General features: G+C 42.5%; 2 long non-coding RNA genes across 2 annotated transcripts; both read right to left on the bottom strand.

The window, feature by feature from the left end:
• Positions 1-77,047: 77,047 nt before the first annotated feature.
• On the bottom strand, positions 77,048-95,482 carry LOC115344154. The gene is made up of 3 exons (XR_003924450.1): positions 95,472-95,482; positions 78,755-78,757; positions 77,048-77,164 (listed from the first exon to the last, which is right to left on the bottom strand). It is a non-coding gene; the product is annotated as an uncharacterized LOC115344154 (long non-coding RNA).
• A 16,000-nt stretch (positions 95,483-111,482) lies between these two features.
• On the bottom strand, positions 111,483-133,503 carry LOC115343486. Its single transcript, XR_003924133.1, has 3 exons — positions 133,393-133,503; positions 124,824-124,833; positions 111,483-111,493 (listed from the first exon to the last, which is right to left on the bottom strand). It is a non-coding gene; the product is annotated as an uncharacterized LOC115343486 (long non-coding RNA).
• Positions 133,504-144,179: the final 10,676 nt, after the last annotated feature.

Here is a 144,179-nt window from a genome sequence, read left to right as displayed (position 1 = left end):
GATGATATTTTTAGTAAATCTATATTTTTTTAAAATTTTTTTTTGTGAGGCTGAAAATGAAACCAGCAATTTTGAAGTTAAAACCTGTTAAAAAGCTCCAATAAAAATGTGTCTTTCTTTCCAAATGAGAAGCTGTTTATAATATGAAAATTAAATTTTTTTTTCCCAGAATATTAAAATGGAATATTTGGACCTTGTTATGGAGTGAAATATTTTATTGAAACTGAGATGAATGAGTAAACATTTCAGTGTCACAGTATCTGCATTTTTTCACTGAAATAAAATTTCATTAAGTAGTATTAGCTTTGCCAAGCTCCTTTCAGCTTTCAGTGGACGTGACTGATAGATGTTTATTAAAGCGAGCTAATATTTGTGTACATAAATCTGGAATTTGCAATATAACATCAGTTTATGGTTTTGTAGTGATTTTTTTAAAATGAAAGTTAAAAGGCCAGTAGTGCACTGTAGTTTCTTATATAAGTAACAAGAGTGAAGTCAATAGGTACACCAGGTAAGGGAATACAGCAGAGTGAAGACACTGTAAGGTTTTAGTTACTGTAAGTTTGCTTAGTGTCATCATCACAATTGCATCTGTAACTTATTGAACTAGTTCAGCCCACGTGGCTCAGCTTTCCTTAAATAAAACAGCTGTTGCTCTGACCAGGCACTGAATTGTTCAGTTTCTCTTGATTCTCTTATTATCCACATTTCTAGAATACTTACTTGGCTTTGCAGGCAGTTTTATTTTCATACATCAGTTTCTTTCACAAAGCAAAATGTAAAAAAGTAGATACATTTTCCCTGGCACTTCTCCCACTTTCATCGGGGTTTTTTCTGTTTGTTTTTTTTTTTTTTTTTTTTTTAATTGATGGACGTCTTCTAAATTGCTGAATCAGGAATATAGACTGCCAGCTCTCTCTGCTGGTAGGATACGTGGAGCTGAGCTGTTTACACCAAAGACTTTGAAAAATTATCACCATCAGACAAGGTGGTCTGTGAGTGACCAAAGCCTTGTTTCAAAGCCCTTTGTGACTGATGGTCAGATTCTCTGGTGTCTAATTTGTCATAAGATCTCACTGAAGATTATCCCTACAGCTGAAGCTTTCGTACCATCTGGTCCTTCTAGCCTTCCTCTGTTTCTCTCTATCTCTAATGTCTAACAAGGTGCTCTAACATGTGCTTGTGTTAAACATATACTTCCATGGCAACACTATGAGATGTTGACCCTTCACCAGCCCTCCTTTCTCCCTAGTTCTGGAAGGACTGCTTTTTTTCAAACCTTTATATCTCTGTCAAATTTGGTTGAAATCAGCCAAGATTTTCAAAAATTGTTTGGCATAGGAAACAATCTGAGTGCCAGACACACATTCCTATAGACACTCACATCCAAACATATGCAGCATGAAACAAGGCTAACACATCTCAGAGGCACCACATTCCCTATAAGTCAACAGTTCTGGAGCTATTGAACATCTGTGTGAACACTGACAAATTTTAGGTTTCTCGTGTTTTAGGAGTTTCCTCATTATAACCTCATTGTGATGCAGGCAAGCATTAAAATCAGTGAAAGTCGATGACTCTGTGATGAATCCATTGATAAAGCACACCTGAAAGTTCCCTCCCCAAAAATACATGAAGAAATTAAGCAGGGAGGTAGAAGGGTCAAGTTCTTCTCATGAACTGATACGTGATTAAAAGACAGGAAAGTATAAATGCTCAGTTATCACAGTGCAGAAAATGCTACAAGCGGTTACAGCTGAGATCTGTGCTGGAACTTGTGCTCTCCAATGTATTAATGAATGTTCTGGAAAGGAGAACAAAGATGAAAAGTGAAACCTTTGCTGAGGAGTAATAAAAACTAAAATTGACTGTGAAGACTTGCAGGAGGATGGCTTGACACTGAGTGATGGGCAATAAAATGGCAGGTGAAATTATCTTTTGATCAGCTGAAAACCTGATGCACGTGTAGAAAAATAATCCCTCCTATACATAAAGACTGACAAGTCCCACATCAGATGCTACCATTCAAGGGATTAGATGTTCAGTTCAGTGTAGGTTGCTCTGTGAAAATAGCTCACTGTTCAGGGGCAGTCATACAGAGTGCTAGAAGTTGTTAGTAAAGAAAGACAAAAGAAGGAAAAAACAGAAAAAACACAAAAGGAAAGCAAAGCATGTCTTCAAGTCAGCAAATAAAGCAGTGATGCACCTAAATTTTACAGTTCTGGTCTTGTCTTCTCTAAAGTAGTAAGAAGGGCAACACAGATTACTGTTGTTACGGAATAGTTTCTGTACAATGAGAAACTAAATAGAATAGTTAACTTCTGTGAAGAAAAAGGATGAGATACGAGTGATTTCCGAAATCATAGGTGATGCTGAAAGGAGAGAAATTATTTCTTATAACACAAAAAGAGTGGCTTTCAAATGAAACTGTCACACTAAGTTTTTAAAAGAAACAACAGGCAGAGTTTTCCACACAGTGCATAATTAAACAGCAGAGCTGATTGCCACTGGGTGTTGCGGAAGCCAAGAGTATAAATTCGTTAACAAAGCAATTAGACAAGCTCACAGATGAAAACTCCATCCATGGTTACTAAACATCAAGATGCCAATCCACTCCAGGGCTAAAAAGTCCCTGTTTCACATTTGCCCTGTTCTAATATTTTGTCCCCAAGCTACTGTTACTGTCTGACACCAGACACGGGATACAGAGATGGACGGACTTCTGGTTTGGCCTGATATAACCTCCTTTATCATCTTAATTGTGTTACAGAGAAATAGGAGGTGAGATGATCAAGGTTACTTATGGGATGGCCATCGGAAGTGGAATTAGAACCTTTTTCTTTTTTTGACCCACTGACATGCCGCTGGGGGAAACCTCTTCTTTATCTCTATATTTGACTATTCTGCAAGACCTGCTTTCATTCTTTATAGGTTGCAGATTGCAGTTAAGTACCTCCAGGAGAGGCTGAGAGTATTTGGATGGGAGTCTGGCCTTTGGGAAATACATATGAATATAAACAGATCAAACAGAATTTACCACAACCTTGTGCATCACTTCTGAATTTTGGTTGAAATCTCAGGAGGCAATCATCTGTTGCAACAGGGAAGGAACTGTTAGTAGTGCTCCAAGGCCACTGGCAAATTTAAATTCCTCCCTCTAGGGAATTCATTGGAAAATATGCAGTTATGGAAATGTTTTTGGAACTCTGGAAACAATTTTCTCTATACCAGCTTGCCTAAGAACTAAAATGGTTCAAGAGTTTTGAAGACAGAGATAATAAATGACATTTTTCCAGAAAATGATCATACCATTTGTGCTGTGAGGGGCTTCAAACGAGAAGGTATCTGCAACAGCTGTAGCAAAGAAACTTACTGAAAATAAGCTGCTTCCTAATAAAGAAAATAGAAGGCACTGGAGGCTCAGACCAAAGCTGCAAATCAATGAATCTGTGATCCAAGTGCAGATTTTAGTCAATGGGAGTGGACCTAGGTACATGAAAGTGAATGTGGCCCCTGGACTCCACTGCAGGCACTTTTAAATTTAATTATAGCCTAAATACCTTTTTTCATTGGGAAATAAGAAGGTTTTTAGAATGTCAAGCCTCCTTGCTGGTGCTCTCACTAGTGCCAGAGGATATTGTGACAATAGGGAAGGGAAGATAGTTACTGTATGTTATTTTATATTCAATTACAACCAAATTGGTGCATACAGTCTAAATCAGGAAAGAATTTTAAAGAAAAAAAAATTATACTCAAACAAAAGATATTTGGAGAGGGGTTATTCCATTAAAGGGCCAAAGAACAGCTTAATGCAACACACTACTGAACTTCATCTGCTTTTCATTTCCTAGAGGGCTACAATTGCCCTCCTCAGAAGGAGGAAAATCAGCTGGAGACAAAACAACTATTTCAGCACAATGGAGGAGCTGAGAGGCAGAAGGGAAGCTTTGTGGGAAAGACACTGGAGACTCCATGGCCACAGATTTCCTCTGTGTCACTTAGGCATGATTGGGGATTGATTTTTAAATGCAATAGTAAGCAGCATAAATGGGTACTGAGTAATTTGAGAAATCAGGCACTGGAAATGCCCTTGTGCCTTAACCCTTATATTAAGTACGTCAGTTAGACTTTTCACTATCAGTTATGTTGACCGCGATGTATGCAAGATAGTCAGGCACAGGAGTCTGAGACAAAGCCACATACATGAGCAAAGGGGTCACGGGACAACCCTGGCTTGTAGGACTGAATTAAACCATTCCCCATGGAGCAAATAATGTGCGACTGCATGAGTATGGACCATACCTTAGAATCCGTATACACAGAAGTGGGAGGATGAATCTAAGCATTTCTTAACTTTTCAGGGTGAATTTTGTGATGTTACCAGTGTTCTTTTTAAGGGTATGTTTATGTGTAGGCTGAATATGCAGAAAAAAACCTAGACAGTTGCCACTAAGTTATAGATAGATCGAGTCATGTTGAGGGTTCAGGATGAATCCCACAAACACAGTTTTAAGATCAGGCTGTCATCCTGTATGGGTTTTCTTTAGCATCACAGCAGGCATCAGGAAAATGATAGCAGAGACAGAAGAACAGGAGTACCTCATGCACAGCCGCAGGAATGCATCTGACACCGTATTTTGCAAAAGTCCTGTCTATGCAAGACTTCATCTTGCGTCCATTTGCATTATTAAAAGACGGAGAGGCCTGCACCTTCAGCTATGTAATGCAAACATGGTGAGACTGTAGAGTGAGTGTAGCCAGCAAAGGGCACATATCTTGGAAGCTTGGAGCTGGTTTAGCACTTTCTCCAACTCCTTTTTTTCCTGCTGACTACTTTTGTAGCACGACTGAACGGAGGGGTTCACAGCTGGGACACTCGTGTTCTCTGGAGACCTCACTCTGTCAGCAGCTGGCACAGGTTGCTTTAACTTCTGCTATGGGACTGGACTAGCCCACAGAGAGCTGAGGTCAGGCCTTAACCTTTGGGGCTCGACTCCGTGCTGCTGCTCAGCCACAGCTGGGAATCTGGGTCACGGTGTCTTCCTCAGGATGCAGTCCAGGACTGCGCTTATTGAAGGGAGGTTAATCTCTGTGTGTGACTGTGTCTGCAAATCATGTCAGAAGTTCATGTCTAATAATAGCCTGGCTCCACCAGATGTTTCCAGGAATTAATCAGCCCTAAAGTGTCTGGCTGTGACTTGATTTCTTTAAGTATAAATGAAATGACATGCAAGGGTAGCTGGTTTAGGCCGGGAAGTCCGTAACCATGGAGCAATGGCCTGTATCTACACCATGCAAATCAGGCATGGAAAACCACTCATCAAATCATCTGTTCCCTTGTATGTACCATTGAAAGGTGGTCTACTAAAAAACATTACCTTGAGTTTTGCTCAGTCTGTGCTTTAATTTGCATTTAATGTGATGGGCTTTTTAATCTACATTAATTCCAGTTACCAACCTTGACCACCAGCATCTTTGACAATGGATTACAAGCATCACTGATCCTAAAAAAAAAAAGCAGTCAATGAGATAATCTAAGAAAAAATAAATTAATTTAGGTTTCTTACTGTCCTAAAAGTTGCCCCTCAGCAACATCTCCATTCTTCAAAACTTCCCAGCAGTAATTGATTTTGCAATACACCTCAGAGCACAGCAATTTTGTGCTATTTGTTGTAAACGCCAAAGTCAATGCATTACCCACATTGGCAAACTCCCTCCTTTTAAACCAGCCTCAGGAGTTTCCATTGAACTTGGCTCTGGCAACACACACCGGAGGACCTCTTCCCGCTCCCACCGCCGAAAACACGCAGTGACGCGGTGGTCTGCAGCTGCTTTGCTTCAGAAGACCTCGATCAGACTCACGCTCCGCTGTTCAGTGGGGCCAACAGCTCAGGCAGCCAGAGGCTCGAATAAGCTGAATGAACTTCATGGCAGCCCCGACTGCCCCTTGGCAGCCCCCTGGGTCTCCCCCACCCGCCCACGGCCCGGGACCCCACGTCAGCCCCTCAGGGCCGTCAGCCCCTGCCCCAGCGACGCTGCAGCAGGGCCGGTCTCCAGCTCCGGAGGCACAGCCCTGCCCTGCCCGGCCTGGCTGCACCCTGAGGACGGTTGGAAAAGGCAGAGCCATAGGGAAAAGGCAGAGCCATAGGGAAATGGCAGAGCCATAAGGAAATGGCAGAGCCAAGCAAGGCCCTCAGGCGAATACCAGTCCTGTGCTCTAGTGACTAGGCAGCCATGCCGGACCCTGCGAGAAGAAGATTTAGGCTTCGCCACTTGCCAAGAACCCCAGGAGAGGTGTGCTGGCCTCCCGATGTGCCTGTAATTCCCTTCCCGCCATTATTGTTTTCCCCTTAGTCCTTGGCAGGTGGTTGCGAGCGTTGCCCCCAGCCTCCTTCGCGCGGCGGGGGCCCGGTCGTTCCCTCGGCTGGGCAGGGCTGCCCTCCCACCCCCTGGCCATCCCGCTGCCCCCCCCGAGCCCTGCCGCCCCCGCCACGGTGCCCTGCTGCTGAGCGGGGAAGGGGCAGCGCTCGAGCAGGGGCACGGCGCCGGAGAGGTGGTGTGCTCTGTCAGGATGGATGGTGGGTCTGCTCCCTCTCAGTCCGACCTCGGATAAATCCTCATCGGGGATGCACGGCCAGGCTCCTCCTTTGCCAGGGTATAATACATTACATTCTTAACGGAGGAAAAAAAAGTTAATTACTTTCCAGATGCATTAGGGGAATAGCTGTGAGTGCTTTCCTGTTCATCTTTTATTTATTATATATTACCTAACTGTTTAAAAATTTATTGTTGTGATGCCTATAATTGTCTGGGTTACAACAGACCACGCTTACTGTATGTTTTATTTTCAGAGTCTCTACCATATACCTTGCAAGACAGGAAACTGGGAGCCTGAATGTCATTTTGTGAGCAAGAAAAATGCTTCCCTCTGCCCAGTGAACATTTAGGGCCAGACTCAGTCCTTGAGAACTTCATTTTTGTATTACCATGTTATGAATTTCTGGCCAAAGCACTTAAGGGCACTGATTTGCAAAGCCAGAGGAATCAATATTTTCCTGTTAACAGGCAAACTGTCACATAAACTAATCTACTAAATATCTGCATGTAGTTGTCCAGCCAGCTACTCACCCCACAGGCATAATGGCATTTTTCTCTACTGTTGATAAAAATGTACCTTCTGTCTTACTGTAATATTATAATTATCTTTGATAATTCACTTAACATTAAATTATCTGGAGTCAGGTTGTCTTTTCCTTATGTCCATCAGTACCCTCTATTCCACATGCATTATGTCCCAGTGCAAAGAACAGGAGAGTCCTCACATATTTTGAGTAGATCCTTTAAAAAAAAAAAAATCCACAAACAAAAAGTGACCCACTAACATAAATCTCATTTGTACTGTTTGCGAATATTTTTCAGATCTCAGTTTAAGCCCATTTATAACACTGATATACTTTTTTTACTTTATTAATTTTTCCCTTCTTCATTTTCATGCCTTTTAGTAGCACAGCTCATCCCTAAAGCCTCACAACATCTCCAAATAGAAAAAATGTTTCCTTAAAATAAAATATGCTTCATCACCATCTTGTCATCCAGCCTATGAGACAGTGCTTCCACTGACTCCTCTAAGCTGTGGATAAGGCCCCATATGTCTTAATTACAGAGCTTAGCATAAGCTCTTTTCACAGAGTGCAGCTTTGTTACTGCATTGTGCTGTACTGTGTACCATTATTTGTAGGAGACTGGTGCCTGGAAAACAGTTTTGACAAGGGCATCACTGGTCATGTAGCAACAGACAATCCTGGCCCAAAGGGCTTGCAAGCTATGCAGGTAAGATGGACAACATGGGGTGGGGGGAGGACACCCCTGGAGAAGGAAAGAACCTTGCTCAGTGCTGGATCAGAGATTTGGAATAGAGCTACTATCTCCATAAAACCAGCTGACAAGCTGATATTATGAGATCACTCCATTTTGAAAGTAAGACAAGTCTTTATTGAAATGCTGTGACCATGTAGACGCCTTTTCAAGTATCTGAACACTTTCCTTTTGCAAGCCATCTCCTGCCAAGTTTGACACAGGTTGCTGAAACTTTTCTTTAACCATTTCTATTGGTGTTGCATCTTTTTGCAATCTTTTGCTGGCTGGCCAGGACCAATGATTGCCATTGAATCATATTTCATCTTTGCGATGATGTCGTGTTGGCCCTCTGTGTACCTCATGCACATTGTGTCTTTCAAACTCAGTGCTGAGGACAGCAGAGAGTCTTTTTGAAGCTGGAGGTCCCAGCTGCTTCAGGTCAGCCTGCCAACATTCCCCGAATACCTTTGTTTATTTCAATGCCAGCATGCACTTGCTGGGCATTAACAGGAATTTGAATTCTTTCTGCCACTCCAGGTAAGGTTTTATTACCCTCATGAGTCACAGTGACTGTGGAGCAACCATCCTTTTTAAAAGCTAACATTTTATGAGTGCAGGTTGCTGGTTTGTCACTAAATTCACAACCTCCTGAACTATTTTCTCTCTTATTCTCATTTTTTGACCAGTGTTCATGACTCTGCTAGGATTTAATGTTCTCAGAGTCACTAGACACATCTATTCCCACACAGCTTCAAAAGGCAATAACTACAGCAGGGGAATCAACCACTGCTGACTTCTCTTGATCCTTTCCCCGGGAGTCGCTGGTATGCAGAAGCATTTCTCAGGGCTAAGTCTCCTTTTCTCAGCAATCTATCCAGAAAGCCTGAACAAGATGTTTCACAATAATAATGTTGATGCTTTCAGTAGGCAAGACTTTAATAGCTCATGTAACCTGAGGCTGCCTTAGGCATCATGTCATATCGTAGTCCCTTATGGCCTACTGTCAGGGGGCAGTTACAAAATCTAAACAGCATCTACTCTGTTTCAGTCTCTGTGGGTATGGACTGACACAGTGCCCTGGCCTGACTTTACTTCTAATACAAACAAAAGAAGCAGGGCTGCTCAACCGAAAGAGGACCAACATCCATTCATCCATCCCTCTGCCCATTTTTCCTTTCCAGGCCACACCAGGCCAGGACTCTAAACGGGTCTTCCTGAATACCCTTCAAAGCATCCCAACTCTCAGTGAGGTGGCAGATTTTCTCTCCCTCCCTGACTCTTTTGCTGGAAACCATTTATGTCTTTCAGGCAGAATGCCTTTGTCTCAGGAGGGTTCATAGCATTCATGTGTAGCTTCTTTCCAAGAGAGAAGCCAGATGCTCTGCCCAGGTCTTTAAAGGTATTCATTATATGAGTGTGTCAGGGGTCATCAAATACTTTTAAAAGCTGATATCATATTCCAGTTATCCCTGACACCTATATCTCATTCATTTCCAGTTCCTCAACCTCTTGTGTCCACCCCCCATGAGACAGTAAGGTCTCTGGGCCCTCAACCTAACATCTCTAGCTTTCCTCTGTGTGCAGATTTGGTTCTCCTTTCTCATGCTTCTGGGTTTGTGGGAATATTTTTGTTTCCCAGGAAATCCAACATCTGTGGCAGTCCAAGACCCACCATGTCACCTGTTCACTCTGTTCTTAGGTATCACTTTGTTCACCTATTACTCACCTGCTCTCCTGGCTGTGGGTCTTAAGACAGCACGTTGCAAACACCACATGCTGGGTAACAGTTTGAAATCACTCTGGGTTTATAAAAGTAAAATGGCTCTTTCGTAAGTAAGCTACTTACAAAGATGCTAAAACTGCAGACTGCCCAGTGAAAGTGTCTTCCACACCTCTCCCGTCTTCCACTTTTCAGCTACGTGGCTTGCAAAGACAGAAATTGTAAGTGTTTGTACAGAGCTCTGAGACGTTATGCTCTCCAGCAGATCTCAGCTCACGAGCAAAGCTCGTCTACTGAGACTATTTCTTTTCTTTATTATTCTTTTTCTCCCGCTAATTCTGAAATGATAGCTATTAAAAAAATGTTTACAAGGGTTTATTGCTTGTGGTGTTTCTTTCCTGGAATGCAAAACAGTTAAAAAAGTAGTTTAGGATGCCTTCTGGAAATATCATATATGTTTTCCAGGAAGTGTTACAATAACTTGTGATGCCATAGTGCTTGGTTTCCATTAACAAATACTAATGGCTTGATGATGTGACAACTCATGCTAAGAGAAAATGCAGTAGTTAACTAATGCTACAATAACATCTCACTGTAATGTGATAAAGAACTCCTTACTGAACTAGATGCCAGCACAGTTTATGCAAATTTAATCTGTTCTGGATACGTGCACCCCATCTCTCAGCTACCTCTTCCCTCAGAAAATCTGGTTCATCTCCCATGGGAACTGACCCTGGCACTATGACTTCTTGGTCATACAATTCTCCTGTTGTATTAAGGTCAATAATGACAGCACCACATCATTCTCTAGCAAAATAGTGACTTTGGAAATCATGAGCTGATGATATATCTTCCTGGAACACTGTAGGATCTCTCAGAGGTATTTTATTAGCTTGAACCAATGTGATGAAGGTAGTATAGAAAATTTCCCTCCCACTTCCCCAAATACAGGAGAGATACATAGCATCCACATTAAAACGGGCTTCTATAAACTCAGTCTGTCATGACATTGAAAACTGTGCTCGGTCCTATCTTTACCAGAGAGTTTTGCTGGCTGTGTAACACCATCACTGTGGTTCCATCAGTGCAAACACTTACAGCTCTGACAAGCTCACTTTTGCTGAAGAAAGAAGCAGAAATCCTCTGCAGCAGCTATTGTTTCTTTTCTAAGTCTGATAACATTTTCTGATTTTATGGATCACGCTACTCATCTTTACAGTTCACACTTGTCAAGAAGCTAGCCAGTAATTACTGGGAGCCAACATATATTCTCCTTTGTTTAGAATAGAAAATAGCTGTGTCAGCTATTGACCACTACAGAGTACATAATTCAGTTATTTGCTGCTTTTGCATATGCAGAAAGATCAGTCTGGAAGAGTAAGAATGAAATTTCTTGGAGTATAAGAAATATTTTAAGAGGAAAAGATTTTCTTTAATTATTCTTCATCGGGTTTGGGTAAAATAATTCTAAACAACTTGAGAACTGTTACCCATAGAAACAATACTTAAAAATAAGCATGACACCTATTATTTGCCTCCCATAAGAATACTCCTTTCCTACACCCACACACATGCACTTACTTACACAAGTTTGCTTAGTAAACTTGTGTCTCCAGCACTGACTTAAGAAGCAAAGAGCTTTGTGTAACCACCATTCCATTAAGCGAAGCCATAATTGATTACGTAGTGTTTGCTGGTCTTTTAAGCTGCGTCCTCCAGTCTTAAGCTGCAGGTTTATAATGGAAGGTGGCACATGCATTTGAAAAGATGGTGGTTGCAACAGGTTGTAATGGGTGTGTTGAGAACCCTTGGATCAGTTATCATCTGTGGGTGTTTTTCCACCTTTTGTACCATTCAAAAGATACCTTAAAATGTATAAGTATTCATACAGGAGCAGCTGCCAGTTCCATATAAAGGGTGCACCTCTGATACTGCAGGGATTTTAAAAAAGCTTATGTCTTCCTGTATCCAGCTGAGATTCCAGACTGGAGGAGGAGGAAATGGAGCCAGCTCTGTATATCACTCCACACCGAGACACAGCAACACTGGCTGATAGATTTACTTTAGTGTGAGGGCACTTATTCCTCAGGGGTTTTGGCTAAAAATGAAGAGAGATACTGGGTAAGAATTCAATTGAACTTCCGTGTCAGCTTGTGAATCAGGGAGGGCTTTCCAGATGGTGATAAAGTAAAGCAAGGAGCTGTTTTTCTAAGCAGTTCCTCTAGAGGCAAGAGCTGCAGTCACTTGTTGCATTTAGAAAACTTGAAGGAGTGGAAGGGTAAGTCTGGGATGTGCTGGCAGCTTTCTGCTGGGCCTTAGGATGAACGCAATGGACCTGCCTAGCCCTGTGTGTCTGGGAGTGAGAGGAGGAATGATGCCAGGCTGAAAGAAGGAAATAAGGGGATTAAACAAATAGCTGTAATTCTTGAATTAACACAGTGCACTGTGTCTGCCCTGAGATCTGAATACAATGGCTCTCAGTTAAATACATTTTTCTGCTGAGCTGGTTTTTGGGATAGCTCATTGTAATGACTTCCTAAAACACTGAACTTGAATAAATAGAAAGGCTCTCAGGGACTTGCTCCAACAGAGCTTTATTTCTTCCACTCTGACACTCACCATGTTCTTTCCCTCCAGTAATAATTGCTACAGAAGCCAATGGAGAGCAATCCCTACTATATAACAAGGTACAACATTTGCAACCCTAACCATTGTCATGTGGCTACACCAGGAAATAAAGGCATGCACTGCAGTAGTGTTTAGTTGTCTTAGGACTTTCTTATGTCATGTCAGAACTGAACCAATCTTGGATGAGAACAAAGGAAATCGAGCTACCTGGATAACTCACTCTTGAAAGGTTTTGAGGCCTAGATATTTACAGGGGCAGTACTGGCAAGCAGTGAAAAAACTGGGTATACATAATAAAAAATGAAATGCAATGAAGGAATATAGAAATAAACAAACTCCCCTTCTCAGCTTAAGCTGTTGCAATGCAAAGGTATTCAGACAAGATTTTGTTCAGGATAAGTTTGCAGTAAAAGCAGCCATTCTGTAAAACTGGATTGCTCCCAGGAAAATTTGCAAAGGAATATGAAAGCAAAATGCATCCACAAACATGAAGGGCAGCACTCTGAGGTTAGTAAAGAAACAGCATTCTTTCTTGGATCCCCTAATACATTTTCAAGCCCAGGTATTACAGCTGACCAGCTAAGAACATATAATCCACTTTAATTGAACATTTTACTGCATGTTTCCTGGAGCTATGGAACAGTAATGTCTTCACAGGAAAGATAATAGCTGTGTCTGTACTCTCAGGGGCAGCCCTCAGGCCTTGCTCAACACCAGGCTTGTCTTCCTTGCATACTGGAAACCTATTATTCTCATTAGGTATCAAAGGCAAAGTGTGACACTAGTTTAAACTGCTCCTGGAAAATGCAGGTTAAGTAACAAAAAGAGTGCTCTAAAGGTAGGGAAATTCAGGCAGCTGAACACAGTACAGCTGGGTGATTAAACAGTGTCTTCATGGGAGATATTTAAAGTTTAATCCTACTAGTATAAGTAATTTTTAGCAAGCAGCATCTGGGGGTGTGTGTCAGTGTTAAAGGCATTCTCTGGCACAGAATTAAAATTTGCTTGGTTTACCTAATCTGGGGGAGGGGTGGGGAAGGAGAAGGAGAAGGTGTCCAATCTGCAAAATCAGCCCTGGATTCTGCAGGTCTTGGTGTTCCTAGCTTTCACTGGTAAAACAGAAAAGCTATCCAATGAAAACATTCAAAAAATCTTCCAGAAATATCTATCCTTTCTCCTTGGAAAGAGCACTTTAAGTCTGTTACCTGCATAAAACGTACCAGCTGTTCTTCTCTGGAAGAGCACTGCAGCCTGTTGAAATTTTATGCTCTTCACCTCAGTGAATTTAACATGAAAATAATAATTAGGAAAAAAAGTTTTTTGAACTGTTTGAACGGTTTGCGTGCAGTATTATTTAGGGGTAGGAAAAAACCCGGCTGGGTATTTATTTTGCCTTGAACCTGTTCCAGTCATTCTCTGCAAAGTTTTAAATGATTTTTTTCTTTAGTTTACTTAATGGAAATAGGGGCAAGGAGGAGAATGGCAGCAGGAAGGAAGGGTGTTAAAGAAAAGGGATTGAAAATGACAGCAAATGTGAAGAGTATTCTTTCTATTTTCCTCTCCTTTACAGGAACTTTCTGCCATATCAAGTGTGATGCAGCTTCAGTGGTTTCAAGTTTGAAATCAACAGTATAAAAGCAATTAAAATACTCAGCCCAGTGGTAATACCTTTCACCAGGGGATCTCAGAGCACTCTATCTTTATCCTGCCCTATTCTACAGTGTAGCTATTTGAGGAACTGAAATCACCATTGCCCGCCTGTGCATTTTAGCAATCACACAGCATCTTTTTTTTCCTTTTTCTCCTTAAACTCTGCCTTAAGGCAATACTGAATGACTGAAGTTTCTGCCTCTCATCTTAACCAAAATGGAATCTTGGATCTATTTCCAAAAAGTGTTGGCGTGCCTTCACATTTCTGCATATATATTATGTACTTTTATTATAGGTCTGTTTGCTATCCTAAGTAAGATCATAGAGGGTAAGATAAATACTATCAAGCCTGTGAGTGAATTTAAGAAGTTATTTGGACTGAGGTTGGACAATTCAATAACTCCGGCTCTAGGGCTTCTGATGCAAAATAAAAAATGAGGCAGCCATATAGTACAAAGCACTGGTCCAGATAAAACTCTCTCTCCTGGTTCAAATTTTCTCAGACAGTTAGTTTTATGGGTTAATATTGCAGTGGCAGTCTTTATAAGAAACCAGATATCATCTGTATTCTCACAGCTAGCATAAAACAAGCATATATGCATCAGCTTTTTGCACTATAGTTAATGTGGCAGAGATTTAACTGTATACCCAAGCCTGACCTGGATCCAATTTGTAGTCCTGGAAAATCCAGAAGTGCATAGATCCAGTATTAATGATAGTGGGACTATACCACTGTAGCTTCAGAAAATAGATAAGTGTTGCTTTATAATTAGTCTAATATATCAGTGACAGGCTTTAATATCAATTAGACTGTTCTGGAATAAAGGTGAGTATCAACTGTTCAGTGTCCCTTAAAGACAGGCTCAGGAAAAACAAAACTGACTGGTTTAGGTTGGATAAAATATGAATTAGATGCCATTGTTTGCAGTACAAACAGATTTTTTTCACCACATTTCACCACAAAACTCTGAAATAAAACTAATGAAATAAAAAAATATGTGAAATAAACATGTTTCTCTGGTTTAGTAGTTAAGATGATCAGTCCATTCACAGAAATCTCCATTATAAGAGGAGAAAATTTTATTTAGATATATTGAATGTTTCAATATATTTCAGTGGTATATATTTCAAGATGTTTGAGATTTACGGAAAGTTGTCTGTGAGTAGGAATTCTCCTCCCTCACTCAAACAATCTGAACATTTATTTCCAGATGCTTTAAACAAAAGGAGAGCTAATATACAGTGGCATATTAATGCTTTCATTTACTTTAAAGCACTAGCTGACATAACAATACATTACTTCCTTGGGTCTGAAAAGATGTATGAAAGTAATGGACCTGGGGAACAACAGAAAAGCAAAGCCACCTAAACAGAAAGAGAAGTTGTACATATGGTGTACTAATGACCAGAGCCAGAACCAGAACTAATTTTCCCTCTGGCAGAAATTCTTTCCTTTATTCAGGTATGCAAGGGAAAGGAAGCCTAAATCCCATGGAACTAGGAGGTACCAGCTTAATGCAATTATTTTTCACCAGTGTTATATCACTATCATATCTAGGAGATGCCTCAACTGAAAAATGGCCTGCTTGTACTAAACGCCATGCATGCACGTCACTGCAGACAGCTCCTGCTTGAAGGAGCTGACAAGCCAAGGACAGGGAGCACACAGTAAGGGAGGGAAAGGAAATATCATCTCTATTTTCTGAATAGGCAAGGGTGATGCAGAGACGAGGTAACAGGCAATTGAAGTGCTCTGAGCCTGAAGTGTCCTGGGGCAGGTTGGCAGTGCCTTTTCTCCAGAACCATGACTGCTCCTGGAGATGCTACCACATGCTCTGCAGGGTTTTGGTAGGTGGTAAGCATTAGCAAGCAGCTAGCCACATGTACCTTTTTCTTCAGTGACATAGGGCAAGGCAGCACAAGAAACCAGTAACTGGCAGAAAATTCCCTCACAGTGGTGAATCTGAGGCTAAGCAGTAGGAAAAATTCTAACTTTTGCCCCTCTGTGCTTTCTTCTTGTCTCCTCTACTTCCAGAGAGGCCTTAAAAAGCATAGGCATGTTGCAGGTTTGAAGTGAAAGGAAACAAGAATCTGTCATTTTAGAAGAGCTGATGCTAAAGTAAAGAAAACTACATTCACCTGGCTGAGGGACAGCAAAAGAACAGTATTTATTCTTGATTCCTAGCATGTGGTCTTGAGTACTCTGTGCCCAGCTTTCTGATTTCTCTTTGCTTCAGTTTCCTAACTTGCAAGTGCAGACTGCAGCAAATTTTTATCTGAAAGGTATTATGCATCTTCAACAGTTGTGTATCATTAACATGTGGGAATACGGTGTATCAGAAACAAACCTTGCTTGGGTCTAGATCGTCTCTGATTGAGTTCCAAGTTTTGAGACTGGGCCACCAGGTGACCTCATCTATCACTAATGTGGACTACTTTGTGGGACTTGTTAATAGGGTTGCATGCACATTATAACCTAGAAATTCTGGGTTATCACTGATGCTTCCAGCTGCCATGGCAACAGAGTTGGTAGGCATCTCTCAAAGAGCCTTTTTTTTTTTTTAAGGCCTCCTTGAAAGCATGAGGTATTTATCATCCAGCATGCACAAGCAGGTTTAGCTATGAAAACGGTCTGACTACAAAATGATAGACACTGTCTCCCTTTAGTTTCTCTACAACTCATATTTTTTAGTTCTATGTTCATGTTATTGCATTTAACAAGATTTTCATTAAAACCCTTATTTTTATGGCATATAACTAAGCTAGATTTTCAGGACTTTCCAGTGTTTGGGTTTTAGCTTTGCAATTCTCCTTGATGTTATTTGGAGTTGCCCAGAGCAATTTTCCTTGAAGACTTTTTAAAATTTAAACCTCACTGCCTTTGTCTAGGAACAGTGGAAAAAAATGTAAGCTAAATCAGTGGAAAAATGAAAGTTTGGCATTTTCAAATGAGCACAGAACTACTGAGGATCCATCCACAGAACGTTATTATTTCGATTCTGTACAGGTCTAATATTTTACTTCAAGGAGCATTTGCTATGTGTTCCCTTCTAATGTCCCTGGAACAACCACTGTTTTCTATATCTTTGACAGGTGACACCTCTGTAGATGTGCTCACCAAAGGGACTATCTAAACTTTAAGTAAACCACAGTAAGGGCTGTACAGACTATGCAACATACAGTCTCCACGTAGCAGTCCCAAAGACCTTCAAAAACGCAAAAGCTTTAAGACAGTACCAAAGAGGTGCGAATTCTTGTTTGCCTTTAATTGATGGAGAATGGAGGCACTGACAGGTTAAGACATATTAACTGACAGTTACTGAATAAGCCAATCTCCAGCTCTGCCACTGGCCTGAGATTTCCCTTGAGCCCTTTTCTTGGGATTGATCACAGGATTATCATTCTTTCCTTCTTAAATATGCATTTAAAGGACTGGATAGAAACAGCATGGAGTGTTCCAGTTGACAATCTGGTCCAAATATTTAGAAGACTAGACTATATCTGCATGCTTTAGAAAGAGTTAGGAAGCCTGCCATTTATTATCCTTTATTTGTGTTGTACTGCATTTGCAAGATCAGGGCTCCGTTCTGCTAAGTGATCACTTGCAAATCAATTGCAGATGCCTTTGTGGGAAAAGATGACACACATTCTCTAGAAAGGCACGATTTGTGGCACAGCAGAGATGGAAAGTCTTGCTTTCTGCACGGTTCTGAAACTTACACCTATATTAAATCCTTAGTGGTAAGTCAACGCCAGGGAACATGCTTTTTAAAACTGAGTCTGGGTATCTTCAGGTACTGATGACTGTCCTTAAAGAAGTTTTGTATTTTTCATGAAAATAGCCTTTCCTCAAGAACAGAGTCAGGTTACCTAGTTATAGAGTCCAAAGCAGTCAGGCCACATAGCAAACTGGCAACACCCTTTCTACTATGTCTGAGCCTCTTCCTTCACTCATGAATCCCTCTGCTTCCCTTGCACCTCACCTGCTTGACCTCTAAGAGCTCGTGGGATCACAGTGAAGCTGGTCTGGCTAGAGGCCATACTTTACAATGACTTCAAACACATTGGTGAAGAATTAAGTTGATTAAAGCCTTGTTCATGTGTGAAACAATAAAGTTACACTCTGGACTGCCTACAGAGTATTATTAGGATATCACTTGGCTGCCTCTCTGATATGGAGGAGACACACTGCCTAAGACACATTGCTAAGGTAGGCATTAACTTGTGAGAGTGGTGATTTGCATTGAAATTTTTGAGTCAGATTCTCCACAGGTCTGATTTGGTGTTGCCTCTTGAAGTCAAGGGGGCACACATGGTCTGTAACAGCTGAGGACCTGTCCTTTTATTTGTAGGTTAGAGCTTTTGCAAAGCAACTTGATTTTCCGTTCTGTTAAAATTCATAACACTACATAAAGTACATGGAAGAAGAGTTTCTAAATATTTTTCTAATGGAGCAAAAGTACAAAAGCCCTTCCAAGGGAGCAGAATGTGATACTACCTTCTACAAAGCAATCTTCTTCTGCTTCTCAGAAAAGGAGGAAAAAGGCAAAACAGAACCACGAAAAGTGAATTCTTTCATTTGGACAAAATTAAAATTGACAAACATTGGGCAAAACGCACAATCTTACTGTCATTTGTCCTCCATCCTTAGCTTTGTGACACCTGGTTTAGATCCAGGTCTGATTTCCTGTGAAAACACTGCTTGGGAAAGAGACAGGGAGATTTCAGTGATTATCTGGCAGTGGGGTCTGCCCAACAGTGAGAGTGACAACCCATCAGCCAGGCAGCATTTGCTGATAGATCCAGCACTATGACTGTGTGTGCCAAGGCTGGCTGCCTCTGGCCCTTGGCAAAGTTAGGTGAAAAACGTGACATAGTCTGCTGTGAGGGTACTGTAATAAGAAGTAATGTAAAAATTATGAGGGGAACTGGGGCCAATGTAATAGCTGATGTACCTGAAAGCAGGCTCAATTGTATTTGTTGCTTATGGAATGACTTTTTTTACAAAGAAGAATTGCTGAAGATGTTGCCTTTGTCTTACATGTGGATGTCCTTGTTTATGTCTCCTACATTAAACTTTTTTTAACCTTCTTATCAATTTGTTATACATCTGTAAGCTTGGGATAGTTTAAAAGCACTGTGCCTTCCACATTCAGCCTCTGTATATATCGGCAAGGAACAAAATACAATCATGGAAGGTAGCTCAGCATTTGTGCTTCAATGAATTCTCAAAGATCCCTCTGTTGCCTGCTTCTGTTCCCCATGCCTTATAGACTGATAAGACATAGCCTAAGATGACAGAAACTCAATACTATCTCGGTGGTTTTCCTCCTAAAGGAGGCAAGTGACTTGGTAGAACCTTTTCTAGTACTGCACAGCATCCAGAATGGGACGGAAAACAGTGAGAGAGAGGCAGAACTTGCCGACGAGTTTGGTTCCCTCTTCTGAAGCAGAGTGTGGGAGCTATCTGGCCTACAAACAGTCAGTGCTGCTTCACAGGAACAACAGTGTGAGCTACAGAGCAGCAAAGATGGGTCTTTTCTCCCACCAGAAGACTTTATATACCATGCGCTTTCTTACAAGACCAATGCTACTTTCAGTATTAAAAGTCAAATAAGTCTTGGCTGGTGTTGGTGAAGGTATCACAAGTCCCAGCAGAGTTATTTTAAAACTCATTTTAAATGAGTCACCTGATCAGTCCCATGCTACCCTTTACACCACATCATGTCATGCCACAGCTGCTGGCTTCTACTGAAGCAGGGCAAGGACTGACTAAAACTGGTGCTGCTTCTTTCAAGAGACAAGGAAGTATATTTAAAGGATTTTGACAAACTTGCCCCAGTGAGGCTCTAAACCACCAAAGTGGAAATTTGTATTTGTGTTAACCTGTTCTGAAGTAAAGACCTGCTCTGAAGATCTGATCTGATGAAGGATCTGATCACATGGAGCTTCTTGTGAACAAGAACCCAGAATCTGGATTTACCCCCCTAACTTTAGGCACGTACATAAGGCTTAAATTTCCTTTAAAACCAGTGGAAAGAAAAAGTTTGCCCAAAAGGTTATTCAGGTTATAGATGAAGTAAATTACTCCCTGGAAATGCCACAGTCTTCTGATTTATGAATGATTTTACATGGCTGCAGCCCAAATACCCTCCAACCCTTGCTTTCGCTGGGAAGAAATTCACCTCCAAGATTCTACAGCAAAAACTCCTCTCTTTCCTTTTTCTGTGAGTGTTGGTGAGATTGGGGTGCTCAGTGTTCCTTATTCCTTCACACATTATGACAACATTTACATAAGTAGCTAATTGTATTGGGTTTGTGTGGCAAGGTTTTGATATTAGGGGGGCTGCAGGTGTGGCTTCTGTGAGAAGCTGCTAGAAGCTTCCCCCATGTCTGACAGAGCCAATGCCAGCCGGCTCCAAGACCCATCAGTGATGGAGGTAGTGTGTCTGTGATAACATATTTAAGAAGGGGCAGCCAGAGAGAGGAATGATAATTTGTGAGACAAACAACCCTGCAGACCCCCAGGTCAGTGAAGAAGGAGGGGGAGGAGGTGCTCCGGGCGCTGGAGCAGAGATTCCCCTGCAGCCCGTGGGGAAGACCATGGTGAGGCAGGCTGTCCCCCTGCAGCCCAGAGAGGTCCACAGCGGAGCAGATATCCACCTGCAGACTGTGGAGCACCCCACGCCAGAGCAGGTGGATGCCCCTGAAGATAGTCGTGACCCTGTGGGAAGCGTGCGCTGGAGCAGGCTCCTGGCAGGACCTGTGGCCCCATGGAGGGAGGACCCCACGCTGGAGCAGGTTTGCTGGCAGGACTTGTGACCCTGTGGGGGACCCACACTGGAGCAGTCTGTGCCTGAAGGACTGCAGCCTGTGGAAAGGACCCACGCTGGAGTAGTTCATACAGAACTGCAGCCCGTGGGAAGGACTCACGTTGGAGAAGTTTGTGGAGAACTGTCTCCCATGGGAGGGAGCCCACGCTGGAGCAGGGAAGAATGTGAAGAGTCCCCCTGAGGAAGAAGGAGTGGCAGAGACAACATGTGATGAACTGACCGCAAGCAGGGGAAGGAGGTAGAGAAAATGGGGAGTGAAGTTGAGCCTGGGAAGAAGGGAGGGATGGGGGGAAGGTGTTCTGAGATTTGGTTTTATTTCTCATTATCCTACTCTGATTTGATTGGCAATAACTTAATTAATTTCCCTGAGTCAAGTCTGGTTTGCCCATAACAGTAATTGGTGAGTGATCTCTCCCTCTCCTTAACTCGACCCATGAGCCTTTCGTTATATTTTCTCTCGCCTGTCCAGCTGAGGGGGGGAGTGATAGAGCAGCTTTGGTGGGCACCTGGTGTCCAGCCAAGGTCAACCCACCACACTAATGCAGAGACAACACACAGCCTTGGGGAAGCATTATGCCAAAACAATCATCAATAGAGGGCAAATTACAGTGAGTGCTACTTGAGGTACAATTTCTGCCTCTGAGATGGTCTCATGTTGTATTATTGTCGTTGCTGCTTCATACAGCGGTTTCCTGTTCCATTATTAAGAGGATAGGTAATGTACTTGTAGTACAGATGGAGCAGCATAGAGAGGCTGGCTGCCTTGGCTACAGTTAAAAGAGGAATCTGTCTTGGAGTAGGAAGCATAGGTAAGATTCCCTAATCCTTGTCTTTTGTTCAGTCGGGCTGAGGGAAGCTGGTGGTTTATGTTTACTCCTTGGGATCTCACTTCTGTTAAAGAGTAGATTAATTACGCTGACATGTTAAGGGCTGCAGAGTTTTAAAATGCTTTGTATGAATGATGCAGCAAATGTAAATGTTGCAGTCTTGCAAATGATGCACATGTGCCTGTTCCCTTGTATGGGGTATGCTCTTCACACATACAAAAGCAAAGAATTGATGCAAGAATGTTGCTGTTTCCCTTCACATTGACAGTACTGACAATTAAAAGTAAACACTTCTGCTTTATGCCCAACATATCAGAAGCTCACTGTGCTTTTTGTTTTTCTCCCCTGCATTGAAACTCTATTGTTATGGTTTTTTAAAAGCAATGTGTAGGTATTTTGATAATGGAACATTTTAAGTACTTTGAAAGGGTTGTCTGTAACCTGGAACATTGCTTTTTAAAAGCCTAAAGCACTAACAATATAATATAACTTTGTTTTGTGTGGTTTCTTTTTCTGCTACGTCCCATTACTCTTCTCTGAGGTGAATAACATTGGTCCTGAATTGACTAGCAGCATGACAGAAATGAAGGAAACAAGATATCTTCCCAGCTGTGGTTTCAGCACAGCAGTGCTTGAGATGAAATGAGTAAGGGAAGAGTATCCTGCCAGCTTTCCACTCTCCCTTGCCCAGTCCTAAGCCCAGAGCTGGTCTGGCTCAATGCAGAGTTAGAAGCTGCTTTAATTTCTGTTGATTGACACTGGCCCTTGGGGCTGCCAAGCATGCAGGGGGCTGCAGGCGTACTCCATTCCCAGGTTTAATGTGCATATTTCACTTAAAGCAATCTGCTCTGGCAGAAGTATAAGGTTGCCATATTACTGGCACTGTGAAACCCATTGACTCCCTGGGACAGCAGAACTCCTCAGCCCATGGGTAAGCCATCCATGTAGCCACTCCATATAAAGACTCTGCTTTCCACTGTAAATTGATTTGCGCCTGGCTTTTCCTATTTTTGTGAGTTTGAAAGCAACTCTGCTTCACCAAGCCAGAAATGGCCCACTCAGCATGATGTTTGAAAACACAACAATCACCCTGGCCCTACCTCTCAAGCCCTTGAGAGACATTAAAGTAAAAGATGCAGTGCATGGGCTACCAGTATCCTAACAAAGTGGCAGTCAGGTGAGGTTTGGCAGGGAGGGAGACAGGAGGAAGGCCCTCACCAATTCCACTGCCTCTGATTTACGACACCTTTGATGGCTACATGCGAGGAGCCTCAGTTAGTGAATTATTCCAGGTGGCCTGACTGGCGGAGAGAGTCTCTCTGCCCCCACAGGGCAGGATTTACAGCTCATGCCGTTCAGCGCTAACAGTCACAGGTAAACCTGAGACTGGAGCAGTGAGCCCCTCTGCTAAAAAAACAGCTCCCCAGGCCCTGGATCAGCACAAGCCATGGAGCCCCTGCAAGCCCCAGCAGCCCCTCAGGGATACCCCATGCCCCAGCTCACACCCTTGCAGGTTTGCTCTTTTGTCCACTCCTGCAGCATAGCAAATTACAACGGACGGTTTCCCTCCTTCTGCCTCAGGCGCATGTGAATCACAGAGCCAAACGTGCGCTACCAGACAGGGAAAAAAGATATTAAATCACATTCTTCTTATAATGTGTCATGGTTACGTCTAGAATGATACGCTGCAGAGCACTCGAGCCCACGGTCCTTTTTTTAAGTATGTTAAACTGCGCCACGTCATGTAGTTTATTGCACACTCAGCGTGTCTACCCAGAAGTGATTTTCTAGTGCTAACGACAATTTTTTACCTGCTCGTCAGGCATAGGGCTTTACTATGCCCAATGAATCAATATTGTTCCTACTGAGAAGCAGGCAGGAAGCCTCCACGGCTGTTGAAGCATTCCCAGCCAGCTCAAACCATTATCTCTGAAGACTTTCTGACTACATTTGCATAAAGTGATTTCTTCCCTCTTATTTCTCCTTAGGTTATTTTTGTATTTCACTCCTAGATACTAATGGGATCCTTTCCATCCCCTGGGAGCAACTCAGGAAGCTTGAGGACAGCAAGCTTCCACTTTCCTGGTTGTCCTCAGTGGATTTACCTGGCCAGTGTTATGAAAGTGAATGAGAAGCTTTAGTGTAAATACAAGATTCTGGATGGACACATTCTTTGCATTCAGTGGAAGAAAACAGCTGTCAATACCTATAGAGCTGTGAACAAGTACTAATCTTCAGAGCTCTCATAATCTCCAGAAGCAAAGCTGGAAGAGGGGGCGGGCATGTCAGAACCAAGAGGAGATATATGGAAACAAGAAGGCAAATTTGAGGGAGAGAGAGCTGACATTTTCTACTTGTGGTTCCCACCATGCATGCAGGGAGTTAATGCAAAAAGAATTATCGTTTCTCCCCACATTTGTCCTAGAGCAATCTGTGTCCTGGATTGTGGTGTCTGCTTACTAGTAGAAAAAACAACAGAGTTGCAGTTTCATTGTAAAGTGTATCAAGAGAAAAGACACAGCACAAAGTAACAAAGTTAAATGGTTGTCAAGTATGTGGTAAATCATGAAATGACACCAGCCAACAGTTAGCTACAGCTGGCCTAAAGGACTCATAGCTTGGATAGGGAAAGAACACAGGTACTGATATGCCAAATTACCATCATCAGCATGATGGTGAAGCAGAGTTAAACTGCTTTTTCAGAGGGGCTGCCTTGCATGATGCATTCATGAGATGATGTGATCTGACAAGTTAGTGAGTGCTTCACTCCTCCTCTACTGGTGGAGGCTTTCTTCCTGCTTCTCAGCAGAGACGGCATTGATTTGCTGAGCTCAGAATAACCCTGTGGGTGAAAGCAGTTGTGCTTTCATACACAGCACCTGTCTGAGACATGTCTGTCCCAGACAACATTTTGGGAGAGAAAACCCTTCTCTCTCAGGCTGGAATCCAGGAAGGTCAGAGACGTCTTGGGCTAGAAAAGGGAAAGAGGAACAAAGCAGGTCATAACATGAAGATGTGTAGAGCTAAACCATAACTACACAACAACTGTCATGGTATGTGAAGCTAACCCACAGTGTTGCAGGGCACAGCATTACAACTTTCAGAATCAGCATCAGGCAGCGCTGACTAGTATGTATCATGGGCAGCTGCCTAGGTCTTTGCTAGCTAGAGGTGGTGAACTGGCACATTAAATGAATAATACACAATTCCCTTTGCACCCCAAATGGCTCTTCATAGCAGGAGGCTAGGTAGGACACAGTTAGAGGAGAGACCCTCTTCTCAGCTGCCCAGATACCTTGGATATGTGTGTCTCAAAAAATCAGTTAGGTTAACTGGGTAACTATTCTGCAGTTCAAGCTCCATCTGTTACAAAGAGTTTGAAGATAATGGACAAAAACTGGAGCTGAATGAAAATAATTTGGCTGGCAGAATACCACTGAATGGCTTTGTCCCAAGACACTGAGGTTTGTTCAGAAAGGAAAGTGTGCAATTTCTTCTTCTCCAGCACATTGCCCTACCAGCCCAGAGCACTGCAGATTCATTCCTCTTTTAATTTGCACAGACCTATGTCAAATCATGAGGAGCACATTACTAGAATATAATACGAACAACTGTTTGACTGGAAAAGTATAATCTCCAACTCTAATAGACAATTCTAGCTAAGCATCAAGTATCATCTGACAGACATGGCATGTGAAACTACCATATGGTGAGGATCCATCTAGATAAAGCACTATGCTCCAAGTTCTGCACTGGCGTGTGAAAAAATATCTTCCTGTCCTGAGGACAGGCAGTACACCCCTATATGAAAAGAAGCGTGGACCATAATACGTAGTTTGATTTCACAACTGTCAAATTGTGAACAACAAGTAAACAGCATTCTAACCAATCCTTGTTTCATCTCTAAGGATTTCTTAAAATGTTTTTTTGTTCTGCAGAGAGTTAACATGGATCTTGTGTGGAAAGAAGCAGGTGGAATATGAGTGTGTGTACACAAGCATATGCGCATGGTGCTCATAGGTTGGGGGTTTGACAGCAATGGGGTCTATTTATATGGGGACAAGGAAAATATGTTTTCTTTGCTCCCTTCAGGAGCAAATGAGCAGTGAGTGGGTGGGAGACGTAGGGAGCGCATCTGTCTCTAATCATCTATGTGCTGGGTGGCTGAGGGAGTATGCTGAGAGGGATGCTGCTGCTTCCACAGCCCAGCATATATGTGTTGTGCTGAACTTCTGAGGCAAAGTGCCCATAGTGTATCTCCTGCCATGGCTTGTCCATTTTTCCTAGGCTGGGGCTGGGAAAAGTGCATGGTCCAGCCACTTACATAATCACAAGGATTGCAATGACAAAGACTCAAAATCAGAAGTATGCAAGAAGCCAACAACCTGATATACTTTTTCTTGATTTATTACTAAACTCGTCTTACTATTGCACCCTAACAGACACTACTGACCCCATACCCTACACTCCTAAATCCACAACACTCTTTCACTCCCAAATGAATAAATTATTTTTAAAAAGAGGATGGACTTCAGCAGCCCTGATGGGCTACCGATAACTACCTCAGTGGAGAAACTGCCCTATACGGCTTTGTAATCCATAGGGGCAGGTGGGGTGAGGAGTTGGGAAGTGCTCTGGAGACCCATTGCTTGCAGCAATATGAATACCTGAGACAGCAAAAGACTACCTGGAAAGAAGAGCATAGGCAAAGAGAAGGAGCAATATACCTGAATAAGCAAGGATAGGTAGGCAAAAAGGCAATGCAGGGAAACTCCCAAGTGTCTGAATGTACAGAGAAAGGAAGATGAATTTTGCTTAGGCAAATATGAACTCTTCAGCTAGAGTAATTCACATTGAAGGAAAAAGATCAAAGAAAACCAGTGAAATTAGTCAGCTGAATTTTAATATGCTACTGAGTAAAGACTAAGGAAACTCCTACAGATGACAGTAGAAACACTTTCTAGAGATCAAAGTTTAGCTGGAGATAAAAGACAGAGCAACAAACTAACGTTTTGTAATTTCCTCCCTACCCCTGATAACATTCTCCATGTGTTATTTATGAAGAGACCAGCAGGCCTTTTTGGGGAGAGAACATGTTAGATGCATCTTTGATGGGGTTCCTTAAATTTCAGAAAGCATTCCAGTTGCAGTGGTCCCTGGCAAGTTTGCTATCAATTTCAACAGCATCAGAATTGGGTACATGGTAAATTCAACAATGAAAATAAACCAGACACTTTTAGTTCCTTATGGTGTGTCCCAAATAGCTTATAAAACACAAATGCTTCCTCAGTCATTAGGGATGAACAGGTCCCCTGGCATCCTAAATAGAATGCAAAGTGTGGATCAAAATGGGTAATAAATTGAATTAATGTGCCAAAGACATAGGCTGATGTCAAACTGATGTTAAGGGACTGACTTATATTGAACTTCTCCTTGGAGACAGCAACATAGAGAAATGGTTAGTGCTCCATTTCTAGCACAGCTACCAAGCAGTTTGTTGCCATGCTACTGTATCTAGGTGGCATCAAACTGGCGCACATAAAGGAAAATCCTGGCTCTCAGAGTCAGTCCTTGGCTGGGATGCTAGCAGGAGCCTCACATACATCAGCTGAGCGAGCTGTCTTCCTCTAGTTGTGACCTGGACCAGAGGAAGCTGAGGACATGCCACACAGCAGTATCTCTCCCTCACCATGGCACACTCCTGTGATGACTACTTCACTTTCTGCATTTGCACTGTAGGAGAGAGTGTGGAGCTGAGCCATGTGCTAGATGCCTTTCACACCCCTTCGTGCCTGAACTCTCATTTTCTGTAGAGGAACGGAACCCATTTAGTGTATAAATATGCCTCTGGGGAAACAAAATGGAAGGTGGGATTTGCCAGATGAAACTTCACAACAGCAAGTTTAAAGGATGCTGGGAAACCTTTTGAAACGGAAGGTAGTAAACAGCTGAAAATGGAGAAAATCACATCATGGAAACAAACCAGAGAGGTAGAAAACAAAAATAACTAAATGGTTGGATGAATGAAGGTTAAGAAAAGGTTCCAGTTGAGTTAGATGAAAGGAATGGAAGTAGTCAATAGACTCTTCTTCATCTGGAGCTCGCCCTTTTTCTCTGTATTTCCCTAAATCAGGCAAAAAGTTGTAGATGTCCCAGTGGTGGAGATATGCAAGGCTGGGGGCACATCTCCTGACACAATGAGAACCACACCCATGTCTGCAGTGAACTTTCAAACTTACAAATCTAGAAAGTCTAAAACCTGCACTAACCATTTTTTCCCCAACCAAACATGCATTTTTATGGCTTTAGCAGTTACTCTTCACACTGAAGAAATTACACAAAATGCTGCAGATACTGCGCAACTCACAGGTTAGGCTGCACTTCCAGATGCTCACATGCTTTCCAGCCCTCAGTGTTTTGGGAGTAGTGTTGTGGCTGGATGCCACACTGCAATGCACTACACCGCAAGCACTTGACTAAAAATGACAATGGTGCCTTTCTATGGGCTTTGTGAACAATGATCGGAAAAACCCTTTACCACCAGCCCCTCTCTGGCATTTTGTGGGTCAGCTTGGGCTCAGCCTGAGCGATGTCAATGCCAAACCTCCCCAGGGGTTTCTCCAATATCAACTGTGTAGTGCATACTGCCTAACGTGGAAAGAAGAAACACCACAGAAAGGTAATCCATGAAAGGAAAATTAGGCTTGGCTTGACTCCTTACACAACAAAACACAGTTCTCCCCCTGGTATGGGCTGGTCAATATTTGCAGTTGGAAAGAGACATGCTCTCCAGGAGGTGTGAGAAAAGCAGTGAGCCCGGCAGGGCAAAAGCATTAACAGGGCTGCTGCCTTCGCCCTGCCTGAGGAGAGCAAGCCAGAGGAGGAGCCCGAATTCAGTCATTCTAGGTGCTTTTGCAGGAGCTAGAAACCGCTGACCCCATAAAACACCATCAACTGCATATGACAGCTGCTGCTGCCTCTTCTCACCTTCTCTGTAATGTAACGCCCTGGAGTGACAAGCTGACTAGACAAAAGATCCAGAAGGGAGCGATTTCTGAGCATTCAGAAAAGTCTGACACCTCACCATTATTATCTCAATAAAATGTAGCAGAAAAAAGAATAAAAAAGCCCCCAGGGCCTCCACAGGTACTTTATTAAGCAGCCTGGAGAGTGCATCCTCATGCCCCAGAGCGTGTCAGGGCCGAGGCGTGAGGGCAGGTGCCCAGCTGCCATGCAGCACGGCTCCCCTCCGCAGCCGTGGGGGAACCTTGGCAGTTTTACAGGCCTGCTTTACACAATCTTTACAAATCCAGTGAGCAAGGGGGCGGTGGGGCCCGAGGTCAGCATGAGGGTCCTGCTGTCAGGGACAGGGATGGCCCCCAGGGCGAGGCCAGTGAGGCCTCCTGAAGATCTTACCACACCACTGCTTTCCTGCCACCAGGCCCTGGCCTGTGGCGCCGCCATCTTGGGTCCCACCCCAGCCCCAGCAGCGTACAAATGTTTTCTGTTGTGCTCATGGGCACAGCCTCAGACAAATCTTTGGGTGTCATCCTAGACAAAAAGCTTAAGCTACTTGCAGCAACCCGTGCTGCCTCAGAGAGCTTGGACAGGAGCAGTGCAGCCCATCTGGCTGGCCACGTGAAGGCAAAGACAAGCTGTTAAGATGGAGGCTCTGACCTCTGCCCGCAGGGTTGGGGTGAGCAGAGGGCATGGCCCAGCGGCAGATTACTTATAAGCACACAACTTCTAACAAATACATTATCTAACCTACAGAAAATATATTGTAGCTATGGCAGCATTAAAAATCCCTTTACATTTACCTGGCCACCTTTTAAAATTGTCTTGAAAGTAATACCTACCAGTGAAGGTCACAGTATCATTAAGAGGGAATGAGTCTACATTTCAATTGGGAAAGAGGACTTGGGGAAGACCTGGAGAAGAAAGTCATCCTTATCTTGCCAACCTGCAGTAACCACATACAGTGCAGATCCAGCCAGGAACACTGCAAAAAAGACCTTCACCCCACAGTGGGCTGAGGACAGCTGACGTGGATTGATTTAAGTAATATGCTATTAAAAGCCCTTCTGAATGATTGCAAGCTATTATGTGGCTTCAGACTTAAGCACTTTTAAAATGCATATTGTTTAATTGACACATCATTATAGCTCCTTTCTAGCCATTACTGTTGCTCATATTGTGACAATCTGAATACATAGTTGTCATTATGCTAGTAACTATACAGATAACACATACAAGAAAAGGAACGGAGAAGCTACCATTCATGGCATAGAAATGGCATCTCAGCCTTAATGATACCAGTACAATTTGTGCTGCTGCAATGCATGTCACCTTAATCCATAGCTGAGCGACTACAGGGATGCATATTCCTAGCATGATGTTAGTAACAATTCTTACCACTTCCAGAAACGCACTGGTGCTATACCACTGCATATATCAAGGCAATAGCTACAGTCTGCTTCTATACTTCCCACCCATATTCTCTAATCTTTCTATCTGGGTCCCGGTATCAACTGTGAAAGTAGAGGACATCAGAGGACATACTACTACTACATTATGACCCACTGAAGAGAGGAAGGCACAGCTATATTTAAATCAATGTTCCATAGAGAGTGTTCTGCGTTGGCAAATAAGTCCTTATACATTTACCTGTCATAAGATTGCCATATATTAACATGGTAATGATGATACATTTCAGCAATTTTTTTCTTCCTTTGCTGATCACATATTCCTAATTCCTTTTTAGCTTGACTCTCCTTAGTGTGCAAATTCTAATTTGCAAGCTTAAAATACAAACTCTGTTTGTGAAGATAAGATTTTGTAAATATTATATCTCCCCTGGAAAAGGAGGAAATTATTTTATGTTCTCTTAAATAAATTATTTAGATAATATCAAGCCTGCTCCAGGTTAAAATTTTTGACATGTAAATGCATTTTAATTTGCCATACTTATACCAAGTATATTATAAACATTTGTGCTATTTTAGGTATTTTAGAAGTTGGTATATTTCAACAATACTCAAAGTAAAAGAGATATTGCAGTTAGAAAAGCAATATTGGATCATAGAAAGGGAAAAGTTAAAAAAAAAAATTAAACATCTTAAAAACAGATATTCAGGCTGCAGCTATCCTGAAGGGCACATGCTCTGAGAGTGATCCCATCCTGCCCCCAAGCTGCCCAGCTCAGAGGACCAGCTGCAATACACCCTGCCCATTCAGGGGGTTTCCCTCCAGTGGAAACCAAACAACAGGGCATAGCACAGAAAAAGGAATGGTGTCCACACCTCATACGCACATTTCAGCCTGGCTTGCTGTCAGGATGTTGTGAAGACATTCACCAGGCAGAGCAGACTGGGTGATGGGAAGTGGTATCAGGTTGAACTATTCTGAATGCTAAACTTGCGCCTTCCATGCTAGGCAGCTTGATGGTGTGCACTGAGAGTAACAAATACTGAAATACTGGGTTTGTTTCAGCTGTCTGTGAGAGAATAGGAGGAGGGAAAGAATGAGGGAATGCTCCTGAAGGAGAGGAAAATGGATGGAATTTTTGCTCCAGTATAGTAATGACAAGGGGGGATAAGATGAGGAAGGTTTAGAGCTAGAGGAGCAAAAAAAACTCCAGTTAAGAGGACTGGGGCAATATCTAGAAGATAGAAGGCTGCCACTGAGCTCCACAGTAGCTGGGAGCCAAGAGCAGCTGCTTCTCATGTGGACAAGAGCCCAGCACAGCAAGACATGGGAGATCCTGGCTTCTCTGACCTAAGACCGCAGCATCAGGGAGAAGCTAGCAGCATCTCCTATAAGAGCATTATCCTGCAATGATGAGAAGCAGTGGCTTTGCTGAGTTCCTGGCTCAGCTGGAACAAGAAAGGGCCAGCTGAATCTGGCAAATCAACAAATGGTTACAGAACTGGTGCCACAGCCAGGGGTTTGGCTGCTGAGACCATGGGACTTGCTTTGAGAAACCTGGCCTACTGGGGGGTGATCTGTCAGAGACGGGGAAGACCATCTTCAATCATAGGCTTGCCAAGCTGATGAAGAGGGCTTTAAACTAAAGTTTCCATGGGAAGAGAACCTCAATCCATCCCACTCCTACCAGTTTGACGCCAGTGCCAGTAATAGATGGCCAGAGCCTGGAGAGGGATCACAGGTCAGCAGGAGGGCGCCAGAAGAGCAGCACAAAGGAATTCCAGCCACTGCAGCCAGTAAGTCAGCTTCATCAGGGGCCCAACTTAAGTACCACTAGGCAAATGCATGTAGCATGGATAATAAACAAAAGGAGTTAGAAATATGCACACACCTGCAGGGCTATGATCTTATTGGCATCACAGAGACATGGTGGGATGGCTCCTACAATGGGAGTGTTAGAATGGAAGGATACAGGCTTTTTATGAAGGACAGGCAGGGGAGATGAGGTGGGGGTGTTGTCCCCTATGTTAATAACCAGCTAGAGTGCATGGAGCTCCGTCTGGGGGTGGATGAGGAGCTGACTGAGAGCTTATGGGTCAGGATTAAAGGGAGGGCAGGGACAGGTGACATTATAGTGGGGGTCTGCTACAGGCCACCCGACCAGGAGGGCCGAGCAGATGAGGCCCTCTATAGACAGACAGGAACAGCCTCACGTTCACAAACCCTGGTCCTCATGGGCGACTTCAGCCACCCCAGCATCAGTTGGAGGGACAACACAGCAGGGCATAAGCAAACCAGGAGGTTCCTGGAATGCATTGATAACTCCCCTCTCCAAGTGATAGAGGAGCCAACGAGGAGAGGTGCTATGCTGGACCTTGTTCTCACCAACAAGGAGGGGCTGGTGGGGAATGTGAAGCTCAAGGGCAGCCTTGGCTGCAGTGACCATGAAATGGTGGAGTTCAAGACCCTTAGGGCAGCGAGGAGGGCGCACAGCAACCTCGCTACCCTGGACTTCGGGAGAGCAGACTTTGGCCTCTTCAGGGATCTGCTTGGTAGAGTACCATGGGATACAGCCCTGGAGGGAAGAGGAGCCCAAGAAAGCTGGTTAATATTCAAGGGTCACCTCCTCCAAGCTCAGGAGCAATGCATCCCAACAAAGAGGAAGTCAGGCAAAAAAGCCAGGAGGCCTGCGTGGCTGAACAAAGAGCTCCTGTACAAACAAACACAAAAAGGAAGCCTACAGAGGGTGGAAGCAAGGACAGGTAGCCGGGGAGGATTACAGAAAAATTGTCCGAGCAGCCAGAGATCAGGTTAGGAAAGCCAAAGCCCTGATAGAATTAAATCTGGCCTGGGACTTCAAGGTCAACAAGAAAAGCTTCTATAGGTACATCAGCGATAAAAGGAAGACTGGGGAAAATGTGGGCCCTCTCCAGAAAGAAACGGGAGACATGGTTACCTGGGACATGGAGAAGGCTGAGGTACTCAATGACTTTTTTGCCTCAGTCTTCACTGGCAAGTGCTCCAGCCACACTACCCAAGTCACAGAAGGCAAAGGCAGGGACTGGGAGAATGAAGAGCCGCCCTCTGTAGGAGAAGATCAGGTTTGAGACCATCTAAGGAACCTGAAGGTGCACAAGTCCATGGGACCTGATAGATGCATTCGTGGGAACTGGTGGATGAAGTAGCTAAGCCACACTCCATCATATTTGAGAAGCGGTGGCAGTCCAGGGAAGTTCCCAGTGACTAGAAAAGGGGAAATATAACCCCCATTTCTAAAAAGGGAAAAAAGGAAAACCTGGGGAACTACAGGCCAGTCAGTCTCACCTCTGTGCCCAGCAAGACCATGGAGCAGATCCTCCTGGAAGCTATGCTAAGGCACATGGAAAATAAGGAGGTGATTGGTGGCAGTCAACATGACTTCACTAAGGGCAAATCATGCCTGACAAATTTAGTGGCCTTTTACAATGGGGTTACAGCCTTGGTGGATAAGGGAAGAGCAACAGGTATCATCTACCTGGACTTGTGCAGAGCATCTGACACTGTCCCTCATGACATCCTAGTCTCTAAATTGGAGAGACAAGGATTTGATGGATGGACCACTTGGTGGATAAGGAATTGGCTGGATGGTCGCACTCAAGGAGTTGCGGTCAATGGCTTGATGTCCAAGTGGACACCAGTGATGAGTGGCATTCCTCAGGGGTCAGTATTGGCACTGGTGTTGTTTGACACCTTTGTCGATGACATGGGCAGTGGCATTGAGTGCACCCTCAGCAAATTTGCCAATGACACCAAGCTGTGTGGTGCGGTCAACACACTGGAGGGAAGGGATGCCATCCAGAGGGACCTTGACAGGCTTGAGAGGTGGGCCTGTGCAAACCTTATGAAGTTCAACAAGGCCAAGTGCAAGGTCGGGGCAATCCCAAGCACAAATACAGGCTGGGCAATGAGTGGATTGAGAGCAGCCCTGCGGAGAAGAACTTGGGGGTTTTGGTTGATGAGAAGCTCAACATAACCCAGCAATGTGTGCTGGCAGCCCAGAAAGCCAACCGTATCCTGGGCTGCATCAAAAGAAGCATGACCAGCAGGTCGAGGGAGGTGATTCTCCCCCTCTACTCCACTCTCATGAGACCCCACTTGGAATACTGCTTTCAGCTCTGGGGACCCATCATAAGAAAGACATGGACCTGTTAGAGCAAGTCCAGAGGACGGCCATGAAGATGATCAGAGGGTTGGAGCACCTCTCCTCTGAAGACAGGCTGAGAGAGTTGGGGTTGTTCAGCCTGGAGAAGAGAAAGCTCCAGGGAGACCTTATAGCAGCCTTCTAGTACCTAAAGGGAGCTGACAGGAAAGCCGGAGAGGGACTTTTTACAAGGGCATGTAGTGATAGGATGAGGGGTAATGGCTTTAAACTGAAAGAGGGTAGATGCAGATTAGATGTAAGGAAGAAGTTCTTTACTGTGAGGGCGGTGAGGCACTGGAACAGGTTGCCCAGAGAAGTTGTGGATGCCCCATCCCTGGCAGTGTTCAAGGCCAGGTTGGATGGGGCTTTGAGCAACCTGGTCTAGTGGAAGGTGTCCCTGCCCATGGCAGGGGGGTTGGAACTAGATGATCTTTAAGGTCCTAAGGTCCTTTCCAACCCAAACCTTTCTATGAGTCTATGATTTCAAGAAAGCCAGGTCGGTCTGGCTCTCACAGCACCGAGATATTGCCAGTCAGCTGTTTGGTAGCGTCTTGCTTTGTTGAGAGCCAGAGGTTTTTGGATAACAGCTGCCAGTGAATTCCAAGCAGATATTGTCCCTCTGAGCACCAGCATCTCACAGTTACTGCTGAGCCCTAATTCAGGAGGAACTTCCATCTAGGAAGTCCTAGCTTTCGCTGGAAAGATACTGCTGGGATCCAAGCTGCCTTGCAAACGTGAGAGTATGCTAAGTAAGCTGGACTGTGTGTATTATTTTGGACTGTATGTATTATTGCCATGGAGGAGACCACTGGATTAGCCAGTGCAGTTGTCAATGGCCATGGGCCCAACCTTTCTCTAGAACTGGCTGCAAAGTGGTGCTGGAGTGGGTGCAAAGGGGGCAGAAATACACAGCTGGCAGGGCAGGCAGCAGGGGCACTGCAGAGCCAGCAGTGAGATCAGCGTAGGCTGCAGTGCAGTCACAGCCTGAAGGTGTGTGGATGGGAGTCCTTTCCTTCGATGGGGAGATGTTCCCATTTTTAAAGCTAAGGTAAGGATGTGGGCAAGCACTGCCTGAAGATTTTGCCAGAGCACTAGTGCCCAACTTCTGCTGGAGAATGAGGAGAAAACCTGGAAAAGTGAATATTTCTGTAGAAAAGACACAGCAGTAAATAGCTTGATCAAAAACATTGGGATAGGTCATGACCTACATTAAAGGCGAATTGATTTCAGGGGCTATGAGATTATTTCCATTCTGTGCAACAAGGAAGTTTTGTGCTCTGGTGTGGCAGTCCGCACTGCCTGCAGAGGTCTCTGTGAGCAATTTTTCATCCAATCAGAAAAATAATTTCTTCTGAATATGGCTGCCTAACACTGCCTTGAGTGGAAGTGCCCATCTTTAAGAAACTTTTGTTGGAAATTCAGTATATGTTTGCAGTAAGCAGTGGTTCTAAAATAATAAAAATAATTAGTGCATTTCATGAACTAATCATCTGTAAAAGGACCTTGAATGCCAACTTTAATGCAGACTGAATTTTTATGGTTATGTTATATAAACCTTGAAAACAGAAGTTTATATACTGGAAATGCTGACAAGCCCTGAGCTACAGTGCTATGACCAGCTAATTGAATTCATATTACCCTGTATTCAGGGAATCAATAACTACTAGAAGGAAAGGGCACCACCTTAAAAGGCCAGTGGACACTTGATGCAAGGGGGAGTTCTTGTGATGAAAACGCAGCTGTGAAACATTGTAGGAACATGTGCCAGGCATCTGCAAGAGAATCACGTCTGAAACACTCAGTATACTAAGGACACGCTGAGCCAAGCTCTAAGCAAACACCATCATTTCTATTTTTTTCCTGATTTAGGATGATAAACAGTTTGATGTGCCAGCCTCAAAAATTGCTGGGTCCCGAGATCTTAAGCTAAGCCAAGCAATACTGTTGGACACCAGTATCTTAACTGGGGTGTGAACATGCCAGAGAGCAACTGAGAGAGGGGAACTTATTTATAGCAGCAGCAGGCTGTTACATACTGGTGTAACAAGACTGACTAGTGACTTGTTACTTACTCATGCATGAAAACGACACCTTATGGTACACAGGCTGCTGCTCAGTAATAACCCCAAGGGCAACCAGCTGGTGGAGAAACAACCCAAGCACCTTCTCATGGGGAGCAATATCCACCATGACGTGATGGCTGCTCTCACCCCTGAACTGGGATCCAGGTTCCCTGCAGCTAGGCTGCCTGCCGGGACACGGACCGAGGTGCATCATCAGAGAAGCTGGTGCCAGACCTGTGTTAAACACAGTTACTTGCTCTTCTGAGAGGAAGCTATATTAATTCTTAACAAAAAGCCCACTGAAGTTGTTTTAACATCACTTTGTGGGGTTTTTTTTATAGCTAAATGCTGTCCCATATTGCTTCTAGTGGTGGGGTCAGATCAGGACACAGTGAGATTATCTCTGTGTGTGAGTGTGTGAATTTTTCATGCTGGCAGAGGAAGAGGGAGGGATAGAGGGAGAAGTAGGAATGAGAAACTATAACCATCAATGAAATAACATGCATGCTCCAGGAATCCCACGGAAAAGGATTTGTGCCTCCTGCTCATTTTACTGTTTGCAGCTACCTTCTGTAAACCACTGAATCTTGCTCACGTTTACATAGTAGATCCAGTAAAGTACTTAAGCACATGCCTAAGCGCAAGCATGTGAAAGTTTCCAGTACAGCTACTCACATTCACATATAAGGATGTTCTCAAAAGATTGATTGGATGGCAATCCAGGAGACGAAGGAGCTTTAAAAGATCTTACAGGTCAGACTCCCTTCAGGATTACCTGGTGTGTGCTGCTGGGCCATTTTTAAGGGTTTAGTGCTTAGTCTGTGACTGCTCGCCTTGCTTGTGACAGTTCATCTGAGCTGCCCTACTGAATGGTTTTATGCCTCTGGGTTGCTTGTAATCGCTTTGCTTTGATTGTTCATTATTTGTTTGATGTCTTGGCAAGTAAAGTCACTTTTTTTTTTTTTTTTTTTTTAATGTTCTCTGCCAGGTGGCTGAATTGTGTAAAAAATGAAAAATACAAACCCAGCATGTTTCTGGTATTTTTAAAAAGCATTCACAAATTTTTAGAAAACTCAGTCTTATCCCCTCCTCTGCCCTGTCAGGCCAAAATAATCCAGACAAACAAACCCTCCTGTGATAGAATAAGTGGTAACTTTAGGATTAGCAGACGTATCTACTAGCATGCAGTAGTCAGAAGACTATATGAGAATAAAACCCAAAGGGAATCCTTAAGTATTCAAACTAGGGGAATTCGTTTGGACAGCTAGCCACATAGACAAAGTAAGCAGCTGCCTCCAGCAGCAGACTTCGGGAGAATCAAACTGGCCATAGTTTTTCTCTGCCTGTGGCACAGCCATGCAAATTCAGACCGCTGCTGCTGCTGAGAGAGCGCAAGGGGCTGGGACGCCTGAGGAGACCAGCAGCACGGGGGGAGGCAAAGGGCAACAGTGCTGACCCCATCTCTCCCCTGGCAGTAGAAGACTGACCCTGCAGGGCTTCCTCTCGCTTCCTGGGCTCAGCTCCATCCGATCTCCTCTCCCTCTGGCCTCGTGGCCCACGTTTCCTGCTACAGTAACTTTGGCTTTTTTCCCTTGGAATCCCTGCAGCTAAAAGACAATATAATCTTTCTCTTTGGGAGTCATTCTGCCTCCATCACAAGTTTTACCCAGAGCCAGACCCTTTGAATTCTGTAAGCCATGTAGTCCTTGCAGGGCAGAGTGGGAAGATGACAAGGTTTATCCTCTCCCTACAGGGTAATCAGAAGTAAAACAGGAGACAAAACCAGCAACCCTGCATTGTACTCCGTTTTCTCCCCAGTGTTTCTGAAGAAAGAGGAGAGGGGGAGGAGGGATAGGGGCCTAGGAGTGAGAAAGGAGATAGAGGAAAGGAGAAGTTTTGGCATGTTGTCTTGCCAAAACGTGCAGTACAGATGGGAAGACACAGATGGAGCATTTCTACTGATAGTTCAAGAAATCAAACATGCAGGCAGTTGCAGCAATTTCCTTCTATCACTGTAGTGTAACGTTCTGTAGCAGCAGTTCTTAAAGAAACAGGCTGTCACTTCAGCAATGCTTTGGGAGCCTGCACATGAATACAAACAGTCACCCTAAAAAGCTGCTGCAACAACTCTTGCCTGGCACAATAAGTTGAGATATTTTGTTTCAGCTCACATTATGTTTGCTGGCCCATCTGCAAGCACATAGGAACTAAACCATGCTCCTTAACTTAGAAAGCTAAATTTGCCCATGGCACAGAGGCAAACCAGCAGATGTATGGAAGCAGATCTCTGTCTTCCTTTGTGCTCAGGTGCAGCAGAAGTCTGAAAACAAGAATAAATGTTGCATGCAGTAGTGACGTTGGCATGCAAGCAGGGAGGAAAGAAAGGGATCCAGAGAAATGCCGTAAAGAATTCTGCAGGTACTATATGTCAAGTCACCTTATTAGAAGCACTGAAATGACTGAACAGTCCCTGAAGCACAATTGCTGTAAAGACCTGCCAAGAGTTTCCAGTCTAATTAGCCTTTACGAGAGTCAGCAGGAGGCCTTGATATCTTCTCTGTTGTGAAGAGATCTGTGACTGGATACTCCTTTGTCTCTGTGGGAAAGTAGGTGCTCCCACCCCTAGTCTCCTGGTTTCCGTAGGGTCACAGCCCTCCATCACTTCTGCAGCTGATGGCAGGGCAGGGAAGGCTGGAACAGTGTTCTGGCTCTGGCCCACGGCACCATTTCTCCATGTCCCCAAGGATACCCAAATTGATGCTTTAGAAGAGGTAAATGTGGCTAGGAGCCTCCTCTAAGAGCAACTAAGCTGAGAGATGTAGAAATCCCTTCAGTATTTCCCTCCCCATCACTCAAGAGGAAGTTCTTGGGGAAATTTATTTCATTACCTTGTCCTGTTCCGTTTGTCTTCTTTTACTATTGGAGAGCTGACTTAAGACTACTAAGATATATGTTGGGTTCAGCTAATAACAAAAGTATTCCCTATCCATCTGTCTGTCTGTGTTTTTCTGAGGGCAGCTGTCACCATCACATCTAAGAAGAAAAACAGCTTTTGAAAATAACTTCTTTTTCAGATTTTGTGAGTCCCAGCACAGGCATTTTCTTGCCTCTCACATTCTGATTTTTATCCTGCTGCAGTAAGCAAATGGGAGTTGGAGAAGTCATTAATGGCTAATTTAGACTGGCAATTAGGCAAAATCTAATGGGCTGCTCTCAGGTTTAGAAGCTAGTACTGCTAGTTGTAGGCTCTAATTTTGACACTGGCTTTTTCCATGGCCAGGATGAATTCCCTTCCCTTGTGTAAAATGAAGAATTACTATTCTTTATGAAACTACACGCTGTTGGGGTTCATTACTTAGGATTCATAAAATATTTTGGAAAGGAAAGGTAGGAAACATTATTTTGAAATTTTAATGTGTGTCTGAATACCCTCCAACCCCCTACTCTGGTCACTTTAAAATCTCTGTCTTGGGTGAGAGAATTCCTGATCTTAGCAGACTTGCACTATAAATTCAGTAATAGCATTGGTCTAAAAGACACCTTGCTCAATGGAACTGATTAACATGCCAGCATTATACAGTTACAGTTTTGGCCAACTAGAGACATTGCTGATGTAGAAAAGGTGGAAGTGGTCACTACCTCTGTCAAACATAATTTTCCATTGATTCTGTGAGTATTTGGAATCCAACACTGTTGTGGGATATGGTATATTTTGATATGCAATGTCAGTGGACATATTTTTTTTTTCTTACATCATCATCAGCTGCAAGAATGAGGTTAAACCAGCACTATCTTCCATTTAAAAAGACTCTTGAAAAATACCCTTCTTAAGAGTTTGCAAGCACAAAACAAACCTCTCTCAAATAAATGAAAGGCTCATAACATAGATTTTCACTTAAAAGCTGCAGCTGAACCTCGAGCCCCTTGAATGAATCTCTCTCCATGAGAAATTCATGTTTAAGGAAATAAAATAGGAGTGATCCTTGCTTTCCTCTCCCTCTGGGCTGAGCAGGGCTCAGTACTCTACTTTGAGATGGAGACAAGATAAAACCTTCAAAGTTACCATCTTCATTTAACACCCATGACACCAGCCCCAGGGAGACAGCTCTCCCTGGGCTCAACCTCAGAAATCAGTTCTGGGGAGCGCTAAATGGTGGTGATACCAATACAGGCACTGTATGCCACTCTACAGTGCCACTTTAACCTACATATTTTGGTCACTGACTCACCCCTATGGCTCAGCTGGCTTTGGTCCTCAGTGCTTTTATTGTCAGGAAGAGATATAGCCTGAGTTAAAAAAGGCACTAGGCTGAGGACTGGAGCAGAAGCACCAGACATCAGGCAGGAAGGTAAATGTTCACTTCTCCTGTTTGGTGATCCAGGGGGAAAATGAAGATGCTGTGTCACATACAAAAATGGTAGATGTCAAATCCTGTGGCTTTGCTAAAGTCTGTTCTTACAGAGGCAGATATGAGCATTCAAGCCTGCCTGGCAAGGACTGTTAAACATCTGACTCAAGCCTAACGTGCCCTTTCAGGAAGAGAGAAATTTCCCTTCAGGAACTGAAGAGAAATCAGAAATTTTGAAATTAATGTCCTTTTTCCAGATTATAGTTTGCTGCCTGGGTCACTAACACTCACTGTCTGCAGAGACCCCGGGAGGTGAGGAGCAGCTGGGCCATCCGGGCTGGTTCTCTGCAGTATGGACATGGGGAAACGCGGCCAGTGCAGAAGCTCAGAGGTTTTAATGCCGCAGGAGTTACTAAGGATAATGGCAAATGACTGGTGCAACACCAACCAGCAGCTCTACCAACAGATTCCTGCACTGAGACTGTGAGCTAGCCCTGTTCATCTAGAATTCAATGAGAAGTGGAAATAATGACAAAGTAATTTATGTGAGTGTGGCACTGGTAAGAGACACTGCCTGAGATAATATGAGTTCCCATTTCACATATCAGGCCAAAGCTGTGGTGGTATAGGTGACCTTTCTGGCAAGATTTCATTCCTGATGATTGTTCTGAACAAGAGGGCACAGAGAAATGAAAACTGACATAATTTGGAGATATTCGGGACTTATTTTCATTTGCTGGCATGCTAATTGTTTTTAGTACCATTGGGGAGTTATTTTATATTTAATGCCATAGAAGAGAATTACTTGTTTTGGCTAATTACATAGTCCTGTGATCACTGGTCTGTTCAACATATTAAATTCTCTGTTTCAAAGTCTTCCTTCTTCAGTGGCTTAATGCAGCTAAGCAGATATGTGACAGATATTTATAAGAAGCATGAAAGTGAATAAAATAGGAGAAGTCAGATAAATTAGGAGTCAGGCGATGTTTGCATCAGCTCTTCAAGAGGGTTCTGCTATGTGAGGAGTTTACTGCCTTGCAGTTTATTTCTAGTTTGTTTCCCCCACACTATTCACTGTTAACTGTGATTAGCCTTTACTGTGGCTAGGTTTATAAGCATGCTAGGTGAAGATTTACTTCAGAGAGTGCATCTTCCACATATATTGAATATATCACCCTTATACTGTTGGTAAGAGAGGCATTTTAGATGACACATGAATATTCAAGCCCTCTTTAAAACTGAATTCCTCTGTATACCAGTATTGTATTTCCGCTCTTTCAAGGACAGGACTACAAATTCAAAAGCATTTGTATCGTTGTCTTTCTAAAATAATCGGATGTGTAGATCAGTAGTTTCAGGAATAGACTATTAATTGTATTGCTTTAGGCTCTTCTAGAAGATAAGGATGGTGAGATAAGAACATAAATATAAGAGAATCTGGTTTCCAGGACAATCATACCAAATCCAATTTATAAGCTGTTAAACATATGAAGGGTAAGCTGGAAAAATTCTCAGGAAAATTCAATGGCCTAGGCCCCAAAGCTATTGGCTTTTGTTCTTTGTTGGAGCTTTGAAGGGAAGATATTTTCATGGTTGATACTCATAGATTGTTGTTTACAGCCCAGCAAAGCACACACAGCGTTATGATGGAGATAAACACATCTCATAGATTTTATAAACATTACAGATGTCACTTTTGCTCCTAGGAATCACACCCTATGAACCATCATGGGACAAAATGCTCTGGCAGTTGATGTTATCTGGCCCTTGGTTTCTAATAGCATAGTCACAGCTATTTATAAAGTACAATAGAATTTTGCCCTACATCCTTGATATAAATGTCAAGTGCCCTGCAGTATTGTGTACTGTTCCTAGAGAAATGATCCATTAAAACCATACATATGAGAGAGCAAGTATTCACAACACTCCAGAAAGAAATTATATTCTCATAGAATAATAGAGAAAATTGGCTGGCTTGCATAGACCATATTGACATGCAGCAAAGCCAGCCTCTTCATTAACTGCCTCCCTGTGCTAGAACTAAGGACATCCTGTCTACAAGGGGGACAAACAGGCTTCATTTAGCTTTCTGCCTTAGACCCTTTGTTACAACTAAGAAGGCTGTGCAGCTGGACAAAACCAAAATGTGTAGACTACATCAATAACAAGGAATTGAGGCCAATAGAGAGGTGCAAGAATGAGAGAAAAAAAAAAAAGGCTAGCAGATGCAAATCCTTTAGCTGATCCTCAGGTTGCATGGAGGCAGGGGGGAGAAGTCCTGTTTCAAACCCTGAGATACATTGAACAAATACCATAGTGCACATGGGGAAATGTGGGCCTTTTGCAGTTGGGTTTATACTGTGAAAGTGCCAAATGCCTAACAGTCATGGCCAGACATTTCAGCTTTAAGGACTGTGTGGCAGTCACAGCAAAAAAATCTGTCTTGGTCTTTCGCCATTGTTACAGAAATTGTATGTTCAATATTCCCCAAAGTACCTTCCTTAGGGGAACTAAGCCTCCTTCTTCTAAAGATGGTTCTTCTACCAGGGCAAGGGAAGCAGAGGACCTCAACAGAGCTCTCCTTTCTTCTGCCTTCTCCTTTTCTCTGTGCCAGTCCTTCTTTGGACTGTTGCCTATGCTACCCAGGCTTGCCAGGCCCACAGCCTTGCAGCTGGAAATGCATTCTTTAACCTTTTCTTTTCCAGATGTAGTGGCAATTTGTGCTACCCCCAAAGAATTGCAATCAAAACTTCTTATTCCTGTGGAACAAATGTCCCCTGGCATTTTTCATTTTTGAGTATTTGAGAGTGTATTTTTCCTTTAATATCCATGTGAATTCACTGTGGTTTGCACAAACGTGATCACCTACAGCAGCTGTCTTACTGACCTATATCTCTCACTAACGTCCCATGCCATCTTAATCCTGTCCATCTAGTTGCATTATTCCTATCTCATATTTCCTGGTCACCAAAGAGTTATCTTTTTCTCTCCTTTTCAAAGTGCATGTTTTCTGGGGCATGGACCATATTTTTGGTCCCTGTTTGTCCAGCACTTAGCACACTGAAGTCCTAGTTTTAGCTGGCTTTCTAAGTGCTGAAGCAATACCAAGAAGAATACTCACTAGTGTAATAAACTGATTTATTTACCCCTATATCTTGCCATGATGTCTAGTTATAATAAAATTAATTTATCCAAAACACATTCGGTAGCCCCTATCACTCCCTTTCATATGGCAAAGAAACCAACTCAACCCAAACCACTTTGCAACTACACCATTGTTTATTGCTATCACTCCCTTTCATACGGCAAAGAAACCAACTCAGCCCAAAACACTTAGCAACTATACCATTGTTTATTGCACTAGAGAGACTGTATGAATATCCAGATAGATTAAAAACATGTCTAAAATTCACAGCCTTTTCATAATGTTACATTGTAGATTTATAATCTTCCCTAAGGAAACTAAATTAATTTTCAGGGATACTTTTTTTTTTAAAGTGAAACAGGGATAATAAATAATCCTTTCTAGTACCTCTGGAGATAATTGGCTGGAAAACTAAAGGGTGATAATTGTTAACCAACTTGAGGTCACTCAGCTGAACATTAGCACCACTGAGGCATGCTTCTGAGTAACAAGAACATGCCCTTCAGACAAAGATTAATTAAATGCAAAAGTTGAAAGAGAAGCAGCTGAATTCACAACACAGTATACCTTTCAGAGGATTAGAAGTGCCAGTGTTTTAATAGTAGAGATGAGTTTCCAACTTATGATAGTCTAAGTGTTCCATCACTTGCATGCATATTTGATAACGAAAGGATTTGTTTGTGAGGAGAAGTTTTAAGGAAAGGAAGGCTATTTAAGTTGCTCAACTTAAAAGAAAAAAGAAAATATGGAAATAGTTGACTTCTATAATGAAAATATCTCACCAAACTGCACTTTCAGTTCTACCAGGCTGCAGTTCCAGCTGGAGAAGACTCCCTCTTCCTTCTCAGCCTGGCCTGGAGGATGCTAGCATCCGCTGCCACAACTCCTGCAGAATTCAACAGGAGTTTTGCCACTGGGTGTAATGAGAATTTGATTGTGCTTTCTACCAGTGTGCTCCTAAAAGGGAGATAATTACTGTATGATGAGAGGCCTGCCAAACAAGATACGGTAGTTTCTTATAGTGGGCTTAAAGGCAGTTGCAAGCCAAATTTAGCCTTATGAATTTCTTATAGGCAAGACACACCCCGTGGCTGCTGCTTCTTACACATCCTGCTTAGTCTGTTCAGAGGCTGACTGAGGTCATGCAGAGACACTTTCAGCTGCTTTGCACGCTCTGTGCAAAGGGACTATGCTCAAAGGAAACCACCAGTGATTCTTGCCTCAGGAACAATGGAAATGGTCTCTCCTTTTAAGCTCACCCTGTATTCAACAATTTAAAAACACAGCGCTCTCACTCATCCTGGGAGGACATGATTTCTGAAGCTCTTTTCCCTGTTGTTTTCTGACTTTAAACAGATTCTAACTCACAGCCCTCAGCCACAGTAATGAAAATAACTGATCTGGTTAGAAATGGTGCCAAGCAAGTTTCTAGACTTAAGAATATTTGCTTTATAAATCTATTCAGTAGTGGGGGATTAGCACGGCCCCAGATTCAAAGAAGAGGACTCTCTTGTCCACCTGGAGATAACCTCCAGGTGCTCACACTGACCTTCCCCCATTTTCCTGCCCTGGTGCCCTCTGTACGCTCAGCTGTAGCCCTCTTTCTGCATTATTTTCCTTTAAACTAAAGTAGGGTGGAAACCAGGTTTGTTTAGGCTCCTACTTTGTGCTCAAGTTTTAGTGAAGCTGAAAGGGCCTAAGACCACCTATAGGCTGTAGAGTAGACGTGCTTTGTGGCACTCCCTACAGTCTTGATCCCTCAATTATCCAGATCTGGGATTTGCCCAAAGTAAACATCAGCTCTCTTTTGGGTTGTGTAGTTCCTGTTTCCTTATGAGTACAGGAGCTTGGGAGAGGAATGAGGGCTGGTTCACCCTACTGAGTCAAGAAGCAGTCAGAAATCCCCACATAGCATCTGCAGAATCCCCCTGGGTCCTACTGCAAAAACATGGTTTGTCCATCTTGATGATAGAGCAGAGTCTTATTCCTCTTTGAAGGAGGCAAAATCCTGCCTTTCTTCCTTAGGTGCCTAAGTTTCAGAAGTCTGTAGCAAACTGCCTGTATCCAGTGCCTTCTTTTGGTTACTCTGAAGGCCAACACAATGTGGGACTGAAGGCAAAGAGAATTGAATTACAGCCTTTGCTTTCTATACTGGGAGACACCCTCTTTGATTGAGAGGTCTCTCGAAGCCCTGCCCATGCCAAAGGTGTTGGTCAGGAGCAGGGACAGAAAACAGAATCCCCCAAGCTTTGTGCAGAGAGACTTCTGGCCATAAAGCCCTCCCCCATAAGGTAGAGATGTGAAATCCTGGGCATGCTGTTTAAAACAGGCATATTCATTCTCAGAGTAGGCAATCCAAGGGCCAGATGCATGTGGAAGTCACATTTTCTTGGCATAATGATCTGTCAGAAGTTGGCCTCGGATGTTTTTCCTCTGCAAGTAAATGTGACCTAGGTCTCAGCTTCAAATCCTCTAGATATGTGTTCTTGAGTGTATTAGAAGACCAAAGGGCAGTTTCTAAGATCCATCCCACCTTCTAAAATACTCAGGCTTCCTCATCCCCTCAGAAGCTTATAAATCACTGCACTTTAGAGAAAGATACAGATCCTTTTTATTTTTTAAACTTACAACCACTTTTTGTCTTGCATTAAAACCTCTTCTATTTTCAGAAACTTTCCACTGAAATTATGAAGCCGATCACAGGCCAGCAGAAAAACATTCCCTAAAGAAAAAAAGCAACATAATGGAACACAAATTAAAATACACATTTATGTACAAAGCACCGTGAGTGGTCTGGACACAGCATGCACATCACTTTTACAAATATACAGTAAATGAGTGAGTCCTAACACCCACACTTTAAGAATTCCAGTGCATCCTAATATCTTCCAGATGTGGATTTGATTAGGGCTAAAGTTAGATGGGTTACAACCTGCACTTAAAAAGCTTTTCTTTGCCACAGACTGAAGAGAGTAAAGATTTGCTGAAGTATAGGGAAAGGAAGGAGCTGAACCTTCCCCTGCCAAACACTCCACTAATGAATATGTGTGTGTTACTGGCAATCAAGAAAAGAGAGGAGTGGTTCCCATTACAGCTGGTTTCTTTATTTCGTACTGAGGTTGGTAGAACTTCTCACATGAAGGATGTAGCACAGAAGGTGGCCTATTACAATCTCTTATTTCTACATGGAGACAACTGCTTTCTACAAGCAAGTGCACCCTGGAGGCACTGAGGCATAAATACCTACCTAACAGCCTATAGCCAGCTAAATAAATGGCAGGTTTTCATCGGGCTCTGGCTTGTGTGCATCTAGCAGACGACCCCAAATAAAACCCTGAAATTTTCCATTCGGGCTAAATAACCTGAATTTGTGCAGCTTCCTTGTGTGGAAATCTGTATGTCACCTGGGGCAGGAACAAGCAGAGATGGGACACAACACTCTAACAGCTTTCTTCAAAACTGCATTTGTCCTGGAGCCACAAAAGTAGCTCTTGCCTTTCCAAGCAAGGATTCCCAGAAGATGTAGTTGCCTTTCCATTGGAAATCCTTTAAGCTCCCTATCAAGATGAACTCTTCTGGAGTCAGTGAAGGGCGCTTCCTTGCAAGACTGTCGGGGGTCTCGCTATCAGGGCAGGTCACTGTGACTCATGTAATCTGAGCAGTCTCAAAAGTTAAAACATTGGCTCTGATGCAGTTCTGTAAGCATTACGGATAATATCTGAATGCTGCCTGACTTCCCATGCTGCTTAAGCTCCCAAAGACTTGCTCCATCTTGTGCTGGGCTCATTATAAAACCAGGGTTCACTTCTTTGAGAGCAGAGCCTTCCTTGGTTACTCCACAGGCTGAGCTAGGTATCAAGGTGGAACATCCTTGGGTCTCTCCATAGATGCAGGGAGAGTTCCTCCTGCTGTCTGTCAAGGAGGAAGTTATAAGGACCTTTGCTTTCCTTAGGGTAGAGGATGAGAGGAATCACACCCCACACTTTCTCCATGCTGAGCATGTGGCATTTTTTAAAGGTAAATTTGAGTATAAGTGGGTCAGAAATCATTACAGATGAACACAGATAAGAAACATCACACATTTCCACCAATGCCTCAGTCCTCAGCAGCTACACTGAACTTGGTGGGGCAGAAGAACCTTTCTGAATAATTATTGGCAGCTCTAGGAAACTACCCTGTGTTCAGCATGCTCAGTACAGCATGCCAAAAATGCTCCTGAGCAGAAAAATGGTTGCATTACTATTAATGCAGGCTATATTCTGAATGAAATACTTACCCCCTTAGTAAAGATTGAAATGCCAACATTGTAAAGGCAGCACGGCACCTTCCTGAATCAGGAGGTGCTTTTAATATAAATGCATTTTATGAAATATATTTGTCACCATGAAAGAGCTGATGACATTGCAAGCAAGTAGACAGTAAGAGTCATCTGGCTTTCTTCTGCATGCATTACCAAAGGATCAGCATGCACATCTCAAAAAAACTTCAGAATTTTTCAGTAATCTTCCAGCAGCAGAAGGAATTTCAGACTCTTGTATGTGGTGGATCATCGACCACTTTAAGTAGGTACATCAGCTTCTTAAGAACTGTATCCATTTACATCAGCTGAGAATGGCTGTCTGAGAGCAAATAAAATGCTCCTAGCCCTTGTGTCTCAGTTATGAATTTAAGATATGAGTGACTAAACAAGCTGGCATCAGTTGTAGAACATCTGGCAGAGGGGATTGGTCAAAGGCTGGTGAAAGAAAAATGCTATACGTTGACTCTTTGAGCACTTTTGGGGATTTTAATTCTTTGGATAATAATTCTTGGGATAATTCGAACTAACATGAACCAGCTGCTTCTGGCATTGCAGGGTGAAAAATTAAAATGCAGAAAGAACAGAATGGCTTGGAGTCAGAAAAGCAAATTTACAGTGAGATACCTACTCTGTTCCTGTCTAGAGCTGATGAGACCTTGGCAGCCACTTAACTCCCAGTGTCTCTTCTAAGACTGGTGGCATAAAGAAGAACAGCAATGAAGAGACAGAGAAGTCTGAAAACTGTGGAAGGAGGAAAGAAAGACAAGAGGGACAGCTAGTCGGTAGTTTCATAGAATCATAGAATCATTTAGGTTGGAAAAGGCCTTCAAGATCATTGAGTCCAACCATTAACCAAGCCCACTAAACCATGTCCATAGAATCATAGCATCATTTAGGTTGGAAAAGACCTTCAAGATCAGTTTGCCACAGTTAATTCACATGATTTAAGTTTACTTGGAAAATCAGTGGACATGCGGGGAAACTGGTTTCCTGGGTGCCAAAAGTCTTAATCTTGTAACCTTTTTGATAACGACTTGTACAATTGCATATCTTTTATCATAACTACATGTCCTTGCAAGAAAAATATGTTCATGCTGAAATGGGGTATGAATAACTTAGAAAGAACCAACAAACTTTTGAAAGGCAAAGATGGCTGCAAGCAGCAGAGGGGAGGATAAAGCAAAGTGATCTGCAGAATGTAATGAGGAATGGAGGGAAGCAAAGATGTCTTCTGCACCTCCCCTGGCAAAATACAGAGATCAACAAGGAAATAATTGAAAATCATCAGCCTGAAGAAAGATGTAGATAACAGAGTAAGTTCAAGGAGAAGCATACACCAATATGCAACAGTCCCAGCAGGAATGTCTGTGCAAAACTGCGTGGCAGCAGAATGACTCCATTTATTACAGTCTAATTTATTGGCTGCTGACAGTGTGTTCTGTTCAGAACAAATATAGTGCAATCTCTGTCCCCACAAGTATTCAGTTTAGCTAGAAAAAAGATTAATTAAGATCTTTCAGAGTGCCTTCAGTGTATTTTAAAGCAGAGGTGTTGCAGAGTCTCACTCTTGCATTCACTGGTTTTATTGGCTATTGCACACAAGAAGGAAGTTGCTTATTAACATATTTGACCTCCTGGTTTGCCCATTTTTCTTCCAATGCCTTTCTTCTCTTCCTTCCCAAAGGGAAGTCCTTAGACACACACCAGAGGTTGGGATGGACCTGCTCTGTCCATATCCTACACTAAGCCCTTTCTGTTTCTCAAAGATAGGCCACTGTTGGGACATGGTGTGGAGAAGAGAGCAGAGAAATCACTGAAGGCCACGAGCCCACTGCAAGGACATTCCTCCTGCTCTGCTCATTGTAGTGCAATCCTGCAGCCAAAAAGTTCATGGTTACGGTTTTTGTACTGAATGTGTGCCTCTCTGTGCATACATAGTATTAGAAAACATTCTACGTTGCCCAAAATACAGCGACATAGCATGGAGAGGAAGACTAACTGCCCTTCAAAACCCATGTATATTCATAAAGTTTTAATGGCAAGTGGAGGGACCGTTTCAGACCTTTATGACCTGAAGTGGAAGGATGACACATAAAAGACTTTCTGTTCATTTAAAGGAGGAAAAAAAGAATGCTACTCATCAGAGTTTATCTTGCTGCCCATTGCTAAAGCTCCTCTTCACACAATCTGGTTTCACATGATGATGTGGGACACCTATTGCAATCACTGCAGTTGAGAACGGAACATATTAATTGCACTCATTGCTGTAAAGTCTGCATGATGGGGTCCCATGGCAGGAAGACAAGTATGTCTAGAGGTGGAACTCTTTTCTACTCATTACCAAGTGGCTGAATTTCTGACGGAGAACACTACATAGTCATTCAAATGGCAGTAACTCAGGTTGTAAGGAAGAACCTGAGACATACTAATAAAAGCCCCATTTCTATTTTATAAGTCACATAATGGATGTCACATTCAGTGCTTCTTACATTGAATAGGCTACTTATTAAGCATAGCCTATGACTTTATTTTATTTTAAAATTGCTGTCTTTTCCAATTATTCTAACTTGTTAGAATTTTCTCCCTTTTAAATCAGTATATTTTTAGCATGAACTAGAAGTTACAAACAACAGAAGTTGCTATAGAAACTGAAAAGGCATTTTGTAGAATGAAAATGCAGGAAGAAATATTGTTCACTATTTATCTGCTGCAGACAGTAAGATAGAATCAATACATACAGGTGTGTGTATGTGTATCCGTACATATGTATGGATATATATGACTTCCCTTACTGTATCTATGAACTCTTGTGGTCATCTTTGTATCCTAACATTTAGCTGATTTTTGGTACTTCTGCGCTAGCAGGCTATTATACCCAGCTACATACAACTACCCTGTAGCTAGGTGCCCTGCAAGCATCTCTGTATTCAGTCAGCCAAACCACTGCAAGTAAAACTGATGTGATATTGCAGCACAGCTAGAGGCAGGTGCCTTGAATGGGTTGGTGGGGGAAAAAGCTGTTCAGCAGTCTGACTAATCTCCCATTATTTGACCCTCATCACACACCACATTGGACATTGCTAATAGAGGGGACTCATCTGGCTCTTTTCCTCCCAACCTGAACTGGCCCCTACCATACAGCCATTCTGATTTTTCTGTTAAAGCCCTTTACTGGTCTTGGTTGTAAAAATAAACTTCATGCTTTAGCAACTTTGAACTAAACAAAGGTAATTTCCAGTCACAGGATTTGTGGGTTTTTTTCTGAAGTCCATATCTTAAATGCTGTACAATCTCTAAGCCTTATCTATAGAGGGGCTAATATGAATGAAGTATTATATAATATAAGCCACTGGGAATCAGACTCAAAGCCTAGTGTAACAGCATGGATTACTGAACCAGATTCATAAGAAAGACTACTGTATAGATTACACTTCATGTACTCATTAGATTGTAACAAAAAACATTAGGTGTTTCATAGTCAAGGTTTCTGCAAGATTAGGCCTGAAATGTATTTCTTGCTTCTTGTCTTAACCCTTTTGTTTAACTTCATTGCTCTTTGTAATGATTGCATATTTCAGCTTTACAATCATTCTGTGTTAAGAACAGGTCAGAAAAATATCCACCAGAGATAATTTAGAAACAGCTGATCCTGGCCTGAGGGAGGAGAGGCTGGAGGTAAGGGAATGAATTGGGTAAGAATCAAGGACCTTTCCAGAGCTATTTTTTATGTGTTCTGTTATTGTTAGAGTAGTTCAACACTGTCTTAAGGAACAAAATTTTTCTTCTGCTTCGGAATTCATATATAATGCTGGCAAACCACTTCGGACCAAGTTCCTGAGTACTTAGGTGCCCCAAATAGGAGATGGTTGCTTACAGTGATTGCCAAGAGGATCTTGGAAATCATGCTAGGTGTTTTTCCACATGTTAGTTGCCCAAATACCTTTGTGAAGCTGTTTTTTTTCACAGACTGTCATCAACTGTGATCTTCTGGTTTCCCAGCTGTCTGCCTGGCTGGGGCCTTCATGTCTGTTTTGCAAGAGAGCTGTGGACTCACAGCTCCAACACAAGCTAGCAGAGCCATCCTGGGATATCTGGAGCTGTGTATAAGTCCAGTCACTCAAAAAAAAAAAAGTGTCCTAATGGTTAACACTGTACTCCAGGTACTGTGAACCCCAGCCATGCCCCGGCTCTCTGTCAGAGCAAAACTTGGATGTATCTCCTTAGGCAACAGATCTCCTCTAGAAATCAATCTGGAGGGATCTTCTGTGATCTCCAGAGGGTTGCCTAGTCTGGATGAAACCCTGTGGCAGGCTTCGGTGTGGAACATGCCCACCCCACCATTTAGACATAACCAACTGGGCACCCAATGGCAGGGTTTTTACTTTCAACCATTTTTGCCTCAGTTTATAGTTTATAAAAAGGGGATATTGTGAGGAAGTTTCTGGAGCACTGTGATGTAATGAGGAGTAAAATAGAAATCCTCATGAGAAAATTAAGGTTTTTAACTTCCAGGCAGGACTGGAAAAGTGTTCATGTTATACAGCCTAGGAGTATGCAGAGAATGGCAAAGGAAGAGTAAAATATTGAAGAGCTGCTTGTTAAATAAGCAACGTCTATCAGATACTGAATAAGGCAGGGGTCCTAGAGAAAAAATAGTAAATGACCCTGCAATTAGAGACTGTATCCTAATGCACACTCTCCTAGGGATAGATGAAACACTCACAGGCAACCTGAAGTCTAACATTTCCAACTTTTAGATCTTTGCTCTGCTGACCAGAGTACAGGGAAAAGTTTATTCTACACCTGCCTATTTATACATACTTAGTCTTCCAAGTGGTTCAACCTTAATTACTGTTTATAGAAGCAAGTCTGATTTCAGAATTCAGGTCAGTATAAGTACCTTTACATTACTTACCAGTAGACATGATTTACATGTACGTTGCTCGGCACATATTCTTCAGTAAGGCTATTTTCAATTCTGGTAATATTCAAGCAGTATGTTGCTTTTTAATATGCATGTCACTCACTGACTCAAGCTCCTCAATTCTTGAATACATCCTTGTTAAAGAGAACAGATGGTTTCAGTTTCACTAGATGAACTCTCAAGGGTAACTTCAAATCTGGGCGATACCACTGTCTATTTGGTTGAATTGTATCACAGGCCCCAGCGTCTTTGTGATGTTGTTCCAACCCCTTTCTGGTTCTCTTACCCTTTCTGTCTTGCTTTAATGCTGGGTTGCCTTTGCAACAAGAATAAAAGACCAGCAACCTTCTCCAGACCAGTCTTTTGTCTCTTATACCCATTTACAATAGGTAGCCAGCTAATTCTAATTCAGTATTAATAGTCAGGGCATGAGAAGAAAGGATAGTCAGGAAATTAAAGCCAAATGTGGTGAGCTCAGTATTTCTCAACAGCATCAAGTATTTGGAGATGCCTGTTCTATTTACAGCCTGCCCATGTGGTGCTCTTTCCTCTGTTGAATTGCACCTTTCAATCAGCAGCAGCACTAAGCGAAACTGAAGAAGGATCCTACCTTTGGAGGCCATGTTGCTAATTAAAATGAGACTATTTTGAGGATAAATGCCCAGGAAAAAGAAAATGAGACAGAAGATTAAATGATGTTTTGATTTTCCAAAGAAATACCTTTTCAAAACCTCTGTAATAGCTAAGAGTAAGGTCAAAACCAAGTGGACGTTTAGGACTACATAGCTATTTAGTAATAATCTTACAGAAACCCTGTTCTTTGGGACATGGGTGCTGGGACCTTTCCTCTTGCCTCCCCACTGGGACAGTGCCAATGGACTCAGCAGCATTATCATCCTATTCTGCCTGAAAATGCCTCTGACTTTTTCTCTAATAATAACCCAGCTGGATTGTTATTTCCTATCAAAACTTTATTGACTCACAGCAGGATATTTGCAAATGATAGATTAACTCTAACCTCATTAATATACAAAGCATTGTTAAAAGGGAGAGCTTGAAAGAATTACAATGCACTAGATCTATTTTCCAAACAGAAATACACACAGTGGGTGAAATCAATGATCAGTGTGCAGCCCAGCAGCCTGGGCAAGTGCATCTGTGTCTTTTGTATGAAATGAGCAAAATACTGGTTGCTATATCTGTTTTCTGAATAAATTTTCCCTAGAAATTACTTAGGTAGGCAGAGGTGGAGAAAGATTCTCAGAGATCAAAGAAAGTGCTTAAGATGAGCAACCAGTTCAAAGAATTTTGGCTATCATGCTTTGGTTGAGATGAGAGAGCTCCTTGGGATAGGAGAAACATTGCTGGCTGTTTTAAGAATATAACCCTATCTACATCAGACATTACATCTGGGTGTCCATGTTTCACCGAGCTGTGCATTAGTTTATGTTTCAGTACATTTTTACGAGAGAGCCAGCTCTTCATGGCACTGTGCCAGCTTTCACTTTCTTGCACAGGCTGGGGAGGAGATCAGCAGATGACCAAGAATAGGTCTAGGAAGCATGAGGGGGTAAGAGAGACTATAGCAGGCTCTAATGATGGGCCTTGTGAGGGGCTATAGGCTATCAAGGGCAACCTGGAAAGCCTACAGCCTGCAACAAAGTCTTGCAAATGCAGCCTGGGGAGACAGGAGGAAATGGAACAGTGGTTTAGGGTTTCTGCTGGATGCTTCTGCCTTAACCTGTGTCTTGGTGTAGGGCTTAGCTGTCTTTTTGATGCCAGTGAGGTCTTCATGAATTCTGTAGAGGTGGTTGCCATTTTCCAAGTCTTTCACTGGGACTTGCTGTAAAGCAGTTAGCCTACCAACTGGGATTGCCGCTTGCAAATCATCCTTTGAAGAGATATGACTCGGAGCCAGCATAGTAATCAGACGTGTGCTGATTTAACAATAGAAACCACAAAGAATATGAGAAAGCAGAGTTTTAACTTAGAATTGTTCCTCTAAAATGTGATAGCAAATATGATCCTGAGCACAATAGCAAAGTGCACTAGCCAGACCCTTTGCAGTATTTTCTGTACCACTCCATAGTATCAGCCATCCCATTCAGAAATTCATTTAGTTCTGTCAAACAAGAGTACCTCCCTCCTTCTGCTTCTTCTGCTGCCCTCTAAACCCCTTTATGAAACCAACTATCAGATCAGCTCTTTCAACAGAGCACTGCTAATGGTCTCTACGTTTGGACCTATCTTTTCCAGGATAGTGTCCTCTCTGAAGGTGTAACTTCTCTTCTGGTTCCCAGCTGTTGCACCTTGCATCTGACTGCATTAACATTAGATATTCTTGGTGGTTCCTGGTTATTTAACCAAAGAAATTGCAATAGACTGGGCCAATGGTCTGCTTTCATTATTAAATGTTACACCAATTCTGGTGCTGTTCATAAATGTTACAACAAAAGATTTAATGTTGTCCCAGCCAGAGGTCTTAAACCTGTGGGTCTGTGTACTCCTTCCTAGGGGCCAAAAAAAGGTAACTGAGAAAAGCAGTCCTAGTGTCAGTCAACTTTAGTTTGCTGGTGGGGGGGGGGGGGGGGGTGTTGTCTGAAAAAAATCTAAAAAAAAGATTGAGCTAGGTCTCTGATGACAATATTAAGCAGTGTTAGACCAAAATTGATTTCCTGGGACATTGCAGGAAGCAGTCTCACTTGCTGATATCTCCAGCCTTAGCAACCACCTTCTGAGATGTGTCACAAACTAATTCTTAAGCCATCTAATATGTGCTCTGTTAACTCCATATAATGCAAGCTTTTAACCAAAATGTCATGGGGTGCTAAGTCAAATGCCTTGGAGAAATGTAAATGTATTATATCAACACAATCATCTTCATCAACCAAACCTATAATCATATGTTGCCTGGCATTAACTATACATTTAACTTCTAATTCTGCCACATTAATTGTTCCAGTATTTTAGCTGGGCTCAGTATAACAATAATTGTCCCTAGTTTCCTGAGTCATCCCCTTTGCCATTTTCAAATATCGGGAATGTTTGTACTTCTCCAGTCCTTTGGAATTTCCTTATTTTCCAAAGATTTAGTAAATATTGGCAGATCATTCAGCTCCCCAGAGAGTTCCATTAAATCAGATTGCAAATAAGTTATCAGGTGCAGTTTGCTTTAAAATGCTGAAATTAGGTGTGACTGCTCTGTCCCTTCCATTCTTGCAAATGCCAGGCCTCTTTCCTGGGGACAATGCCAGCTGTGATATGGTCACTCCACATGCAAGGTTTAGAAAAATAGGCAGTGATAATTTGGTGGGTTTATGTATTGCATTTTTACAAAGTTATCATCTAATCCAAACTTGGTTTTTTTACTCAACCTACTTTTTTTCTTGTTTCTTATTTTTGGAGTCTTATTTTATAAAGTTCCATTAATTACTAAATACTAATACTTAATTGATTCTTTTGTCTTCCCTTATCATTCTACACTGTTAAACTTGCAAAATGTGTTAATCACCATTTGCTTCTATTTACTGTCCTATTTTTTACTTACTAGTCAGATGTCTTATTGCTGTTTTCTTATCTTCTTGTAGCTGGGATGAATTCTAGGTCAAACCAGTCCTTTTTTGTGTCTATACTATGATGGCTTCTTGGCAGGATATTGACTTGACTCTTCACAAAATACTCTTAGCATTCATTAATATTTTATATGTTTAATGTACATTCTCAGTTTGTTTGGCTAGCGAGGTGTTTAAGCTTGGGAAAATGGTCTTTTTCAAGTTTCAGATAGACAGTAAAAGTGTCACATTCATTTTCATGAAGAAAACACAAGTCTTGCTGGCTGATGCATCATAACAGCAATTTTTTAGGTTTACAGTTGTGCTGGTTTTGGCTAGGATAGAGTTAATTTTCTTCACAGTAGCTAGTATGGGGCTATGTTTTGGGTTTGTGCTGGAAACAGTGTTGATAACACAGGGATGTTTTAGCTACTGCTGAGCAACGCTTACAGAGGCAAGGCCTTTTTTGCTTCTTACCCCACCCCACCAGTGAGTAGGCTGGGGGTGCACAAAAAGTTGGGAGGGGACACAGCCGGGACTGCTGACCCCAACTGATCAAAGGGATATTCCAGACCATATGACATCATGCTCAGTATATAAACTAGGCAGAAGGTTGGCTGGTGGGCTGCTGCTTGGGAACTGGCTGGGCATCGGTCGGTTGGTGGTGAGCAATTGTTTTAATTTGCATCACTTGTCTTTCTTGGGTTTTATTTCTCTCTCTTAGTTATTTTACTTTTCATTACAATTTATCATTATTATTCTTGTTATTATTATTCATTATTTTATTTTATTTCAATTAGTAAATTGTTCTTATCTCAACTCATAAGTTTTCTCACTTTTACCCTTCCAATTCTCTTCCCCCCATCCTGTTGCGGCGGGAGTGAGCGAGCGGCATTGTGGTGCTTAGTTGCCAGCTGAGGTTAAACCACGACAACAATTAACTGCTGTTTGTGCATCCTCATTCAATTAATTTCATAGATTCAGTCTGTAATGTCCAGGCCATCAGGTGTTGAGATGCTGTCTGTTAGAGGGAACTCTCCAGGAGTTTCAATACCTGTCATTTGAGTTGGCCAGCAAGTATTTTCTAGTTATTGTAGTCACAGGTTGTTCTTTTGTTGCTATTGTCCAGCTGTTAAACTAAGTGCAATGTGTCTAAATAAACATTTCTCATTACCTGGCCTCATACAATATTCATAAATTCATACAGATTAATTCCACAGCCTTCAGAGAGCATGAGTTTTGTTGTTCTGTGTTGTTCAGTGGTGGGAGAGGAGGTGCAGAGACCTTCTTTATTAAGGGAATGAGGACATCCGGAAAGACTGGATTTTTTGGATGCAGAATAAAGACTAGCTCACTGCAAGGGCCTGACAGAGCTGGGAGGAATTGAACAACTTTAGCTGAGGGAACCTCAGGCAAACAGACAGATCTTATTCTTTGCATGTCATGGCATAGTCTGTAACATATTTGTATACATAATATGTCTTCTGGAATTTTCACATTAAAGTGATGGCGGAGGGAAGATGTATTCATCTGACAGCTGAAAAAATAACTGATGTGCCACAGCTATGCCATTCCTAGGAACTCAGCTATCTTGGGGACAGGAAAATAAGAAACCAAATGATTTTAAGAAAAACTGATAATAAATAAATTAAGCTCACAGGCTTACACACTGTGTGACCCAAGGAAAATGACTGAGCCAAGTGGGCAGGAACTGCGGGTTTCTGTTGAGGATCTACAAAGCCTTTGGAATCACTGTGTAGCAAAACAAAATAATTTCCATGAAAGCTGTTTTTAAAATATTAGTGCAATTGGAATGGCACTGTTATATCAGTGTTTTATTTTCGATTTTATGCTGTGGAAATAACAACATATTTGTGTCACCTCTCATAGTGGGAGGTCCATAAAGAAGACCCAAATTCTGTGATGCAAACCCAAAACTCCACAAAAATTAGTAGGATATAGCTGTCTAGCTGAACACACAAGCGGGCCAATTCTCATAAGCTTTGGTATAATCCCTAGCATAGTTGTTATCGCTCTCAAAGACAAAGACAGATGGTTTTGCATCATCAGTGGTAGCAAGTAGATCCTAAGAGCTTTCAAAAATCACTGAATTGTGTTGAGTAAATGTTTTCCCTCCATTCCATGTCTTTTCTTATCTCTTCCTTCCTCCCTTCCCTCAACTAACTTAATCCTGGATGCAAAGAATTTCTTGCTGACACTGAAATATTCTTCAGAAGTCTAGCTTTCTTGTATTTGTATATGAAAATTTGTATTTTTCTTTCTTTATTTTGTTTGTAAGATAGATTTATCTGTTAGAAAACTAATTATCATCTGTTGCCCCAAAAAAAAAAAAAAAAAGAGGGAGAGAGAAAGAAAGAAGAAAAAGATTTAAGACCTTCCAGTCAATGAGAAACTGACTTAGAAAAAGCATCTTGGGATTCCATTTGGTCAGTAAAACCTTAACAAACAATAAGAGGGAGAAAGAGCACATACTGTTTCCTACAGAGGGAGAAAGAACACATACTGTTTCCTACACCACACAGGATTTGTATGGAAGTTAAGCTGGAGACACTCAGCACAGTGGTAGTTTGCTGATGCTCTTATTTAGTGGAAATGCAGAAACACATTGCAGGAAGGCCTGACTTTACAAAAGAACAAGAAATCTATTCCAGAGAGTGTTGGTAACACTGGATATAGATGTTACAATTACAAAATACCCAATACTGAAACAATGAAAACCATATTCACATTTGGCACAGAATATCAGTAACTGAAATAGTTTCTTGAGAAAGAATAATAATGACAGCAATATTAATAATCATTATAGAAATGTATATATTACAAAAGGAAATAACAGCTTGATGGTGTAAATATGGTGAATTTCCTCATTAGTATCAGTACCCTTGGGTACCTTTCCTTATCTGATTGTGTATAGCTTTGGGGTTATTTTTTTCCCTTTTCTTCTTTCTCTTTTGTCTTTGTGTTGCTTTAAGGAAAAGACACATGAATTTCTCATCATTCAGACACTAGGGAGTCAATTAAAAGCCATGCTTTGCTGGTTTTGTAAGAGTGGTTGCTTTCTGGGTCCAGTGCTCCTAACTTGTCATCCTGCACAAAGTCTGAGTAGTGTCTGAGATAGATAGGGGTGCTGAATCTGTTCACGAGCCTCCGTGCTGGGTGTTGGGGAGGAAGATAGCTGCTAACCCATCCATGGCCTCCTCCATCCCTGTGTGCTGGCCAGGTAATTGCAGAGTCGGCATTTCATTTTCAAGAGCATAAATGACTCGTGAACTTAATTCCTTCTCCAGAGACAGTTGGCAGGGATGTGGCACCTCAGACACTTGAGAACTTCTGAAAATCTTGCCCCAGCAACAGCCTTCTCTGCAAAGAGTGAGCACAGAGCTTGCCCTGCGGCCTTTGGAGGGCGAGGTATCTCCAGTGGGACCTCCTGTCCTGGGTGATGCACAGGGCTGTCCCACCACCCTCGTGCTTATCTTCTGAGGCTGGTGGAAGTCCTTTCACCCCCAAACTGGATAAACCCTGTGCCATTGTGTAGAGACATAGGGTGTGGCTGGCAGAAACTAAAAGCTACCTGTATCCTTTGCAAGCCCTATTTAAACACAATAATTTTGGTAAATACAAGGACTTGGCGGCTCAAGGGGAGGAACAAGATACAAGTGCTCCTCTCTTCCTCCATTCTGCTGCATCAAGTGTGAGCGATTCCTCTTCACTGCAACAGCCTTTGCAGTGAACCCTCCTGGATAAAAGCATCATGTTTTCAGAGCCCTAAGGGCACCAACCACCAGCCCTGACTGGTCCCTGCTCAGCGCCCTGGGGCTCCCCCCACCTGCCCACAGCCCAGGACCCAATGTCAGCCCCCCGGGGCTTTCAGTGCTCGCAGCAGGGCCGGTCTCCAGCTCCCCACAGCCCTGCCCTGTCCGGCCACGGGCCCCACTGAACTGGGCCAGCCCACAGTCCCATGTCCTGGCCCAGCCTCACCCCATCCCCATCCCCAGGGCTGGGGCTGTCCCAGTGCCCCCAGCTTCTCTGGACTGGGGGGTGGAATGGGACCAGGATGCCAGCCCCTGCCCTGCTAACCCCGCCATGAGGAGACCCTGCTGTCCTGGCCCATAGGTAGCCACTGGCCCCTGTGGCACCCTGACACAGCTGTCTGTTGAGATGGAGAGGTCAGCTACCATCTCCAGTGGGTCATGATCTCTGCCTCCGTTCCCCTACGCATCAGGTTCTCCAGCAAGTGCAGTCAATCCTGCTCCCATGTCCCTGTGGCATGAGGATGGGACTCTCCACACCTCCTCAGAGGCACCAGCTGTCTTGCCTTGTACAGTTATACAAATGAAATATAAAGGTATATTGTATGCAAAAGAGAAAGCGAAAAGTTGACAGACGCCACGAACGCCTGAAGATTTTACCCCAGTGATTCTGTGTGTTGTAATAAGAAGACACAGCAACAGCCCCAGCTCTGCTGCCTGCAGAAGTGAGCATTTCCTCCCACCACGCATTGTCCTGCTCCATGTAAGAAACAGCAAAAGTAGTGGAAAAGAGTGGTATAAACTGCCTGGCTGCCAAGCTTACTGTGCCTTGGCACTCTATAGCAGACCGCAGCGAGATGAGCTCTCCTAGACAAGCAAGCAAGAAATGTTATTTGAATAATTCTGAAATGATCATGAAATATGCTTAGCAAGCCTTTCCCACATCAATACTTGGCAGTTTACAAACATCATTAACATTATTTCCCTTTAAAATTGAACGAACTGTCAGTTTTTTAATGGATATATTGTCTGTCTAAAGTAGAAAAAGGGATTGATTTGCAATTATTTATTTCAGATCTTGGGTAGTTTGATACACAGTTTGATATTCTTCCAGTGATTGAATTGCTTGTCTGTATATGTTACAGATAAATTCAAAATTATGCAGAATCCAGAAATAACTGCTTTTAACCAGATTGGTCTTGGACAAACCCACATGTACCCAGAGAACTCCAGAAACGGCAATTCTCTCTGGGCATGTCTTGAAACACAGATTGAAAGCAGGATACATCTGGACTTGCTGAGTGCATGACAATAGACTTTTGGCATGGATAAATTAACTGCAGACATACCAGAGTCCTTCCCCATGCTTCCCCAATTGAATGTTGTCCCCCTTTTAATATTGTCCTGATAATGAATAAGCTATATCATTCTCATTTGATACAAAACTCTTCTCTTGATCTTTCATTACTTTGTACACACAAACTCATACACACACCTACTGCAAAACTTTCTCTTCAGGTGCCCCTCTACTAAAAAGTTTTAGATCTGCTACTGCTCAGGAGATGTGAAATTTTAAGCACAGGTGAGTCCAAGAGTCTAGTCACTAAGGGCATTAGAAAATAAAATATTACATTAATTGGGATGAGCTTTTTCACCTTTGCACAGAGCATGCCTTAACATCAGACATGAAAGCCTCATTGTGAAGGATAATGATTTAAAACCGAAGTATAGTATGAGAATAGGTCAAGAGATAAAATCATAGCATATCTCAGTTTATGTGGAGCTTACCAACAAAAGTGCTCTCAGGCTACGTTAAAAAATGAGAGAGAGAGAAGACAGGTAAAACCTCTGGCTTTTAATGAACTAATTGCAGATGCTCAAATTAATCTCATCAGCATGCAAACAAGCAGAGATGGAGATTTCAGTTACCTAATAGTATACTGGAACTACCTGGACCAGTTGCTGTGTCTTTATGCCCTCAGAAATTAAATCTTGGCCAAAGTTGCTTTGCTTTTATTGGCATGCCTGAACTTCAAGCACATCGCATCTGACAACAGATGTGAATTTATTAACCCCACTGAGCTAAGCTATACTTGTAGAGGATTTAAGATTGTAAACAGATATTTTCACAGAGTTAGGAAATGGTAGAGCAAGAAAATCCAGCCATACAAAACCTGTTAATATCTGAAAAAAGGAGAAAATGTAAAGCCCTGATATGAAGGCCTGAAGTTCTGCCAGTTTGCTAGAAGTGATGTTCCTCACTAGCATCCAACAGACATTTTCTGAAGCAACTTCACTTGAATTTCACAAGTTGCTATATATACAAACACACTTCTGAGTCCTGTAGTTGCTATGTTAATTTTGAAGAGCACTAATAAGGCTTCAATCTATTAAGATAATCCAAATAATAAGCCTAATAATCTTCAAGAAGCAACTAGTTTTACCATGGCAAGGCCTTGAGAATAAGATTAGAAACTTGAAAATCATAGGAATCACTGCTGACTGTGTGTGGAGGAGAACTGTAGTATGTAGGCATCTATTGTATGAACTGGAACTATTTTTGCTTGGCAGGTTGGGGCATCCTTGTCTGGCAGAGATGAAGGAACTTCATCTTATGTGTGAAAATAAAGATGATCACACTGGTCTGTCTGAACAAGCCAAAATAACAAACTTTGTGAGCTTTACTTCTAAGAGTTGTTGGGACTTTGGCCTGAAATACAGTATGTAGAGTTCTCAGGAGCAAAGAGGTAAAAAATGTGTTTGACCTGGTTATGGTGACAAGAGAAGACTGTTTCTATAAAAGTGGGACATGGTATGGTATATCTTCACGGGTTTTTTTGCAATGGACTGATTTATACAATACAAATTATCTTTTACTCCTTTTCTACAAAGAGAAAGCTATGTGAAAATAGCATAAAACAGCCACAGACCAGTGATAAGGCTTTATCATTTTCTGAAAACTAAATTTTCTGGGATCAACAAGTTGACATAAATAACAGCAATTTCATTTAACACATTTTGGTTCTGAGTTTCAAATTTGCAAAGGCTTCTGACACTTTTTCATTTTCAATATATGTTCTTAAGCATATGAATTACATGTGATTTCAAACACAACAGAAGAAAGACATTTTATTACTTAGAGGTGATGCTCCTACTATTCACATTTTACTGTTTTCATTTATGTTATTACAAATGAAGAAATGAAATCACATCGTTCAAGAACATTTTTTGTGTGCGTATGTATTGTAGAATATGTCTGGCAATGAAAAAGTTATTGATATAAAAAAAAAAATCCCAAGTGTAACTGGGTAATTCTAGATATACTTTCCAAGCAAAATCTTGATTGGATTTTATCTTTGATTAACTTCTTGATTGTCCCCAACACAATTTAATTTAATTCTCTATAAAGATTTTTAAAAATGCAATGGAGAGGAAATTCCAAGCTTCCCAGGACGCACATATAAAATATATGTGCAAGTGAAAGCGTGAAGTTGTAGACTTACCTAGTCAAACTGAGTAATCAAATGCAGTTGGTAACCTTGATTTAACTGTCACTTTCACATGAGTCTTTGCCAGGACATGTCAAGATCTGCCCCTTATGTCCATAATTTATTCACCTATTCATCTTTCTATTATAAATATTACAGCTTGTTTATGTCTTATACTCCCTATTACAATTCTCTTTTACTGTCTGGTATCAGGCAATTTTTAATTATTTAAACTTTTCTAAGGAAAAACTAGGAGATATTTTTGGGAACAAAAGTGGGATCAATCTCCATTTACCCCTTTTTACTGTTTATTATATGAAAACAAAATCTTTGTAATCCATATTACTTTTTTCAGATCATTTAGCACTCCTTACCCGCCTCATAGTTTTCTTTCCCCCTCTTTTTCTGTGTCTCTCTGACCTGTCCCACACTCATTATATAGATGGCTAAATGAAAGCAAAAAAAGATTTAGAAGCAACTGCATCTCCATGGTGACAAAACCACAATGTCTCATTTGTCCTCCAAGATTCCCAGGTAAATGCTTTCAACTCTTCTTGTGGTGTGGATTTTAGTTGGGGGGGGGAGGTGTGGGGTGGGGTGTATGTTTTCCTAACACAACTCTGACTTTCTTAATGTCATCATATTAAACACTATAGTTTCAAACTATATTACACACAAACATGTATTATTTGTAAATACACATAAAGAAAATCTTAAGAAGGTTCCAGTTTTCCCAAATCTTTTCAATGAAAAAAGTCTTCAGTTCTTTTGTAGACTGAAAGCATAGAAGACTGAAATGTTTTGTTTCCTCGGAAAAAGACCCAAGGTAGCAGGATACACAATTTCTCCCCAGCATTTGTCCCATAAGACAGTTTGACCTGGAAGGAAAAAATAGAAAGAGGAAAGAGTTTCACTTTCTCTGCCTGTGTTCTTGCTTCTTCATCAGCTTTGTGAATAAGGTCCCCAGTTGCTCTAATCTGACATATTGCTGGGGTTTTTTTCTTGATTTTTGTTAATAAGAATCTGACCATAAGGGAATAGACAGCAGATCCAAAACAGAGAGCAAATAGCACAATATGGGGATGGGGCAGGTGGGTACTCACCTAACACAGACTTTTCAGGCTGGCAACAGAAAATTAGTTTTAAATTTTGAATTTTAAAATACAAAACCCTTTTGGTGGAATCTGGGAGCAGAAAATAATTAGAAGTTACTAATCATTCTTGCTGTCATATTTTCCCTATACTTTCCAGTCAAAATATAGTACTAAACATCACATCTGCATCAGGAGAGACGGAGATAGAGAATGCAGAATTTAATTGTGTAAAACACACAGCAGAGGTGACCAGTCCACCTTAGTCCAGGAAATTCTAACTGTTATGACAGTTAGAATCAGTTATGACACATTATGAAAGACTTGAGATCCAAAAATATGCTTGTGGTTAACCCACTAAATAAGCTTGTCTTTCTTGAGGAAACCTGATTGCTAAAAACCCTCATCTGTTATGCAGTCCACAGATAAGGAATCCTGTCACACAGTTTTCATCACTGACTGTCACTTCACTCAGTTTACATTGCATCTCAAACCTGATTTGATCTTTTAAAGTTTGCAAGAAGCATGGACAGAGGTCAAAGAGATATACTATTCAGGTTCTTGCAAGGTTACCACTGTATCAGGTGAGAGGACTTTTCCGTTTCCTAATGATTTTTTAAGCTGACCTTTGAATAAAGTTTTGCAACTCTAGGAGTAAAAGTTAAGCTAAAGCTTATGGTCCAAATAAGTAGGAGGTGAATATAAATGTTTATGAATGTATATGTATATGTAACTTGTTGTCTGTGTCTAACAAATCTTGAAGGGCTAAATTTCTCTATGATTTGAACATCATCGTTAAGTTTAGAATATTCTAAAAAGAATATATTCAGGTTTAGGCAAATTCAGGCAATTTAAAATGTCTGCACTAAAGCTTTAGATGGTTAATAGTAATTCATACGTCTCTATGCCACTTTTTGTTTTATCTGCTTGTCAGGATTTAATTTCCATTTTAGCCAAATGAAAGACCAGTGAATTTTCTGTTGTAAGAATGTGACTGAATAGGTGAAGTGCAAGGGAATGATTGGGTGAGTGCACATATACACAACCTACCAGAATAAAGGCAGAAATATAATACAGGGCAAGGATTCCTGAAGCGTGCACCTGAAGGCTTGAGCACACAAATGCCTTCTCCTAGACACAAATGTATGAGGGAGCTGCCAGTGCAGGCTCTGATAGTGATACACAATCACAGGAATGTTGGAGCCCCTGGTATAGAGGACCGCTTTCTGTAGTTATGAAAGTGAAACCTCAGTTAGCAATATATAAGATAGATTTAAATCAACAGAAAGTTCATTCCAAGAACAGAAATACCAAGTTTCACAGTATAGGCTTTTTCAGATAAGTGGCCAAAGTCATGCATCAGTAATCCATTAAGCCAAACAGAGAGAGGACTTGCACTAGGAAAATTGGCACGGTCTGAATCATGTGTGCCACATGTGCTGATGGCACTGCGAGTGTGAATTCAAGTAGAATTTCTAGGGTCAAACAAATACCTGGCATCAGTGAAGGCAGATATGGTTGTTAAGGGATTAGAAGAACAGTAACTTCCTTTAGCTGATTGCAACTGTGCAAATACTGCTGTATATCACAAAATAGCCCACTTGTGTCCTAAAAATGGGCAATTTTTTCACAGGGTCTACCACATGCAGATTGGGCTTCAAGAGCTGTTCAGTGCAAAGGCAGCATATGGGCTATCTGGTAAGTGTAGAGGGACAGCACTTACTGGTTTCTACAAATTCTTTTGTTAATGAAGAAAGTGCACCAAGAGCGGATTAACTACTTACATCTACCCTCCAAGCTCAGAAAGTCTTCCGAGAGATGTTCAATATGGTTAGCAATTGTTTTTTGAAAAGTTAGTTCAGTGCCACATGCTAAGTGGTCATATGATTATCTTGTATATCTGTTAGCTGGTCTTGAACTGCTCTGTCAGCCTGCCTTCCATACCAGTATGCATGGCTGCCCAGGTGCAGAGCAGAGTCAATAGATTCACCATCTTTCTGACCCTACTCTTTAGGCAGTGCTATCTCTCTAGCTCCACTCTCACATGTGGCCTGGAAAAATTTATGACAGTTGAAACTGAGAAAACTCACAGGTTCTCAGGAGAGAAGACCTGTTAAGGTGTGTGCTGGCTGTCAATCCCTAAGCCAGTTCAACAGGAAAACCTGTTTCCTGGAATGGCTTTTATCTATCCATAGCAGAAGTTCAGCTCTGTGATATCAAGTCAGCTAAGACAGACATCAAAAAGAAGATGTGTGTAGAAAGGCAGTCTTCAAAGCTAGCTAAGATAGACATGAAAAAGGGGTTGTGTGTAGAAAAGCAGTCCTCTGTGTCCAAGATCTGTGATTATCAAAGAGGCATTTATGTGCTAACAGTCTACTTAGGTATTCCTGGTCTTTCTGGCACCTATCGTTGCACACACAGAACAACTGTGTAACCACATGTAGCATGCCAGAGCATCCCCTAACCAACTCCCATAGTCATCACAGTAAATGGGGGCAGAGCAGCCTTATATTCCGGGCTTGAATCGGTTGGGTGAACAGGAGCAGCACAAGAGCAGCAGAGCTGGATGCTGATCCTTACCTGCAGGTCACTCTCATGCCTACGTGATCTATTCTGAATACGCGTTACTCTTACCTCACCTACAAATCACTCTTGCATTCATACCACAAGAAATCCCCAACACAACTCACTGATGAGAATGACAGCCACCTTAATGCCAACAGTCAGAATGTACTGAACACAAAGTCAGCCTGAAAAACCCAGGGAGAAATAAGTGTGTTACTTAACTAGAACCTTTCAATACACCCTTCTCAGTGCAAGGATATCCTAAAATCAGATTATCTTAAGCCCTTGGAAGGAGGTGCTAGATAAATAGGAATCAAAACTACTTGTCACTTTGGGGAAAGTCATCTTTCTGAGTAGACCTCCTGTGCTGAGTAGGTGATGCTGAGCAGGGAGCACTCAATGCCCATCTTTGACGGCAGTAGCTCAGTTGAGAGAGCAGTGTCCAGGAGACAGGGAAGTGCTGGGGTTTGGCTCTTCTGAGTCTCCTTGTGAATGAACTTGGATGACGGCAGAGTGTTTGGTTTCTGCTTTGCCCTGTGATCTTCTTGTCCATCCTTCTCCTACCGGTCAGCTGCTGGCCAGCTTCCCATTCTGACACCTATGCTTTCCTTTCTGTCTTCCCTAACTTTGACAAATGTGTAGGTTGCTTATCCTTTTTATGGGCCTTGTCAGACAGGCAGAGAAATGAATTTTCTAGCACTTTAACAATATCCTGGTGACAGGCCCCAAATGGTATAATCTGCGGTTTGATAGCAGATGCTGGAGCATTCAGTAGTTGAGCTGAGCAGAGGGAATGGAGATGGGTGCTAGTCATTGGCTGCAGTGTGAGGTTTCTCTAACAACACACCATTTTTGTGTGTGCACTGACAAGAATCTGGAAATTTCACATGCACAATCCAATTCACCTGCCCTGAAAGCCTGCATCATATTCTTTTGCTTAAAACAAAGCATGCAGACAAAGAGATCAAATTTTGTAGTCCCATCAATCACAAAGCTAAACCTGGCAAGTTTATTCATCCTCTACCTCAGAACATCAAGTTTACACTGACATAGTATCACTGATTTCCACGTACTTGTTCGTGATGTACATGAAGTTACAGAAAAGTCATGTACTTTTACCATGTCACGTTCAGCCCTTCACTAAAACCATTATGAGTGTCTTGATTATAGTTGACAGTGTTCATCTCACTCTAAATATGTGTTTTCACCATCTTCTAGAGCTGTCTCCTGCTAAGTAAGCATTCTGTTTTGCTGACTAGAGGCTATTAGGTATTTTAGAAAGTTATGGCATTTATAGTTTCACTCTCATTATAAAACACTGTTTACTTCCAAATTTCCCTTCTTCCTTCCCTCCCCTCTCCAGAATATACATAGCAATGAGCTGAATGGTCTCTGTTTTTCTTGCATGTATGGCATCAATCAGCACTTGCAAAGGATAGTGTATCCTTGGCTCTACTTGATTGAGATCTGCAGTTTCGCATTTACATAATTAATATACACATCCATATTTAATCTGTGCAGATGAAGACAAAGTCATGACTGCTTAAATACCACAGAGCTTGGCAAGCTTCCAATGTTGGCAAAAAGCTGTACTCTCATGCTTTCCTCTGGGTGGAATTGCAACTATTCAGCCAGTGCTGTGACATATGTACCAAGCCTCTCTACTTTTCAGATGGGACAGAGGGAGACAGAGTAGTAAAGCTATGCTCAGGTGCTCCCTTACACACTGCCATAACGTCCTAATTACTTGAATAAGAATTTGTTTCACTTTCTTTCTCCTCTCCACTTCCACTTAAACAGAAGCAGAGACTGTTGGTTTTGGTCATGCCAGTTGGAGCTGGTATCATAAAGGTCTTTTTAGAAGTCTGTATATCTCCCATAGTAGAAGCTGAAAAAAAGTGGAGGGAACATGTTCATCACTAGTATTTCTGCAGTACTGCAACAAGGACCAGGAGAAGCTGGATCCTGGCTACATAGAAACTTGCATTACATGGTGGTATGTTCTTGGCAGCTCCAAATACAGGAGCTTGGATTCCCCCTCTCCTTCTTCTTAACTTTATGCATCTGACAGAAGTGCCTTCCTACAGCTCAGTGTTTCCCCAGATCCCCTGTATGAGTCAGTAGGTTCAGTGAAATGTCTTAAAGTGAAGTGAGGTGAATTCAGGACTAAGACAGAACAGGGCTGGTCAGAAAAGAAAAATTCTCTTTTGTGAAATAAAAGGAAGCCTTGACCTATATTTCTGTTTCTGTCTGAAGCAAGAATAAGATCTGACATTTTTTAATTAGAAATGGACAAGTGGCTGCCAACGGCAGGATGGTCCGGTGTGACTGGGGAACTTAAGCAAGCAACAGGAGACCTGGGTGTCCTGTCTTCTCCCACATCCCAGTGGAGATTTGGATCATCAGAAGCAGCTCTAAGTAATCACTTTGTTAATTTTGTGCCATATGTGGTCCCTAGAGAAACCCTGTGCTTGCCAGCAGCCATGAACTCAATAGAGAGAAAGTATAATCTATATACAACATATAATATTGCACAATATTTAATAAGGAACACTTTTGGGGCTAGGGGCAAGGTTAATAGGCAGAGTAAGAAAGAGTAAGGTCTATTTTTAAAAATAACTTAGATCTGGATACCAGAAAGAGCTGGCTACCAAGTAGAAGAGCATTTACATAGTCCATATTTCCCTTGGCTGTTTAAGGAGAAAAAACTGCTTGGTGCCATAACAGCTGGACAGGAGCCATAAAATGCACCCTAACAAACTTAAGATTAAAGGGAGAGAGTACTTCTGCAAAATTTCAACCATTCTTGATCCCTGAAAGTCAAAGATAGTAAGATTCCTCAGGAAGAGATGCTAACCAGCAAAAAAGGACTTCCAGATTTAGCTACAGAGTCATCATGTTTCTTGTCCATTTCACCTGTTACTTTACCTGTTTTTCCCAATCTTCTCTTTCAAAGCTTGACATTAGGTCTAGCTTAATTTTTTTTCTTTGTTTTATCATTAAACTTTTCTACTGTTTGGGTCCCTGGAAAGCAACAAATTTATCACACACTACAATCACAAGTTAGCATATTTCCAGGAAACAGTGTTTGACAGCAGCCCAAAGGACCTGTCCTTCAGGATGTGTTTTGGGAAGACTAGGAATTTGGAAAATTACCACAAGGTTGTCAAGGACTGGTGAGGTAACTGGTATTGCTCAATATCTTGTTTTATGAAGAAGTTCCATTCAACAGAGAAAACTCGCCAGCAGAAGACTGATGAGCTGTATTTTATGACTCCAGGAAAACAAGAAACCACCAAACTGAGATTTTGGCTATTCCAGGCTATGTAGTTCTCTCCAAACAGAAATTCCATAATAAGCATATATGAAATGGGAAAAAACACCTTCTCAGAAATTGTCTATGTGTTCCAGTGAGGAATACTCCAGGAAGAGCAGATAAGTGAACAAGGACAATATGGCCTTTTAAAATTGTTCCATAGGAGCTGCTGTGCTACACATCTATTCTGTGGGTAGGATGGGACATGGGATGAGAGACAAGGAGGTGTAATATTGATTGAGGCATTTTTCTATGATTTTTATGCCATAGTCACTACATATGGGGCTAAATATGTATCTCCACAAATGCCATGTCAAGTAATGGAGATAATGATGGCTAACTCTCCACTTCAGAAAAATTATTGTCTTTTTCTCTCTCCTTTCTAGACACAGTCCAAACTTCTTTTTCTGTTTTCCAAAGGAGAGGGGAAAAACATGCAAAAAACTCCCCCTTGAAGTACATCTGATGAAGTAATTTTTCTGTATAATTAATAAGCCAATTATGATGAGGAAGTCACATCAAATAATACAATTGTTTCAGGATTTAGACTTAATATTGCTAGCCTTGGGGCTGCAAGTCTTCTCCCAGGAGAATTTCACCCCACATATGCATTTGCATCAACTCAAATCAAGAAACTCAACTCAAAGGAGTGGAGTTTGCCCACTAGAATGTACATTCTTAGCAGAATAAACATGTCCAAACTGGGACAAGAGCTTTTGTTTATTGTTACATTAATGGCAATTGCAACAATGAATGGAGTGGTCTAACATTCTTCCTTTAAGGTAGGCTAAGCATAACACTTTCCTTTCAACTCTAATTATTTCCTTCTTTAAAAGATACGTTTGTATTTTTAATGGATGCACACAGGAACACAATTAGTAGTTCCAGCACTCTGGAATCATTCAGAAACAGCATTATTTTCTCTCCTAAAGGCAACATCTCAGCTGACATCAGACCTGACTTTTTTACCCCAGAGGAACAGACTCTTCAGAGGGGTTTGGTGTTCTCTGTAGGGGACATGGCACTAGGGGTAGGACAGGATCTCTGTCCTGCTGCTCAGAACAGATAAACCCTGTTTGGCTCCCCTGGACAGTAAGACAGAAGAGCCAGGAAGAAGCTGTTCCCTGTTTTCTGGCAGTTTTAAAACCACAAACATCTTTCTTCAGTTAGAGCACCAATGTTTTGCATGTATTTCTCAGTACTTGTATTTCATTCACAATAACAAAGAAGAAAACTGTACTTGGATGTCTCACAGCAAGTATATTTCTTAATCCAGCAGACATGTTGGAATTATTTCAGTATATATATATATGATATAAAACTCAAAGGCAAATGATAGTTTCCTGATATTCTCGCCGATCAAATGTCTTGGAATCTCCAGCCTTCTACAATCCATTTCTTTCTGTTCAACCTTCTAATAGTGATACTGAATGACACACAGGAAAGTAAAAGGGCTACATGCTCAATAATACAGCACATTCTCCTCAATATCACCCAGAAGTAAACCAGTTCTAACTGAGGGACCAGGGCAATTAGATCAATTCACCCTCCCTAACAATTTGCAACATGGTTAAAAATTTTGTTGTCACTTGGCTGGGAGCCTGGACCATGATCTGACAAGCTCAATAGGGCTGTATCTAGTTGGCAGTTAGGTAAAAAAGACTGAAGAAGAGGAACACTGAGGAACACTGAAGAAGCATAGGAGATAGTATTAACAACTCAATGTCTACAATTCTTTAACTCAGCACTAAATATTCAGTACATGAGATTAGGTGATACAACCCTATTATTAAAGTAGCTGAGGGTCTGCCATGCAATGGGAGATATTCAATAGATTAAAGGCTAGTTGCAATTTTACTCCATTATTCAGATTCTAAGGTCTTTAGGGCAGAGAATATGTCTATCTGTATTCTCTAAAGCAGTATGTATATTTATGGTGCTATCTAAATGCCTCAATGTAATGATAATGTCAGGTTGTATTTCTATTGAGCTTGTAACTTGGCTGAGGATCAGGTCACCCGAGCACACAAGGTCCCAAAATACAGCTCTACCATGACCTCTCCAGGCTGAAGGATGCAGTTCCTTTCATCTATACCTGCTCACCAGCACAACAGTTTAAAATGAAGTGGCATTGACAAGTGACTTTGCTCTGAAAAATGACATTGCAGAAGTGGCTCCTTGGGGTTTGATGTTAATTCTACTCAGTGACTTCCCCTTCAGATTGCTCAGCGCATAACTGAGAAACAATAACTGAGAAAAAATGTGTGACTTTCCTGGTAACTTACCTGTGATTCTGAGGACCAATTTTGTCATCTTCCACTCTAGAAACATGGCAACATCACCCACCAAAACCAAAGGAAAGACACAAGGGAAAAATGAGGCTAGTGCAGAAGCAGACCTGACCTTAAGTGGAGAGTATGCCTAACATGAAGTGGAAGTGGACAAGGTATTCACACAGGTGAACATTAGGCATCTAATTTGAGTGTCTAAGAAGTCAAGGGCCTTTAGAGGTCTCCAATGATAGCACCCAAGGTAGGAACTCAACTCTCTCCACAGCTAGGCAATCTGCTCAAGCAGCAGGCCCACTGAGTAAAGTTTTATCATGATTAGTGTTGCACGCAGTGCAACAATTGTACTTCGAACACTTAGGACACCAGTCACAGGCTAGTTGAGACAGTTCAGAGAGTATGTGCACAGGTAAAGGAGACCACAGTCTGCTCCTGGGCCATACCTACTTGTTAACTGACTCTTTGGTCATGACCTCTTACATGGAGAAGAGACAACTTTCCCTGTTTTGGACATGATGGAGCAGGGAATGAACTTTCACGTCACAGTTTCACCTTATAATCACCCCATTTAAGTAGTGCCCTATCAAGGAAGCCAGATTTAGAAATCAGTAGAGCTCAGCAATTTTCAGTGCATAGTTCATAGAAACTCTGGACATATAAAGACTACTTTCAAGAGGTCCACAGAAAATAAATAAAAAACAGGACATTGTCAATGGATTTATGATCACCATAGAAGAGACTGGACACATCTGGGGAATGTTTTAGCGTTCAGTAAAAAAAAATACTAAACTTGGAAACCACTGTCCCAGCAAAGTGGATGCAAATAAACTGGACGAGGCCAGTTCTGCCAGTGGCTTTTACTGAAAACAAAGTTCAGTAAAACTTTCAAGAATGTAGCTAGCTGGGTGATTCAGGAGAGGTTATTTCAAAACAAGGGAAGGGGGAAATACATCAAGTGTTGAAGAGTAGAAAGAAACCTGCATTACCAGGACTTGGTGGCAAATATTTTTTGGCTGATGTCTCTTGTATGAGGAGTTAATGTGAAGAGAGACAGGAAAAATAATAGCTTTGTAGGATAACTGGGGTATGATATAGCAATGACCTGGTTTTAGTGACCTAGGGGTTCCTTCTTCAATGCCAGCCTCTAAAGTAGTTAGAGATGTGTGCTTTTTCACATCCTGATGCTAATAACCCAGATAATTTCCTCCTAGCTAGCTCCATAGTCTGTTTTATGGGCACGGTAAGTTCTTTGCTCCTTATCTTCTTGGAGTGGTAAGATGCCACCTGTTCTCCACACTGAATTCTGGTGGAAGATCTTCTATGCCTGTGAAAAAAATGTGCATTTCCTGAAGGAAAAGTGCAATTTATGTTTAAGGACTGTATCTTGAAAAATAGAATTTATGATATAACTGCATAGGTTTCTTGTTGTCTCTTGCAAGACTTAATTATTCCTAGATGAAACAATAGCTCCACAAAAATTAATGACTGTTCCTACTTCTATACAGTGACAATTCATTTTTAGTGTTTCTCTCTTCTTGTTTCTCCCACAGATGAAGCTTCCTTTGCTTCATATAATGATGAGTCTGGCCTCTTATGAGACACTTCCATCACGCAAAACAAAAAATGGCAAGTGTGTCCAAACAGATAGATGCAATACTTCCCCTGGCCCCTTGGATCTTTCAGAATAAGGCAGGAAGCAGAAAATAATCTCCTACACCGGCAACTGTTACATTTTTCTCCATGCTCTCTGTGAAGTCCCACCAGCAACCTCCAGTCTGTCCAGAATGGTGTCATCAGACTTGGCTCTGTGGCACGGTGCAAAAGCATATTGTCCCCTCTCATCCTCTACTGCACCACGAAGCCAATTTTAACTGCCTGTCCTCACATTCCAAGCTCTGCTCCAGGCTGCTAAAGCATCTTTCTCATGAGGGCACCCCTTAACAGGATTAAGCAACTATATTAAATCCAAATTGAATTGTGGACTCATTGTACTCACATTTGATTCTATTACAGATTGTATTTGTTTCATTTCATTATTTACTGCCAGAAAATGAACAACCCCCTTTTAGCAGCAGGCGTCAGACTTGTAGAGCTGAGACACAACCAGCCTAAAAAGAGTTAGCCAAACTCCAGACTCTAGAGACAATAACATGTCTATAAACAACCACTTATATAAGAAACCAATCGATCATTTTAATATACTTGTGTTTGAAGTACAGGTCAGGGGACAAAATTGATGGCAGTTAGAAAACCAGTGCACTCTAAAAAATATATCTAGATAAATTCATATAGTCAAAGATTTGGATTATATTTTAATTTGGTAAAATCAATATCTACTTCATATTTCTGGAATGAGAAGGCACAGACTAATGAAACTGACACAATACATTTTCTGTAATGTTATTGAGGTGTGAATTAGAAAGAAGAATGTTGGAAGTGTCTGTAACTCATACATAGCATATATGAATTCCTTCATCTGCTTTTACTGACTGATTTATTGCAGAAATCAATACAATGAACAAACAAATATTTTCAGTATTCTTCCAGCTGTTCCTATCAGTTTCTAAAAGCAGTGTGTATCAAAACCTCCAAAATGTTGTAATCTTCAAAAAACCAATACATATTTAACCTAGGAACAACATACCAGATGGTTTTAAATATGCAATATTTACTATAAAGTGAACACTAAGAACAATGGTAACTTGAGCCAACATCAGCTGAAGTCTTTAACCAATCTTTGTTCATTTTACAAAGATGCTTGATTAAATTCTAGCTTCAAATGAGTGATTTTAACTAAAATGTTTTACTTGCAGCTACTGCCAAGGAACTGATGGATCACAGTAAACCAGCCCACAGCATAGGCCAGGAATCTGCTGGTTGGTAATACCTGATGCTTAGAAAGAAAAACAGAGGAGCAGATACCTAGCCCATTTTTTTTTGCTTCACTGATAATTTTGGAATGGCAACTTCTTGTCTCTGGGACAGGGAAGATTCCCTGAAATCACAAGAGATAGGAAATAATTTGAAAATCACAAATAAAAAGGAAAACTGTTCATTACTCAGTTCTGCCATCACTCCAGTTTGGTCTTGAGGTCTCAAAGACTATGCTGGCTCAGGGAGGCTGCTATAAGCCATTTATTGTCTGTTGCAAATAAAATTTTGTCCAGTTTGCATTAACAAAATGGATGCTAAACCTCCTGTTGTGGTTTCAGCCCAGCCGGTAACAAAGCACCATGCAGCCGCTCACTCACTCCCACCCCGCCCCGGCCACGGTGGGATGAGGAGAAAATATAAAGGCAGGCTTGTGGGTCGAGATAAGGACTGGGAGGGATCACTCCACGCTTCTGGTCACAGGCAAAAGACAGGCTCAACTTGGGCAAAAACCAAAATCGATTTAATTTACTACAAATCAAATCAAAACAAGGATATTAGGAAGTAAACCCAAACCTTCAACACCTTCTCCCCACACCTCCCTCCTTCCCGGCTCAACTGTATTCCCGGTTCTCTCCACCTCCTCCCGCTGGCGGTGCAGGGGGATGGGGAATGGGGGTTACGGTCAGTTCATCACACGTTGTCTCTGCTGATCCTTCCTCCTCAGGGGGAGGACTCCTCACTCGTCCCCTGCTCCAACATGGGGTCCCCCCCACGGGAGACAGTCCTTCACGAACTTCTCCAGCGTGGGTCCTTCCCACGGGCTGCAGTTCCTCACAAACTTCCCTGGCATGGGTCCTTTCCCTGGACTTCAGTTCTTCCCGAACTTCCCTGGCGTGGGTCCTTTCCTCGGGCCGATCTTCAGTCACACACTGCTCCAGCACGGGCTTTCCCATGGAGTCACGGCCATCCTGGGGGGCCTCCGCTCCCCCGCTCCCCTCCATGGGCTGGGGGGGACAGCCTGCCCTCTCCCACCACGGGCTGTGGGGGCATCAACCTCCTCCGGCACACCTCCTCCTTCACTGACCTCGGTATCTGCAGAGGGGTTCCTCTCACATTCCAATCCCCCTGCTCACTGCAGGTTCCCCTTCTTAAATCTGTTCTCCCAGAGGCACTACCACCGTCGCTGATGGGCTCAGCCTGGGCCAGAGGTGGGTCCGACTTGGAGCCAGGGAAGTTTCTAGCAGCTTCTCACAGGAGCCACCCCTGCGGCCCCCTCCACCACTACCAAAAAACCCTGTACCACACAAACCCGTAACACCTCCATTTTGGTTTCTATTTTACCTCTGAGAAATCACCACCTTTCCTTTTATCCCTAGTCAATTCCTGTCCTTGTCCTGACCAGCCAATCTGACTCACTGGTGTGTGCCTTCAATGGGGAAGCTGCCTTCCCACAAGTTGACTTCTCTTTACAGCCTGGAGTTTGGGGTGCAGTAGAAGTAGTCATGTCCCTATAGCTGTGTGTGGATGTGTTTTTGTGCTGTTAAGGGGAATGAAAGCAGGGGCCTTTCCTTTGGCTGGTTTCTTGCTGTAGTACTGCCTGCCTCATTGTTTTGGAACCCTCTGCCACGGAGGACAGTCTCCTGCCATCCCTACCCCTGCGCCACAGAAATGGGGGCTCTAGGACCTGCAGAACAAGCTGTGATGAAAGCAATGTGAGGTTTTGATTGCAAAAAGATTTGCAAACTGAGCTTCCCAGACATTAATAATCCATATTGTTGTAGGATTCAAATTTGCTGAACTCCTGACCCCATGTCAAATGCCTTCCATTGCACCACTGGTATACTGCATTTTTTTCCTGAAGAAAACAATGAGTTTGATACTGAGGATGAAGGGACATAACATGTATGAGCTATTTCCCTTATGTCAGAAGGTGCTTGGTACCCTATCATGCTCCAGCAAGATTTAACAAATTAGTCAGTGGTCAAAAGGGAGAAAGCACTGAAGTGATTAACCAAAGGGAGTGCTCACTCCAGTAAAGAGCATCTTCATGGCTGATGGAGCAATGGGTGGAGAAGTTAGCAAGTCATCTGTCGCAAGGCTAAGAGTAAGGATAACTATGCTTGACAGCATGTATTAATGCCAAAAGAAGGGCCTTATTCCATAAATACTTGTTTGCTGATGCCAGAAAGTCACACAAAAACTATCTGAAATACTCACTGTATGAGCGGTTCATTCCCATTAGGGCTGAGAAGCGTGGGACAACAAAAACAAAGATTATCTCAGACTCCAGCATTTGTCCCACCCAAGAAACGTGGGAGAGTATTCATTGCCTGAGCAGGGTTGAGATAACTCTGCCTCGCAGTCTTAGGAGAGGTGGCACCCAGAGCCCAGCACCCGCCATGGGGAACAGCCACAAAGCCTGCAAAGCCAGCTGAACCTCACAGGTAGGGACAGACCTGCTTCATACCCATAAACCCTCTCAGGCTTGTAAAAAAGGGTGGCTCCCTGAAAATGACCTTCTGGGAGCAGCTCTTGACCTGTGCGAGCTCCCAAAACTCGCTGGGAGACCCTTTAGGAGTATGCTGGCTGGCATAGACCAAAAGTGCTCCAGGGTCTGCCTAGGCAGTTTAGTTTGACAAAGTGGTGTGTTTCAATGCCTGGAAGGTTTTCTGAGATGAAGGCAGCCAGAATTTCCCAAATCCTTCACTGGAGACAGCAGAGGTGCCTTGCCTGCAGTACATAAATGCCTGTGGTCCCCCGTTTCCACTGAGTGTTAGCAGTGACAGACCCACAGCTGTGAGCAACTCGGAATTGCTGGTGTGGCTGTAGTCTTTCTGTCTCCCTCAACGGCATCGCAGGAGCCAGGAGCTGGACAAGACAACCAGGGGCTGAAATATCTGGGGACCACAAACTCCATGGGACAGGGGCAGAGTTTTAGGGGATTGAGCAAAGCGGGGCTGAGGCTTCGACCCTCCGTGCCTAGGCCAGGACTAACATTGCCACCCCTCCTTTTAGGACTGCTTTTCTCTCTCAGTGGTAGGGGTCACACAGCTACATCCCAGCCCTAAACAGACCAGAGGGTTCAAAGGCTTCACCCCCTTGCTTGCTTGCTGCAAGGCAAGCCACATACCTCCTTCATGGGAAAGGTTCTCAGCCAAATACAAAACTGCGCGACTCTTTCCCTGCTGGGTCTGGCAAGTAAGCAGGCCGACCAGCCCAATGCCTTGGTGCCATGAGGAAAGGCTCATAAGGAAGGAAGAATGAGAAAAAAGCCTGAGGGAAAGCCCCCTACCCCCAGCCCAACACAAACATCCCTTTTTTGGGTATGCTGGAGAAAATAATATTTAATGTTGTTTTCTGCGAAAGGCCTTGCAGTATTTTAAATGGATATGGGCAATTTTAAAGTCCGTCTTGATTTATGAAAGTTGTCTTAACAGATAATAATGATGTAAACTGTGTAGTGCTCCTTACGGCTCAGTTTTATGTATGCGAGGTGTTAGCAAACATTGATAAGGGAGCTGGGAGCAGAAAAACTGCAAAGTTGTCTCTGCTTAGATTTTATCCTGCTATGTTATCCTGAGGTACAATGCCTATTCTCCACACATTTACATGGAAAGAACAAGAAAACCTTTAGGCTGCTGATCCCCCAGACTTCTCTCCTTCCACTTGCGGCCTGTGCTGTGACCATCAGCTTCAGGGCTGTCTGCCAGTACTGCTGTGCTGTGTGCTCAGTCCCACTAGCAAAGTCCCAACCCTGGGTTACACAGTTGGGATCTTTTCCTTCCAGTACTGTTCCTAGATAACTTATTCCTTTGTCTGAAGGAGAAATTTATGAGCTTGGATAGGATACTGAAAAGTTTATGCAGTTGTCATCTTAACAATAAAACATCCATGGAGTGGATGGGGAGGACAATGTGCAAACCATTAGCATCCCCACAACTACATCTGTGCAGAGTATCCTCTATTTGTTCATGCAAAATATGTGATTGAACTAAAAGCTGGTGAAAATCCATCCATACACATTTATGTGATTCAATGCTATGGGTTTGAGTCAATGCCCTTTTTATTCACTTTTCAAAATTCCACCTAAGTGAATCTTTGAAAAACATTAGGAACAACAATAATGCCAAGAATCTTTACATCTCTGCACTGCATGTCTTTCTAGAAGGATCCAGCTTTAAAACTCACAGTATGTTTGGGAATCATCCCATCAGGAAAGAGAAATAAGAGGCTGACCTGTGTATTTCTCCCACAGTAAAGTGCAGCATTTACAACTTAAACCACTATCTCTGATAACCATCTGTGAGTAAATCAATAACTGAGTCCTTTGTGGAAACAAGCTGCTGCATAATGGTATCTCTGCATATTTTTAATACTGATAAGGCAATGCACCTATGAAATGCATAGGCATGAACCATGTTTCAAGTAATTTCAAACAATAAGCACATCAATAAAAATCAAACTCTTCTAGACAGTTCACAAAGAGTAAAATTCATCCCTGGGCAGGGGGGCTGGCACAGAGACATTTCACTTCCCTAAGCTATCTGAAACCTTCAAAACAGTGCTTTAAAGGCAATTCAGCATTACACAGACTTTGGGTTGGCCTTCTGCTCAGCAGTGAATTTCATCCATTGTGAATTATATGCGAGAGGACTTTGATTTTTCACCTAAGAAGAGAAAAGGACTAAACGAGTAGGATGCATGATTCATTTCAACTAGATATCCTACTTGCAATCAGCACTTATTGTCTCTGGTGCTTGTAAAGGACAAAGCGGGGTTGTCTTGGTATCCTGGAAGGAGCTAAAGAGGTTTGTACATAAAAAGTGAAGAACAGGAGGAAGAAGAGATTGGGGGAAGGAGTATCTAGTGAGCTAGTTTTTTCCCAGTGCAATGGCAAGAAGGTCTATTACTAAAACAGCAGGTAGCAAAATGGCACCTGTGTATGCTTTGACAGGAGTTACAGAGCTGCAGCTATGAAGGAAGTGCCCCAAACTTCCATGTGAGGGGTATTATACACCATAAATAAGTAAAGGTTATTTTGCTGTACTGAAACTTGAGAAATATTAGTATTATATACTATTCTGGGCACTGGTAAAATTGCTTAGAGGTTTGAAATTGAAAAGGTATTATGAAGGAAAATCTTAAATACTCTAGAGGTTTAGACTTTGAGTTATGAGGAGGGATTAGCCTGTGCTGGCCTCTGCGGCCTCAGGAAGAAATGAGGTAAAATGGGAGATTGTCAGAGAGGTAAACGAAATCCTGAGACGAACAGATTGAAGGCAGTAAGCTGTTAAAGATAGCAACTAATTTAAAAACAAGACACCATGGACTAAAACTGGGATGGGATGGGATGGGTAGGTGCACAGGCAATTCAGACAAAATTACTTCACAGAAAAGAATCTGCAATTTGGCATGGATGGGAAAAGTCAGCTACTGAAGCGTGTGTGTTGGGGAGGGGGTAGAGTGCAAACCCACTGTGAAAAGGAACAAGATGTATTTTTGGACAAGGATAAAATTCAAGGTTGCAGCCACTAATTGGATTTTTGAGGATATGCTGATACTAGCTACTTGTAGGTTGGTTGGTATTTTCCGGGTTTGTGAGGACAGACTTTAACAAACCGATGTTTTCTCCTAGCAGTTAATGTTGTGGAGTCCTTAAGTCATTTGCAGCGTCAGCTGGAGCTCATGAAGGTTGGTGGGACTCCTTCCTCAACTACAACAGGCTTTGGATAAGGCTTCTCTGGTAGAAACTAGTGGAGCTTTACAATTTCCTCAGCTCTGTGGGTAGTCCTGCTTTTTGATTACCAATAAGCCTTTTAAGCGAATTACAGCTGTAGGAGAATACTGCTTCTTTAAGCCTTTTCTCGCCTGAGTGCTGAGTGCCCTTGGACCCTCCCTTCCTTGCTGATTTGCTCAGGAGTCCCTGATGGTCTTAACTCATTCTGTTCACGCTTGTGCTACTGCTATCAAGATTTCTAGGCATTGGTATAAAGTTTAACCTTCAGATCTTAAGGAGTCATAGACTAGATTTCTATGACATCTGAAATCAATATAAGTAACAGCGATATTTACTTCAAAGCACTGAACAGTAGGTAATTTTAAACACAAACCTTTTGAGGACCTGCCAGTGCTAATGATCAGTGCTCTGATATTGCATGTACACTTGCCCTAGCTGTCAAATAGCCACATATAGCCTGTAAGGCAAAGCAGCAAAGTCCCCAAAACTCTGACTTGTACTTCATAAGCTAATGAAACAGTTTCATTAACTTACTTACCACAGGGAATGATGGTATACATGAACAGGTCTAATATATTACACACAGGAAAGTGCTGCAGTAGACATATACCCAGACCAACACGTCACAAGGTGATACCTTGATTTTATTTTCCAGCTTACAAATACAGTGGGAAATGATGCTGTGACTGCAGACTTCAAAGGCAACAGGTGAATTTAACGTGAGCGGTGTCCACTCAGTCCTTCTTTTGTAAAGACATGTAGGAGTAGAAACATTGGCATGCTTTAATTGTTTTGTCCTCTGATGAAGCAAAGCAGGTGTAGACTCAGATAAATCAGCTAGTCAGGCAAGGCTTTTAGTGAGTTCCGGTTAAAGCTTTTCCTTAAGGAATGAATGGACAAAAAGCATGACGTACTACCACAATATGCTCAAGACCTGCATGACTTTATAGTTTATCTTTTCCAATATACCCATTAATATAGTGCAGAGTAGAGAAGAAGCTGCTGGAAAGCATAATCTGGGTATTTCCATCCCTTGAATGTTTCAGCTCTTTAAAGGAATCTTGACTCTGCATCGATGTATTTGGCTTTGAAAGTCAGAATATCCTAACTTGGCTTAGCCTGCCACTGCTGAATCGTACTCTCTGTTGAACTCTACACTCATTTTGGTCTGGAAAGAAAAATTATTTTTTTACTCATGTTGAGTGGCATTTGCCAGTCTATTGATTAAATCAGAATTATTTCCATAATCAGGTGTTACCTGGTATGAATCCAGATGTAATTGACATCCTGTGAAAAGTATTGTAAAAAATGGAAATACAGAAACTTGCTGTCCTAATTCATATTAAGTAACAACTGTGATACTCAAAGTATTACAGTCTAGCCTAGAGGAACTTAATTAAGTGACACCTCTTTTATAAGACTATTTTTAACCTTGTAACAGCATATATTTTAAAGCAGAATTATGCATTTGCTGAATAGATTGGCAAGTCGACTGAAGCAAAGATATGCAAAGGTTATAATTCTCTGTTCTGCTACAAAGGAGACCAATCAACCACATTTTATTAACAAAATCCATGCCACACCAGAATGGTCTCTGCTTTTGTTCCTGGGTCACTTCGCTTTGTCTTGAGATGAGGAAGCGTGTGAGTTCAGTGGCTCTGCTCCACCTTCCCATACTCTGCTCTCCTCTGGTACTTCATAACTGCAGTGTGCAAAGACCCAAGCCAGAAAGAGCTGCACGCATCTTCACCCACCCAATATATAGAGCCAGAAATTCTTGCAGTGATGAATTTTTCCTCACAGAAATCAATAGAAATGTATTTTATTATAATCTTAAGATCAATATCAAATAACTAAGCCAAGCTTTTGGAAAAATAAGTCCCTAACTATAAATTTTCCCTAAATTTAAGCTTTGAAATCAATTGAATCCATAGTACGCCCCAATACATTTTATGGCCATTTGAACCATTGCTTTTATATTTAACACCGTATTTTGTTCTAGGAAAGGGTAATAAATGTTTCTGCAGCACTGAAGAAAGCCAACAGGGGACACTGGTTGTTTGGAGTACATTCTTTCAAAGCATTTTTCTTCATGTTGCTGGAGGAACTAAATTAGCTGGGAAAACTCGAACTAACAACCAGTTATCCGTCACGGCTCTTTGTGCCCTAATATCATTGCACACAATTGTTTTACAACGTGAAAGGCCAACAAAACATGCTCCCAGGGACAACCCTACATTGAAAACCATTGGATAGGTGCTACTTTATGATTGAACCTAAAGCAGTTCAACTTAGATAATAAAATGTAGGAGTGTAGTAAGGTAAATGACAAAGGCTATGAAGGTCTGGGAGGACATCAAAACCTGTGTCAGGCTCTATCTAAACAAGCAACAGTGCCCATCTTTGCTGAATTCAACCTGCAGTCATGGGTCACAACCCAGAACTACTTGTGAGCCAAAGAAGGCAGCAGGAAACCATTCGGAGTCTGATCATTGTGCAGCTGAGCATCTGGCAACGGGAGGGATGCAGCTTTGAGAAGACCCTCCCAAATATGCTGCAACAACATTGTCAGTATTGCTACCGTGGGTAAAGTAAAAACCTTGCTACAGCAAGTGAGTATAACCGGGTTATGGGAGGATCCTGAATTATGCTCAGACATGGTGGAAAATTAAACTACTGTTCTGGGCTCTGAAAGTTTTCTTTGGCTTTTAGTGTAAGTTTATGCTCCTGGAAATGGGAGTACCTCAATGTCAGATGCATCTGGCCCTGTAACACTGATTAGGGTCTTCCAGACTCTAAGGGCCAGATTGGCAGGTCTGCAGCATTGTGCAGAAGTGGCCTCCAGGATGGATTTAGGGCCACACACAGAGTTTACCTGCAGGAAGAGCCCCATAGCTGCCTCTGAGATGGTCCCGCTGATGTACCTGTGAGTAGTGAAGCAGTGGAAGAATGGGGAGCGTCATTCGGAGCTGCCTTTTGGAGATCCCACAAGGGTGCACTTCTCTACAGCGTGGGTAGGCCCAGAACTTCATACCAGGCATGGAGAAATGGTGATCTCATGTCTTGCACCCGTCTTCAAATGCCCTTGTGGAGATATCACAGAACTGATAGGGGGTAGATAAGATGCTCTGAGATCCCTCCTAAAAGGATTCTATGAGGAATGATGAGATGGGGGAAAAAAGGACCTCAGAAGACATGGTCCCCATGTGAGGCCATGACAAGGTGTTTCTTTCTTCTTCCCGTATCAGGTTACATGACAGAAATATTCAGATCTCAAGTCTGTGGTCCCTATCTCTCAATCTCTTTCCTCTGCACAGCAGGTTCATCAGGGAGGGAAGCTTCAGTGGGGAAGACTGGGAAATGCCACCTTCCCAGTGCAAGGTACACAGGGTTTTTGTCTATCTATTATCTATTCTGTAATATTGTTTCTAAACTCTGGGACAAAATGACATCTCAAAAATTTCTTTGTGGTGCACAGACAGTGGACTTAAACCCTGGGGCTGCCCCAAAAAAGCTGGGACATCTGTTGACTGTCACGGTATCTTCTGATGCAAGAGCTGGTGGGACTTGTGGTGTCTGAACTCAGCCTGGGCCTGCAAGGGAAAGGCAAAAGCGACCACAGCCTCTGGTCTCCTGCAGCCTGCCTTCCAAAGGTGGTGTACATACACTGGTACATGCTGGTGGCAGGCGCAAGTTCCAGTTTTCTCCCTGCGAGACAGCCTGGACACAGTAAAAATAATAAAGCATGAAGGGGTGAGGAAGCAAAAGTAGCTCCAAAAATCCCTTGTGCTCCTTTCCTCAGGCCACTGGCTTAATCCCAGCATTAGCAGCAGTGATGGGGAGAGACCAGTTTTCCTGGACTGGCTATTTTCAGAACCTCTCTGCCCCTGCACAGCCAGGCAAGGACTGCATATGGCTCAGAACTAGGATGTTTGGGCCACTGTATTTCCTCTACAAGGACATCAAAAGGAGGGTGCAATGGATTCCCCTTCACCCTTCGGTACTGACAAAGAGATGGAAAAGGTGGTGCAAGTTAGTCTATGTGGTGCAACTGTTAGTCTATTTTTGCTCCCAAGTGACTTCCTGAACTTTGAGCCTCGCTCCTCAGCAGAGCAAGCTTCTTCCTCTGGTGAGTGTCCTCAGTTTGGGGATACGGTACGTGGCTTTGTGTGAGTGCAGAGCACCATTTTACAGTACTTGAGATGCGCAGATCTTCCTATTTTTCCCCTTTCTATCTCGTTGGCATTGTAAAGTTCCAGCCCAGCTCATCACCAGCTGTCAAGAGATTACTATTTGTAGATACAAATCCTCATAGCTGTTTGAGGAAAGAAAATGAAGGATAAAAAAGAAGGGAATCATGCCAAAGGATGGCCAACAAGATGTCTGACAGACAGACAGCCCCCATCCTTTCCCCTATGGCTTGAGCCAAAAGGGCAGGAGACTGTTACCAGGACCTGCCTGGAAACAAAGAATAAGCAGACACCTGTGCCTGCTCCTTTCACCACTGCAACCATCCTTCTGTCCTTCCACCCATTAACTGTCATTTGTAAAGCGCCGACGTTCGGTTGGCAGCTGCAAAGCCAGGGTCCTTCCCCTGAGCTGCTGGCAGTGGTGATATTTACCCAACGTCTCCCTGCATTTCTGCACGCTGCTTTTCTCTTGGCTTGAAGGAAAATGCTACCTAATGTCCTGTTGATGATCTGATTGTTACCCCAGGAATAGAGGTAATTTAAAACAAAAACAGATTGCTTCGTTTGTGGAACGCTGTTAGTACTTGGCTTATAAACTAAACTGGTAACAGATACAGATTTCAACCTCATTTATTACTGAGCTATAAATAATTGTTCTCATAGATCAGTTAGCTGGGAGTCAAACTAGTTCCAGAGGAGACAAGTGGTTGGGAAAAACCCTTACTAGTCCTCCCAGATGGATATTGTTTGGACTTGTACAAGAATATCCAACCTACATTCTTCCTTCTGTCTCGTACTCTCCCAGCTCGGTTAGATCACATTGGCAACATGTTTGATTCGTGTCTTCATATAAAATATGTCAGTGCCGCTTGGGAGGGATTAATGTCCAGAATACAAAGCCATGGGCTTTGAACTCAATTTCTATGGCCATAGGCAGGATTCTAAATTCAGTGTCCTAGCTTTCTTGAGCAGCCTACCTCTTTATCCCTTGGCTCTCATTCCAGGAGGTATAACTGAGGTGGGGCAAACACAGCACGGTGGGAACAACAGGTGGGACTGGGACAGTACACCTAGTGAATTCTTTGGCCTTTTAAGCACCTCATGCTTTATTTTTTAATCTGTTTTGTGCTGGGCTTTTTTTTAAGTTTGTGGGTTGTTCAGCAGGGAGAGCTCTGTTTGTTGACTCAAGTACATGCAGATGTACCTGACCACAGCACCACCGCCTGAACTTATCTATGCTATGGGAAGCTACCGTTTCTTTATAAGGTATCCTTTCCATTAAATAGCCTCCCTTTCCTTCTGTATGCCTTCCTTTCAGCCTATTCCATACCTGGAGGGGTTTTACGCACCTCAACAGTGATGGGCTTCAGAAACAAATTCACCCAGAATGGCAAAGTGCACTTGGGAATTGCTAAAAGATTTCGTCCAATCATTGGTATCAAATGGGACCTTTGTAATGCTGTGATAACACAGACGCTCTTTTTTTTTAACTATCTACACAATTTACAGGGGTTTAAATCAGGCGTGGATGGTTAGGGATGGGAGCTTGTACCCTATATGCTGCTCACTTAACCCTTCCTGCTATGCCACTGAGGCCCAGAAAAACAAAGAAAATGTTACATGATGGATCAGGAATAGAAAAAGAATAAGAAAAATAATGCAGCCTTACCTCAAATGTATGTACAGTAGTAGCTACTCTATTTTAAAGAAAACTAGAAGAGGTTCATAGAAGGGCAAAGAAAATTATTTGGGGCATAGAAAACCTTTCATATGAAAAAGGTTGTGCTAGGACTGTTCACCTTAGAAGGGAAACCAATGAAGGAGAGTATGATAAAGATATATTAAATCTTGTCTAGTGTAACACTGGTGGCTGAAAATATTCAAGTAAATTGAAAAGCAGCAATTTCCAGACTGATCAAATAAAACCCTTTTCACACAGGAGATAATTAAACCATGGAACTCTCTGCTGCGAGGCACCAGGGAGGTCAGGCACTCAGCTGGATTGCAAAAGGGCAGGATTTCTGTCTGGTAACGAGGCTCTCCAGACTTACAATAGCTTTTCATGCGTTTTAAGATATTAACATCTGAATTGCAAGGAATAGATTAGGAATAGCTTTTCACCGTTAGGAGTGGGAGGCGCTGCCCTGTGATTTCTTATGCTTGTTTCTGAAACATCTTCCTCTGGAGGCTAATGGGGTTGCTGGGGTGGCCTGGCCACCTGCCTGATGAGAATGATGCTGATGTCCCCTTGAGGGCTCAGATCACTGCCCATGCCACCCGGTCGGGCTGGGGAGCCTGGGTACACCAGGGGATGAGCCCCAAGTGTTTCTAGTCCCTGCAGCTCCTCTCCGGGGGCTCCTCCAGTTGGTCTGACTGCCTCCCTGTCTGAGGTGGTCCAGGTCCAGGGCTACCGACATCGGGGCTGATACCCCCTCACTCACACCACGAACTTGCACCTTTGCACCTTTTCCTGCAGTAGCTCTCCTCATAAGCCTCATCCCTGGGCAGCTTGTGCCAGAGTGTCACCGGCAGTGTGGCAGCACCGTCGGCACGCTCCGGCTGCGGGAGCAGCATCTGGGGGTAAGTTGCCCCTGGGAGGCCCTTGGTCCTGGGATGAGGTCCAGAAAGGGCCTAGAAAGACATTAGGAGCAGTTCTGCCTCAGTGGCTTTCTTAAAAAAAGGCCAGGGTTATTCTTTTTATCAATGTGTAGGTGACACTGTGCTTGTGTGCATTTTTAAGAATTTAAACTGTCTAGAAGGAGTATGGCCAAAACATGACGTAACATCTTGGCTTTCATATGGGTGTTGTTGGGGTCTTCAGGGACTGAGTCCGAAATCCCAGAGTTGTTTCCCTGTTTAGCCAGGACTATCAAAGAAATTTCTCTTCATTCACACAGAATCAGTCCCGCCACAGATCTTTCTTCATTATACTTTGTTGTCTTGGGATGTACATTTGCTGAAGGAGAACTTGTGTTCCTCTACCCTTCAGATGAAAACCCCACTGCAGGAAAAGCTGTCTTCTTCAATTTGATTTGAAGCTTGAAGCTTCCAAGCAGCTGTACAAAAGATTTCTGTATACATAATTCTGCGGTTATGTTTGTGCTTTAATTCCATGCTTATGCAAATGGACTGGGCTTTCCCGAGGAGCTTAGAAGTGGCTTGAAAAACTTCATAAAGGTTTGAAGGTTGCGTGGCATCTTATTATCATAGGTGACCATGTCCTAGAGCTCACTGTGGTTGGAAGGTAGTTGAACTGTGAGGGCAGGAAAGGAAGCGAGTACGGTTAAGTCTGTGGTGTCTTTATGCAGCAGAACTGTGACAGTGTCTGTGCCTGACATAATGTGGTTTAGAAGCACTTAATTTTTGTCTTCCTGCCTGCACTCCCTGACAGACAAGTTAGTTATTATTTTTTAACACCAGGTGTGAATTGTCATGCTAATAGCCACGCAGTTTCTTCAGTGCAAAAATTGCTCAGCAATACATTACAGCTGGCCTGACCCTTACTTAAGAAACGGTTGCAAAGACAAATATTAACAATTTCCCTCCACATAGGAGGAAGTGTACTCTTGAAAGAAATTATGCTGAGACTTGAGATCCCTTCAAAGTCTTCTATGGAACACAATGGATTTTACCCTCAAGTATCAACATCCCTCCTCTTTTAGGTTAGTAAGACATGTAGCATGCAGGCAGATCATATCTAATCTGAATAAACACCCCTTAATCAAAGTACTGGAGGTGTGAGGAGCCACAGCACCAACTGCTTTGAGCTACTGATCTGCTCCTATTACAAAGAGTGAACTGCTAAAGTAGATGCACCTATCGGTCTTTTCTGCTCGTAGTGCCAGGTTCAGCTATTTTTGCAAAAGGCATATTTGGGGTCCACAAGCACGATAAAGCATAGTTTCTCAGAGAGAGTCAGCTTTCTCTGTTCAAGCAAAAAGTCAGGGACAACATGCAGTCAGACTAAGAACTGATGTCTGCAGGAATTCCAGGTTTAATTCTATGAGTGATCTTTATATTTAGCTGTAAGTAAGTGGAGAATCACGTAAGAAGTCAGTAGGCACATGTTCCTTTGTAGCTGACCCCGTGAGTGAGGATTTCAAGGGGGCTGGTATCTGCTGACAGAGGACAGCCTTCCCACACTTGTTAGAGTTAGTGGAGGGAGAAAGGCTACAGCTAAGCTCTTGTAGGGTATGATTGAATGCAGGATCTTATCGTTCCCAACCAACTGAAGAGGAAACATAGGAAGACTAATCTATCTCCCTAGGCTAAAGTTAGCATTTGGGTGTACTCCCTCTGGTCCCATTAAATTCCCATTAAAAATCAATTTATTGGGACCAGGATTTCATTATCTCTTCTTCAGTAACCTAAAGCCAATGCCTTCTATGCTTCATCAGTTTCTTGAGTCCAGTTTGCAACATTTCTTCAAAGTCCATTTATGTTCAATAGTCACAAAACTTTATAGGCTGCCTAGGTACCTAGATTTTTGTTTATCCTCTAGAACCACATGAAATTCCTATGTTGAATCATAATGGAAAAATGGAAATGTCAAAAATAGTTGCAACTTATTATCTGAAGAGAAAAAGCAAGAAGTTAAGGCCAACTGACAGTTTTGCTTTAAGTCTTACCAATTAGATTTTGGGTTTTTTTCCCCTACTACAACTACATTTTAAGCCAAAGTTAATTTAAACTGGAATTTATTTTTTTTTTCATTTCAAGCCAAAACCATTTAAACCAAGAGTTTTCCTTAAAAGTTTTTATAATTTAATCTGTTGACATCTCATGTCAAAAAATATTTCACTGAAAATTTCTGGTCAGTTGTATTACCAGTGATTCAATGCTTAATTTGCTAGATGTTCCCATGTTTACTTCTAACTAATGGATATTTTATGATATAGTGCACCTTTATAATTTATTAATATGAAAAATTAATATATATCTAGCTTTGACTAACAACAAAACAATGGTTTTGAACGTGAAAAAATAGAAAGGCCATTCTTACCATAAATTCTTACGACTCTTGTTGTGCTGCATTCACCAAACTGATTTCTCCTTTTCAAATGCTGAAGAATAAGTAGCTGATAATTACACAGATTTATATATATTGTGTGCCCTTTTAAAATATAGGAAGCACACAACCTTGCGTTATTCTATATCAGGGGACCTGTACTGCAACATAAAGCTATGGCTGTGAATGATATTTAAAAAGTTTATTTATGGTTTGCAGTGTTTCAAATAAGGTTCAAAAATGCATACACAAATGAAAGCTAAGCTGTTCTGCCTTTACAGTCACCTGTGGTAAGGGATTGTCAGTTCTTTTTCTTGTGATGAGGTGCAGCTCCTCCGAGCTGTGTTTTGAGAAGACATGTCTGGAAGCACGGTGGCACGGCTGAAGACTTAAGCTGTTAAAGTTTCTCTTTGTAGTCATGTGGGTGGGACTAGTATATGGTAATTTATGAGCTAAGGTATATATAGCCTCTTTTTCTTTCTCCTCTGGGATTTTCAAGACCATAAGTTGGATTTTATTTGCAATTACCTGCCTGCAAACCTCCTTGCCTGTATTCTGCCTTTCCCCTATCCTTCAATATACTCTTTCTCTCTTTTTTGCCAACGGCCTCTGGAGGAAGCACTAATCAAATTTCACTGCAGAATTCTGCAATAACTTGTTTGTTTGCTTTGTACAAGAAGAAACGGGAAAATGATGAAAATTATTAGCCGGAGGCATCTCCATTGCATGGGGGAAAGAAAATTATACGAGAGCAGATCTGTTACTGCCTAATTTTGCACAGTGACCCATCGAGGGCTCCATGCCGCTTGCAGAGGTGTGTGTGCAAGGCAGAAGGTCAAGCATCAGGGCAGGGGTGTCTGCCTCCTGTGAGCTCTGAAAAGCCAGCGCTGGCATCATTCTAGTTTTACGGTCTATGCTCACACGGTGTCTGAGCTTATGGATTTGCACTGGCTGCCTGGGAAGCACCGGTGTGCAGCCTGGGTTGTGTCCTCCCCGCTGCCCCAGGGGCTCACCTGACTCTGAACCTGGGGACCTTGTGTCACTGGAAGGAGGGAGAGGAAGGTGCTGCATGTGGAGCGGGGCTGAGAAATCAGCAGACACCAAAGCGGATTTCCCTGCCCATCTTGGGCAGTTGGGACATCCACAACTCTGGACATTCCTTTTCACTGTGAAGACAGTCCTTCAAAAACCCTGCAGACTGAAATGTCCATAGCATCCCAGGTACTTCTCTGCTTTTGTGTTGGCTTCCAGCCTTGGACTACTGATAGTGGCAATGATTCATTTTTTTTCTAATATGGAAATCACAATTACTGTCAAAAAGTAGGAAGTGTCATTGAATTTTCTCTTGAGACCTTTCCCTGGTGAAAAAAAACAGGATAGGAGCTAATAGTCGTAACAGCTCTTAAACAACTCTTGATCCTTTTGAATTAATTACTGGGGATGAAAGAGGCTGAGCTACTCATGAGTCCATAGAAGTTGACAATTAGTCTCTGGAAAGCATTAAGGAAGAATATCATTTTGGTACAGTGAGACATTAACGTTATCTTTCATAGTCAATGGGGACCTAAGGTCAGGAAGCAAGCAGTGTCCCTGTTGCCCACTGATTATAAGAATTCAGTGCAGAATTTAGTATCTCCTGCCATGAGCTGAAGTGGATAGTGTCTTGAAATAAAAGCTACCACCATGGTTTTTAGGAGACTTCCTCAGTCCAATGGCATGTCCATCTGAAGTTCAAGATAGCTTCTCTGAAAATTAAGCCTTTACCTTGCAAACACAAACACATTACCACTGACTGCCAGCCTAGGGTTCTGTATTAGGCTTGTGAACACTGGTCTGGGGAATCTGTGCTCTCATACAGTTATTTCATCTGTACAGGCAAGGATTCAGTTCTTCATCCAAGTGCAGTTATTGCCAGCTCCATTTTGTCTTGCTGTTACGCATTTGCTAAAACATGCTACACACTGACAGACTGTCCTACTCTGAGCCTCTATTTATGCTTCCCTCTATGAGCACTGTCAAAACTGGCTCTTCAGGCTTGAAAATTCTGGTTTGAAACCTTCCCTGAATCTGTTTATCTCTGTATTTTTAAGATACTAAATCTTAGCCTCAAGGTAGAAGAACAGTCAGCTCCTCCTTTTCAGTTTAGGACAGAGGATAACACCTTGTCACCAACACCCAGACTGTGTTTCACTTCCCTTCATCTGCTCCTTCCCTTCACCTCCAAACCAACAAGGGGTAAAGATATGTTACATCTCCTCTTTGCAATTAAAGTCTGTCTACTGTAGCTGGGTAGTGCTATCGTGAGTCATAGAAGTCTGATATTATCTGTGTCAATGAGTTCTACAAGCTAATGATACATTATATAAAACATCTTCTTTGAAAAGAATACTTCGCTGGCTTTTGGTCCTTTGTTAGCAATCAAGTACTCTTTTTTGACCTTCACTATACAACCTGATTTTATGTACCTCAGTTGCATATTCTCCTTATTTTCTCTCTAAGAGAAATAATTCTGACATTTTTACTTTGTCTTCACGCATCTTAGCCTTACTGAAAGCTGCTGCCTGTCTGTCTCGTGCCTTCTGCCTCTCTCAAGACCTCTGATTTACACTGTTCTCTGTAGAAGTGTTGAAGCTCTGGGCTGCTCTAACAAAGTACCCAGACTTCAGGAGAGGATGATCCTACTTAACACTCTGGGTTAAGGTGATGGGGAGTAAATGGAACAGTGTGAAGAAACGTAACAGGTAAAGCATCTCTAACATTTTGATTTAGGACAAGGATCCAGGCTCACAGACATTTTCAATCATTCATTTGAGAAGAAAATATGGTTCTGTCCCAAGTGAGCTAAAAAATCTGGTGGCAACGAGTACGATACAGAATAGATGATTCCTTACAGTTAAGCTCCCTATAGCTCTGGAAGAGACATATTGCCCTCCCTTTGTGATCAGTATTCTGGGAATAGCCAGATAATTTATCAAGAAATCAAAATGAGATTTTTGGTGTCCTAACCTCTATCAGTAGTGTAAAGTAAGTGAAAGAGCCATAAAAAGCTACTCCAGGCCTGTTGCTTAAATGAACTGCATAATGAGATGTAGAGAGCTCACCTGATCCAATCCATGATGAAAGCAATTACACTTTTCCACTGGCTTCACTGAAAGCTAAACTGGCTGCCAAGACAGCAACTGATCTTTCTGTTCAATGACACTGTAGTAAAGAAGCCCCACATGCTCACTTTGCATTGACTGTGGTCTCTACAACATCATTTTGACAGCTTTTTCTGAAAAGAAGCAGTTAAAAACACTCCATGAAGAAAAACTGTGATGCAGAGCTTGGTACCTTTCTGAATTCCTAACAGCTTGTAAACTCATGGAGAGAATGTCTTTGTGCTCAGCTGAGAAACAGCTTATTTCTAAGGAAAAGCCTCACTCCATTCAATAGAAAAATATAAACTCTGCTACAGGGATGTCTGTGTTCAGACTATATATGTAAGTACCCTCTGCTAATTAATACTGCACTATCACCCCACTAATTAATCCACAATAGATCTCCTGCCATTTTCCAAGGTAATACAGAAGTTGGAAAAATATAGCCATGAAAATCTGAGGAATAATGGAGACCCCTCAATGGGGCGTACTGAAGGCAGAGACCCTGGGAGGAGCTCTGGACACAGAAAATGCCTCTCAGTTACAGAGACAAAGATATGTGCAGCACTCTCCCCTCCCAGTATAACCTCACAGCTAAAGAAAGCAAGCTTTCAAGTGATATAAGACATTTTAAGATATTTTACTATGAATCCAGCATTTCTCTGTGTTTACACAGAAGGTCATCTGAGTCAACCCAGCTGATAAATGGTGTTTGGTCAGTGTGAAGCCAGTGAATATTCCGAACAAATGGGCTATATGTCTTAAGTACTGCAGGGCTTGCTGGACCACAGTGGAAGACAAGTATGAGGAGGGCTGAGAAAATGTATTCTGGCATGCTTAGAAGATTGTCGTGGTTTAACCCCAGCCAGCAACTAAGCACCACGCAGCCGCTCACTCACTCCCCCCCCACCCAGTGGGATGGGGGAGAAAATTGGCAAAAAGAAGCAAAACCCACAGGTTGAGATAAGAACAGTTTAATAGAACAGAAAAGAAGAAACTAATAATGATAATGATAACACTAATAAAATGACAACAGCAATAATGAAAGGATTGGAATGTACAAATGATGCGCAGCGCAATTGCTCACCACCCGCCGACCGGCACCCAGCTAGTCCCTGAGGGGCGATTCCCCGCCCCCACTCCCCAGTTCATATACTGGATGGGACGTCCCATGGTATGGAATACCCCGTTGGCCAGTTTGGGTCAGCTGCCCTGGCTGTGTCCTGTGCCAACTTCTTGTGCCCCTCCAGCTTTCTCGCTGGCTGGGCATGAGAAGCTGAAAAATCCTTGACATTAGTCTAAACACTACTGAGCAACAACTGAAAACATCGGTGTTATCAACATTCTTCTCATACTGAACTCAAAACATAGCACCGTACCAGCTACTAGGAAGACAGTTAACTCTATCCCAGCTGAAACTAGGACAAAGATGTAGCCTATGTTAGAATAATCTGGGACTTTCTTTCCTCCCAGTGTCATCGTTATAATTGAAAAAGTCCTCACCATTACGTGGGAAGTCATGAGAAGGACAGCTTCATCTCTCAGGACACATAATCCCACCCAAAATCAGTGGCAACTTTTTCTTTTAAGAAAGTGTACTGGAAGGCTGAGGATAAGATGACCGTACCTTTGTCAACTCCAAAGAGAAAATAATGCAGATAGTGATAATGGAATATTTGTGGCCTTCTAATCTGCCTGTGAAGTCAGGACTTCTTCCTAGAAAAGAGTCTTGACAGTGCTGCAGACCTTGGCTGATCACCACTCACACGGCACCAGAATCAAGGACAAGCCGGCACATTGAAGGTCCTCATACCAATGACACATGAAATGATTTTAATGAGTTACTGCTGATGTTAATGAGCAATTGATTGCCATTGCAACTGGACAACATGTAGTTGTAGCATGAGCAGGTATTTTCCTCACAAACAAAAGTGGAAAACAAGTGCTGGATACCAGCACAGAACTTTCTGGGCTAGCAGGTATATGAAAGGGAAGATTTGACCAGAGCACAGTCAGAGCTGCCGACTGCTAAAAGGAAATAAAAGCACTTTCCTAATTATCAGATGAGGTGCATCTGGAAAAATCAAAGTGCAGAAATAAGGACAATGAAGGCACTTTGATAGTCCCTGAGTGGAGAAGAGAGCTGGCGTTTGAGGACAGCACAGGGTTTCTTGCAATCAGTCAGGGAGGTATTTGTAAAGTCTTTCTGAAAACATGGGGAATGGGTGAAATAAGGACTGCAGCCTCTCCAGAAGGTGGGTCACCTGAGTTGGACGTCCTTCCCCTCAACTGACCTTGCTGGCTACACTCATGTGGAAAAGGAGCTAGAAAACTGCTGGGATGGGCTCTTTTCTACTTTCTCCCCCTCTCTTTCTTAGAGCCACCACAGTGAAGGGAGTACAAAAAGCTACGTGGTTCAGATGCTGAGCGATCAGGGTTATGGCTGGATGCAAGCTGTGCCCGAGCATCTCCCAAGAAGAGGTGTGTGTCTGACTGCACCCTGGCCCCAGGGGGATGAACCTGCACCAGCCCCACGCCTCAATAACTGCAGGAAAGAAACCTGCCTGCTGGAGGGGAGCAACAACCACAAAAAAATGGGGAACACGCTCTTGTGCATCCTACTTGTGGCTTCGGTGGATGCTCAGTAGGATTTCTGCCAAAAAGCAGCACCCAGCTGTGCTTCTCTGTCCTCCTGACCCCCAGCCCAGTCCTTCCCTCTCGTGCCCGTGGCAGTTTCCAAGAAAAGGAAGCTGAGAGACCGGTGACTTTTTAATGCTGACAAATGTTGTCCACTGCAGGTATAATTTGCTGCTTAAAGTCATAATGGCCATTTTAGATACATTTTCTTGAACCATCATCCATGAACAATGGGCTTTTCTACAGAAATGTGAGTTTAACAACCCTAAGGCTCTTCTAATTTACCCCAGCAAGCTGATACAGAGAATAATTTAAAAATTAACTTTTCCTCCCCCTCTTTGATTCCTGCCCCAGTACAGTTACTGCAAAGAGGCGTACAGAGTGAAGACTCAAAATGCAGCTGCGTCCTGCATCTTCAGCGCCTGTAGCTCTGTCCTCGATTTCCAGAATTAACTCCAATAAATTATGCATTTCTACATGCTTAACCAGGAAAAGTCTGCACAGTGACAGTGCAGAGTCACTCAGAAGGGAAAAAAATCTGACCCTGTAGTGCTATGGATGACAGCTATTTTTGCCTTTTTGCTGATACATTGCCACCTGGGATAATTTACTAAAGAAAGAAACTAATGAAATTACTGGAGTACCAGACAAAGAAGGAAAAAAACGGAAGGAGAAAAAGGAAAATTCCCATTAACATCACAGTACAGAACAATGAAAATGCCTCCCACCTGCAAACTTCTCAAAAACATTTCCATAGAGCCCCAGCTTCTAATTTGGCTTCAATTTGTAGTGGCAGAGAACTGAAATTTATTGAAAGGAGATAAACAGGAGTTTTAGGAAGGCAATGTGATGAACACTCCTAGGAAATTGCAGCAGGTGTGAGCATTAATATTATTTTCCTCTACCCTGAAACTTGTTCCCTTTGCACATAAACCACAGCTTTCCCATTAGTCCATATCATCCTGGCTCTGTATTGGTTTTGAACTCCTAAGTTCATCGCAGCGCTATCCAAGGTGCAGACGAGCTGGCTAAGATCCTTCTGGGTAACTGTGCAAAGTGCATGGAGGGAGCAATGATGGCTCTGCTTAAAACTATGCTTAAATTTTTCCTTTTCCACATGCTGACAATGATTCACAGGGAGTTACATTTGTATTTGTCAGGGAGAACCCACACATACGGTGGACTTCTTGAGAAATGGCGCTCAATGCATGGCCCTTTAGGGTGAAGTGAAGAGCTAGCTGTAGTTTTAGAGAAGGATATACATTCATCTCTGTGTCAGGTTGACATGTTTTACACATTCATACATTAATTTGATTCACAAATTTACTGATCTTCTTTTCCTGGTCACCTTCAAAACCCGCCTATTGCAGCCTATATTTTTAATCCCCTTTTTTTCCTGCTTGCTGATTTCTTCTTATCCTAAAGCAATGACTTAATTTTCTCCTTTGAAATAATTTAAGGGATCTGGCCTTGTGGTGTTTACTCGTGCACCCTATTCAGTTTTCCTCTAAATAAATATTTTGCAAAAATTACAGCACAAAAGGGCATTGGAAGGAAATCAGAGTCCAGCACACAGAGGCTGATGTCCTCAGCCGGCTGAAAACAAATCAACCTGGGCCCTGCAAGCTGAGCCTGGGCAGTCAGAGAGAGCCAGCACGACAGCAACTTTATTGTTTAATATTCATATTCTGTTTATTTTAATGCTGGGAGGCAAATCTTTTCTACGTACAAATGAGAAAGCAGTATTTGTTTTCACCAATTCAACCCTCATTTTAGCCACAAGGTTACCTGACAGCCTCCCTCCCGCAGCAGCAGTGGGGAGCAATCCCGGTCCGCCTCGGGAAGCTGCGGTGGGAGGAGGCACGGGTGGGAAGCGGTGGCTGACCAGTGCCTGGGAGCCAGTCCCTGCCAAGTGTGGTAACTTTTCTGGTCATGCAGTGAACAGCGTGAACCGTATGAGAGAACTCAAGCTTGTATGTGAGTCTTCACAATCTGGTACTGGTGAGCTAGAGTTAAGAATTTCTCAGGTTTGAAACCTATAGAAAATCAATGAAGATAAGGGGATGTCTGATCTCACATCTCTTATTCTGCTACTTTTTTCCACATGAGGGCAGTTTTCTTAACTACTGACTTTGAAACACAAGCTTTACTATAGCTTTGACAAGATCATCATGAACAAGTGAGGTCTGACATTCAGGATAAGGAGAAGAAACCTCCGTAATTCCCATTCTGCAGCTGAAGAAGTAAGGTGGTGGTATGCAATATGTCTGTTTCTGTCTTTTGCAATCTCAGTTGATGACCAAGACAGAACTTGTGAAATAACCAGCCAGCCACATGGTCAGCCAAGAAATGATTTAAATATCTTTTTCTGAAATATCCGTAGGACGGTGACTCTGTTTTCACACATGGCTTTGTTTAGGAAGTGGAATTTCTGCTACTGTTAGCAGAGCTCCCGCTATGGCCTAGGTACGTGGATGTATACAACATACAAACCCCACTGAGCAAATATTTTGCCATGATTTGAACGTGACAGGCTGAGCGTACAGTAGGGATGGAAGATTTTATGGTCATGTCATCCCTCTAGCTTGTATTCCAGATGGGACAAAGATGTCTTTCCTTTTACCTGCCTCTATCTCTGCACTATGTCCCTACATCTTAAGCAGAAATGGAGACATGCTGAGGATACGTCCATAGAGTAAAACACATTTTTCCTTTCTAAATTCCCAAAATAAGGTCAGGAAATTCTCTTTCTGTTCATGGACTTTCTGCAAGCTGGCAAAGAGGCTAAATTAACTGCATACATTATTCATTACAAATTATTCACTCTATGCAGCACATACTGATTGTTTAGAAAATTCATTTTTTCTGTCCTAGAAATGTCACTGGCTGTAACTCATTACCTCATCATTGACAAATTCTGTTGATTGCTTGACTAGTTGCTTTAACTAATCCAGGATTATGGATTGCAAGAATAATAATAGCCACTTCTCTAGCACTTTGCACATGAGGATCTCAAAACATGATTTTGAAATGCTAATTAATCCCCAGAGCACCTGGGAGGTGAAATATTCCTATCCTTATAGCAGATTTGTAGCTCTTGAACCTTGTCAGGAGGTAGAAAGTCATTCTGCTGACTCACACAAGCTGCCAGGTCAGGTGGGTCTCATTAGCTCCAACCAGCCAAGATAAAAAGCTGAGCATTAAAAAGGAAGGGGAAAAAAAAAGGGAAATCAAGTAAGAGGAGGTGGGAAGGGTGAAAGAGCAGTAGGTAGTACTTTTGTTAGCTGCTTCAGGCTTGAGGAAGCATTGATAGCCTGTTTGGTTTCAGAGCCTTGTTCTTAGTGCAGTTGTTGAGGTAGCTGAATAAATGTTAGAGAGTTAAATGGAAATGAACACTTCCAGTTGAGCTCACTGACTACACTGAATCTTTCAGGCCTTTCTTTACTTATTCTGCAGGGTGTATTTCCAGACTAGCCTACGCTAGCAGTTCAGAAGTTGTATGACATGAGTTTTACTAGGTACCTGTAGCTGATCTGTATGGCTGCAAAAAGTTGGAGTAGCTGTGTGTGCTGTGCTAAGTGTGCAGTGACTACTTGTCTTGGACATCTGTGTGTTTGGTAGCCTGACAGTTTCTTGCTCAAAGATGAAGCAATTTGATGACTGTTAGAAGAAGCTGTCTATTACCTAAACTGGTGAATATGACAGGCTGGCAAACAAGCTAGATGGCTAAGGATTTCCTTTGCCTAGGATCATTTCTAGGTAGTAGAATGGCTACAGTGGAGTTTTAAAAGCTATATACTGGAGCCAGCTGATCTTTGGCTGGTACAAGGACTAGTGGGAGAAGAGTTTTTGCTGTATATCTGCATCCCTTACGCTTTTTCACTTTATCATCTATTGGGAAACTGAGGTATACAAGGCAAGAGGAACTTACTGTCTGAAACATGGGGAGGTGTGGGGATTTGGGTCTTATCTCAAAGTCTTTCATGAACAACATCATATCTTGTGGTATTTTAAATTTTCCCTGCATTTGTTGGTCTCTTAAGAGATCAAGTGGTAGGTCAGCTAGGCACTGTGGTAAAGTGGAGCTCTGAAAGCAAAGAGTGTTCTGCTCTGCAGCAAAGGAACATCAAGCAAAAACACCAAGTAAACTGTGTATGTTGTCAGTGGGTGTTTCCAATGAAAATATAGAGCAGGGGCTTTGAGCAGAGGCACACAAACATGTGTTATTCCTTCAAAAATAAGCAGAACTGAAGATTTCAGTGAAACAAATGTTACCAGGGCTGGATAATTTAATGTATGCTGAGGGGAGGGGAATGAAAAGGGGGAGTGGGTGCATGACTCTTAACACTCCTTTGTCTAGAAGTGTGCAGTATGGCAGCTAACATTTGTGCTTTAAAAATTTAATTACCATCTGAAGAAGTGAATCCAGATAACAAGCAAACACAGACAGAATGAGAGGTAGGGGACCAGTTGATGGCTGTGAGCTGCAGTGTATGGATGCTAATGCTGTTCTGGAGCTAATGTATTTTTTGAAAAAGAGGAGGGCAAAGAAAAAAAAAAATCTACAAAAAAAACCCTGAAAGCCATGAGCACTCGTGGTTCAAGGGAAAAACAATAATCTGTCTAGCAGGGACATTTACACAGAAATAGTGTGACAAAAACTTACATATTGCTGCAGGTTATACTGCAGGGCTCTATGGCATTGATGTGAGTACTTGATTAAATAAGAGCAGTAGGGGTATAGAGAACTGCTGCTTAAATTTTCGGTAAAATGATCTTGCCAGCCTTCATTGATATCAAGAAAAGGACTGACTGGGTCCTTATGACCTAATTCTACTCTTCCTTGCACAAGAAGATGAAGGAATTGCTTTCTGGAGGTTAATGGCTTTAGACTTGTATGTAAATGAGGGGAAAAATCTGATCTTAAATCTCTAGGAAGCAAAAAGTAGTGACAGGATTTACTGCAGACCTCTTCCACAGAGGAAGTCTGTGGGGGCTGGCAGGGAGGGATTGTGTAATTAGAGGAGCCTTTAGCAGTACCGTTCATTCTGCACATGTCTTCCCATTTCAGTGCTGGCCAGTGTGGAGATTTGAGGAGGAAGAAGGAGGTGACAGAGTAGCTGTGGATGGGACTCTGCCAAGGGCTGTCCCAGATCCCACAAGGGTGTGTTTGTATTGTCCCTTCCTGACAATGTTTTTCTGGCCAAGATCCTTGACTGTCTATGCTGACTCACCTTGGGGTGGGTTTGGGGCATGTGAGCAGTGGCCCAGGTGGGAAGTCAGGGCAACCTGGGCAGCAGTGAGCTCCTCGAGCCTTGGGGACAGTTCTGCATCTGTGGCTATCTGAGATCACACACAGCCCACAATGTGGTGCAGTGGAGTAGGTGACACTACCACCCCATTCCCCTACTGACGCTGCAGGACTCTTCAAAACCTTGGCAAGGTGGAAGGGGACCAGGATGCTGGACCAAGAGCCGCCTTCTCCTGTGGACGAGTCCCATGTTGGAGCAGCATGAACATAGCGAGATTTAGTTTTGCCCCAGTGGTAATGAGGACAGGACTGGCCACTCTGCCTATCCTGACCTTCAGATCCCCAAAGCTACATGTCCCAGCCTGGCTTTGGTCTGGTTTCGCCTTTCCTTTCATGGTCAGGCCCTGTACCTCGGAGGCTGTTGCCTGTTCAGGTCTGCCCCTCTGCCCCGGACTGGTGGCACTGTGCCATTTCTGAGTGGGTACCAAAGCTGCTTCCTACATGTGGAGTTCACAGATGCATGCAGGCAGAGAAGGGTCTGCGTCCAGGAGATGCAAGCACCCTTCCTTGTGCTGACCTGTACCTTCCTGTGGCACCTTTCTGTCATCTATGTGACAGCAAGGAGGGCAGGGTGAGCCCAAATATGAACCAGAGAGGCTGAACAGCCACTTTGTGCTAAAGAATGAGATTTCAAGTCAGGGAGAATTGCAGTAATTTTCCTGTTCAAAGGGCAGAGAAAATAATAGCTTGTTTGCCATGGATATCAGATACCTGGAAAACCAAATGGATCCCTGGTGTAACTTTATGGTCTTCAACAAAGTTAGCCTGAGATCAATAACAGCCAGGGACTTGAAAGTTTTCAGGTAAGAGCTATTAAGGGCATACCTCTTTGCCCCCTGTGGAATGGATAATGTGTTTCTGTTGTTTTGTCATCTCCAGGCTCAAAGACTATCTGGGGCTGTTGTCCATTCATTCTTTTCTCTTGGAAAATGTGTACGTGTCCTGGGGAACCCAAGTTCCTGTGGTCTGTGTAGGTGGGGGGGGCAGTACTAGTAATAGCACAATGAGCCCGAACTGTTTCTTCTGAGTGACGACTGGGATGCCCAGTTGAGACAGGACAGAGAAGTATGTGTTACTAAACCCTGTGTTGCTAGCTCTGCTGTGTGGGTTACTGCTTCAGGGTTACTAGAATGGCATTTCCCATATACACTTTCATTCATTCTTCAGGAGAGAAAAAATAATATATTCTGCCATTGCCTACGTGATGTAGGATTCTATTTACCTTAATCTGTTCCTTCATTTGCTCTCTGTTTGCTGCCTCTCGCCTCTTTTGTATGTTTTCCTTCTTGCTTCACTTCTTAATGAAATGTGATTTCCCTAGTTTTCTGGTTCCCTTGAATCATCAACAAAAACCTGGCATGACTTTTTTTAAAGACTTACTATCAATATACTTATAAAATAACTTTAATCAATGCTACCTCTTGGGGAATTCCTAAGTAATTGCTAGAATACAACTAATTATTGTACTGTTACTTTACCGTTCAGTCGTTATTCTTCTGTGTAGTTGTAACTTTTGCTATCTAAATATTAGCTCTCTGATGAGCACTCTCATTAAGCTACATTTTTATCCTCAAGAAAATGTGTAATTTGCTTAATTGCTTTCACTCATCTGTTTAACTCCTGTGCTACCATGTCACTCCTTTTAAGAACACTTGTCATTTCTAACTTAAAAGTCTGAGAGGAACTTCTTAAGGAAGAGGTAGGTGGCTTCAGCTTTGAGAGACCTTACTTACCATGGGGGAAAAGTTCAGTAACCTTTTCCAAAAGGATAAAAAGCCAAAATATCAAAAGCTTTTGTTTCTCAAGAGGTTCAGAAAAGGGCTAGGGGAATATTATTTCCTGAATATTATTCAGAAAAGTTTGGGAGGGTGCTGGGGTGGGGTGGATATTTTGTTCTTTTCAAGCTGAAGTTAAATAATCTGTGCAGGATGTAGTCAATGTTGGCAATTCAGCTTGAAATGAAGCATAGTAATTTTTTTTCTGATACTTTAGACTCATAGAATCATAGAACAGTTCAGGTTGGAAGGGACCTTGAAAGATCATCTGGTCCAGCCTTCCATGGGAAAGAGACCCTCAGTGAGATTATTTAGCACCCTGTCCAATCCTGAAAACCTCCAGTGATGGGGACTTTACCACATCCCTGGGGAGGTTGTTCCAGTGAATGATTGTTCTCACTGTGAAAAAATTTCTTTCTTATCTCAAGATGAAACCTCTCCTGCTGCAACTTGTACCCATTGCCCCTTGTCTTCTCCATGTGGCTCCTTGTGAAGAGCCATCCTCTCTGTAGCTGCCCTTTAAGTACTGAAATACTGTGATGAGGTTCCCCTGAGCATTCTCTTCTCCAGGGAGAAAAGACTTAACTCCTTTACTCTTTCCTCATAGAGAAGGTTCTCCAGCCCTTTAATTATCTTCGCAGCCCTCCTTTGGACCCTCTCCAGTCTGTCCACATCTTTCTTGAATTGTGGGGACCAGAACTGGACACAGTACTCCAGGTGTGGCCTGACAAGCACTGAGTAGAGTGGGATGATCACCTCTGCTAGCAATGCCCCAGGATGCAGCCCTGGCATCTGGCTCTCCCTTCTGTCATGTCTACCTCACCACTGAGTTTAGTGTCATCAGAAAACTTGGTGAGGGTGTTTTCAGTCCCTTCATCCAGATCATTTTTGAAGATGTGGAACAGCGTGGGGCCCAGTATTGGCCCCTGAGGGACCCCACTTGTGACAGGCTGCCAGCCTGAGTAAAAACCATTGATCACCACCCTCCGAGTGCAGCCTGTTAGCCAGTTTCCCACCCAGCTCACAGACCACCCATCCAATCTGTATCTTGCCAGTTTGTTCAGAAGACAGTGGGAAAGTATCAAATGCTTTGCTAAAGTCCAGGTAAACAGCATCCACTGCTCTCCCCATGTTGACAGAACATGTGATTAGTGACCGGGTTAGTATGGTATGATTTGCCCTTGGTAAATCTCTGCTGGCTTTTTCCAATCACCTGCTTCATTTGGTTAGTAATAGTTTCTAGAAGGACTTTTTCTATTACTTTCCCAGGGACTCAAGTAAGACTAAGGGGCCTATAGTTTTCTGGGTCCTCTTTTGGACCCTTCTTGTAGATGGGTATGGCATTTTCTCTCCTCCAGTCATCAGAGACACCCCTTAATCTCCACAACTACTCAAATATTATTAACAATGGCCTTGCAACAATGTCAGCTGCTTCTCTTAACGCCCTGGGGAGGATTCCCTGTGGGCCCATGGATTTATGGGGGTTGAGCCCTTGCAAGAGACCACAGACCTGCCCTTCCTCCACCACTGGTGGGTTGTTGTAGCTACTTGATCTTGTGATCTGGGGTCCAGCTATGCCAGTAAAGACAGAAGCAAAGAAGGTATTGAGACTTCCACCTTGTCAGTATTATTAATGACTAGTTTCCCTGCCTTGTTTAGCAACAGGCCTATGTCTTCCCAGTGCTTCTGTTTACTGCTTACATATCTAAAGATCCCTTTCTTGTTGTACTTGGCATCCTTGGCCAATTTCAGTTCTAGCTGAGCCTTAGCCTTCCTGACTGGGAAGCCATTGTAATTTTTAAAGCAGTGCCATTAAAAATGAATGTAGCTGTATCAATTGCGATGTGTTACCTTGTGGTTTACATTTCCAGGTATTCTGTAGAACATGCTTTTTTTTCTTTGCAATAACCTTGGCTTTTGCCTGCTTGCAATGAGGTGGCGTGTATTTAGACACTGTCACAAAGAGTAGTCTGTGGTAGTTCATTATTGTTAAAATTGTAATAAGCGTATTAGTAAAGCAAAGCTATCGCTAAGATCTGCAATACCAGCAGAAGCTTCTCTCTTTGTCTTCCAATTTCTTTAATGCTAGATACTGACAGGTAATAATGACTTGAAGGAGTGCTCATAAAAGGCACTTTTTCCCCTAACCTGGTTAGAAAGGTTCTTATGAAATTATTGCAAGCATTGAATCTCATTCAGTTTCTGTTTAATAATAGATTCTTGTGTAATGCAAGTGTTTTTTCCTTTATCAAGTCCCTGCTGACCTTTTTAGGATTGCTTCCACCGCTGTTCCAAGTTAATGCACCTGAACAACAGCACAAACCCCACGACTGCCACATCCCCAGTGCGTTTAGCAGTAGGGGCCATGCTGGCTCAGCTGGAGTGGGAGGTCCCCTGCTCTCTTACTCCATCCAGCTTCTTACCTTGCTCTCATGTTCTGGTTCCATGGTTCGTGGCCATGGGCAAAACATGCAGACCCAAGGGGCAGAGCAACATGGGCAGCGTGCTGGCTATCCTGTTTTCTTAGCACTTCTTTGCTCGTTGATTTGCAGAACTATATTAGAAGCAACCCTGACTGGCATTATCTCCCTGGGCTTGTAGGCAAGGGGGGAGAAAATTGCTACTGATTATGTTTGCAGAATAAGGAGGGGGGAGTTGTTTGTCCTCCCGTGGGGCCACATGGGGCCCAATTGCAAAAATAAGAGAAAATTGAAGTATTGGTGGAATTCCTCTTGCCCCTGGAATTTTCTATAGTGCTGCAGAAAACTCTAGGTGGCTTAGTTGTCATCTGACTATGATCTATTGTAAGTCCTCCTCTTATACATTCTCAATCTCTGCTTAATGAAGAGACAGGCATCATGAGAGCAGTTTGTAACAAATTTATTAGTCAGTCATATGCATTTAATTAATGTATAGCTCTGTATTCTACTTACAGGCAAAATTAATAAAGAACAGAAACAGATGGACATTTTTATCTCGCTGAAAATGAAGACACGCAATTCTCTCTGCTGATGATGTAATCCCAGACTGACCTGCTGCCAGAGGTTCTGGTGGTGAATTCGTCTGCTGAATTATTCAGGTTGTAAAAAGCATTTGGATCAAGTTTGCCAACTTAATGGCAAGCAGCCTGTCTAGGAGGGATGGTGCTTCATTCGTTCCCTGGGTCAACTGGCAGCCTCACCTGCCCTTTCCTTTACCTCCTACCAACAGTGTTGTTTAAAGTATTTTCTTAGTACATGGAGAAACCTTACCTGGGAAGCCCAAGGAACCAGTCAGGGTGTTCATGCCAGGAAAGTGCAGGCTGTGTGTGACCTAAATGATCATCTACCAAGGTCAGACGGAGGTTGGCAAATCAGTCCCATGCACGAGGGGCCCCACAGGGACGGCTCCTCTGTCGTGTTAGCAGCTGCAAACAGTAACTGCAGTAATACTCTGTCATGCCTTGTGTGGTGTTACCAGATAGTCATTTAGCATCCTAACAACAACTTTGGTCTGATTAATGCAGCCCAGCAAGGGTTTCCACAGGAATCGGTGGCGGGATGCTTTGGAGTGTGTGAACCAAACATTAAGTAGCTACAGGTGGCCTTTTGGTGTTAGAGGGGTAAAAAATGTAACTTCATATTGCCGAATCCTCCTGGAATTGCACACTGTGGGCAACATAATCCTTAAGAATGCATTTGTGTTTTCTTTAGTCTTGAGCTCACTAATCATCCATGCTTTTCTCTGTGACCTATGTATTAAGGTGTTAAAAGAGAAGGGCCAGGACTCTGCAGTTACATTAACGTAAAGCCGGAACAAAATGCAAGAATGTCAGTGTTTTCTAAGAGAAGAAGTGTCCCAAACAGAAGGTGACATACCATACCAACGTAATGAGTATGTCACTTCAAGAAGACCTGAGCAGACGCTCTATTTCTTCCCTGCTCTCCCCACCCCCACCAAAAAAAAAAAAAAAAAAATTATGGACAAGTACTAAGTACTCAGGCCTGTCAAAGCAAGCATTTTCACTTGCATAAAAAACATTTTGTGCTAACCCACCCCCCTTTTTTTCCCCCAATCTTCTCATCCACAACTCAAAATTCGTTTTAAACTGGAAGACTTAAGAAAGCTAGTTGCTTACTTTTCATACAAAATATTTGTCATAGTTTGACAGTTTACAAAATATGTATGTTTGGATGAAATGGCTTTTTCCTACAGAAAATTTCTGACATGTTCAAATTTAGTCAAATGGTTTCAGCATGTGAAATGATGTGCTATATTCAGTTATTCTGCTGGGTACTCCTAATGAGGCTGTTCTGTGGGCTATTCAGTCATGAGACTTAAGTGCTTTTCTTGAGACAATAAAAAAGGAAGGAAGCATCAAACAACTGGTATAGGAAAACTGAGATTTGAATAAAGGGAAAGGGCAAAATCAGTGGACATGGGAATACTGTTAGGCATACTGTCACCATTAAAATACAAAAGAAAGCATATGGTGAACCGTGACATGATATTCTGTATAATCAGATAATTTAGAGAGATTTAGTGGGTTGCTTTATGACTGAAGCATGGAATAGAGCAATAATTACTAATCTGTCACTTCCATTGACTTTGACTACATAGGACAATTGCTGCTTGATCTACTCTACAAATCCAGACTGGTCACATTCTCACTTAAACTGTGCTAATTTATGTTGTCAGAAGCTCAAATTAATTGGTACTAGGGGTGCCCTGCCATGCCTGCTTTCCTATGACAATGTCTCTTGTACTTACAGCTGGGAGACAGGTATGGGAACTGCAATGATGCCTCAGCTCTGCTCTGGGAACCTACAAAGCGAAGGAAACTTTGGATGACTAAACAAGTATAACAGTTCCCTCAATGAGATGACCCAGATCTATCCTAGTGCTTGAAAGGCCTTGACTGTTGTGAGAAGATGCAGGTTACCTCCATTTTTTTAAATGAGAGCAACATCTCCAACATTATGTTGGTTGTTGGATATAACTTTGAATATCTTGCACATACCTCTGGTTATGTCCTGTGAAGAATGGTTGTCTGAGTTGCATATCAAAAAGTTTTTGCTCTTTTTCTCTGTCATTTCCCAGGTTTTCCTAGAACCCTTTTTGCAAATATTGCTGATTTCCACCACACGTTACCTACAAAAACCCAAGCTGACAGTCTTTTCCCTGCCTCTTCCCACTTTCTTTCCCCGCTGCCCCTTCTTGCCTGTTTTCTTCTCCCACTCATTCCAGGAGCATGTTGTATCCTGCATGGATTTAAAGCCCTGGTATGAGATGACATGCTTCAGTTTCGTTAGTGCTTGCTCATGAAAGAGCCAAGGGCTGAGTGATTCACCTTTACAGGGCTCCTGACACCGAGGGGGAGAAAAAGACTGTGTTTGAGAACCGGCATCACCATCAAGGTGGCTTCTGAGGGACCAGCGAGCTAACTCTGTTTTACTCGCTGCACTAAGAGCTATTGCATACATCTTTTTTTATGGAGGATTACTGATACAGCACCAAATATCGATTCTTGTCTCAGTTTTTCCCTTTTTGAATTGTCTCCCAAACAGCAGGATTCTGACTGTTAAAACACAGTGAACATTAACAACACTGCAAGGATTTTATCCTACAGTTTAAACGAAAATGATGTTTGGTATCAAGAAAAAATGTTTCCTTAAACTCCCTCAGTCCTGCCCCTGCAGAAAAACACAAACAAGTTGCTCTGAATATATGGCCTGAGACAAAGGTGGAGTAATTCATCCAGCTGCCTTGTCTTCAGGGTGCACAGTACATCTGCCTTTCTGTAGCCAGACAGGCATATTTCTTGCTTGTAACTATCCCAGCCACACAGATAAACATGTTTTTCTGTCTAAAAAACTGAGAAGTAAACTGAAGGTGCTGAGAGGAGAAGCTGCAGGGTTTAGTGGCTGGGCTGGTAAGTCTGGCTTCTTCTCTTATTCCCTTTATTGATTGTGTGCGTCTTCAGTAAGTCTCTCCTGCTCCCTGTATCTGTTTCCCTTACTGCTGTCCTATTGCTCCATCTCTGGCATACAAAATCCTTGTTTTTCTTTGTGTGCTTAGTGCAACGGGCTACACTGAGCCAAGCAAGAACAACGTATGCGAGGCACTTACTTATAAAGGCGTGTTTGCCAACAGGGCTTAACCTGGCATCTCTTTCTGTGCTTGCAGCCAGCTGTGAGGGTGGCCACTTGCAGGTGTGATAGAAAAACATAGATCTCCACCAACAGCCATTTTCCCCAAGCATGGGGAATGGCAAATTGCCAGTTTCTCCCTGTGGTCTTCAGGATGCAGCAGCTCTTGGGTCTTGCTGCTCTGCCGCTGTGTGCCTCCCTGCACTCCTTGTCCTAGCAGCTCTCTGGTGCAGGGAGCCCTTCAGGAATACTATATACTCTAGGGAAGTCTGATGGTGAGCAAGATTCCCCCATTCCTTCTCAGCTTGGTGGTCTGACCTTGTTCTGGTGTTCTCCATGGTACTACAAGCCATCCCACCATACTGCTTCTGGAATACAGAACTGCTTGCGCACTGATTTTTTAATATTTTTTTTTTGCTAAGAAATGTTGTTCCTATCACTGCTGTCATTGATGAATTAGCTCTACTGCTGTCTTGCATTCAATTTATTGTTGTGATCCATATATTAGCTGTAAATGCCTTTTCTTATTGAGGGTCCCACTTCTCAACACACACATTCCTTGCACTCTGGCTTCAGCCTCTTTGGTCCACACTTCACCTGCTTTACCACAATCTATACTGGGGATGTGTGCATCCCTGGCACAAATGACTTGATTCTTAAGAACAGCAAAAAATCTCCCTGTAAAATTGCTGAACCGTCTGCATGTAGCAGAACAAAGCATATGACATGTAATCTTATAGCTGTATTTCTGAATATCCTGGCTCCCCCTCTCCTCTCAGTGCTTGCTGTGCTGCACACGTCATCATGAAGATCATGCTCCTCAGGGGTGGTGCTCAATCTCTGTCTGGGCTATAAATCCCTGTGTACCGTGCAAATAACAAGGAATCATCAGATAATCTCTCATGAAACTAATGATGCGTCACAAGATTGTACAGATTATAGTTCTTAGTAATTTGGAGATTTTGCTGTCCTAAGTATCATCTGCTAATGGTCCCTCCTGTACACACACTGATGATCACGCAGTATGCTATTGTTTTTACCTGCAGAGTTGTAATTTAATGACATTAAAACTGTGAGGAAAGCTTGGCGATATATAAAATGGATTAATGTTTGCTGATTCTTTACTGTTCCTCTTCCTTCAAGAGGAGGTGTGCAGTACAGACATGGGATAAATGATAACTTTGTCAGGTCAATTGTGCTTTTCTTTCCTTTCTGAGGAAGGATAGGCGGATTTGCCCTCAGCAGTCCTCTCCCGTTATGTACTCAATAACAGACTGAAATAGGTTTAATATAATTGATTTAGCATTGTGGGAGGATACTTTGCCAAGTAGTGGAAACTGGCTTGTGCCAGCTTAAAAGGTCATTGCTGTGTAAGAGTGCCCCTTCACGCATTATCTGCAAACACGGCTTCTGATCCAGTGTAATTGATTTTAAAGCCTGATAGTTTGCTAAATTGATTTATAATATGAATCACTGCTGGAATTGAAATTTTTGAATTCAAATGTAAGTGGCAAAACTTCATCAACCCAACCTGCCTTTGTTTGGAGCCTCTGCCTTCCTTATTGTGCTTAATTAATGCTTTCCACAGGAACCGGTAGAAATTCTAGAAGGCAATTGTGAAAAATAAAGGCACAAGTGGGCATTTTGCCTACTACCTCCCTTATAAGAGAACACAATGTGAATAAAAGCCAATTTAACTAACAACAACTATGGCTCTGTTTCTGATCTCATACAGGTAAATCTTTTGTGTGACTTTTTACATCTTTTCCACTGCAGTCAAAATTATATCTAAAAAGTCCTTGTGATCCTTGTGATACGGAGAATCTTCTGACTAGGAAACTGCCTGAAAGCATACAGTAATCTGAAAAGAAAAAGAAAACCCACCACTAAAAATCAACTACTTGGAGACTAGAATACAAAGAAGTAATAGAACTGTTGCCTGCATAATAGTGTAAGAATAATGAAGTCTAGGCCAATACATGGGACTGGCTAGTGTTTGCAGGAGATGTCGTCTGATTTATAAGAATCAAGTGAGGCTGGAAAAAAAATCCTTAATACTGGAGAGAATCATTTCATTTCCACACAGAGCAGCAAATACAAAAAGGGAAGATTTTATCTTATCTGAATCATAATAAACCCTGATATGTGTAGAATGTGGTGCCCTGAGATAATTTTCCTGTGATGGAACAAATGCTTTTTTGTATATTTGTCTCTGTGCGGTCAGGCTATTGGCTGACAGGGCGGCGAGCACATTTGCACTGTTTGTAGTTCTGCACATGAACTTTAAAGCTGACAGTGTTTCTGAATGCTCATGAGACAGTGACAGGTAACTGCAGATGAACTGGTTCACAGAGAAAACAGAGGTGTAATAGTGGAGAGGGACTTCACTGGTCTGCTTTAAAGTTAGGTGTCTTGTCTGCACTGCTGTTCACTTTTTCCTTCCCCTGAACAGCCACATGCTTACAGAACCTTTCCAAAAAATGGGTCAGTCAGTTAGGATGGACACTGTTTGCTCATCAGTGTCAGTCTGTTATTTAATTCCGAAAGGCGTTAAGCAGCATGAAACTTTGAGAACGATAATGAAATGGAGCAATCGAGCAAAAACTTGGGCCCATTTACTTCTGTCATCTTGTATTAGTGTCCTTATTAGTGGTGAGTGCTGCATGAGTTTCTTACTGTCAAAGCCTGAAAGTGACCGTTTTGGGTCACTTTGGTAGCCAAAGGACTAGATCGGCCAGAAAAATGTATCTTTAAAGTATCATCATTGGCATTGAAAATTACTCCAGCAGTGATCTGTGGGTCTGCTCTAATTACTAGGCTTAAATTCCCATTGGTGTTTAGTGAAAATAATGATAAAAGAAATCTTTATCTGTCAGTATGATAGATGTACCTGTTGTTTTATCTCATGTCTTAGTAAGGGGGAGGAAAACCTTCCACTGCAAGCTGTTTTCAGTGGTTGATGGTACTTGGTCTTGATTGCCAGAAGGGCAGAGAATTCAACCTCACAAAGACAAGTTAGAGAGAAAGGAATAAAAAAAAAAGACAGTTTGCTCCGATAAATTGAGACACAGTCTCTTGTGTCCAAAGCCTACCAAAGGTTTTTATGCAGGCTGTAATTCAAAGCCACCATCAGATTATTGACAGACTTCCACAGCTCAGGTACCTGGCAGATAAGGAAATGGGAAAGAAATCAAATGTTTTATGGGAAATATTCTCAAAGCGGGTGCCTCACTTGTTTCTTGTACACCATGATTTCCATTTTGATGCTGTCTTCTAACCACATGTCATCTGTTGCAAGAAACTTTTGTGACATTCAGGACAGTCAGGCACATTTGTCTCCAAGCAGCTAGCCTGATTCTGGGGTTTTAACCACTGATTCGGAGATGTTGTGTATTGAAAACTGTCACATAAGTCCTGAAATTCTGAACTGAGATCTTGTAGGAAAGAAAAAATGCGTAACATAGCCTATCTGCTGAAGCCAGGATGTGTGCCTCCAGCCGAGAAGGCGGCACAGATGTGTCATTTGAGAAAATAAGTGAAACTCCTGATGCACCTTGAAGATCTGTTCTAGAATTTGCCCTCTGAGAACCACTGAACATCTGTCCTGTTGCAACAGAAAGATTACATATTTGCTTCCCAGTCTGCTACAGCAGCAGAAGCTATCGAAGTTAAAGCGTACCAATGTTAATTTGGGCTATGTCAGAAGACACTGAGTGTAAGATTAGAGGCACTGAATAAGTGTGCTCGTGTGGCTTCTGTTGCTCTGCCTTTGAGTCTATTTATGTTTTACATAATTAGATCTGTACCACCAATCTAAGTTCTTGCAGTGGCCTGTTATCAGGCCATAAAACTGTTGAGCAAAGAAAAAAAAAAAAATATGGCCTCGGCATTATGACACTGGGAAGCATTAACTGGAAGATTATCTGTGTTTGTAGATCCCTACATTTGTAATGGCAGGACCCCAGATCTGTCAAAAGAACTTCAAAAGAAGACCCCTTTTTTCAACTTAATCTCCCAAACTTCATGTTCTGCAGGTTGTCTTCCTGCTCTTCACTGAGTCTGCCCTGCCCCATTCTGCATCAGTGAAGCATCACCAGGCTGAGCTCCACATGGAGCTGCTCTTGGGTGAGGAACAAGCTCCTTCTTCATCCAGGGGCTGCACCTTGCCACAAAGCCATAGTAAAGTCACCAGAAATAGGAAGCTTTCCTCCCTGTTGCCCAGCCTGAAGTATTTTTAACACAATGTACTGTACAAATGCCATCAACTAAGAATGTCTCAACCAATTTCACCATTCACTGGAGTTGTAGAGAGCAATAATAATCTTTTCTAAACCAATACACAATTAAGAGAACTTTTCTGCCATCCTACCAGTGTTGTGAAGGACATGTGGTCAGAGAGGAGTGTTGTATCAGTTCCCCCTACTTTTATCAAGTTTGCTTATCTGGTCTTCTTTAGCAACAGTTACCCTGTCTGCCATAAGGGCTGCTTTCCTTGCTTTCCTAGCTCTGTAACTCAAGACGTCAATAATTTTTAGTTTAATTTATTTTTTTCCTGCATGAAATTGAGTATAAAACTGTGATTTTCACCTGTCTTTGAGTGCTTTCAGCTTTACTTGAAAAAACAGAACACATTTTTTTCTTTAAAGCTGACCAGGTTTGGTCTGAAAAGATGACAGGGAGAAGAACTGTTAAGAGTTGTTCAACAAACTTACCGAAGTAGGACCACTACCCTGGCTCAGACTAGTCAGCATTTCCATAAAGACCCAAATGCAATGCAACTTTCATTACAACTGTCATTTTTCAGTGCTTTCCCACTGTCCTTCTCTGCTGCGTGCTGCCAGACCAGGAGCAGCATGCATGGCCTGCTGTTAAGTGGAGACAGCCAGGAGTCAGTTCAGCCTAAATTACAGTGCTTCTAATTTCTGCTTGTTTCACTCTTACAGATATACTGGTTTCAAGCTGGCTATTCCTATGTTTCTCACTTAATTACAAGAATAGATGCTCCCAAATGCTTCAGGGAGAAAAACAGCCCTTTCCAGGAGGCTCCAGAAGGGGCAAAAATACTTAGTCCCTGTTTTAGAAGTGCAAGAGTTGACTAGAACTGATAAATTATTAGATCTAAATAGATTTTTATTTGCATCTACATTCTGAAACAGAGACATTTCTGCTAAGCCAGGCATTGTATTACAGAGATGGGAAAAACGGGCATTTATAAGTCTATCACAGGGCACACAAATGAACCAATAAAACTCCAAGCTGGCTTGGGATGAAGAAATGTTAAGCAAGCAAAGATTGGACAGGTTTGTGGGTATTCTCTTGGTTTTCTGGGGTGGTTTTTTGGTTTGTTTTGAGGGGGGCAAAAGAAGACCATCCTTTCAGATGACAGCTTTTTCTCAGGCTATGATCCCTTGTGGCTGTGTACAGCTTCTCTGAACAGCTGAAGCACCTTGGGGGGCTGCTGAGATGTGTCCTGGCCAGAGGCAACAGCCAGCAGAGACCACGTTAGTTAGCTGGGAGGACAGGCTGCAGGGCAGCGTGGCCGGGGGCAGCAGCTGGTGATGGATGGGACTAGCCGGAGCGGCCAGTGCTAGCCACGCACAGGGGAGCTGGAGGCAGCCTGGCCGATAGTCAGCTGCACCTCCAGCGAACCTTTGCCATGAAAAAGAGCCCTGTGTGTGGAATGGGAGCGGGGCATGTGTTGGGCAATACCTGGTGGGCTTTTCTGAGCCTCAGGGGCTCAGAGTGCGGGAGGGAAACAGCGCAGGCACTCGTGGCCTCGGGAGGAGGGAGGTGGTCAGGGTTGATTGCTCGTGTGTTCTGGAAGGCAACAGCTCTGATTCTGGAGATCACACAAGTTTTCCAAAGCAAGAATCATTTTCTTTTCCTTTTTACCCTCCCTCCAACAAAGTTCTGCTTGTTTAGGTCCATCTGCTTAAACGACTGTTTGCACAGGAGGGAACGTTGTTTGTTGTGCGCCCAGACTCTTTTTCTTCCTCTGGATGGATCTGGGTCTGATGATGTTTGTGGTTTTGATGAAGTCCATAAGAATTTGCATGTGGCCTTTTTTTTCTTCCAGTTAGTGCCTGGCAGAAGTATTATACTTGTGAAAGCTATGAACCGGGCATAACACAAAGGAACCATACACCAGCTTGGACATACTTCCAGCCTAGCAGGCAATAACAATACATTTGTTGCGCTTCATCTATCCTTTGAATTTAAAATGATTGACAGCTTGTAGCTGCCATCTGTCAGTGGAAAATCCAGTTATTACAAAAAAGCAATTTACTCACAAAATTTGAAAGGAGATTCTACCCTACTGCCTTCATTGTTAAGATGCAAAACACTGCCATGATAAAAAATGTGGTAGCCATCACTTCAGGATTTTCTTTTGTATCCCTTGATGGGATCATGCGTCTGCCCCTGGCACTTGCATAGAACAGTTTGAAAACTGCTGCTGGAAGTGTTAGTAGGTGGGGGTTTCATCCAATTGTTGAGGAATAACATGCATGAAATTTCCTTTTAAAACGAATTGTGAAAGTGGGGATGCTCACAGAAAAGTCCACTTTTGTGACTGACGTAGTAAATTTTCTCCACATCTATTCCTAATCAAGATGAAGACAGATTTGTAACACCTGGAAAATATACCTCTCTAAAAGGTCTTTGTGATGTTAAGCTCATGTGGTCACCTAGACTCAGCACCTCTGGGTGGATATGAGTCTATACATAGTTACGATGACCTCCTCTTCAAAGTGTAGAGGTGGCCACCAACTTTAGGACGACTTACTGAAGTACTGGTGCTTTATCAAATCCGGGACTTGAGGAACCCCTAGACAGAACATCTTTGGGAGGCTGAGAGGTCAGAAGGTGAGCTCTGAAGTTAGGCAACGTGTGTTTCTGTGTGCACTGGCCAAGAGAGCAAAAGCAGGAACTGTGCAGTGAATTCATAAACCAGCTACCGTCTATTTTCAATTGTCCAGGGATCATGGGGAGGGTGGGAAGAACCAACCTGGATAAGACAGGACCAGATAAAAATAGCATAGTTGAGTTAGACCAAAGGAACCTACTTAGTATGTGGCCCTTTTTGTTAAAAGCATACTGGGAAGAGCAGAGGCAGCTTCAAAGAGCAAAAGGCAGAGCAGTGCCTGGGGTGTGTGAGTGGTGTTTGCCAGCATCAGGTGGCAAGGCAGGAACAGCAGCAGTGCTGCAGCCAGATGCTGTAAGGATGCTGGGAGCTGGTTATCCATCATCTGAGAGTCCAGATGCTGATGATCAGTATTTGCTTGTCTTATCAGAAGCAGCATTTCAGGGTAAGATTACACACAGGACTAGAAATGTTGCAGCTGAATGATTCTGTCCAAAATTACTGGTTTGTCAAAAATGACACCCTTCATGAAGATTTGTCAATTCAGAGAAATTTGTTTTGAAAGGTAATGAGAAAACTTTGAAGAAATCAGGCAATTCTGATTGACTTCTTCAGTATGGAATGTTTCAACTTTTCTGTTTCAAACTAAGTTTGTTTCATTCTTCGTTTTTCTATAGTCTATAGAGTATGTGCTAGTTAGACTGAAAAATTTTAAATCGAGAGAATACCTCTGAATGATTAATTCAAGCTTTTTGCTTGGGGTGGTGGCCTTTTTTTCTCTTCTTGCGTACATCATTGAATTCCAAAGTAGAGGCAATTTTAAAATTCCTGCAGGTGAGGTGGGGAGTCCAACCAACACAGATTTCCTCTCTCCTTTTGCTCCAGATTACGTTTGTCACAGACTTGGCTCTTTCACCTGCATTGATTTCCACCAAAAATACAGCTTGTAGACACTTGAGAAGACATGGGTAAGCAGACTGGTAATATTCCATGCTCTTTTTTTCTAGCAGTAAATATTCCAATCCGAAATAGAAACAGTTTGTTGTCTAAACCCCATTCTGTTATTATAAAGCTTGCATGCAGAATCAATGAATGTGCATTTGGGTACCCCCTTATTAACCTGGAGACAGCTAAGATGTCCTGCCAGAGCTGTAATCTTAAATTCCAGAAGGAAATAATAGTAATATAATAAAAATGAAACTGGAATGTAAAGGAAGAACTCTTAGAGTTAGACCACCAAAACTGCTCACTGCTTTGCAGAGATGGGTCAAGGAGTGGGAATTTCTTTCTGTCCAGGAGCAGAAGCAGTCAGATCAGCATGTAATCACGTCTTCACTGAATGTAAATCTCTTTGGTATCCTGTGTGTATTTTACAAGCAGGGAAATGATTCAAGGAAGATGCTGACCTTGTTGATTCAGGAGTATGAAGATTCAATGCAATTTTAGGGTTCTGCATTCCCAGAGGGTGCAGGAAATTGTATCAACTTTCTACAAAAGCTGTCTCAGGAGCTCTAGTAATAGCCAAAACCTTTTACTTGGCATGATGCCACCCTGATTAACAAGAAAAGGCATTGGGAAGAAACCCTGCAGAAAATAAAACTGAGGATTATAACTGGCAGTGTGGCAAGGGGAAAGATGCAGAACTACACACGATGCCTTAAAATTCCCTCTACTTCCAAAAAACATCTGTGTGTGAACTTGGCACAGCACAGGAGTGGATTCTCACATGTGCCCGGTCCATTAGTAAATACTGGCAGGTGGTAGCTATATAGCGAGTGCAAGCGTCTAGAAAAATATTTGCTCTGTACTGCTGTAGGCTTGCTCCTGTGCTAGCAGGATGTAAAAATGTAGGCATATTATCTGCTCGCTGCCATGGGGCCCTCTGCAGAGGGAATCAAACCCCATTAGTTTCCTAAGCAATCTAGCAGCATGCCACAGCTGGAGTTACCGTGGGACTTTGACCCACCACCAAGCAACAAAATATTCAGCATCGCTAGCTGTGGAGTAATGGTATATACTGGCAGGTTTACCTTGCTTCTGTACCCTGCAACACTTATGGTAGCCACAGAAATGTCACGGGTGTTTTACCTCTCAGCGAAACAAACTAGTGTATTGAATGTTTCACAATGGGATTTGGTTCCTTGCAAGAAAATATACTTCAGCTAGGCTATGAAGTGGGAGGAGTTGTAGGTTACGCCAGCTGAAAGTCTAGGCTGGAGAGCCTTTTAATTTAAAAAATGAACTGCTTCAGTCATTTTTTGTTTTGAAAGTGAACAATATTATGAACAACATTTTGAACAATATTTTAAACAATATTTGCAAAAGATTGTTTTTTCCTGTTCACATTATGAAATGTTAGAATATGACATTATTGATATTTATATTTTCAGTAGTAAAAGCACATTTTCTTTCTAAATTGTTGGAAATTTTCAAGGTATTTTTAGTTTTATTTTTGAGAAGAGGCTGTGTTTCTTCTTGGGGAAAAAAAACAATTTGAAAGAAAAAACATTGATTCTTTTTATTCTGACCTCCTACGTGCTATTCCCTTTTCTCAGTTATTCATTTACAAGTTTTGCCATCCTACTAGACTGGAAGAGTAGGAAAGATGCTTTACCAATAACCTCAGTATTTTTGTAGGCCCATATTTTAATGCTTGGGTTCATTTTTTTGAACTTTTCCCCATTGCAGGGGGTCATTTTTTCTGTGACCAACATAGTTCAGGCGCAATTCCTCTCATGCCATGTTGTCACTGAAGTTCCAGAACACTCAGCTTTGTTATTGCTGTGCTTTAAGTTTCTTCTCCAGGCAATTACGAAGACTCACAAAAATAGAAGCAACATATCTAAGCAAAAATGGAAGAAAACAGCAGTTGAAGTTGGACTGACATGCGGAAAGGCTGGGACCATTTGCATAACTGAAGAAAGTATGATGTCCCGTGTTTTCAGAACCTCTTTAATAAGTGAAAAATGGAACTGAGTTAGCAAGGAAGAGAAATTGAACTTGGTGGGAAAACAAGACTAAGGAATGAGCACATAGTTGCATTAATAAGTTTGAAGGTTTCACAGGCCGGAAACAAAGTACTTACCATATTCTTAGTATGATATTACTATTAAAATATATCTGGGCCTAATAGTAACAAGCATATTAAAACCAAAGTTATTAAAGCAAATGGAGCAAGCCAGCTGAACCAGCTGAGAATCTGACCCTGAGCATTCAAGCGAACAGACCTCTGGGAGGGCTGGGAAGTGAATTGACTTTGGGGTTAAAACAGGAACCGAGCTGTGAGATCAAGAACCTCATATAACTGTATGACTGGGAAAAAAAAAAAAAAGGATTTCCAGCCTCCAACAGTTTTGAGGCAGCTGGGCTTTGTTCAAATGTAGGGACACCACTGGAGTAGTAATAAAATGCTCCAGGTGCTAGCAGTTGTGCTTGCTGCAGTCCTACACTATTGAGTGTTGCATGCCTTAATTTGTTTTCATTTCTACTAATGAAAATAAGTAGAAATGAGACAACTCCAGGGAGGGTAGAAACAAATGGCATTTACGTTTCAAAGCTCTGCAGCCTGCTCTCTAGCGTGCAGTTGCAGTGCGAGGCAATGTTCATGCCTTGTTAAATAAAAAACAAAGAGCAAAAGAAGAAAACAGAGCTGTTTTACCAGAGAGCACAGATTCCATCTCCTATTCACCACTTTACAGATTCTTTGCAGTCTCTGGCCCGAGGCTACATGGACATGCATATCTGAATTTGAAATGCAATAGCTGAAACCTTTCTTTCCACCTTGAAAACACTGACAAAAGCATCACTAAATTCAGACTCAAGTTCAAAGGTATGGAAAGTTCCCTGAGAGTTACAGTCTGATTTTTGTTTAACACAAACAGAAGAGCCATCGGGCTTGCTTTTTGGTTCCTACTTCTCCAGTAAAGAATGAGAGCTTGAGCTCCATGCTTTGTTCTGCAGGCCCTCAAGTTGTTGAATAGGAGCAATCCAATGAATTCATCTGGCGTGGCTCCATCAGCTCTTCTAATTAAGGCCCTGAAAAGGGGTCACTGTGAAACCTCCGGCTCTGTCCTTGCTGCTAAAAACTTCAAGAGAAGTGGCAATTAAAAATCTTTTTGTTAATCAGCGCTCTGACTGCTGCTTGGTTTGCAGACAATAGTCAATCAACAGGACTTAAAAGAGACTGACAAGCATGCATGGAGCACTGTCACCCACGCAGCAGCTTGGATAAAACGGTGAGGGCATACCCTGAGAGATGTCACACCACAGCAGATGCTTAATATTTCGTCCCTGAGACAAGCATGTGTGGTTTAGTGGTGGAGCCAGCTGTCGCACTTTCTCAAGTTGTGACCTCATCGGATGTACGAAGTAAGCTGAACTGAGCTGAGTTTGTATTTGGCTCTGAAACTTCTTTGGAGAATCCAAAATAATGCAGGAAGTAGTGATGTGGATTCAAGAGTGACCATGATTCCCCTCCAATTTTGGACTAAGGGAGTGTTTCAGCATGGAGCTAGGAAGCTACTGGTGGGAGCTGTCTTTCAGACAGGATATTAGCTCTTTTTTTTTGAGAAAATTCACACAAAGCTTGCTCAAGAGAGAGGTGCACTGCAGCACTTTTAATATACAGTTGTCACTGATATACTCCAAAACAGAAAGAAAAGCAAAAACTGAACACGTCCTGTAGGAGCTGACTGCTCCACTCCCTTACTGCAAGTTCCAGCACGACTTGTACAGCTAACGCTTTCCAGCTTCCCACCTTTGCTCTGTATTCATCCTGCGAAACACGTTATCTGCTTCAGTGACCCCCCTGGGTTTTCCCTGCCTGCCTCAGTCCACACAGTCATTCTTTTAACACCTTGTACTTTGATGTGAGAAAGAACGTAAAAGTAAGGGGAGCTGGCCTCCATCATTGTTTTATCTGCTTGCATTCCTTCCACATTCGCTGCTTCGTGCTCTTTCCTGTCCTCCTTCCCTGCTTGCTTTCCTTCCCCCTACAGCGCCGACATTAGAGATGAGGTAAGTCTTAGGAGCAGAGTCAGTTCTTCAGAAGTCTTAAGGCTCACCTACTTCCAGTTCTTCCGTAACTCCTGCACTGACATAAATGATGGTGCACTAGTGTGTCTCAGAGCAGCCTCTGGCCACAAGCCTCAATGTTTTCCACTTCTGCTGCTGATTTTACAAAGATTTAATAACTAACTCGACTTTCTAAATGAACAGTTTTTCTTCAGGACAGCTGTTAAATCTGTTCTACATACTGTAAAGTAAATAGCTGCCCACAATATTAGGGTGTCTAGTATCCCACCCAAATCATGGGATTTCACTCAGAATTAGCGGTGTGCTTAAGTCTTCCTTAGCGTACGTCTTCTCTTTTGTGCAAACTGAGTGAAGCCTCCCACCTGCGGAGATAGGACCACTTGGGAAATGTCCTTCCCATGGCTTGGAGCTGTAAGGGGAATAGGCGAGTCAGTCAGCATTCACATTTCACGGAGCTGGTGCCCTGTCCACTGGGACCTTTCAAAAGAATCAAAAGGGCTTTGGACAAGGCCCTGAGGCCTGGAGGATAAGCTGTTGGAGCATCCTGGGTCACAGTGACAAACCACAGGGAGTAGAAAAACTTTAAACCTGAAGGTCTACTGTGATCACACAACTTTCTGCCTCCCTCATACAACAGGGAACTGAAGCAGAACCCGTGTCTTGTCACTTTTGGTGTGAAGAACACTCTATTCTGTTCTTTTGGGCAGATAGATACCTTTTTTCCTTCTTTTCAAAACATGCTGCCTCATGCACTATACAACAAATGAAGGCCGTGTTGTATAGGAGACAGTGCGAGACAGAAAAATTGAATTTTTGTGCTTCCTCCTGTCTCACAAAACCGGTTTCTCTACAAAATCAGAAACCTCGACACGACCTACAACCAATTTACACAAGAACCCATCACCTTGCCACTAATACCCAGCCGTGGTAGTGAAGAGCAAGGACACATGAAGGGAGCTTTCACCGGCATAAAGGAAGAGTTGCTGGCAGGATAATAGCCCTGAAGGCCGCGTTTTGGGAACTTCTCTCTCACTAGGTCCATGGGGCTCTGAGGTTGGTCCCCCCCCCGGAACAGGCTGCAAGGTGCTGCTTTTCCCTCAGGTTGCAAGAGCTGCTGGGTTTTGTTGTCAGTTCTGTCATGCAGCTTTGTTATGTTACTTGTGTTTTCAGAGGATAAGATGTTAACATGCGTTATGAAATGTGTTTTTAAGAGTTTGTAAAATGTTTATAGGTGAAGTAGCCCTTCAGACTCTTCTGACATTACGGGAAAAAAGAGACAGTCCTTGGGTGATTTTCTCTTTTAAGTAATTTAGACTAATCTCTCCCTAAAAGTGCCTATATCCTGGCATTGACTGTAGAGGAGTTGAGAGAATGGTCTCACGTGTGTTGCAGTTATCCTACAGACTACAATGGTTATTCTTACCTGGTGCTAATGCAAATCTCAGTTAAATATGCAAACAGACTGGGAAAAAGAGGACTTCTCCAAGGATTTAAAAACCTGAAGTCTATCAGCCTACTACCTTGGTCATTTGTTTTTTAGTTTGGAGCTAAAGCTTACCATCAACTTTAATGAATACAGAGAAACAATAAGAGCCTTTCATATTTATTGTTCACCATCAGTGAAAAGCTGGACTTTGGGAAGCTAAAACCGTATCCGCAGTGGAAGAAAATGGATACAGAAAAAGCAGCTGGGCATGAACTTCACAGCAGTGAAATCTTTTACTCCAATCCAGTGATCCATAGAAAGAGTATCTGCAAAAATGGGTTTGCTCGGTACAAGCAAGGTTGAGATACTTGAAATGCTGAGTACCCAAAATTTATGTTTCATGATACTCAGCGACTTGGTAATGACTCCTCTAGACTTCAGGAGCTCTTTGGAAGACCAGGTGAATGCAGCCTATATAATCAGCAGATGAGTTTGGCATGAATTTTTGAGAAATTAATCTTTTGCGGATTTTAAAGCATTTTAAACTTTACATTCCCGAAGGATTATACTAATTCTATATATATATGTGTATGTATATATACGTATAATCACATATACATATTCATACGTACAAATCAGTATAGCATAATAAGGTCCTGGAAACTCTAGTGCATTCACAGGTGTACTTTTGTTTTGCACGCTGAGATTAAAATTTCAGGATGTGAAACAATTCATTATCCAGAAATTATTAAACCATTAATCATTTAACTCAAATTTGGGTTTTGAGTCAAATAAGGGGGGGGGGGGAAACAGTCTCAAACTAGCTACTTCCCTGTTTTCATATTTCTTTTACACAGGTATTTCACTCCACAGGTTTTATGACAAGTTTCATTCTGGCAAAATGTTTACAACATATTTATTAACCCTTCAGACTGAAGGGGAGGGGAGAGATGATAGCCAGAAGATTAATGTGTGAGCATCACAATTTATAACCCATTATCACACAGTGACATTTCTTTCCAACAGTAAAGCTATGACCCATCATGAGAATAACTTAGAGTGACAAAGAGGATCAGAGTGTAAAGCTATGAAACTGTTTTATTCTTTGAAATCTGTAGGAGAGAGATCCTTGTAACACACCATGGCATGAATGCTGATTACTTTTATGCCACAGAAAGCCAATGATTGGAGATCTGACCTCTAGCAGAAAAACACCTGTCTGGGTAAATAATTCCACTCTATTATAAAGAAAGAAGAAAGTGACGAGGTACTTTCAATCAATTTTTAATCGTACCCACAAAAATGGGTATCTATCATGGTGATGTGAGGGGAAGGACAAAGATCATCCTATTACGTTTGTTCATTGGAGAAAAAATATGCTTTTAAGTGGTGCTCCATCATTTCTTGCTGAGCCAGCCTGCCTTTGGTGGATGACTGACTACTGCCTTTCGGAGGGGGAGCAATTAAGTATGGGCTGGCCCAGCTCCCTCAGAGAGTGCTGGTAAGCTTCTCACTAAGTTACATGGAGAACCAGACAGCCTGAGTTTTAAATACATAGCCAAATGCTGCACAAAAAGTGTCCTTGAAATTATAATTCTGCCATCTAGTATTCTGTTAACCTCTGCATATCTTCTGTATCCTTTTGTGGGGTTTTTATGTTTTTGGTTACTTATGGTGGTGCAGCTGAATTTCAACCTTTGCGGTGTAGGACTCTGCTGAAGTCAGGCACCCTGAACTGCCTCGGTAAGCCAAGAAGGGAAACAGGCATTTTTATGGAACAATTCCTCTGACCAGTTTTAGATATCTGCATTAGGATGAGATGATTTTCATGTGAGAAGCAGTAATTTCTCTCCATTAAAACCACTAAGAAAGACTAGAAAGAGTAGTTCAGACATTCTTAGTGATGCTCTCATTTGACCAAATGAATTCTGCTATGTCTTAAAAACGAACAAAAAATGTACCAGGCTCTTTACTATCAATTAGGTGTGCCTAGGACACAAGATTGCTGGTGCCTGCAAACAGACTTAAGTAAGGGCGGTCTCTGCCTTGCTGCTTCCCATGGCCTGTGTAATTAATTCGATTAGGCAACAGAAGGAGACAAGCATAGTGAACTGATGAAGGCTGCGAGATATGGCCATAGGAAACCCCCAGCAGGAGAACTGGTTGGTACTGCTGGGCCAGCCCTTACGTACCCAGCACAAACTCAGCTGTGAGGCTGCCCATCACGCACTTCTCTTGATTTTCTCCAGTGGTGGCTATCATTAAGCCAGTTTGGTTCATTTCCGTACCCTTGTCAAACAGACCCAAGCAGAAGATGAGATGCTTTTCTTACAGGGGATGCTTGTGTTTATAAGGATGTAGCTAGTTTCTTCAGAGTTTGAATTACTTTTGTTCTGAAAGTAAATCAAGGAGTTTTACTTCAGAGAAAGGGTTGGAATGCTGTTTAGGCCCATTTTTTAGCAGCTGCAGGTAACAGTGGTCTTTTCAAATACAGAGTGTTATCTAGAGCATGGAGGAGAGGTGGATGCAGAGACGGGGAAGAGACGGGGAAGAAAGGATCTTGAGAGTGCTGAAGGAAGTAATCTGGCTCATACTTTAATGATAATATGAGCTCTTTACAACTTCTTTCAAGTGTGTTTCATACAGATTTTGGTATTTCTATTTAGTGCTGAGTGCTAAAACAAATACATGTGGTTGAGGACTTTCTACTCTCCCCCTCAATTAATTCTCTTCTGTTCCTGTTTTCTTTTTGCTTTGATAGTGTATTTTTTTCCTTTAATATTTTAGCCTCCTGGGAGTTTAAATACAAACACTTCCTTCTTCCAGTCAACTCTTGTTCCTACTCCAAGCCTCTTCCCTTTGCAAGAGAACATACAAGGAGCTGATGACACACAATGTTTCCGTGGCATCAAATCTTATTTAAGGAGAGTATGGTATCTTGAAGTAGGGAGGCACTTGTCTCTCAAGAGTGTCTGAGCCTCTGGAAAATGAATGTAGCTTGTTCAAATACTTGTTATTTCCACCTCTCTGAAAATATATCATCCCCAGTAGGTTGAAGGAAAATACAGCTAACTGGCATTTTGTCAGATTTTACGTATAAATTTTGAGGAAGTTAATAACACGACTTCTCTAAAGACTTGATATAAGGCCTCTAGAAAAGGTGTCTGGGAAAGGATCAGAACAATTGATAAAGTTAAATAACAAAAATGTAGCAGAGCAGTAGGCTCAGGCATGCTTCGTAGGCACATCCAGTTGGGCATAGCCAGGGGGCAGTCTCCAAATGAAAAGGTTAACATATCTGGGAACCTGTGTGGACCTCAGAGGCTGCTCCTCCACTTGCTACATGGTCTGGGGTTCATTTTTCTCCCAACACTTGGTGGTCCTCCTGGGCAGGGCACGGGAGGGTGGGAATGGAGCAGGACTACAGCCACACTCCTTCCTGTCTCCTCCGTGTCGCCTTGTTCTGTGGACAAGGGAAGGATCACTATCACAAGGAAAGGCTGGCTTTTATACTGAGGCCCATGATTTTCCCTCCCTGTTATGTAAAATGAGCAATATTATCTTAATTTTTCACATTGGTCTATATTTTTCTGGGCAGGAAATGTGCCCATTTGTCTTGCAGAAGTTTCTTCTGAGCATTGTGAACAAATACAGGTAAGAACTAGCAGTCCAGGTATCTTACCAAACAGGTTTTAGCTGCGTTTAAAAAAAAAAGAGAAAAACTTTAGGATTGTTTCTTTTAAGTAGCAGAAAAAAAGGATTATAATAGCTGTGGAAATTTTCTACACAATCCAAAAGAAGCTGGGGTTGAACTTGGGCTGGTTTTTTGGTGGATCTAATGCATTTCAACTCACTTTTCTTTTTTCATGCCTAAGGTCATAAGTTTTTTTATCTAAAAAATGTCAAGGAAGTCCCTCCATAACAGAACATTTTACTGCACCCAGATGTCCTCCCTGGGAGAAGACAGAGAACAAACTGTGCAGGTGTTAGATGTGTTGCTTAATGAGGTGCTGGAGGGCACTCAGGCACAAAGGATCTGTTGGAAGAACCTGGACAGAATAGAAGAGAACTTAGTGTGTGGTCAAGTGAGGAATCATGATGCAGATGCTCTCATGCAGCGAGCTATAACAAGGCTATAATATCAATAATCTGCATGTTAATGAGTCAGAAATCTTCAGATTAAAGCTTTCCCAAGTGAGCTGTGAGACAGCAGACCTTGACAGCTTTATTGCTGTCAAATAGGACAGCTTTCTTAATACTCATTGATAGTTTTCTCTATCATTTTCACAGAGAATATAAGACCTCTGAATGAATCCTTCTGTTCCAGAAACAGAAAAAACATGGCTTTTATACATTTTTCGTGTTGTTGTTATCATCATCTTTGCTATTATGAGGATTTTTGTATCTACGAGAATGCAAAAAAGGATATGTAGAGCTAAATGAAGCTAAAACTTACAGCTAAATACCAAATTTTGAAGTTACTTTTAAGTTTCAAATTTTGGTTTTGTTTCATGCTGGGACAAACCAAAAACTTGTGAATGTTTTGAAAAACAAAACTATGTCAAAATGTGCATTTTCTGTCGGAAAAGGTCAGGTTTTCCATTCTAGTCTCTTTCTGATTAGAAATGACTGGAGAGTCCTTAACTTCACAACTTAAATTTTTGGATGAGAATATCCTTGAGGATGTAGCAGGAAAGTATTTAATTTTCAAAACCCACAGCATTCTTCAACAAAAACACATTTTGTGAGTATACTCTGGGCAGTGGTAATGGTAGGCCCACGGACTTGGACACAACAGATACATAAATATAGTAATCCATGCCCAACGTGGTCCCAATATCAATAGTCAAACTGGAGAAAGGATATGTTTATTCATTACAATTAAATGGTGCTAATGAGGTCTAGCAAGCAGATGTAGCATTTATTTCAACTGGTGGGGCATGTAGGGTCTCCACATTAGAGACAGCCTGGGCTAAATTATATTTACCCTGAAGTTTCTGATAGCTGATTATTTTACCCCAAATTTAGGATACGGAACTGTTAACATACTGTCCCTGGGTGAACTGGTTTGGGTGCCTACATCCAGGGTAGCATTCACCGCCTGAGGACCCCATACTGAGGGATGCATTCGCCATCAGCTATCAGCAACGTGTACGAGACCAACCACTTATGCCCCTTCCCTCTTCAGCTGACTGGCTTCCAAAACTGCTTACCGAAGCACTTGACAGTTTGCAGGTGCTCTGTGAGGAGCCTTAGCAGCACAAAGCCACCCAGGATAGGGAAAAAAAAATCTGCTAGATGACAGAATGACTGCCTGGGGGTCAGATACTATTTTTCTCAGCTGCATAACTGTGAAATCCTGGCTATGGTCATGTATGGAATACATAACAGTCCTGTTGCTTAAGCACAGGGACTGGATTGACACATCTGTTTCTTTTTTGTCTCTGTATTCAGAGTAATCGAGAAAGAGCACAGTTAATTATTTTTTAAGGCTCATTACAATAACAATTCCTATTCTTTTCAGACAAGCAAGACAACTGAGGAGTGAAAGCTGAAAATTGTCATTTTGTCTTACTCACAAAGCTCAAACTCTGCTTCCTTAGCAACCCTCTATGACCTGTGAACTCTAATCTTGGTACAACAATAGAATCTTAGCTCTGTTCTTGTATTGTTATAGGACTTCAAACCTGTGGGTGAGATTTTTAACTGTATAGCCTCTGGTAAAATAAATTGGAGTCATGCAACTCTTTGGAAATGGAGAAATTAGTAACATCTGGATAACTTGAATACAAAGTACTGTGTCTGCAGTCTTCTACAAACTTTAGCAATCTACAGCATTTAATGGATTATGTAACAATTTCTTCCTTCCCTGCAGAAGTATATGGAAACTGCAGAAGATCTCCCACACCTTAGTTAAGCAGTTAAAATACGCAGACATAATTAAGGAACAAAACCCTGTACTATGTGAAACAAGAAGGCTGCATCACAGGAAGAAGAAAACTTCAGCATGGGCCCAAACTCTCTCGTAGAGGCAATTTTAGAAAGACCAGAGATGAGATTAACTTAGATCGCACACTTTGCTCTTCTAGTATTAGTCCAGAAGTACATACATACATAACCTAAGCAGTATCAAAATAAAGCAAAACTGTCATTCTTCTATTTCCTTTATTGGTCCTTCAAAATGATTAGGTAAGAGCAAGATATGCAAGCAAATATTTATGAGAAAACTTCTGTTATTAGAAAGAACAAGGAATCTACTCAGCCCATAACAAGTGGATAGAGCTAGTTTACAGAAAAACCAGGACCTTCCTTCTAGCTCCTATCCATGGAAGCAGTTGCAGGTTCAGGTCTTAAATCAGGGTATCTTGGTGTATACAGTGAGTTTCAACTGCATAGTCTTTGTTGCAGGTAAAGCAGGGGGGAGATCTGCAAAAGCAATGTAGTGGTAGTTGTCTCTGTGGCGGTTCTCCACTTTTGGGTAGTTTTGGCCTCCCGCATTAATATCTACTGCCATGGGTCTAACAAACCTATGCCGTGCATTGGTTTTGGCTCTGCAAAGAAAGAGCACTGCCAGACATTGGTACCAGTCATTTTGGGCAGTGGAGCAGCTGAAGGTGAGCACTGAGCACCCATCCAGGTTGACTGGTACCAATGCAAGTTTCATGTCAGCTGAGCCTATGTGAGACAGCAGTGTGAGCTCAGATCTGGAAGTCCAGGAGCTCACCCAAAGCTGAAGCTTAAATATCTGTGTGCAGCCTGGAGATGACCAAGTTTTCCTGGAAGTGCAAGTGTGGGTACGTACTGAAGGTACAGACTGGTAAGCCTAGATGTGCCCTGACCTCTCTGGCTTAAGCTTCAGCTGAATTGCCCTCACCTCCCACCACTTTTCTGGTGGAGGCCAGAGCGGCTTATTTTTGTCCCTTGAAATGCAGAAAAATTTCTGACTTGCCTCTCTTCATTTCCCACCTGCTACTGTTACAACATCTGCCTGCAAAAGCATGCAAAGTAAAGCACGCTCCAGTGGTTTAAAAGTCTTCAAAGGGATGCTGTTGCTTTGGTCCAAAATAGTGTCAATGTCTTGACCTCTGGAGCACTCCTGCCCTCCAGTCCTTCCCCTTGCTCAGGTTTTGGGGTAGGGCGGTGTTGTGGTTTAACCCGGCAGGCAGCTAAACACCACACAGCCATTCGCTCACTCTCCCACAGTGGGATGGGGGAGAGAATTAGAAAAAAGGTAAAGCTCATGGGTTGAGATAAAGACAGTTTAATAGGACGGAAAAGGAAAGGAACATCATAATAATAATAATAATAATAATAATAATAATGATAAAAGAATACCCAAAAGAAGTGATGCACAATGCAGTTGCTCACCACCCGCTGACCGATGCCCAGCCAGTCCCCGAGCAGCGGGCTGCCACCCCCCGGCCAATTCCCCCCGGTTTTATTGTTCAGCATGACGTCACATGGTATGGAATATCCCTTTGGTCAGTAGGGTCATCTGTCCTGGCTGTGTCCCCTCCCACCTTCTTGTGCCCCTCCAGCCTCCTTGCTGGCAGGGCAGTATGAAAAGCTGAAAAGTCCCTGACTTAGTGTAAGCACTGCTCAGCAACAACTAAAACATCTGTGTGTTATCAACATTCTTCTCATCCTAGATCCAAAACACAGCAATATACCAGTTACTAGGAAGAAAATTAACTCTATCCCAGCCGAAACCAAGACAGGGGGCCAGAAAGGGGAGGTGAATGCAGCTATCATTTGAAATAAAACATTCAGACTATTTAATCCCTGTGGTAGCTGGTTCAGTTATGCATGCCTTTTTACAATGTTGTCAAAGGCATCTAGCAGCAGGGGTAACTGCCTTCTTGTCATGTGGGCTGACAAAGACATAAAGGTATAAAATAGGTTTTCCTCTTTCATTTTATGCGATAAAGGTAAATTCTCTTTGCTGAGAGCCCCCCTACCTGATCCGTATTGTTGCTAATTTACTATTTCTATCACAGTAATGTGTTGTCTCTGTAAGAGATTGATGTTCTGCACGCAAAGTGCTCCTTGTAAATATAACAACAAAGAGACATTCTGCAAGCACTTAAACATAATAGCAAATGCTTTCTACTCCACATGTTACTTGGTACATTTTACTCACATTTATCTACCAGGTTTCGGTTGCTAATGTCTCCAGCACTGCAAAAGTTTAGGAATGGATTTCCATTTATCTCCTCCTCCTCTAAACCTTAGCAACAAGCATTTTGACTTCTTCTCCAGCATCTAAAACTGCCTGTAGGGAAGGGTGAAGCTTCTGTCTGAGGTCTTTAAACAGCATGAGGATGCCCTGATTTCCCATCCCATGCACAGCAGGAAAAAAAAAAGGCTCCCACTGTCTTAGTATTTTTAAAAATGTCATCCTCCCCAAAAGGCCATAGTTGTTAACCTGTGAATTTTGGCACTTAAGCAAACCTCCCTTCCCCAGCTTCAGATAATCTAAGTTTTTAGATGTTTTTAAAGAGGCTTAGGACTAGAATGATCTGACATATGTGGAAACCCCAGGAGTCCCTTTCAGAAACGGCCTGTCTGGACATCAGCGTAACTTGTGTTCCATTTTTTTAAACTAAATTAAGTCCTCCTCCTTTTTTTGCTCGGTCCTTCTTCTCAAAGCTCAGCGTTGTAGTGCGTCTCACCAGCCTGAGAGCAGACAGGGCTCCTCTCTTCTGCCTGCATAGGTCATTTCTGCTTAAGCAGCCTCAGGTCACAGGCTAAGAGCTCAGTAACTCTTCCTGCCTCTTTCATTCTCAACAAGTTAACAAGGCCATACAGACTGCCTCCATCTCCTGCCTTTCACTCCTAAGTCATGGGCTGGGCACAGCGTTAATACGTGAGCTATGATTCATAAAGTCATTACTAAGTACTCATCACCTCAAGCACACGGCTGCTCTGTGGAAAGGGAAGGTATGGAAAATAAATATGTGCTTTCCAAGAAAGCAAAGAAAAAAATAATTGCAAAGTCAATCATGGCACGGTTCAAAAAAAGGCTACCTTTCTGTGGCTTTGAATTGACTGCAGATACTGAGTTTGTTTTCACACCAAAAAAAAAAAAAAGGAAAAAAGAAGGAAAGTAACTTTCTTCTGTGTAATTAAGGACATAGTGTGCAGTCAAAATGGAAGTCTGTTTATAGCTGCTACATAAATGCATAATGTGAACAATTTTTATCTACATTGCAATTTGTACAGAACAAGCTCAGTGACGGAGTAGTATTCTTAAGGGTGCCTGAAGTAAGGCTTAGGTGGGACAGAGCTGCCAGACTCCAGAACTGAGATGCGAAAACCCTTACTCATACTGTGGGTTTATAAATGCTAGAAGTAGTTTGCACATAGACCTTCAGGTTCCTGAGAGTTACAGCTCTGTGTGACCCAGAACAGACCCAGACATGACAGCACCAAACCTTTTAACACCTTGCTTATGCCCAGCCCTGACAACAGCCCAGAATTTAGGCATTGCAGTGTGTAAGCCCCAATGGCAACGATGCCCCACTGGGGCACTCGTAGCATGTGCTGTCCATATCAGACTTCCCACAAAACATGGTTACTACGGCTGTTTCTCTTCTGTAAAATGGAAAGTAGGAAAAGTGTTGTCACTTCCCAACTCTGCTTTATACAATATTTTACAGGTTACACTTATCAACATAGGAACTGGAAGAATGTTTCAGGTCCTCCTTGTGCCCTAGTTGACCCTAGATAGATGCTGCACATCTCTCAGGTGTGGGCTAAACTGAGATGGGTTTTTTTTGTTCTCCCTTCTTGTGCAGAAAAAAAGCTTCTAAGGATGCAGGAGACAAAATGCCATGCAGGAGTCTGGATCTATACCTTAGTGGCTTGGGCATGTACCTGTAAAGGAGAAAGCCTTATCCCTGCTCCCAAGACCTCATCCAATAACTTAAATTAAAGCATGCTGGTCCTTTGGGTTCCTATTCTGAGGGCACATTTTAGATGCAGAGACCTAGATGTGCAATCTCTGCTGATACAGCTGACACTTGTGTGGTGCCATTCGAACACACTGACATGCAAATGTGCTCGAGCCATTATATCCTGCCTTGCAAGTGACTCTGGTTTCTCATGCAGGTCCTGAGACCCCCGCCTCAGGTGGTGTGCTGGTTTTGGCTGGGGTAGAGTTAATTTTCTTCACGGTAGCTAGTATGGGGCTATATTTTGGATTTGTGCTGGAAACAATGTCGATAATTCAGGGATGTTTTAGTTACTGCTGAGCAGTGCTTACGCAGAGTCAAGGCCTTTTCTGCTTCTCACCTCACCCCACCAGCGAGCAGGCTGGGGGGGCACAAGAAGTTGGGAGGGGACACAGCTGGGACAGCCGACCCCAGCTGACCAGAGGGAGATTCCAGACCATAGGACGTCATGCTCAGACTGTAAAGCTGGGGAAAGGAGAAGGAAGGGGGGAATGTTCGGAGCGATGGTGTTTGTCTTCCCAAGTCAACGTTAGGTGTGATGGAGCCCTGCTGTCCTGGAGAAGGCTGAACACCTGCCTGCCCATGGGAAGTGGTGAACGATTTCCTGGTTTTGCTTTGCTTGTGTGTGTGGCTTTTGCTTTACCTATTAAACTGTCTTTATCTCAACCCACAAGTTTTCTCACTTTTACTCTTCCAGTTCTCTCCCTCATCCCACTGGGGGAAGTGAGCGAGCAGCTCTGTGGTGCTGAGTTACCCACTGGGGTTAAACCATGACAGGTGGCTAGAACAAGGTGCCAGCAATGCCAAGGCTGTAGTTTTAGAGCCCCCAAAGAACGGATGGTTCTCTGTTTAGAGGCTGGGAGACTGCTAGGGCAAAGGAATCTATGTGCCTGGCCTGACTGTATGTTTTTCCTTAGCCATCCCCTTACAGCCACTGCTGGAAACAGAATAATGAGCCACACAAACCTTTGCAACACCATAGAATGACATTCTTGTGCAACCCTTCCCACGTGCTGCAGGGAGGACACCTACCATGGCCCAGGATTCAACCCCAGGTTTCAGGCAGTGAAAAGGTACACTTTGCAGCAGCTAACTTTTAATCATTTATTTGACTTGATCTTTGCTCAGTCATGTCCATAGGGAGAAGCAGATGAAATAACCTGTAATAGACTACAGAGAGAGAGATAGTTGTCAGTCAGTTCCCATTTCAAAAAAAAAGATTTATCATCTCTTGCTGCTAACAGCTCCATCACCTTGCCCACCGTCCTGTTGTGTAGTTTATCAAACTACCCTGGCTGAAGTTCTCCACTGCAGTTATAATCAGTCAGACCTGGGTCAGGATCTATCTAGCCGCAATGTGTGTGTCATTATGTTGCAGTATCCGGGTTCTGTTTTTTTCACCAGAGGCATTATAGTACGAATTTCAGAGAAAAATGCTCAAAGAGTTGTACTAAACCTGAACCAAATATCAGTCTGAAATGCTTCCTCTCTGACATCCCACCCCCCTGCTTTCAATCGAACTGGAACTGAACTTGAACTGTGGGGTTTTTGAGGTCTTCATTGATCCTGAGAAAGTACTGAACTAATGAAAGAATGAATCTCTGGTTACTGGTTCAGCACAATGGACTGGTTATAAACTAGCATTTCTAGCAAGGTGTCTTTGGCTTGGAGACTGTCTGTACTGGGATCTGCAGAGCAGTGTAGCATTGCAATCAGTCCCTCCCCTCGCTCGAGTGTTTGGCACAAACCTTTGCCTCTGCACAGGAACACCCCATACTGCTCCACAGATGCCAGGAGGGGACCTGTTCAGCATAGGGACTTCAAATACCTTCATAAATCAAGCTCTGAGACAGAGCTGGGTCTACCTCTGCTTTTTGCTGCCCTATTCTTCCTATTCATTTCTCTAAGTAGAGGTGCCATCACTGGAGCACCTTACCACATGGGTAGGTGTTTAAAACTGAACATCTCTGATTTGTGTGTGCAAAACTGGACTCGCAGGGTTGTTTCTGCTACTTGTCCTTCGGTTTCTTACCCCAGCTCTGGCACCTCTTGCGTTCCCGCTATCTTTGCTCTGGCTTCTTCCTCCCACATGCCAGATTTAGGGTGAAGAAGTGGTGATGTGCTGGGAATATGAGATGGGAAACAGAGGCTAAAGCTTCTTGCCTTTCTGTACAGGCTTACTCCATCATTTGGTCCTGTCCATTTGTAAATGTTGTATTTCCCAGTTTTGACAGGTTTCTAAACCCTGCTAGCTCTCAACCAGCTTCGGTTTTATCTCAGCCCATTGTGGCAGTGAGCAGGGAAATGTGGTGGTGTGTTTCCCTGGAAATGCTCTTTTGCTGTTCTCTTCAGGCATTAATATCATGTGTTAGAGCTGTTTAAAAATTCAGTGGTAATTACGCACTCCAGCAGAGATGACTTCATCAGGATGAGGGTAAAATGCTCCTTTTTTAGCCCAGGTCAGGGTAGGGATATCTCTCCCACGTTGCACCATTTATTCTGGGAATACAGCTGCACTGCGCGCAAGTCAGGCCAGGGCTGCACCTACCCACCTGGCCCTCGCCTCAAGACAACACTGGCCTTCATCAGTAGGGATGAATTGCAGTTCCTTCTCAAGCCCAACTGTAGTTTTGAATTTCAACATTTCCAATTATAAATTCAGCAAGAGGATTACTAAAGGGCCACAGTGGTCTTTTCTACCATAATTTCTTCAAAACTTCACTCATATAAGCCCAGAATTGATGACATTGCAGCATAGATCTCCTAATTTATAACCCTATTATTAACTCCTAACTGCTCTAAAAGAAAGCGGTCCAAATTATTATGAGACAAGAGTTTTTTATTGGTTTTATCATGAAAAAGGCCATTAAACATCATAACAGAAAGGCATTCTTTCCCCTGTAGACGTACCGACACAGCAGAGACAAATGTAATGCCTTTAAAAGAAGCCAGTTCACTATCTAATACTGGTCTTTAAGCAGCCTGCTGTGATTCATGAATTCACTCTTGCCTTCCAAAAGCCACTTGGTTTTTTTGTTTCCAAAAGTTTTGAAGGGCCTTTTCCTGTGCCAGCTAACTAATGTTGCAGAGGAGCATTAATTTCCTCCTGTTCGCATTTGTAAGACATGTTGATTTAGTGCATGCACGAGTATCGTGTTGATGAAACAGACAGTCAGGTTTAGAGCTCTGGAGAAATCCAGGTCTTTAGCACAAAGAGCCTCCCAATGACAATAAAATGATATTTTGGATAACTGTTGATACAAAACCGTTTCTAGCAAAGTGACACAACCAGTAGTCCTGCCAGCCAGGGTAGGTGCCCCATCTGTGCAAACACTATCCAATTTAAAGCAATCAAGAAGAACGCGTTCACTGGCTGTCACATTTTCAACATGTTTTCTCAGTTAGTCCATCAAACCTCAGCCAGTGGTGGTAGATATTGGCAGACACCAATCAGTTCCTGAATAATATCAGCATTTTCCCTCAATCACTGAACTTAAACACCCAGCTTCAGAGCGTCGGTTACATTGCAGCTCTAATCAGTTGAGTGAGAAAAATATATACATGCAGCTGCTGAAAATGTAATTTATACTGGCACCTCAGTGAACTTGTCAGGCCTTTGCTTCATCGCAGAGACCCAGCCACAGCGCCCATTTTGAGGTGATCACTCAGTGGAGCTCAAATGGACAAGCTCTTCTTCAGTACCCCAAAATGCATTTGCGAGGTACCCCCAGGCTTTGCGGTGTCCAGCCTCGGCATCTGCGAGCAGAGAGGGTGTTGGCCTGTATGGCAGCAGAGACAGGAGGTGAGGGGATCAGCAAAAGAACCCAGCCAGGCTCAGCTCATGCCTTAAGTTTTACTATTCTGCAGGAGGGCCATTAACAAATCAGTTATTTCATGAAGTGGAGGCAATCACAATAGTTATAATAACTTTCAAATCATTTGGGAAAGCTAACTGTGCCTGAAAGTGCCCCAGGGGAGCAGGCACCCTAAAACAACAACTGCAGAAGGCGTAGACAAAAACGTGTTCATGACCGTTTAGATCTTTTCTGGACAGTAATGGCAGCATGTGTGCCCTGTTTGCTGCAATAATTATTGCTAGTATTTAAAGTCAATAGAGCAGACTTAGGCTGCAGACAGGCAACTAGAGGCTTCTAGTCCAGCAGCCTGAACTGGGGCAAGTGATGGAGCCTTTGGTCTTGGCAGGAACAAATCAAGCACGTTGCACATCCAGGAAAGCAGCAGCAGCCCACCCCCGACCGGCTCTGCACTGAATGGGGAAGGGGAACTTCTCCAGAAAGGGCTGACCATTTGTCATTTGGCCATCCTGCTCTGTCTGAAGTACCGGTGAAGATGCGTGGAGACCGAACCTGTCTCTTTGGGTAGGCAGCTGAGGCTCTGGCAGAAACACTGTGGCGGTACAGCCCTTCCTCCCCTTGTGCTCTCACTGTCACCATCCTTTTTTCCCTCTCTGTGTGCTGGGCTTATGAATATAATTTTGATGATGAAAATAATTAGGTAGCTAGGTCAAAAACTATGCACATCCGACATAATCAGTGGGGCCACTAGGAAAATTGAAGCTGATGAAGGGCAGGCAAGACCCTGCTGGGCTCCTCGTCCCTCCTTCTCTCTGCTTTGGTGCGGCAGAGCTGCCAGCTGGGACACAGCCTGGGTCTGTACCTCCAGACCTCCTGGCTGCCCGCAGAGTGCTGCAGAGCCATGGCCAGCTGTGCTTACAGCACCTCCTTTCAACAGCAGGTTTCTTTATTGACTGAAGGTTATTTATCTCGGTCATTTGTTATGCTGGGCTTCACAGGCATATTAAATACAACCCACGCCATGGACAGGAATGTGTTTTTTTCTAAATGGAAGGGTAAAGCTGTTGGACTACATTTTTTTGAAGAAAACAGATCTAATCTTCCTCACTCATACTATGGATTTTTAATATTTTTACTACTGTGTTCAAATAAAAGCAGGTCTTAATTGGTACGTTGGCATATAGTTTCAATTTCTATTTACCCATGCCTGAAGCCTGATGAAATGCTAATGGCCCAAATACTTCTGCCTCTGCTTAATTTCAAGCTTGCAGATGGATCCCTCAACATCCACAAAGTCTTGATAATCAACAATGCAGCCTGTTTTAAAATGCGGTGGTTGTGAATACTGTTGTAAGCACAAAGAAGGAGTTGGAAGTGGATGAAGCACGCCTTGTTGAACCTGATGGATGCGTGTACTCTGCTCTCAGAATAAGACCAAGCAGAGAATGTGACAAAGAGTCAGCTCACTGAAAATACAGAGTAAAATCCTGAAACTAGTGAAAATCACCATGGCCAAGCCTTACTTCGGGATCCCACGTATAAACCTCTTATCTCGGACTGCAGCTTCAGCAAGATGTTATTCATAATGACCTCTACGAACACAGACTTAATAAAATTCGTGAGACTCACTGAAGACAAGAGCTGAACAAAATGCATTTTCCTTCACCTATTTATAGAAAGAAAAGGTTCATAAGCACAGATGGGAACACTGCGAGTACCATAAATGTTCAGACTAAATTGTATTAAACCAAATTTTCATATTGTAAGTGACATTTTAAACATGCTTCTCCTTCTGAAAAATTTCAAGTAATGAATAATGGAGCTGAATCAGATGGAGCACAAGGCATCTTGTAGCTAGTGAGTGCTCAAAAGCACTGACTCACTTCAGATCTTTATTTTTTATTCTTGAAAGCTTCACCTGCAATGAATGTGACCTAGTGAATTGAAGAAGCAAAAAGACAGGGAAAGGCAGCAAATAGTTTATGAGCCATCCACTGAAAAAAGATTTGTTAACATAAAACTTTCATTAAACAACTATGAATAATGAATTTGCTGGTGTTTACATTGAACAATTTCTTAGACACAGTTTTCCTTTTCCCTGCTGATGAAAAGCAACTTCCATTTTTACAAGAAAGCAAAAGTGCCAGTCCGGAGGGAGGTCCTGACGCATGTTCCCTCTCCCCCTCCAGACTGATGTTGCCTCCTGGTTAGTGAAGAGAATAAGGGTATGAGCTGGTTTCTGTTCCCAGTACTATGATTGAACCTAGAAAAAGTCTTAAAATAGGACCCCAAAGCCCACTTGCTTGGCTCCACGATATAATGACTTCAGCAGAAAGCGCTAGTTAAGTCTCGGTGCCCGTGAGGAGTCAGGGTTTGCTGCCGATGCTGCTTCGACGGAGCTGGTGCCTGTTACTGCTGATGGTTCCCCTCTCTTTTGAGGGGGCAGGTGGGAGAGAGCCCGGGCTGAGTGAAGGGAGGTGGTTCTGCACCACTGTGGCTTAGACCCTCCTGAGGAAGACGGGGGATTAAATTTCCTAGGGCTGAAGAGGAGATGGAAATCTGCCTCTTTCTCCACAGACATCAGATTCATACACCAAAGAGGAAACCATCTTGCCCAACAAATTTGCTTAAAGAAAACACCTGCTACCTGCTACCCACTCACTCAGGAACCCAGCCCTGGAAAAGGACTTGCCGAAACATCCGCTGTCCCTAACGCGCAGTCCATCCAGAAAGCCTGAGCCCCTGAGAAAGGTGGGAGTGAGGGCCAAATCCCTGTAGGTGCTGCTTCCTCTTGCTTTGGTCCAAGCATCTCCTTTCCCCGAGGAGGAGAACAGAAGGGAGCAGGTCTGGACTGTGTTTTGGAGGAGATTACTTTCCTCTATGGCATGTCATTGTCCCTCCAAATCACCCTAGGAGAGAAGCAGCCAGGTAGCCTCTCTTACGAGAGACATTTTTGAAAATGTCACAGTATCTCCTTGCTGAGCATTTCCTCATTTTGTTTGTTTTCATGGAACTTCATTCAATTTTCCTTCCACACAAAGGCATAATAAATGATCAGAGTGATGATATCCTGACTCTGAATTAGGTTATTGTTACCAGTCCTCCAGTTGCCCAAGCTTTGATAGCATCCTAACACTGCATTAGAAGAAACTCTGGTCTATTCATTTCAAGGCAAGATAATCTAAATATGCCCTATAAGGCCAGATATTATGGAGATCAGTTTTGAGTTTGAGTGAATTAGAATTCAAATTTACTTATTTCATTACCGTACACTTGCAAACTCAGACACCTATTGGGCTGCTGGTTTTGAGGAGACCAGAATGATAGTATCTTTGACTAACTTTGATGGTAAACTTAAGATACTTGTTTTTAGATTCAGTCAAATCTCCAGTTAAAAGACCCCTAGGGCCATGATAGATATATTGGGGAAAAATTTGGATTCCTTTTAAGTCCTATGGGAGAGTGGCATTCATTTAGTTGATTGAGTTAGATCATTTAATCGGTTAGCTTAATTTCAGTGAGTCTGTGTTTCAGAATCATTGAAACACCATGAAAAAGCAATTTCCTCTATATTTCACATATTAAATCACACTGTTCCAAAACAGTAAGAGTCATTGCAATAGGGTAAGAGTAAATTTTGAATATTTGTTAGCAGGATGGGAATTTTCACTAATGAATACATATACAAGTATCCTTTAGAAACTATTTTGTTTGAGAGCAGGGGACAAACAACAGACAGACTTGTCTGACTACATTCCAGTCTGAAAGGTTAATGCTGGGGTCAGCACCAAAGGGACTTTTCCTTACAAGCCACTACAAAGAAAGATTACAAGACAAATCTTGACCCAAACTACTTTGTCATGATCATAAGACTGCATATTCAGCTTAACTAGTGCTGACGTATTTTAGTTTTAAACTGTCAGCGTTTGATGAGAAGGATAATGTATACACACAGCCTGAAGGCTGCAGCTATAGAAGCATGGAAGGAGTTATAACACTGAGCCTCTCACAGTGATGCGTTCCCAAGAGCAGAAAGTGGGTCCCAGAGTCAGATGCCTGGGATCCTCACGGAGTGCAGGGGAGAAGCTGGCCCTGAGGCATGGTACCCTGATGCTGCTCGGAGAGCCACCTGTGTTCCCCTGAGGAACACCAAGCAGGGGGGGCAAGATGCAAGAACTTGGGGAATTAAAGGGGAAGATGAGACCAGCATTTACTCACAGGCTGAAGTGAGAGAAACCCACCATCAAATCCCTTCAATGCTTCAAGGGAGCATGAACCTTTAGCTCCTAGGGGATTGTAGGGCACTTCACGTGAGGCTCTTTCAGTCTCTCCTTTCCAGGTTATGTCTCATTACATGAATTAATTAAACAAGCCCTGAGCCAGGGAGAGAAAGGCATAATAATTCCATAACCAGTAGCAAAAACTTTAGCAAGTGAAATGTAAAACCCTGTTAAGCCAGTCCAAGAAAAAATAATAGAGAAGGTCATGAGAAGCAATCTGCTAAAGGTGTGAAACTTCGCAACAACAAAAACTTCAAAAGCATCAGAAGTAGGACACCTACTACACTTGGTGAGGTCCAGAAGTGAACAAGATATAAAAGCATCACACAGGGAAGACAAGGTCATTGCAAGAAAGCTGAATGAGTACTGGAGGGGATGAACACCAATGTAAACAAGTATCTGCACAGCTGGTACCACATCTGGTACAGGAAGGCATGAAGTAGCAGCAGCTGCTTCTGGTGGGAAGCATATCCTTTGCTCCTCCCAGGAAAGGTAGTAATTGGATTTCTTTGGCTCTATGTTCTCCACAGAGAGGTGAAGGAGAGACCTGAGACTTTGCTGTTCTTTAGGAGGTACCTATCCACGTAACATCTGTCAGCCAGAAAAACCAGTGGACTAGGGTATGGAACAAATCAATAAATAACAATAAATAATTTCAAAGAACTGTAGAGGAGTTAAAGGCTTTGGTTTATTCTGAGCGTAAGCAAAGTTTAGGCGCTAGATACCAGAAAAATGAAAGGCAACAAGTGTAAAACCTTTTTTTTTTTTTTTTAAACCAGGACTGCAAGAGAGATGTGGGCAAATAAAGGCTGTAACACCTGGCTTTTGTACTAAGCAAACTCACAGAAACTTACGTAAAGAATAGATTTACTAGGCATGGGGAAAAAAATACGATTTATTGAGGAATAGTCAACACAGCTTTTACCAAGGCAAGTCATGACTCACAAATCTGTGAGTGCTCTGTGAAGGTGTAAGGAAGTATATGAATAGAGGTGATTCATTTGATATAGTGTTTGAGAGTTTCCAGAACACTTTCAACAAGGTTCATCCCCAAAGGTTCTTAGAGCGATGAAGCTGTCATTTGGAAAGGCCTCACATGGATTAATAACTGGTTAAGGGATTGGAAACAATGAAGAACAAATGATTAATTTTTCATAGTAGGGAAATGTTAACTGTGCTGGGGTGTCACCATACTCTCAGAAGGAAGCTTGAAAAGGGGGCTAGGTGGCAAAGTTTGGTGGTAATACAAAATTACTTAGTACGGTCAAATCTAAAGCTGACTGAATGATTGCAGGAGATCTTGCTATACACTAACCAAAATTCAGCATTGATATGTGCAATATAATGCATCTGGGAAAAAAATATTTCTAGCCATGCATATACTGTTCTTGGCTCTAAATTAGCTGTTACCAGTCAAGAAGTAAATCTTGGAGTTGTTTCTGTAAGCTCATTGCTCAGCAGCGGTCGAAAGGGCAAACAGGCTGTTAGGAATTATTAGGGAGAGGAATTGAGAGGCAGACCAAAAACACTTTTAACCATCTGAATAAGTGCCTGGTGCAGACATATTCTGAAGACTGCACATAGGGTTAGTCTTTCCCTCATCTCATAAAAAGCAGAGCTGAAAGAGGTACCAAAAAGTTTGATCAGAGAACAGCCTGCACAGGAGGAGAGAGCAAACAGACCACATTTGTCTTCAGAAAGAGGCAAAAGGGAAAGGCATATGCTAAAACAGAATGAGAATATTACAGGGTTAGAGAAAGGGCATGAGGAAGGACTATTCCCCGATTCTGGTCACACAAGAATTAATGGGACTTCAGTGCCAAAGCATCAGGCAGCAATTTTAAAACAAACTGAAGAAGGTGTTTTTTCACACAGCTCATAACTGAAGAAGGCATTCATTGCTGAGACGAGCTCCGGAGGCAAAAATGCAAATAGATTCAAGAAGGGATTAGCTAAATTAAGAGAGGTCCATTGGCACTCATTAAACAGGTTGGTCTCTGTATGACCTTCAGCTTAGGTGGTCTGTAAGGCACTGACTGCCAGAAGAGGTGCTTGGCCAAAGGTCCATCTGTACTTATTGTGAACTTCTCCGGTGTATCTCCTACTGGGTAGTTTGGGACACAGGATTTGGGGCTAGTTGAGCCTGAACCAGGTTGGTCATTATTATATTCTCATGTCAACGAACTAAGCAATTAGTGCATTTGCTGTACTCCTTTGGGAGCAACCTCTGTTCCAGTGAGTACGAATATGCCCTTAATTCGGCAAGTCATTTACGCTGCTCCTGGGCATTTCTGGTATGCTTCCCGTGAGTGAACCAAGTGGAGGCAAGGGGGACTATGCACGTGCTCAACGTTATATATGCAACTATAGACTCACTGTCTGATATCAAAGGAAAGATATTTATAGTATAACAGTATAAATACAAAACTTGTTTTCTGCAGTCTCAATTTCTGTGTATGCTAAATTAGAGGCAAGGATACAGAAATGTCGCTGGATTATAGTGGATACAGACATACCATCTGCTTTTACATTTTCTTATTTTAAAATCTATTAGTAGACTAAGAAAGTTTCTGAAAGTTTACCTCTTCTCAACAAGCATCTATTATCAGTTTAAGTTTAACATAAAATCAGTACTTATACAATATGTCAAACTGCTCTGTGATGTTTACTTATATTATGCTAATATGTTCCAGAAGAAGGAAGCAAGGTACAACAGCAGGTCCTCCCTGGCAGTTGCTCCTCAGGCAAAATTCTGGTGATATTACATGGTGGAGGAAATCCCTGAGTAAATGAGCTACATGATAAATCATTGAGAGTGTCAGGAATTATTTGTAGCATTTAGCAAGAAAACACAATATTGTCAGAATCATGTAAGCCAGAATTTGATTTCAATAGCGGTAATTTAATGTGCGGTAATGTTGCTGTGTGTACGTGTGTGTGTGTGTGTGTGTGTGTCTGTGCACGCAGACATGCTTTGAGGGGGGAAGGAAGGGGATGTGCTAAACAGTATTTACACCTGCCAAGAGCAGCTGCTGCT

This window comes from Aquila chrysaetos, chromosome 7 (genome assembly GCF_900496995.4).
Source record: "Aquila chrysaetos chrysaetos chromosome 7, bAquChr1.4, whole genome shotgun sequence".
Lineage (NCBI taxonomy): Eukaryota > Metazoa > Chordata > Aves > Accipitriformes > Accipitridae > Aquila > Aquila chrysaetos.
This window is presented reverse-complemented; position numbering and strand designations above follow the sequence as displayed.